Genomic DNA, 121,341 nt, shown 5'->3' on the forward strand with positions numbered 1-121,341 from the left:
TATATGATTAGTTATTAGAAATGCAATCGTAATGTAGGCTAGCTAGCTTATTCTAACAATCAATTTACCACCAATCCAACAATCAGAAAATAGATAATAACAAAACTGAAACGTCTAATGGTATGGTGGTATGAAAGGAACTTTTGTGTCCTTTTTCAAAGAATGAAGAGACAGATATGGAGAAGGAAAATGATTTGTATGGTATACCTATTGTGAGGCCACCTACCCTGTTGGCCTACCAACCAGAGTTGAATCAACCTCCTGTTCAGTTTGAAAAGGTAATCAACCTCTCTTTCTCAACCTTTTTCCTCTATACCAACAGTGTGTCCTGCGTTCATGATGACGTATTTCTCATTCACAAGTTACGTACATAATATAGTATTGTACAATTGAGAGGAGTAAATGAGTGATGATGATGGTGAAGATTCCCTACTCTCGGTCCCAGTGGTGTCCAGCTCTTGATCCTCTGGGGATCAGTCCGAACAGGAAATAGCGCTTGTTCTATGTGACTACTGCCAGCAACCCAGTAAGCCCTTCATATGCCGTGAACAATTGGAAAATAATCCTGACCTGGATTTGAGTGTTGCTGAAGATTATGTTTTTCTTCAGACGATCAATTCAAAGCAAACCAACGCAAGTAACAATGGGCCAGTCTAAGCCTTTTGGTGCTCTTTTCAGAGAGAGAAATGATTGCAGTCTTGGGTTCCTTTATGGCTCCTGGTGTGGACAACATGCTTCTAAGATTGTAGATATGGATTTGAATCAAGATCCCTTCTACACCCGTAGAAGAGGCTTGATTTGATGTTGTGTGTTTGCCTTATTTTTCAACTCCAACAAACGCAATAGTTTCTCCTGGAATTGGAGTGGGCCTTAGCTGCCGTGGAAGGTGAACAGGAAGATTGATGTGGGTCCTCACCCACCCTTTATGAGCAAACCGTAGAAGAGAGCTGCAAAGGAGTGGACAGAGCAGAGGTGAGAGTGAATTTAATTGATGTTATACCCCTGGTGCCAGCTACTTGAAACCCCTGCAGTCAGCTCCTCTAATGGAATGATGATGCACCTCAATCACCTCTGACCGGACATGTGCAATTGGACCTTCTTAGACTTAAAAGCTAAATATGGCCAAAAGGAACCGCTTTTCTGTCAAAGTCTCGAGTTTTGGAGATGGGAGGGTGGCTTGGGATTTCGATATTCAAAGAGATTTCCACTTAACCTCCCAGAGTCCGTCACTGTAACATTTTCTGATGGTGCACTCTGAGGAAAACCAACCTCTGTTTTAACCAATTTTAACTTCAGGTTGCTGGAATGGGGACTCCAGAATACCGGCAATCAGAACAGCTTTTTCTCACGCTGTCACAAAAAAACCCTTGATACATTAAATTATAATTGTTTGAATAATCTAACTGATAAATGATATACCGTATATTGACTTAGTACTCTCCAAGTCAATACTAGGTTATTTTCCTGTGTTTATAAAGGTGATGGTCTGATCAAAACCATCTCCTACAGACAGCCCAATGAGGTTTGGACCATCCGAGAGAAGCCTTTACTTCCCTCAGATGGATATCAGAGACTCCTCAGACATCTTCAGCCTTACAGGAGGAGACAGGAAGGCAGAAGGTACACCAACCCTGTACTGTCATTGACACCAGCTTCTCTCATCACTCTACACCTATCCCATTACTGTTCAGGTCCATGGACTGTACCATTTTATTAGCGACTTATTCGTTTGGTAATGTTTTGTATCCTTCTATTAAAGGCGGAGGCTGTGGATCCGTAGTTAACCGCCCCCTTCCTGCCCCCATGGATCCCTTTTCTCCAGAGTTAAAAACGTTCTGCACATGTGTTTCTTTACCTCTACTTTACTCACAAATGTTGTTCTTCTTGCATGGGCTGTGTCTCAATCCCCCGCATCCGCCAATGGCGGCCTTCCGCACCTGCGGTGGTTTGTCAGACTATGAGACGTCCCCAAAACCCCAGTGATTGAGATTTTAGTGTATTGATATTCGAGAGAGAGAGGAGAGAAGGCTGCCTAGATAGATATTTCTCTGGTTGGACAGCCTTATATGCAGCCTTCTCAGGGTCCAGGCGAATCTTTTACATAAGAACATACAAACCAAACATAATGAAAATGCGGTTAGGATCACTCTGACCGGCACTCCTATAGTCCCAGTTGGTGTTAGATAGATTGTGTGGTCACCGTGTTTACCCTATTGGCTCACAGCAAAAATTTGACATTTTTCAAACACAATTTTATTGTTGTCTGCTTGTCTTAGTCAATGACCAACTACATTTAAGAAGAGTACAACATGTCTAAAGAATACTTTGCCTGCTCCCAAGCATTCCCAAAATATTGTAGAGCTCCCTCATGCCCCTTTTCGCCACGTGAGTAAGTGTATTACTCTAGGCTACCTGGTGGCGGCAGGTACCCTAGTGGTTGGTGTTGAACTAGCAACCGCAAGGTTGCAAGATCGAATCCCCGAGCTGACGAGGTAAAAATCTGTTGTTCTGCCCCTGAATAAGGCAGTTAACCCACTGTTCCTAGGCTGTCATTGTAAATAAGAATGTGTTTTTAACTGACTTGCCTAGTTAAATAAAGGTTAAAAAAAAAGTGCTAGCTACCAACTAAAACATGAATCGAACCAAGATAAACAAATGGACTATAATGCTAGTGAGTGGATTTACGAACAGACTATACTACACAAGTTAAATGTCTTACCTGTGACTAAATGTTTTCCACACGTGTAGCCTACTTGGACACTGGGTCCCCACAATTTTCCACTGTCACACGCCAAATAGCCTGAAGCCACAGGGCTCTGCATTACGAACCACGGGTTGGGTTTTTTGACCTGGTACATTTAATAACACACCACCTTTTCGGAATGTTTTGTTATTTCTGTATGACAAAAAAATCGACGATGAAGTTGGCTCTTTTACACTGGGGGTCAATGGGAAAGAATGTTTGTTTCCTCCAATTTGTGGGCGTGGTCGAGGGGAATTCCTTATTATTACGTGAATATCGACTCGGAGTATTCCTGTTCATAAGGGTTTGGAATTTTGGAAGGTTCAACAATCTTTAGTGAACTGACAGTTGATGCAAGACTCAAAGCAACAGTCTGTCAAACCTGGAGGATTTATAAACTGTTTTTCAACTTGGTGTACGCAAGCAAAGCATTTTAATGTCTAATGTATGTCATTCCAGATTCATATTTTGTCAATATGAAGAAATGTGTTATTGACATCTTGTTTTAGCGCTACCAAAATGTTATATTGAAGACTCTGTTTAACTAGCTATCTAACAACTTGCATGAACTTAATTTGGCTAAATTAGCAACAAAAAAAAATGTATTAGCCTAGAGAATACAAAATATTTAAAAGCAGGTTGTTACATTGTTTCAGTTGCCTATGGAGTCCATGGGGCTCAGAGACAGGGGGAAGGGATCATGTCAAATGTTTCAACTTCAATGAAATCTCAGCCCCATCAACACCATCTTAAGATGTCCCAAGACAGATCTTCATACATAAAGTTGATCTTCTCTTGCTGAACAGGTGAGAGTGCAATTCTGGGTTTTCCTTGACAGTTTTATCAACCTTTTACTGCATTGGGCTTAATCAGGGTCACACAGAGTGATTCTTGTTGGTCTCAAAGAAATCTGCTTTGAATCAAAAGTATACACCTCACACACATGGTTATGGGCTTAAACAAAAGAAGTGACCTGTACCGTGTCGGATAGAGTTTAAATGTATTCCGTTTTGAGTTTGCATCCCAATATTACACTATATACATCACAGAAGACTAAAATATAACAAAACTGTTTGACATTGAAACACTGGATTTGTTGTAAATGTTTTCAATATACTGTATATAATTATTATTTTTCAAAAATATGAATAACCTTCCACCCATGAAGCCAAAAAGGGTGCCTTTGGTCATTGAGTGCAGGAAAGTGCTACATAGAGGATACATCTACTGTCACGGTCGTCCTCCTCTTCATCTGAAGAGGAGAGGCGAGATGGATCGGAAGACCAAAATGCGGCGTGGTAAGTGTCCATGGTAAATCTTTAATCAAGAAAGACTGAACACTATACAAACGAGTAACAAAAACAATAAACCAAATTCGACCGTGAAGCTACAAAATGAGACCTGTGCTAAAACAAGCCATCAACATAGACAATCACCCACAAACAAACAGTTCAACCCAGGCTACCTAAGTATGATTCTCAATCAGAGACAACTAATGACACCTGCCTCTGATTGAGAACCATACTAGGCCGAAAACATAGAAATGCCCCAAAACATAGAAAAACAAACATAGACTGCCCACCCAACTCACGCCCTGACCATACTAAATAAATACAAAACAACGGAAATAAAGGTCAGAACGTGACATCTACAGTACTTGTTATGTCAAATATATCCCAAACATCAATTATAGAGAAATGTCTGGTCCATGTATTGATTGTTTTGTTTTGTCTTATTAATCAGGGATGCCAACATCACATGCTGCAGAGTAGATAGAATGTATTTGGATGAACTGATGAAGTAAGTTACGACTGTGCATGCATCTGACATTTTTTAAACATGATAGTTATTGTGTTTTGAACACAGACTATTTTTTATTTTGTTAGGATACAAGGATGGAAGACTACATGTCAGCAACTCAACTCAAGGTAAGCTGTCACCTAGAAAATACATGTGAGAACACGCCATTGCAAAATATAACAGGCAATGTTATATTGAAGTGCTTAACTGATTAATTCTATTTTCTGACTTGACATACGATAAAGCTAGGGTCCTAACTGGTGTCAAACATTAAGCCCTTATGGACGGTAGGGCTTTCTGCTTAAGGTGAGCTATTTATAATTACAAGAAAATTGCAGGTTAGATGTGATGTTGTTATTGATGTTACTGTATTTATTATATGATAGCGAATTACTTTATTTCTTTCCAGTTAGAATTTCATAAGGAAGCTTTTTATGTTTGTTCTCTAAGCATCATGATGAATAGACACAGTGATCTACTTTTGTAATTTGTCTTCAGATTTGACATCAAAACTACAAAGATGGGGTTCTACCTCACCGCCAACATTGAGCCGTACCCCACAGGAAGACAGAAGGCTACCAAAATATGGGCATCTGCCTCATGTGGTACTGTACAGTGTTGTTAATCTCATGGACAAGCTCCATCCCATGTGGTCTGACTGTTTTCTGTTGTGTTTGTCTCTCCCAGCTCACCCATCCAGAAGGCCTTGTGATGCTGGGGCCAGACATCCTGCAGAAACATCTCCAAATGAAAAGCCTGGAGATATAATCTCTGCTGGACCGGATTCAGACCAGCATGGCCTACCAGCATTCGGCCAATCCCCACAACATTAAGCCCCCGTACAGCCTCATTGCCCAGATGCATAGACTCAGAAGAACATGGAATAACAAACCTTGCCCAAAAAGACCAAAGCACCCATGGCCTCTAAATAAATATAGCATTAGTAACAACCCAAAGCCTGTGTTGTTTTTGTATAAATCTCGTTGCTATGGAACCAAGGCAATTAGCATTTTGCTAACTAGAAAGAACTACAGACCTGTGTTGTTGTGTTAAAATGTTACAAAGAAAAGGCTGGTTATGCTTCTTGTCAGATGCATTTTAATATATGTTTTTGGCCTACTTTAAATTAAATAATGAGCCAACAGTCCCCCGAAAAAGAAGATGAGGCACCTCACTCTACACAATTACAAGTAGGCCTAAAAGATGAAGCTGAGGTGCCAACCACCTTTGAACTCACAGTTGAAAACGTGCAGAGGTTGGAGCAGCAGTTTGAAGGCACAGAATGGCTGTACAGCAGCAGTCGCAACTTGGAGGGGTATGTGGAGCAATGCAGCCAAATGGACTGGGAGGCCGGGAGAATCGAGGAGATCTGTGAGCAGGATGATAATGGTAGGACTACTAGTATTATGTACAGTGCCTTCAGAAAGTATTCCCACCCCCACATTTTGTTGTGTTACAGCTTGAATTTAAAAAGGGTTACATTTAGATGTTTTTGTTACTGGCCTACACACAATACCCCATAATGTCAAATGAAAATCTGAAACGTCTTGAGTTAATAAGTATTCAACCCCTTTTGTTATGGCAAGGCTAAATAAGTTCAGGAGTAAACATTTGCTTAACAAGTCACAATAAGTTACATGGACTCAATAATAGTGTTTAAAATGATTTTTGAAGGACTACCTCATCTCTGTATCCCACACATACAATTATCATTAAGATCCCTCAGTCGAGCAGGGAATTTCAAACACAGATTCAACCACAAAGACCAGGAAGGTTTTCCAATGCCTCACAAAGAAGGGCACCTATTGGTAGATGAGTAAAGAAAAAGCAGACATTGAATATCCCTTTGAGCATGGTGAAGTTATTAATTACACTTTGGATGGAGGATCAATAAACTCAGTCACAACAAAGATACAGGCCTCAGTTGCTGGAGAGGTAGGAAACCGCTCAGGGATTTCACCATGATGCCAATGGTGACTTTAAAACAGTTACAGAGTTTAATGACTAAGATAGGAGAAAACTGAGAATGGATCAACAAACATTTTAGTACTCCACAATACTAACCTAATTGACAGAGTGAAAAGAAGGAAGCTTGTACAGAATAAAACTATTCCGACACATGCATCCTGTTTGCAAGAAGGCCCTAAAGTAATGCTGCAAGAAATGTGGCAACGCAATTCACTTTTTGTCCTTAATACAAAGTGTTATGTTTGGGGCAAATCCAATACAACACATTCCTGAATAATTATGTAAAAATATTAATTTTCAATAAATTGGCTAATTGAATCAAATATATATGCTATTATGGGGTATTGTATGTAGTAGATGGGTGAGATTTTTTATTTATTTAATCCATTTTGAATTCAGGCTGTAAAACAGCAAAATGTGGAATAAGTCAAGGGATATTCATTATTTCTGAAGGCATAGGTGCAGGTATATAGCCATGAGATAGCTAATAAGCTCAGAATCTTCAATGCAAATAGGCCATGGCAGGTAGATTGCTGTGGTAGACAGATACTTAATTACTCATATGTGCAGTAGCCTCCGGTTAAAATGATAGGCTAAGACATTTCTGAATAGTCTCTTCAGAGGAGCTGGACCTGCGAGACCACATGAGGACAGCTTCTCAGGATCTGTGCCCACGGTATTTACATAATTTATGTTAAAAGGAATCTTGTGACTTAATTTAAGAGTTGGCATATTATGATTTTTTTTGTTGCTGAATAATTAGAAGAAGTTGAAGGAAAAACTTACAGTGCAAGGAGTTTTCAAGTTAGTGATATTATTTTGGTTGAACTGAATGCCCTGAACACCATCTACAGTAGGTTTGACTCTCCTGAATATGTGGAGGTCTATGCATTCGATGGCAGAGTTATATCCAGAATCAGCACGAGGACACAAACAGACTGGGATTGGGTGGACCAGAGGAGACATGAGGAGCATAGCCAAGGTAAGAGAAAAATTTAATTTTACTTTACAGTGGAGTAACGTCGTAATGATAGAGAGAGATGATTGGTGATTGTTATAGGTCAGACCCCCGAATTATGATGATCTTTAAAGTGGAGCATGTTGCTTCCTTAGTCTTCTACTTTATTTTCTCTTGACAAATTCTTCCTTTGCAGTCAACATTCAGTCAGAAGAAGTGACACCAAAACCTGCAGAGGAATCAGGGAGCCCCTTGGAATGTGAAGATACAACACTTGACTCCACAATGCTTGAGGTAGATTGGCAAAACAAGGATGTTTTAAAAGAAGGCACTCACTTTGACCAATGTAGTACATTCCAAAGTAGTACATTTCACTTGAAATGTGATCCAATAAATTGCTATTGCCTGTCTCTGAGTCCCTGAAGTGCTCCAAGAGCGCGCCTTGTGTTGAGGGGAAAAGTCTACATCTTCATCTAGGACCATTTGAATTGTTACCAATCTAGCAGGCATCCACATCAAAGATTAGCATAACTGTAGATACAATATCCTGAAATCTGGAGTTTCTCAGTTCTCAATGATTCATGATGAGCAATGTGGGCACTTCTGTTGAGAGTTTAATAAATGATGAGCTGCCTTTGTTGTCTCCCTTTAGAATCTTCCTAAAAACGAGGACCTGGAGATAGATATGTCCCTCGATAATGAAGTATTGGAAACTCTGAGCAAGCATCCCCAACCTCCCACAGCTTGTAGAGTAGAAACTAAACAGTCACCAACACATTTTGAGATGGTAATGTTTTATATAGTCACTGTTGGATTGTTTTATATAACTTTCTCAGCACAGTTTTTTCTAAGGACGTTATGACTTAGCCTATTCAACTTAACACTGTCGCGACACTGATAACTGCATTACACATATCATCATTTCTTGCAGCAAATTTGCATAACATTTTTTGGGGAAAATAGCGTAACCTTGGTACATAGGCCACTGGCTTGATGGACATGCCTAAAAGGCACAGGTTTAGTGCACTGTACTGGATGTTGTCAGCCGAACTGAATGTCTGGTCTGCTTCTAGATCAGAAGGGCATCCAGCTCAGACTCATCAGGGGAGATGCTGGAGAGTGAGATGGAATCTATTCCCTGTGAGTACTGCCTGCAGCCCAGGAAGCCCACTGTGACCAGAGACCAGATAGTCAACAATATGGACCAAGAGGCGGTGAGGCCTTCGCAAACCACATAATGCTCTCACACAAATCTTATACTGCCAATAAGGACAAACATTTTGTGTGAAACTGAAATATTTGTCACCATGGAAATAAGATCCATGGCTTGATACTTTTATATCTCTATTAGAGGCAGAGCCACATCATCACCTATCACTTATTTTACCTTTATTTAACTAGGCAAGTCAGTTAAGAACACATTCTTATTTTTAATGACAGCCTAGGAACAGTGGGTTAACTGCCTGTTCAGGGGTAGAACGACAGATTTGTACCTTGTCAGCTCAGGGATTTGAACTTGCAACCTTCCGGTTACTAGTCCAACACTCTAACCACTAGGCTACCCTGCCACCCCTTAGATTGATAAATGAATCATTTCGATAATTACATTATACATCAATCATGTTTTTTAAAATATGACTTTGTGTATTTATATTATACAGCTCAAGTGATTTCAACAAACTGGATCTTCATTTCTGACAGAGGCATGTTTAGATATCCGTTCCTCTGATGGGTTTGACATGTTTTTTTGTTTTTTTTTCTTTATTTAACCTTTATTTAGCTAGTCAAGTCAGTTAAGAACAAATTCTTATTTAAAATGACGGCCTACCAAAAGGCAAAAGTCCTCCTGTGGGGACAGGGGCTGGGATAAAAACAATTAAAATAAATATATATATATATATATATATATACATATAAATATAATGACAAAACACACATCACGACAAGAGAGACAACACTACATAAAGAGAGACCTAAGACAACAACATAGCAAGGCAGCAACACATGACAACACAGCATGACAACAACATGGTAGCAACACAACATGGTAGCAGCACAAAACATGGTATAAACATTATTGGGCACAGACAACAGCACAAAGGGCAAGAAGGTAGAGACAACAATACATCACGCAAAGCAGCCACAACTGTCAGTAAGAGTGTCCATGATGGAGTCTTTGAATGAAGAGATTGAGATTAAAATGTCCAGTTTGAGTGATTGTTGCAGCTCGTTCCAGTAACTAGCTGCAGCGAACCGAAAAGACGAGCCACCCAGGGATGTGTGTGCTTTGGGGACCTTAAACAGAATGAGGGAGAAGCATCGGGGATAGTCGCATTAGAAGGGGTGGGAGATGAGGAAATGTTGGACAGGCAAGGAGGCATAGCTGAATCAAATAGGAATCCTGACTTAATGAAGTGGTGAATAAAAAACTCTTAAGGATCCGCCCCTTTTTTTCAATTTTCGCCTAAAATGACACTCAAGTCGAACTGCCTGTAGCTCAGGCCCTGAAGCAAGGATATGCATATTCTTGGTACCATTTGAAAGGAAACACTTTGACGCTTGTGGAAATGTGAAAGGAATGTAGGAGAATAGGAGAATGCTGATGGAGGACGATAGCACCCGGCAACAGTCAACAAAGCTCTATTTGAAAGTTGAATGCTTAAAACCAGCAAATCAAATTGTTTGGGGACAGACTTTGTGGAGACAACCGAGCACTGAAGGTGATCCTTGGTAAAGGGTGTCACTCCCCCATCTTCGGAAGATCTGTCTGCTGAAAAAGGTTATAATGAGAAAAGTTAACATCAGAATTCAAAACACTCTTCCTTAACCACGTCTCAGTAATGACCAGCACATCTGGATTGAAGCTGTGAACCCACACTTTCAATTGATCTAGTTTAGGTAATAAGATTCAAGTGTTAACGTGCAGAGGGGCTAGCAACAGTAGATGGGCCAGAGTGTACATGCACATTTCCAAATTTCATCAACAGTAATACAGTCAAGGCACGGCATAGGACAGGGAGAGCTCTGCAGTGCTGATTTATGACATCTGAACGTGCATCAGATGGCAACAAGATCATATTGTACAGCAATTTCATCAGGTAACATGAATACAAAGCCGGCGAGAGAGGGTTAGAAATGGTATGGGAGGCCAAAAGTCTGTGTAACCAATAGAGAGTCAGAGTCCCGAGTGTGGGAACAAACATAGTCTGTCCCACGGTTGGCTAAAGAAAGTTTGTTGTCAACAAAGCACAAAGGAGTCATTAGGCAATTAGCAAAATAGCTAAACGCACAAGAAAATAATGAAATATATAACGACTTGGGGCTAGCCATTGTAAGACCAGTGTCACTTGCCCCAACAGTGTGGTGGGGGAGACAACCAGGGCAGACAGTGAACAGATCGCCAGGTGGAGCCCATAGCAGCAGTGCAGCAGGCAACGGGAGTAGGTTGGGAGAAGCTTTCATTTCTGGAGGCAGAGTTCTTGTAGAAAATGCCAGTGTGTGGTCTCTGAACAGCAGGGGGGGCCTTCAAGGTCTCTGGATTTGGGTGGGGTAGCCTGCCAAAGGCTTCGACACCTCTCACTTCACACGTCAGTGCTAATTGAAGTTGTATCTTCCTGTCAGTTGTTTTGTTGTGAGTTGGCCTGGAAGATGACTACGTTTCTGATGGAGGAGAAGGAGGAGGCTGCATTTGCTGCGATCCAGGGGAGCAGGAAGATTGATGTAAGCCCTCACCCACCCTTCAAGAAGGCTGCGAAGGAACGGGTGGAGCAAAGGTCATGACCAGACTCTCGTATGATTGATGAGGCACTAAAAAGATCCCAATATAATACACTCTTAATTTATTGTAACTTTGACATGATATCCCACAGCACTACTTTAAAACATCACTGAAATCTTAATGGTACTATTCTCAAACATCAGGTTGAAAGAATGGGACGACCAGAATTGCATGTTTTCAACTAAACAAAGTAAGTCTACTCACAAGGCCACCACCCCTTTGTTACATGACATGTATTATCTCATTCTTTAAGATACTGAAAGTTGTTTGGAATCCACTGATTAAAGTGAAAAACTTTTAATATAGTAGAGACAGACATCTTAGGCTGGTGGACTTTACTGACTCATTGTGTTGATGCTTTTAACATTGCAGGATCTAAAGTTAACTTGCGTAACACCATTTGCTATCGACTTTCAAATGAGGTCTGGACTGCAGAGAAGGAAGACTCATTCGCCGAAATGGAAATCATTGATTCTCCGAACACTCTCACACTTTATGGAGAAGAACAAGGGCATAAGGTATACTGACTGAACTTTTAATGACAATTTTCAGCACGGGGGATGTTAACAAATAGATTAGCTCACTCAATATACTTCAGTGAAGGCCAATGGCTATGCTTGTGCAGTACATGTCAATTCATGATTGCTGTTTGATTTTATAGGTAAAGCACACACTAATCAAGCTCTATGAGAGTGGTCAATCATTTGTCACCATATTTCCAGATGGAACAGGACAGGTTTTGTATCCTTTTGGAGAGAATATTCAGAAAATGTATTCAAAATATACAATATATTGATTTTGAGTTATATGTTTTATAACATTTTTAAAAGTATCGTTGATCAGAGAATATGCAGGAGGGTCAGATCGTTTACCTTAATGGAGTGAAAGCTATCCATCAGGAAGACTTGCCGTTCTCATATTTGCTGTCCATGGTGCTGATTACACCTATGTGATCCTGGAGGACAAAGATCTGGTACCCAACATCCAGGCCATCTTTACATCCAGGGGTCAGGCAACCTGCTATCATCCCAATGGTCTTATATGGTGTGTATAATATAGTATTATGCAAATGAAGAACGAAAATGGTACCCTATAGATTTTTAGCTTCCTTGGTGGCTGTGTAGGCCTATATTTGGTAACTTGACATCTAGGGTGTTTCTGAAAATCCATGCTACCGTGCTCCGAGCATGCAAATTCGAGCATGGGAGGGTGGGAGTATGAGTCCAAATCGAAGTATGCGAAATGGCGCACAGACGGCACTTTTCAAATGTGTACTCCGTTTGTACATATTTTGAAGCATGCATCAATGCAAGTTTAAACAGAAAGTATGCACAGAACATGACGCAACCACATAAAAAAATGATGAACACTTTCTTGAAATCAATTGCGGCCATTATTAAATAGCTGAAACGAGAGAAAATACACTCCAACTTCGGAATGACATGTTGACAATTCACATCTCATATGTTGCCCGACTACAATATTTTATCTTCATACATACATTAATAAATAAACACTGTGTTAATTTTGGAAGGTTTACCTGCCTACAATACCCACTGTAGTAAGTAAGTCAATAGGGTTAACTGTCTAGCTACTACTGTTAGTTAGCCATATAGCCACAAAGAATTGTTAGCTAGCTAGCCACCTACGAATATTTGACATCTACCTTGCATAACATTAGTTTTAGGTCATTTTGCCTGTTAACTATCTGGTTAGCTACATTATTACAATTCACATACAGCTAGTTGATAGTTATGAAGTAAAATGTTTGCTTTGTGTATATCTTGTTTGTTGTCTCTATTGTTGCCATTGTCCTGGCTGAGAAGGTTCAGTAAATGGGAGGTGCAGCGTGATGTGATACAGTAGGGGGAGTGCGAGTGCTTCTCAAACAGGGTTGGAAATGTTACTTTCTAAAACTGAATGTTACCAATTGAACGACATCTATTGCAGGATAAATCAATGTTAAAGTTTACATAGCTAGCAATATATGGATGTTAAAATGCACTTTATGGGTTGCTTATGTTTGCTTCTTCTAACCCATCGCCAGGGTTGGGTATGTTACTTCTAAATGTAATCCTTTACAGTTACTAGTTACCTGTCCAAAATTGTAATCAGTTACGTAATTTTTGGATACCCAAACTCAGTAACATAATCTGTTACATTCAGTTACTTTTAGATTACTTATGTTATGGATTGGTTATGTAGGCTTCTTATAACCCATCACTTTCGACCTCATATAATACGATTAAATGTTATCTTTACATTAAAAACCAATAATTCCAATAAATATTATACTCCTTGATCTTCAAGAACAGTACTTGGAAATATGGAAGTATAGATTTTCCAAATAGTTTAACCTGAGCATAACCCCAGAACGAAGGACTTACTAGCCAGCCCTGCTCTGTTGTTTATGCTTTTGTTGTCATGAAGGTCTGATTGGGCTCATTGATTCGAGTTGGAAAAAAATTGCTGCGCTCATGGAATGGCATGCTTTGAGCACTACTGAAACATGAATGTCATGTGCTGCATTTGCTATAGGCCTATTGTTTTTGTTGGTGACACTTTGATATCTTGATAATATGCAGCTGTTTAAAGGGCAAATTTATTTAAGTCCAAAAAATGTAAGCCCAAAAATGGATGTAGCAAATACAGATTGCCCCTTTAAGTCTATCAAAGGTGTGCGAGTTTAAGAATGTGTCCTGTAGGCCAATGGATTTGATTTTTTATCAGCATGAATTAGATTGAGCAATAAAAGCCCCACTTTTATTCCACAGGCTGGGATACGCACTATGCAGCTGTTGCAAGAGCATATTTTTCCATGGCTGTCCACTGGTTTCAAAAACATTGATTGACAGGCAGCTTAAACTTGAATTCAACCATTATTGCGTTCAAATACACAATTCAGATTTGTGAACAACCATCCACAACAACCACAATTCATAAGGCACAAATAGCAAAATGAGAGAGTAGCAATGTGACTCACATCAATGTAGATATCAATAGTAAGTGATATCCGTATCGCCGTAGACTACACCACTGCTGTCATCCTTACCTCCAAGCTTTATTCAAGTTGGAAAATCTTTGGATGCCGACAGCAGTCGCACCATTCGAAGACATAGCTTTGACTGTAGCCTACAAAAGCCTATTCCTGCTCTTTTCTCACGATCCATCAAACACATTCAGTGTGTCATCGTAGGGGTCTCTGACTTGTGGTCAGACTCACTCAGGTGGAACAAACTTAATATTGGCCTTTTATCAATATTGATTTGAATGTCATTGAGAATTCAGAGGGGTGTCAAAGATTTTTTTTTTCTGCAAACAACCTTTCTGAATTTAAAAGTAATCCTCGAAGTAATCATTTCGTTTTTCAAAAGTATCTGTAATCTGATGACAATATTTCTGCTGGTAACGTAACGGATTACAGTTACCATTTTTTGTAATCCCTTACATATAACGGATTCACATGTAATACGTTACTACCCAACCATGTTCTCAAATGTAATGATTTATGTGTTCCCCACACACTCTCGTCTCACAAGAATGTCCTCAAGAGAACGTACTCTGAGAATGCACTCGGAGCATGAGCATGTGGAACATGGTAGTATGCATACTGAGAAACACCGGTAGTATCTGTGATCTTGCTGTTCTGCATGTTGGATGTGATTTTGAGTTCCCTTTCAGTCGGTCACTCGGTATGTCATACCATGGAGAGTCAATGACCAATCATATTCACCTGAAGAAAAGTGAAATTACCCCCAACGGGTTGATGGATGCCGAGCCTACCCTCGGAAGCTCCAGCTCCTGGCTATAATACATAATACCGGGGCTCGCATTCATTTCCTCAATTCTTCTCTCTTCAGCTCGCCTGACGGAAGAACGTGTCATGCAATTGACAAACTTTTCAAGCACATGAAGACTACGAGATTTGGCTCTGACGTAGGTGTCTGTTAGTGGTGAGAGAGTACTTGTCCCCCTAGATGTTGCGAGGTACCAACCGCCGTCTTTGTGAGACAGAGGATTATCTCCAATTGTGTGATTCCCACCGTGAAGCATGGAAGAGGATGTGTTATGGTGTGGGGGTGCTTTGCTGGGGAAACTGCCTGGGATTTATTTATAATATAATACACACTTAACCAGCATGGCTACCACAGCATTCTGCAGCGATATGCCATCCCACCTGGTTTGCGCTTAGCGGGACTATCATTTGTTTTTCAACAGGACAATGACCCAACACACCTTCAGGCTGTGTAAGGGCTATTTGACCAATAAGTAGAGTGATGGAGTGCTGCATCAGATGACCTGGCCTCCACAATCACCAGACCTCAACCCAATTGAGATGGTTTGGGATGAGTTGGACCACAGAGTGAAGGAAAAGCAGCCAAAAAGTGCTCAGCATACATGGGAACTCCTTCAAGACTGTTGGAAAAGCATTCCAGGTAAAGCTGGTTGAGAGAATGCCAAGCGTGTGCAAAGCTGTCATCAAGGCAAAGGGTGGCTTGAATAATCTCAAATCTCAAATATATTTTGATTTTTGTAAAAAAACAAAAAAAGTTACTACATGATTCAATATGTGTTATTGCATAGTTTTGATGTCTTCACTTTTATTCTACAATGTAGAAAATAGTAACAAAAAAATAAAGAAAAATGAATGAGTAGGTGTGTCCAAACTTTTGACTGGTATGTTCCGGTCAATGGAGGTTGGTTAAGAACTAGGTGTATGGAAAGTTACTGAGTTGGGCAATGGAGGGAGGCAGAAAGTTTTCATTTGGTCAAACATGTTATTGTTTATTCTCATGGATCCTGTGAAGGGAGGCAAAGGGCAACAGTCTGGTTTCAGTCAATGATAAGGTAGGACAGCCGTGGAGTAGGGAGGAGTGAGGAATTCGGCCCGTGGTCAGGTCAGATGAAGTGAGAAGGAACAGTCCTATTACACACATATACTTACATGCCCACAAAGGATCTAGCAGGAGGCGGGGCCATGACTACACCAGTAAGAGGAACCAATTAAGTTCCTGACTAGCAACAGAGATTTATTGGCTGTGTAAGGAGTTTACTTCTCCTAGTAGGAGGGTGTAAATATATGTGCTTGTGAAAACCTGTCTGACTTTGTAGTTGTTTGACCCAGTGGGTGAATAAACTTGGTTTGACCTTTTTCCTAGTCCTCCATTTTAGATTTTACTCTGTATGTTTAGAACCTAACAACACGGGAAACTGTTGAGCATGAAAAACTCAACAGTGTTGCAGTTCTTGACTCACTCAAACCGGTGCACCTAGCACATACTATCATACCCCGTTCAAAGGCACTTTTACATCTTTTGTCTTGCTCATTCACCCTCTGAATGGCACACATACACAATCCATGCCTCAATTGTCTCATGACTTAACAAGTCTTCTTTAACCTGTCTCCTCTCCTTTACACTGATTGAAGTGGATTTAACAAGTGACATCAATAAGGGATAATAGCTTTCACCAGAATTCACTTGTCATGGAAAGAGCAGGTGTTCCAAATGTTTTGTACACTCCCCCAAAAAATGTTTCAGAGGATTCATTTCAAGGCTATGGCCTACGAGATGCTGGTCCTGCCTTTCAGGCTCTCCCTATCGCCTGCACCTTTTCTATGGTTGTGGAGGCAGCTGTGACACTGGTGCGGTGCCAGGGGATCAGAGTATTGACCTTTCTGGACGATTGGCTGGTCGTAGTGGAGTCGAGGGAACAGGTGGACTGCCACACTGGTTTCCCATATTCAGTCTCTGGGGTTCATAGTGAATCACAAGAAAAGTTGTTTGACTCCGCCACAGCGCATTCAGTTTCTTGGTCTCGTTCTGGACTCAATTCTAAATCATGCATATTTGTTCCAACAGAGGACGGTCACATTACGGCTCTGGCTGGCACAGTTTCAGTTGGGGCACTCTGTGCCTTTTACCTTGTGCTTGCAGTTATTGGGACTGATGATGCGCTTGTTTCAGTGCTGGGTGGTTGCTACTCGTCTGGGTGCATCTCACCACTGCCATCAGTTCCTCAAGGTATCTCCAACGTGCCTAAGAGAGTTGACTCCTTGGAGTGACCCACTACTGCTGTTGCAGGGGGTTGTCATGGGCCGGGTAGTGTCCCGCAGGGGGATCATGACAGACGCATTCTTACTGGGATGGGGAGCGCTGTGTGTGGGCTACTCAGAAAGAGGGATTTGGTCAACAGCGCAAACGGCTCTGCATATCAATTACCTAGAGCTACTGACTGTTTTGCTAGAACCAAGGTATTTTCTTCCAATGTTGGAGGGCCAGCATGTGTTGGCAAGGTGCAATCAAATACACCAACAGGCAGGGTGGGACGTGGTCTCTCTTTCTGCTAAACTTGGCCTGTAATCTGCTCGTATGGACCAGTGCGCATTTGCTGTCGCTCAGGGTGACAGCAATTTCTGGCTCTCAACGTGGGTGTGGATCTACATTCCAGGGGGGGGTCCTAGCTCTCCAGAGTGGAGACTGCCTCCCTCTGTGGTTGTCCAGATATGGGACCGGTTCGGCCGGGCTGAGTGTACACATCGCGAGTAAAACACGCATTGTCGTCTGTTCTTCTCAATGAGGGATCTGGGTGCTCCGTTGGGAATGGAGGCTTTGGCGTATCAGTGGCCTCGGACCCTGCTCTATGCGTTTCCTCCGGTGGACCTGATTCAGGCCACCGTGGAGAGGGTCCGTCAGGAGGGTCTGTTGTTGATTCTGGTGGCTCTCCGTTGGCCCAGACAACCCTGGTTCCTGGAGATCATCCGCCTGTTGGGCGGGGACCTGTGGAGGGTTCCGTGTTGTTGGGATCTATTGTCCCAGGTGCATGGGATAGTTTGGCACCCACGACTACAGATATGCGATCTATGGGTTTGGCAATGAAAAGTTGAAATTGAGGGCTAGTGGTCACGTGCGCCCTCTACGAGAGGGTTGTATACATATAAGTGACGCACGTTAGAGGGTTGGTGTCTGGTTAAAGGAGTTTCTCCTTTTCAGAGCTCTTTGGAAGAAATGTTTGTTCTTGCAAGATTTTTTGCACCTTGAACGTTTATATGGCAGCTATCTCAGTGTGTCATATAGGGATTGACAACTCTAACCCTGGGTCTCCTCCTCTGGTGATGCGGTTCCTTAAAAAGGTGTGCATCTGCTCCGACCAGTGTCTAAGCCTATGGCACCAACCTGTGACCTGGCTTTGGTCTTGTGTCGGCCAAATGCATTTGGGATCTCCATCTCCATCAGTGCACCCTTCCTGTTTGGAGTTCGCGCCAGGCTACTGCAAAGTGATGTTACGCCCTAATGCAGCTTTTGCTCCCAAGGTTATGCTTATGTCTTACAGGTCCTTAGCTTTCGAGCTGTTCCATTTCTGGCCGCCTCTGTTTCCTTCCAGTGAACAATGGAGGTTGCATGGCCTGTGAACGGTGTGCGTTTTACACATGTATATGGATAGGACTGCGTTTGTGACCAGAATTCACAAATTCAGCTCGCGGCAGGGTGCTTTCTAAGCAGCGTCTTTCTCATTGGATGTTGGAGGCTCCCTGAAATATTGCAGCAAAGGACAACGGTTGGCTAGCGGTGTGCCACTCCACTAGGGGTGTGGCGGCTTCTTGGGCACTGTTCAGGGGCATGTTGATTGGTGATGTCTGTGCTACAGCGAGTTTGGGTTCCCCACATACCTTTTTCCCAGTGTGGCTCATAGTGTTCTTATGACATTTCAGGCTCATAAGGTATTGTTCTTGGAATCATGGGATCTATGGACTTGGGCTGCAGTGGCAGCGTGTCAGTGTGCATAGCCAAGTTGCAGCAGGTCCTGGTTCCCTATATGGGTCTCTGACAGTTCAGGCTTCTCAGGTAAGTGGATTTCGATTAAGGCAGCCCCCCGCACCTCTCTGATTGGGGGGTTGGGTTAAATGCAGAAGACACATTTCAGTTGAAGGCATTCAGTTGTGCAAGTGACTAGGTATCCCCCTTTCCCTTCATTAGGGGAAAAAGGTGGCTTGTGTAACCCCTTTTTGGAGACGATGGAACCTGTGTGTATGTGGGCTGCCATGGGCCTCCTAGTTTGGTACCCTCTGGGCTGGCTTTGGACATGATTGTATGTCTCCATTGTATGTTATACCAAGTGACCGACTGAAAGGGAACTTACAGTTATGAATATAACTACTGTTCCCTGAAGGAGGGAACGCGGAAAAACATATTTTGGCCCCAAGCTGTCAGAGGGTTGATGAAATTCATGCGAGCCCGGCATGTGAGCCAGGAAGGTGGGGCTTCCGAGGGTGAGCTCCATTGGCCCGTTGGGCGTTTTCTTCAGGTGAATATGGTTGCTCATTGACTCCCCATAGTATGTTATCCCTCGTTCAGTCCTTCAGGGAACAGTAGTTAGTGGGGCAAAAAAGTATTTAGTCAGCCACCAATTGTGCAAGTTCTCCCACTTGAAAAGATGAGAGGCCTGTAATTTTCATCATAGGTACACTTCAACTATGACAGACAAAATGAGAAAAAAATCCAGAAAATCACATTGTAGGATCACATTGTAGGATTTGCTAATAAATTCATTAAAAATCCTACAATGTGATTTTCTGGATTATTTCTCTCTCATTTTGTCTGTCATAGTTGAACTGTACCTATGATGGAAATTACATCATCTTTTTAAGTGGGAGAACTTGCACAATTGGTGGCTGACTAAATACTTTTTTGCCCCACTATATATTCATAACTGTACGTTTGTGTTTTATTTGCTTGTTTGGCAGGGTGAACCTTACCCAGCTGGGAGGCTCCTGCTGCAGTGACACCGGGGCTATGAGGAGGCGCTGGAGTTGGCTGGACCACGAGCCCCATGTCCACGCCCCTCCCTTCCAGCCCATCTGTCTGACCCTCAGCCCCAACATCAGCCTCCGCATCCAGACACAGGACTGCATCTACCTCACCTTCACCTCTCGCAAGAGCAGTGTGAGGTTCAACGTGGGGGCCAAACTCAAGGTGAGACACTGACATGGTCAATTACAGATTCAAGACACCAGGTGAGTGGCGTATATTACTCTAATCATGCGAGCACAGAATACCATGCTTTATAATGAGCACTGAAGTTGATCACAGGTGTCACATCCTTCCACAGCTTTCTACTAACACCCACTCATATCAGAGCTGATCACTTTGCTTTTCCCCAGCTGGAGCACTTGAAGAGCCTGATGTTGCCTGGGCCAGACCTGGACCAGAGACACCTCCACATGAAGAGTGCAGAGATCTACAACCTTCTGCAGAGGATCCAGGGCTATATCACCTACCAGCAGGCCCCAAGTCCACAGAAGGTTACGCCCCAATATAGCCTGGTCTCTCAGATGGAGAGACTGAAGACACCTCTGGACAAGCACCACTCAGTCAAGAAGAGAGTTCAGATAGCTACCAAAGCCAAATAATTCATTTTTCATTAAATTGGATACAGCAACTCGTCTAGTCTCAAAAACAAAAAAAATTGCACAATGAGACAATAGTGCTTATGTATAGTGTGAACAATGAGACAAGGACAGCAGATATACTAATTTGTCATCCTTTTTAATCAGATTGTTCATGGATAAATACAGTAGTTACACTATACACACACACTTCTATACAGAGGATGCCAAGGAAAAAGCTGCAGTTAAGTTTACATTAACTTTGTAATTCATTGAATGTGGGAGTAGCATTAGGCAAATATATCCATAATATATTACATTTCTGAGTAAGACCACTGACTTCTCCATTCCTTTACAGTGCAAAACTGCTCTAGACAAAGGTCCATTAACACCAAGCTATAGAGAAGTCCAAGCATCCCAAATACAAAAGAAAAGGTTAAAAAAAATTAAACAAGTTCTCAGGGTCCTTTACATGTACGCAACAAGTTGAAAAAAAACATCAATGGAGAGAGCAAGAGGAAGAACTATCATTTGGAAACCACTGACACACAGTAAAACAGAAGGGTTCCTTTATTAAAAACAGACCAAGGGAGCAGTGTTTCAACCTGAGAGCCCTGCAGCACAGGCTGTCATAGACCAGAGATCTCCATGTTCATAGAGAAAGGCGGAGAGATGTTACATATCGTGCAGCATGTTCTCTTTTCATTCCGTCTCTTAATCCATTAACAAATGAAGCATAAACGTGGCGGCTGCTCGTCGCTCATTAGCTACCTGGCTAATGAATAAAGTTCTACCTCCTCTATTAGCCTGGTTAGAGTGTCCTTATTCCACCCGCTCAACATTCACCCTCGTTTCCCCATTTGCTACGCTCACTGAATGTGCCAACTTATCTTGACTCAGAAATGTTGTATTATGATAAGAAAAATACAGCTGATATAGCCAATAACCCTTGTCTGTGTGGATCTCTCCCACATAAAGAAGTAAGCCCAACACCTTTACATTTTAGTTGAACAAATTGATTCCAGATCAGTACCAAAAAGAAAGTCTTCATTTCACACTGCTCCTACCAACTGAGTGATTGAATGCCTAACTAGACCACGACGTGCTCGGACGCTGTTGGTTGTGTCAGTGTTAAGGGTATCTTATGGCCTTGTATAGGATCTCTGCAGGTCGAGGGCCAAAGACTAGCACAGTCCTTCTCCTAGACTTTTGCTCCACAAGCGCCAGGTCTGGCTAGGTCAGGGCTGGAGTAACCCTCCTGTCCAAACCAGACAGGGTTCTTCGGACCAGGCCTTCAGGTTACTTATTCACAGACAACAGCAGGTTCATCTGAAGACGAGAGAGAGAGAGTATATAAAACACAGCGAGGACTCACTCCACGAAAAACATCCAGTGTGACTTTGAATGTCGCTCCAGACACCACTACACACACACAGCGAAAACCTGAATAAACCCAAGGTTGAATAAATACACTTGGAAAAAATATCTTGAGATCGAACAGCCATTTCCAGTAAGAGATTGTAAAACCTTGTAATATCTTGCCCTTGGTTATGATTTTGTAAGTGAAGCCAGTGCCAGCCTTACCTGTTCCATAGAAGGGCAAGCGATGATCTGAAGGTCCTCGCCACTGTATTCCTCCTGAAGCAAGGCGTGCAGTCTCTGAAACACCTGCTGGATGTTGTTCTGTGGGAGAAAACAGCAGGTTAGCCAGAGAGCTGCTGGAGAGAAATTATCCCCTCGCTGGTCCCCTTTGTATCCCAGTTGCCATGTCAACGGTGTTATTGTGCACTTAGATTCACTTACTGTAGATTAGCACCTAGCTGTGCACAAAGAGCCATGATAATTACAGAATAATTATTTATTTTTAACAAGCAGGAACAAGGCTTAAAAAAAAAAAGTAGCTGCAAATTGCTCAGCCTGAGCACCTGCTGAAAATATCCTATTTATTATGTAGGTGTGTACTAAAACCCCTATGAGCGCCTGTTACTCTACAGGGTTAGCCTAGCTAAAGATCTGTTCATTTGTACTTTGGCAAGACAGCAGAAACATATCTGGGACCAGGCTAGCACAGGGTTGGCGAAAGGAGGAGAGTTTAAACTCCACTGTCTAACAGACACCCACCCGGACAGGCTTGAAGAGGATAAACTCTGTGTCTCTGTTGGCCAGGTACAAGGACATGCTCTGTAACGTGCTTGGCAGCTTGCTCTTCATCACCCTGTAGGTAGCCATCACTATGTCGTTGATCTTGGCTAAAAAGGGGAGAGCGAGAGCGTGAGTCATTTCTCAGTTCCAAGCCTTCCTTCCACCACATGATTTAGAGGTTTCACTGAAATATTATGATACGGTTTCTTACCTGGCTGTGCCCAAGGTTGTTGGGAGAGGTTGTACGTGGGACCTCCTTGGATTGCCATGGTTTTCAGAGCGGACACCTGAAACAACACAAGACAATTTCCCATCTTCCTCAGTGAAGGACAACGTTAGTTAGTCTGGCGATCTTGACTATAAGTCCTATTCTAGATTAAGGAAGGCATTTGTTGAAAGTGCTATATACAGGTATCTGCCAAAATAAAAGGAAACACTTGAGCAAATGAGGGACACAAAAGTATAGTCGGTGCTTTCACACAGGTGTGGCTCCTGAATTAATTAAGCAATTAACATCTCATCATGCTTAGGGTCATGTATAAATAAAAAAAAATGCCCAAGTAGCCCGTTATCTTGGCTACCATGGCTGGAAGAAGAGATTTCAGTGAATTTGAAAGAGGGATCTCAAAAGAGCTCAAGGGGTTTAAAGGGTGTGTGTGTGTGTGTGTGTCACCAGATCTCAACCCAACTGAACAGGTATGGGAGATTCTGGACCAAATTCTGGAATTTCTTGTGGAAGAATAATGTCACATCCCTCCAATAGAGTTCCAGACACTTTGTAGAATCTATAACAAGGCGCACTGAAGCCGTTCCGGCCCAACACCCTATTAAAGACACTTTATGTTGGCATTTCCTTTAATTTGGCAGTTAGCTGTAAGTCCAATTCATTATAACCACTTTAATACTGTATGACTTTTAATACTGTATGAGAAAGACCATAGATGATAGGCACTGAGTAGATTCAGAACAGAAGGTCACAATGTTTTAAAATGAAACCCATCACATTTGAAAAGGCCTAGATTCCAGTAGAATAAGATTCACCTTTGAATAGCCCTTTATCTTTCAGTTTTACTGCACAAAATCATGACCCTCAATTACCAGAAAAAGAAACGAGAAAGTCCAAGGTCATGTTTTTGAAGTCTGAGCCCCCAGGCTATCGGTCTGCCTCTCCACTCTGTCAGACTGACACGTTACCTTAGTGAGAAACTCCTCCAGATTCCCAACAAAGAGGTGAGTCTGCTGCTGGATGAACTGCTCACAGCTAAACTTCAGATGGCGGTCCACGTCCTTCTTCGAATCTATGTAGTGCTCCTTTATCTCCGGTGATCCCTAAGGTCCAACAGAGAGAGCGCGAGAGAGAGAGAGAGAGAGAGAGGGGGGTTAGTAACTAGTAAGTGATAGTATAGATGAAACATGACATATACTGCCAGGTTTTCCTGACATAGGGATAGGACCAGGAGTTTTTTTTTCCTGTGTGAAAGTATTCAGACGCCTTGGATTGCTGAATCTTATTCTGTTTTACAAAGTGCGATTCAAATCGATGTCATTTTTTGTCAACAATTTACACAAAATACTCTGAGGTCTAAGTGGAAGAATATTTATTTTGAATTCTTAAGATAACTAAAATAGTCATTGCATAAGTGTTCAGCCCTTTTTTTTTTTCAACAAGCCTAAATTATTTTACGAGTGACATTTGGCTCAACAAATCACATGGACTCACTCTGTGAAATAATAGGGGTTTAATTTTTTTAATGACTAACCCTTCCTCTGTCCCCATACATATATCTTTAGGTCTCTCAGTCAAGTATTGCATTTCAAGCATAGATTCAACTACAATGACCAGGGAGCATTTCAAAAGCCTCATAAAGGTCAGTGGTTGGTAGATCGGTAGCAATAACAAATCATAAGCATGGTCAAGTTAATAATTATGCTGTGGATTATACATTAAACCACCCAGACACATCAAAGAAAGTCATTCTTCTGAACTGAGCTGCCGGACAGGAATGAAACTGCTGAAGGATGTTACCATGAGGCTATTGATGATTTTAAAACTGCTTCAAAGTTCAATGTCAGTGATGGTAGAAAACTAAACATGGATCAACAACATTGTAGTGACTCCACAATAATTGCCTCAATGACAGAGTGACAAACTATTCCAAAACTAAAGTAAAACTGCAACAAAAAAACAGGAAATGAACACACTTTTTGGCCTAAATGCAAAGCCTTATGTTTGGAGCAATTCCAACACATCACTGAGTAACTGTCTCCCTATTTTCAAGCATGGTCGTGGCTGCATCATGGTATGGGTATGCTTGACATTGGCAAATACTAGGGAGTTTTTCAGGATAAAAAGAAACTGGATGGAGCTAAGCACAGGCTAAATCCTAGAAAACCTGCTTCAGTCTGCTTTACACCAGAGACAGGGAGAGTAAATTACTTTTCAGCAGGGCAATAACCTATTACACAAGGCCAAATCTACACTGGAGTTCCTTATCAAGAAGACTGAATGTTCCTGAATGTCCACGTTAGAGTTTTGACTTAAATCAGCTAGAAAATCTATGGCAAGACTCCAAAATTGCCATCTAGCTATGATCCAACATTTTGACAGAGCTTGACGAATTTTGAAAGGAATAATGGGAAAATATTGCACAATCCAGGTGTGCAAAGCTCACAATAAGATTCCGTTGTAATTGATGCCAAAGGTGTTTCTAACATGTATCGCCTCAGGGTGCTGAATACTTATGCAACGACTATATTTTAGTTATTTAATTTCTAGTCATCTTTTATTTATTTTCTCTCCACTTTGACATTAGAATATTTTGTATAGATCGTTGAAAAAAAAAAAGGACAAATACATTTTTTATCTCACTTTGTAACACAAAATGTGAAGAAATCCAAGGGGTCTGAACACCATTGCAAGGCACTGTATATGTATTCTATGTTTAAACCAAATCAAAAATGTTACCTCCAATAGAAATTCTAGGATAGCGTTGTGGCTGTTGAGTCTGAAGAAACCAGGAACAGATTTTGGGTTCATCATTTTGAAGGCAGCATCTGATTTGAGACAACAAAAAAAAGACTAATCTTGCTGAAGAAGGATTAGAGTGCCCTCTAGTGTTACAAATTAAATACTAACTTGACTGAAATGAGTGCTAAAACAGTAACACTTCTATCAAACGCTACAAGTTATACAGTATCTCAAGTTATTACCACTACTATAATAGTCATATGTGCATTTGATGGACACAATGGGCATTCCCCACTGATAATGACAATATAATGACAGGTTTTATGGAGCCAGAACATACATCAACTGGCCTAATCTTTCCCTCCTCACCTCTGGTTCTCTTCAGGTCCAGAGAGATCTCCTTGATGGCAAAGTCTGTGTGGAAGGGAGCGATCTGTTCCCTCATGATCAGCAGGTGTTTGATCAGAAACAGCTGACCGTCTACCTGCGTCTGGACAAGATGAAGCCATAGCGCTAAATATAACATCTGAATAATCCAAATGTAACCTTGTTCCAAAAACAAAACTAGCATTGAGCCATTTATAGAGGAAAAAATGAATAACATGCTAATCGTAAAGCTACAGTTGTGTTTCTCAATTACACCGTATACAGGCAGAAACGTATAATACAACACATCACATGCAATGCGCCAACCACCCAAATAAATAAATAAATAAAAATAATAATAATAATAATAGGCACCAACCTTGTTCTTTAGGATGACATCGGACGCTTTGAGCAGGGAGTGGATGCAGGCAGACAAGGCCTCTTGCGATAAGCCCTGGAAGACTGCTCTCTGGGGGGGCCAAGAAATTCAATGCATCAACACAGGGACAACATGGTGGATGGTAGATTAAAGAGATCAAGAGGAAAGGTCAAATAGCATCATGAAATGGACCAGGCTCATGATTCATTCATATGACTCTCTCATATATCGAAGAGTAAACATGCAAAATGCCAGATAATCCAAGCACTCACATCTATGCACCTATAGAGCTTGGACAAGCAGACCAGCGTCCGTCTGACTGTGGGGTACCACATGCCATGCAGGTCAGCGGGAGAGATGGATGGCTGCAAGCGGGACGAGTCTATACTACCTGTAAGTAAGGGAAAGAGAGGAGGGCAGAAAGGTACAACAGTAAGACGTATGCTTCTACACCTGCATTGCTTGCTGTTTGGGGTTTTAGGCTGGGTTTCTGTACAGCACTTTGTGACATCAGCTGATGTAAGAAGGGCTTTATAAATACAATATAAGATATCCCTTTACACTAATTTGTAAACACTGACTTGCGTTACTGGCTCTCCGGTCATTTGGATCTTCAAGCTGCACGTCTGAGAAGGACGACTCCTGGGCCATTAGCTTCATCTGCTCTTCCTTCAGGCTCTGGGCAATTTTCTGTGACCCCATGAACGAGAAAGAGATTGATTACAAACTGTCTTTATTTTGTATCGAACTTGCCCGTAGGAACATATCTAGGATCAGCACACCTTCCCCAAATCTTAACCATTGGGGGGGGGGGGGGGGGGGGGGGAAATTACTAGGTGAAAAGGGAAGAGCAGCCGCATATAAAGTCAATCATAAATCAATCTGGTTTATTTCAAGTTGCAAAAGCACAGAAGCTGAGAAAAATGTAATGTCTAGCCCTTTATATTTTAAATCAGACAGCACCAAGTGTTCTGTAAACACCAACCCCAGAAGCTTGTAGGAAGACAAAACTAAATGCAGTGACTATCAGCTGCTACAAAATCACATAATACAATAATCATCAAGTGGCCCCTGTCCTTGTACCTCCAGTCTGGCGTCAATTGCAATCAACAAAACATTGAACAAACAGACCACTGGAAATCATGTGTATTGCAGAAAGGGAACACTTAACTGTTAAACTCTTAAATATTCCACAGAGGGGAAAGAGGGGAAACAGAAAATGTACAGTGGCTTGCGAAAGTATTCACCCCCTTGGCATTTTTCGTATTTTGTTGCCTTACTCGGAGGAATTAAAATACATTTTTTGAGGGGTTTGTAATAATTTGATTTACACAACATGCATACCACTTTGACGATGCATAATATTATTTATTGTGAAATAAACAAGAAATAAGCCAAAAAAACGGAAAACTTGAGTGTGCATAACTATTCACCCCCGACCCCCAAGGCAATACTTTGTAGAGCCACCTTTTGCAGAAATTACATCTGTAAGTCTCTTGGGGTATGTCTCTATAAGCTTGACACATCTAACCACTGGGATTTTTGCTCATTCTTCAAGGCAAAACTGCTCCAGCTCCTTCAAGTTGGATGGGTTCCACTGGTGTACCGCAATCTTTAAAAGTCATACCACAGATTCTCAATTGGATTGAGGTCTGGGATTTGACTAGGCCATTCGAAGACATTTAAATATTTCACCTTAAACCACTCAAATGATGCTTTAACAGTATGCTTAGGGTCATTGTCAGGTTTCCCCTCAAGAAGTTCCCTGTATTTAGCATCATCCATCATTCCTTCAATTCTGACCGGTTTCCTAGTCCCTGCCGATAAAAAACATCCCCACAGCATGCTGCTGACACCACCATGCTTCACTGTGGGGATGGTGTTCTTGGGATGATGTAAGGTGTTGGGTTTGACCCAGACATAGCGTTTTCCTTGATGGCCAAAAAGCTCAATTTTAGTCTCATCTGACCAGAGTACCTTCTTCCATATGTTTGGGGATTCTCCCACATGCCTTTTTTTTCTGGCCACTCTTCCGTAAAGCCCAGCTCTGTGGAGTGTATGGCTTAAAGTGGTCCTATGGACAGATACTCCAATCTCAGCTGTGGCGCTTTGCAGCTCCTTCAGGGTTATCTTTGGTCTCTTTGTTGCCTCTCTGATTAATGCCCTCCTTGCCTGGTCTATGAGTTTTGGTGGGCGGCCCTCTCTTGGCAGGTTTGTTGTGGTGCCATATTCTTTCCATTTTTTAATAATGGATTTAATGGTGCTCCGTGGGATGTTCAAAGTCTCTGATATTTTTTCTATAACCCAACCCTGATCTGTACTTCTCCACAACTTTGTCCCTGACCTGTTTGGAGAGCTCCTTGGTCTTCATGGTGCTGCTTGCTTGGTGGTGCCCCTTGCTTAGTGGTATTGCAGACACTGGGGCCTTTCAGAACAGGTGTATATATACTGAGATCATGTGACACTTAGATTTGACCTGTGTGCACTTTATTTAACTAATTATGTGACTTCTGAAGGTAATTGGTTGCACCAGATCTTATTTAGAGCCTTCATAGCAAAAAGGGTGAATACATATACACAAACCACTTTTACGTTTTTTTATTTTCACTTCACCAATTTGGATTATTTTGTGTATGTCCATTACATGAAATTCAAATAAAAATCAATTTAAATTACAGGTTGTAAAGCAACAAAAAAGGAAAAACGCAAAGGGGGATGAATACTTTTGCACTGAAAACAGCCACATCAGACAGACCCACCTCCATCATCTCCAGTTTCTCAGGATAGGCCAGGTCCCCGGGGGCGGGGTTGTATCCGATGATGTCAGTCTGGATATAGATGTGTGTCCTGTAGACCAGCCTCTCCTGGACATCCTCCAGCATCTGTTTCACCACCGCGTCAAAGGCCCCCAACTGACCAGCTACAAACATAGTCAGTGTATCATTTCAAATCCAAAGTGCTGGAGTACAGAGTCAAAACAACTACATTTGTCACTGTTCCAATACTTTGGAGCTCACTGTATATTGCAATCTTGTATGGTAAGATGTTCGGGTAAATGTAACATACAAGTGCATATTTCCTACAAAGAGTTAACTGTACCGGATGGTTAGAGTAACCAGAGTAGGTCCTTTGTATTGTGAATAACAGTACCGTTGTTGTGGACGTGGTCCTCCAGCATCTCATTCTTGAGGATGCCACAGAGCTCCGACAGGGTCTCCAGGTGGATAACGTGGATGATGAGTGGCCGCAGGACGTCGTAAAGCGACAGACACAGCTTCTCCAGCAGCTCACTAGAGGGGGTAAAACCCGACGGCAAGCTCCATTATTCCCATTCACATGTCAGACTAGCGAGCACAAGGCTCTAGTGAGTTAACTCACTGCAACGTAAAGGTCATATTTGAGTCGTCCTCTTGAAATAATGTTATAATGTTATAAATAATTATGTTGAAAGTGTATTTGTTGCTCCAAGCGAGAAACACTAGCTAGTACATGAGAAAGCTAGATAATGATTTGCGTCTCACTGTGTTGAATTGTAAAGCTGCCGTTTTTGTTAATGAATGGCTAAGTCAGCAATTACTACAGTAGAGCCATCACATGCTGTAGCAAATACTATTGAGAATAATGACCAGGAAATAGCCATTCATGTGAGCCTTGCCTTCAAGACAAACACCCTGTACATATACTGAAGTAGAACAGGCAGGGCTCTTTGCTTCTCAGTTACAGACACAGCTTCTTCTGCAGCCCACTGGAAGGTTAGATACATTGACATGACACTGTGTTGAATTGTATGGCTGCCCTCAGCAAATTCAGTTAAAGAAAACCTGAAGTGAGCAATACAACAATAGAGGTGTCATGAGCTTAAGCAGATACTATGGTGAATACTAACCAACCAGGAAATAGTCCCACCTCCTTGACAAACATATGCAGAATGTGTTGTAGGACAAACTGTACATGCTTCTTACGCACTCCTATACCATCACTAGGGGATGGTGCTACTTACTCTAGTCTGGGCGTGGGTTTGGAGAAGAACTCATTGTAGAGCTGGTGCTCATCCTGACAGACGTGAACCATGAAGGCACAGCCACTACGCACCTGGGAGGAGAACACAGGACAGACAGAATCAGCACTGGCAAACCATGTTGAAGGCTTCTCAGATAATCTCAATAATTTAAAGTGAATGGATTCTAGTAAAAAAAAAAACATGTGGTCTTACTAATGCACAGTGGTCCTTATTGTTTTGACTGGTCAGGTCTGTGATGGTGGATGTGATGCTGGGGCTGAGGAGCTGCTCTCTCTGGTCCAGGTAGCACTGGTGTATCTCCTCTAACAGCTGGTGGTACCTGGGGATGCCAGAACGTGGAAAATAATTATACGTAGATGACAGAAAACATTACATAGGTGAGGTGCTCCAGATAATGGCGTTTTAGCATACAAGAGCCCCATACTTACTCAGGAATTCTCTCTGACCTCTGCTCTATTTGTTCAATCAGTGTCTAAAAGAACAATCACACAATTATTAATCTCTAGAAAGACAACACATATTTGCACACCAAAATAAGGGTGGCTCAGAATGTTGATGGTAATTCCAAAAGAAAAATTGAGTAATTCTACTAACTCTGACTTTGGGTGCAGCTGCTCTGAACTTGACATAGTACAGTGTGAAGGCATTGTCTGCGTTAGCCAAACCCAATGGATCCTGAAAGAAAAGTATATTCTAATCAGACATACAACTCAAGAGCGAAGACAGTTGATTGTGTACCAGTACCAAGTCACTGTCGATAATAAAAGTGGCCGAGGAGTTCTTCCTACCCTTTTTGTTAACTGGTTGGTGAGATTCTGCATAGTGTTCACAGTGTGAGTCTTCATGAAGTGCATAGCTTTAGACAGACATTGTTTGAACTTGGCCAGATACACTGGGTAGTCCTTAAAGTTTGGCTGTAGGTGAAAAATAACAGAAATAAGTAAGTCATAACACAATATAGTGACACTGGTCTACAGTAGAATACGGACACTTTCCATTGTGAGCTGAAAATATACTTACATGGGACGAAACATACTCTATACAGTCATCCAATTTTGAAAGCATTGGTATAAATCCTTCACTGTTTACAGACAGTGTGGGTGAGTTTAGTTTCTGCAAAGACAGAGCGAGAGAGATGATGACCTTTTGCAATGCTCGGGTTAGGAGCAAGACTCACCTTCGGAGACATTTGCTCGAGAGCTTCAAGTGTCACAGCAAAGAAGGATGGACAAAAGGTTTAATCAGAAAACCAGCATACCGTGTTGAGGTTCTCCAACTCATTGAAATAGGAAAGCTTCTGCTGTATGCTCTCAGCCAGATCCACCAGTTCGGACTGTTAAAGAGAAAAGTATATGTTGGCAGGGAGGGAACTATGATTTTGATAACAGGCTGAAGTTTCATGTCCGATGTTGTATTCCATTACAAATGGAAACAGGTCCATACTACTATGATCTGTTGGTACCTTTTGTGCCGCTGACAGTCTCACAGCCTACATGTAAAATGGTTCTCTACCTGTTCTTTAAGGAGCTGTTCACAGGCCTCGTGGAGGGTGCCTGTCTTGTTGGACACAAACAGGTACTGCTTCTGCAGAGAGTCCAGGTGCTCGAGGGCAGCATTCACGTCACTCAGAATAGCATCGCATTGTTCCTGATAACAATTGAGATGGTCTCTCGTTTTCCTGCAGGGGTAACACACAGGGAACATTCCAGTAAATTCCTCAGAGATCTAATGCAGTTTAGGGTGCACTGTACATAAATCTACTTTCAATGTGAGAGATCAGCAAGTGGAAAGACATGAACATCGAGTTCACCTGTGCTTAGCTCCTTCATCTTGATCCATTTGCGTCTGTAGCTTTGAAAACCAGGAGAAAAACTGCAACGCAAAAAACACTGAAATAGCTAACTACTACACAACAAACTAACACATGCAACAATCATATAATATGAAAAATAGTAGACAGTAGAGGCATGTAATGACAGTGTGTGTGCCTCAGAGGCTGCGTTTAGACAGGCTGCCCAATTAGTATATTTTCTCACTAATCGGATCAGCTCTGAAAAAGAGCTGAAGTGATTGGTCAAAAGACAATTTGTGGAGAAAATATCAGAATTATTAGGCTGCGTTTGTAATCACAGCCAGAGTAGTAGCATTGAAGTGTAATGAAAAGCAACGCACCTGTTGTGCTGTCTCTATCCTCTCATTCTCCAGATCAAGCATCTGAAAGCCCTTGAGCAGGACATCTTCTGTGGAAGCTGGTACAGTTGTCGTAAATGGAGACCGTAAAGAGCGGGATGTCAGGCTGCACAAGTCTTCAATGGGCAACTGGATACAGAACGCAAATGGGGTTTAGACCAACACATGACACAATCAATACTGTCATAGATCTCAAAATGTTAGTTAGAGCTAGCTTTACCAGGTTTGATTGACAGGTTACTATGATATGAGGTTATGAATCGATGACTAATACTTGGCCTGGTGTGTTAGTGAGAGTTAGCGAAGCCTACTCACAGAAGTCATCAAACAAGCATATCAACTCTGGCAAGTTGTTAGCAAAGTAGCTCGTTAGCCTAGCTGGCTGGTGGCTACTAACTAAGACTCAACAAACGACGTGGCAGACGGTAGCTAGCTAGCTAGCTATATATTTGAGCTGGCAGCTAGCTAGGTTGAGTTGTGACACTAACTAATGTTATACTCTTTAGCAAGTCCCTCCTGACAATCCTGCAATGCAACCAATTTTCCTTCTGGAATGCATATTTGCACCTGTCAACTAGCTGCTAAATCGGTGGTAGCCTAGCTAGCTAGGTTATTAGCATTAGCAGCTAGCTTGTCAACTCACCTCTGCGGGAATAGGGAGGGTTTCAGCTGCAGCTCGGATATCCAGAATAGAGTCCGTTTGTTTTTCTGTCAGGGGAGCCATGGCATCTGCCCGCCGGTCCCACTGTGACAGTTTTTCACGCGTTTCTTTATCTGTCAGGTCCAGAAAAGAATGGTCTGTAGACGCCATCATCATTCTCAGCAACATTAAACGTCAGCAACAGACTACTTCCTCTTCCGGAAAAATAGGGGGAGGACTCTGACTACAGCATCCAATGGTATGACTATTATTTTTCAGAACAATTTCTTACTCATTGGTGGTTGAAACGATTAAAACGTTGCACACATCAATACAGGTGATAAAGGAGTGGTGTTCTCAGGAGACATTTAGTGAACAGTGTATTTCCAGTGCAGTTGGCAAATCTGTCATCTGTAAAATTGAGTACACTTTGACATTGTTTCACTAAACAGAGAAATTACACAACCCAAAGTGACAGCATGGAAGCACTCACTGCTGTTGCCCATCAATCCTACCAGTTTTATTATGGTCTTGGTAGACTATCTCAAATCAAATGTTATTTGTCACATGCACAGGATACAGCAGGTGTTAACAATACTACCGCTGCACCATCAAGAGTGTCTTGACCGACTGCATCGCGGCCTGGGACGGGAATTTCTCCATCCACGACCGCAAGACCCTCCAGAGGGTGTTGAAGAAGGCCAAGTACAACACTGGGACCGTGCTCTGATCCATTCAGGACACCCACTCGAAACTGTGCCTGTGGAAGGACCGCAGCATCATCAAGGACCCCATACACCCCAACCACGAGCTGTTCACTCCCTTACCGTCGGATAGATGGTATCGGAGCATGAGGTCTGATACCAACAGGCTCAGAGACTGTTTCTACACAGCAAATGTTCTAGTGTTAAATCAACACAGACTATAGTCTGTATTGGTCCACACTTTTGAGTGTTAAATGAACACCGTGCTTAGTGCTGACCCTGTTACCCTTTGTCAGTGTTAGAGAATTAACACTTTCATTGTTATGCAATAACACACTGTGTAGTATTTTTAACACTATGAAGTGTATATAATTTACACCATTGGTGTTATGCAATAAAACCTCATATAGTATTTTAACCATTACACAAGCATTTTGCTGCACCCGCAATAACATTCACTTGCTAAACAAGTGAATGTGACCCCAAAAATATATTTTGATTTGAAGAGGTTGAAAAGGTGTTGGGTTAATGACATGACAATAATAGTCTTTATTGCCACATGCAAGTGCTTATAAAGACTTTACAACTGGCAGGAGACGTACTCACACTTTAAATAAACATAATAGCCTACTAAAACTGGTACAACACTTCCACTCATGGGTCACCACTAAGCCATTCCTCAATATAATTACCCAGTGTGCCTTGACTTTTCAAGTGAATTGTAGAGTTACCACCTATTACTGTATTTGTTAGAGACATGGTTGTTGAATTCATACTGTACATGTTCAGTCCTGTGGACTTCAAGTGAGTTTCTACTTTAGGCAAATGCCATCATTGAAATTAATCTCTTTATGACAATACATTACATACGGTATATCATACGGCCTTGCTTTGATGGCCAAGTTTTACCCTAACACAGTGGTGTTAGGAACCTCCTGGTTTACAGGCCACATCAGGACTGCAAATCACATTATTCTGGCTTGCAAAGTGATGTGTAATTCCTATTAGAAACCAGTCAGAGTTAGGATATCCAACAGTTTTTATTCACCCACAACCTGCATTCAGAATGACTGTCAGGGTTAGGAACAGTGACAAAATAGTCTACCTAAACCATTTAAACTGGATCAATCATTTCAGTAACAGGCACAATACATAACTGATTGGATTGGTTTAGAAGTTTAGATAAACATTTTATTTCTCTTTGTGCTGCATAAGATTAATTAATTGATCAACGGTTGAACCGAAGAAAGCCGTTACACATGCCAAATAGGCGATTTTAATGTTTGGGAAAGATTTGGTGAAGTAGTAAGAGGATGATTGAAGTGCCTGCTATGTTACATACTGTATGTGAGATGACTGTGTGGTGGTGTACATATTCAACAGTCACAGGTAGTTGGATCCGGACCAAAATGCGGTGTGTAGATTACGATTCATGTTTAATGACAAACACACTAAACACAAACACTACAAAAACAATAAACGTAATGAACGTAACGAAAACCGAAACAGCCTATACTTGTGTAAACTAACACAGAACAAGGACATCAGGATACTAAGGACAATCCCCCACGAAACACCCAAAGAATATGGCTGCCTAAATATGGTTCCCAATCAGAGACAACGATAAACACCTGCCTCTGATTGAGAACCACTTCAGACAGCCATAGACTTCACTACAACACCCCACTAAGCTACAAACCCAACACACCACATACAAAAACCCATGCCACACCCTGGCCTGACCAAATAAATGAATAAACACAAAAATACTTTGACCAGGGCGTGACAGAACCCCCCCCCCCCCCCCCCCCCCCCCAAGGTGCGGACTCCCGGACGCACACCAAAAACCATAGGAGAGGGTCCGGGTGGGCGTCTGTCCATGGTGGCGGCTCCGCGTGGACCCCACTCTATCAAAGTCTTAGTCCCTCCTCCTCGCGTCCCTGGATAGTCCACCCTCGCCGCCGACCATGGCCTAGTAGTCCTCACCCAGAACCCCACTGGACTGAGGGGCAGCTCGGGACTGAGGGGCAGCTCAGCACTGAGAGGAAGCTCAGGCAGGTAGTTGGATCTGACAGATCCTGGCTGGCTGGTGGTTCTGGCAGATCCTGGCTGACTGGCGGATCTAGAAGAGTCTGGCTGACTGGCGGATCTGGAAGAGTCTGGCTGACTGGCGGATCTGGAAGAGTCTGGCTGACTGGCGGATCTGGAAGAGTCTGGCTGACTGGCGGATCTGGAAGAGTCTGGCTGACTGGCGGATCTGGAAGAGTCTGGCTGACTGGCGGATCTGGAAGAGTCTGGCTGACTGGCGGATCTGGAAGAGTCTGGCTGACTGGCGGATCTGGAAGAGTCTGGCTGACTGGCGGCTCTGGCTGCTCCATGCTGACTGGCGGCTCTGGCTGCTCCATGCTGACTGGCGGCTCTGGCTGCTCCATGCTGACTGGCGACTCTGGCTGCTCCATGCTGACTGGCGACTCTGGCTGCTCCATGCTGACTGGCGACTCTGGCTGCTCCATGCTGACTGGCGACTCTGGCTGCTCCATGCTGACTGGCGACTCTGGCTGCTCCATGCTGACTGGCGACTCTGGCTGCTCCATGCTGACTGGCGACTCTGGCTGCTCCATGCTGACTGGCGACTCTGGCTGCTCCATGCTGACTGGCGACTCTGGCTGCTCCATGCTGACTGGCGACTCTGGCTGCTCCATGCTGACTGGCGACTCTGGCTGCTCCATGCTGACTGGCGACTCTGGCTGCTCCATGCTGACTGGCGACTCTGGCTGCTCCATGCTGACTGGCGACTCTGGCTGCTCCATGCTGACTGGCGACTCTGGCTGCTCCATGCTGACTGGCGACTCTGGCTGCTCCATGCTGACTGGCGACTCTGGCTGCTCCATGCTGACTGGCGACTCTGGCTGCTCCATGCTGACTGGCGACTCTGGCTGCTCCATGCTGACTGGCGACTCTGGCTGCTCCATGCTGACTGGCGACTCTGGCTGCTCCATGCTGACTGGCGACTCTGGCTGCTCCATGCTGACTGGCGACTCTGGCTGCTCCATGCTGACTGGCGACTCTGGCTGCTCCATGCTGACTGGCGACTCTGGCTGCTCCATGCTGACTGGCGACTCTGGCTGCTCCATGCTGACTGGCGACTCTGGCTGCTCCATGCTGACTGGCGACTCTGGCTGCTCCATGCTGACTGGCGACTCCATGCTGACTGGCGGCCCTGGCTGCTCCATGCTGACTGGCGGCCCTGGCTGCTCCATGCTGACTGGCGGCCCTGGCTGCTCCATGCTGACTGGCGGCCCTGGCTGCTCCATGCTGACTGGCGGCCCTGGCTGCTCCATGCTGACTGGCGGCCCTGGCTGCTCCATGCTGACTGGCGGCCCTGGCTGCTCCATGCTGACTGGCGGCCCTGGCTGCTCCATGCTGACTGGCGGCTCTGGCTGCTCCATGCTGACTGGCGGCTCCATGCTGACTGGCGGCTCTGGCTGCTCCATGCTGACTGGCGGCTCTGGCTGCTCCATGCTGACTGGCGGCTTTGGCGGCATCCTGCAGACTGGCAGCTCTGGCGGCTCCTTGCAGACTGGCAGCTCCTTGCAGACTGGCAGCTCCTTGCAGACTGGCAGCTCCTTGCAGACTGGCAGCTCCTTGCAGACTGGCAGCTCCTTGCAGACTGGCAGCTCCTTGCAGACTGGCAGCTCCTTGCAGACTGGCAGCTCCTTGCAGACTGGCAGTTCTGAACAGGCGGGAGACTCCGGCAGCGCTGTAGAGGCGGAAGGCTCTGGCAGCGCTAAACAGGCAGGAGACTCCGGCAGCGCTGAAGAGGAGGAAGGCTCTGGCAGCGCTGGACAGGCGAGGCGCACTGTAGGCCTGATGCGTGGTGCTGGCACTTTCTGTGCGGGGAGCTGCTACCGGAGGGCTGGGGTGTGGAGGTGGTACTGGATAGACCGAACCGTGCAGGCGCACTGGAGCTCTTGAGCACCGAGCCTGCCTAACCTTACCTGGTTGAATGCTCTCGGTCGCCCTGCCAGTGCGGCTAGGTGGAATAGCCCACACTGGACTATGCAGGCGAACCGGAGACACCGAGCGCACCGGGCTATGCACCCGCACTGGAGACACCGTGCGCACCACAGCATAACACGGTGCCTGCCCGGTCTCTCTAGCCCCCCGGTAAGCACAGGGAGTTTGCGCAGGTCCCCTACCTGGCGTAGCCATACTCCCTGTGAGCCCCCCCCCCCCCAATACATTTTTGGGGCTGACTCTCAGGCTTCCATCCACGACGCCGCGCTGCCTCCTCATACCAGCGCCTCTCCGCTTTCGCCGATATTCTCCTGGCTGAGCCCAGGGTCCTCTTCCGTCTAATTCGTCCTCCCATGTCCATTCCTCCTCGCGCTGCTCCTGCTGCCGCTTCTCCTGCCGCACCTTGGGACAGCGACACTCCCCTGGCTTTGCCCAGGGTCCTCTCCCATCGAGGATTTCCTCCCAAGTCCAGAAGTTTTTATCGCGCTGCTCCTGCTGCTGCCCGTTACCACGCTGCTTGGTCCTGTTGTGGTGGGTGATTCTGTAACGGCTTTCTTCGGTTCAAGTAGAGTCGGACCAAAATGCCGCGTGTAGATTACGATTCATGTTTAATGACAAACACACTAAACACAAACACTACAAAAACAATAAACGTAATGAACGAAAACCGAAACAGCCTATACTTGTGTAAACTAACACAGAACAAGGACATCAGGATACTAAGGACAATCACCCACGAAACACCCAAAGAATATGGCTGCCTAAATATGGTTCCCAATCAGAGACAACGATAAACACCTGCCTCTGATTGAGAACCACTTCAGACAGCCATAGACTTCACTACAACACCCCACTAAGCTACAAACCCAACACACCACATACAAAAACCCATGCCACACCCTGGCCTGACCAAATAAATGAAAATAAACACAAAAATACTTTGACCAGGGCGTGACAGCGTGCTAGTTAGGCTCTAAATCTTAGGCTTAGGCTACGCACTAACATGCTGACCACACCGTGAGCGTTGCAAAAATAAATGTACATAAATGTTATCCAATCATTGCATTGCAAACACACGCAAGCGTGTGCGTTGCCAGGTGCTAAAAGGGAAGTTGGTTCTATTTGTGACGCTCAACGTGCTGCAAGTCCTGTCTCTAAAATCTCCTCATTGGATTTTAGGAGCATATACCCATGTGGGTGATTAAAAGATTACATGACCTCCACACTCCAGTTGGTTGTAGTAATGCACCGTAAAGTTGGCTGCCAACCGCCAAATAAAGTCCAAAGAAGAAAAAGAAGCCTGTAGGAAGGAGGAGAGAAGATGAGAAATGAATTTGGTTTACAGTTTTATCTGTGGATTAAATGTCAGAGCAGAGGACCTTGTGCATTTCAGATGAAATAACAACCTAACGTTTATATCCCAGGACAAATTAGCTAGCAACAGCAAGCTAGCTAGCTAAATTGCCATAAAAGTTTCATGTTTTTTGACCTGTCCCCAAATTAATATATTTGGTTCAGAGTTTGCTTTGATATTTCAACCTGCGTGCCCTGATTGCTTCTGGTGTGGGTGAACAAACCCTGTTCCTGCAGCTACCCAGTACTTAATTTGGAAACCAAATTAAATCTGTTCGATAGTAACATGTTTTCACAACGAAACACATTTCATTAAACTGTTGACAGCACCTCTATCTGGGCGCTGGAGAAAGAAATTAAGGAGAGAGGGGACAAGATGGAAACTCATGGTGGTGAGATAGTCTGTAGCTAAACGTAAAGTGTCAGTCTATTAATTATGAACATTTTAAAAATTCCCTATTACTAGGCCATTCAAAATCTAAAACAAATTCACTGTAATTGTAGGCTAGATCTGAATGTGTTAAATGTAGACAAATTATGTACCAATGAAATATTAAATCACTATTTAAAAGAAAAAATATTATGCCATGTGTAATATGCGGTTGGCTGTGTTTTTATAATGGCACAATCATTACTGTAATTCAGTTTTTTTGGGGGGCTTGGGCTCATATATAGGCCTATGCTTATGCATAAGCTCTAATTTGCATGTGAGTGTTTTGAAATAATCATCACCTTAGAAAGCGCTGTCCATTTTGTTGTTAGGCTTTGAAACAACATCACCAATGACCATATTTCCCACCCAGTTTCAACCTACTGTTGAACTTCTTTCTTCAAGTTGATCATTCACAGTGAGGTGAGTTTTAAAAGCACATACTGTTTTGATGATAAGTGTTTGTTGTGATTTTCGAATTGCATTTGCATTGATGTCAGAGTGGTTAAAGAGACAATTGAGCCATGAATACAAGGCCATTATTAGCCTGACGATCGTTGGCGAGTTGGGTAGGCTACTACTAATGCATGCATTCTTTGCTCGCTTTGAGGAAAATACAGTGCCACTGACACGGCCCGCTACCAAAATCTGCGTGCTCTCCTTCACGTGGCCAACGTAAGTAAAACATTTAAACGTGTTAACCCTCGCAAGGCTGCAGGCCCAGACGGCATCCCTAGCCGTGTCCTCAGAGCATGCGCAGACCAGCTGGCTGGTGTGTTTACGGACATATTCAATCAATTCCTATCCCAGTCTGCTGTTCCCACATGCTTCAAGAGGGCCACCATTGTTCCTTTTCCGTGGAGAAGATAACTGAGCTAAACAACTATCGCCTAGTAGCACTCACTTCCGTCATCATGCCATTAAGTGCTTTGAGAGACGAGTCAAGAATCATATCACCTCCACCCTACCTGACACCCTAGACCCACTCCAATTTGCTTACCGCCCAAATAGGTCCACAGACGACGCAATCACAATCACACTGCACACTGCCCTAACCCATCTGGAAAAGAGGAATAGCTACAGTATGTAAGAATGCTGTGTATTGCCGCTTTTCATGTTGTCTGTAGCTTGTGAGGTGTGGAAACACTTTGTTGCTTTTATGAATTGTGTCTTGCTGCTTTTTGTTCTATGTTGCTCTGTCTGTATGGTACGTCTTGCTTGTTCTATGTTGCTCTGTCTGTATGCTATGTCTTGCTTGTCCTGTGTTGCTCTGCGTGTGCTCACTGCTCAATGATTGTCTATATTGTAATTTTTTTTAATAACCTGCCCAGGGACTGCGGATGAAAATTAGCCGGCTGGCTAAAACCGGCACTTTTACTAAAACGTTGATTAATGTGCACTGTCCCTGTAAAAATAAAATAAACTCAAGCTCAAACAAACTCAATAATATTTCACTCGTGTTTTTTTGTACACAAATATTTACAGAGGCCTCCAATCAAACTACGAAGGTCTCTGTGACATCATTCCAGCCAGGCGATGTCCGTGCACTCTAGCTACGTCATGATCCATGTCTCAAGGGTGTCCGATAGTGAGGTCACGGTACATTTCAGATATGTTCTAGTCTACTTTAGTTGAAAGGATTGGGGTCCAGTGGTCTTAAAGCTATGTTACTTGAGCATGAAAAGAGATGTCAGAAGGAATCTCATCACAGCTTAATCATTGTTGCACAGTGCTGGGGAGTTCTTTAGAATAATAGTGACACACTTTTAAAAAGTGGGTTAATAAAGGATACAGTGCGACATTAATGAGACATTATAGTCAGTGAATTTAATCAAAGGTAAAACACATGAGGTGGTTCTCTTTGTTTCACCTACAGGGGTATCTGAATTAAATTAAAATGACTGTTAAGATTAGGTATCAGACAATGAAAAAGCGTCATCATTACAATTGAGATGTTTTATTACAAATTCACGACTTGAAAAGTGTGTTGATGTCACTTTATTACATTTTTAACAAGGAATGTATACTAGTGTGAAAATAATGATGCAGGCATCAGAAAAAGTCAAATTGCTCAAATACCAAATGTATGTGAACTTACAGAGCCAATATGTGAGAAGAAAACAGCAAGGTATTTACAGAGATTGCACATGGTGCATTTAATTACAAGTAACTCCCTGTAGGTCTAAGCCCTTTAGATCGCCATATCTACTAAGCTAACATATGGAATGGGTCATAAAATGTATAATTTAGCCATTTGATTTAGAATTTTAGGACGCGTGTGAACAGGCACAATGGTTTCAACTAGCTACCACATACACAAAGTCGAAATTACAGTATATATCATCAAATAAATCATTAAAAAACTTTGTGGCTGCGGTAACTAGTGATGACCAGGTACAACTCCAATATAAAATGTTTTTACTCGAAGTGGCCTGCATGTCCTACTTATATCAGTACACACGCAACAACCTAATCATTCTGAAAGTTATATTCAATCAAATAAGCCACAAGTAGCAAATAAGCGCATTTTTCAAAACCAAATTCGACACACTTTCTTTGACCAGACAAAAAACTCCTGTGCTTGGTGAGCAAAAAATAAATAAAACGCCCAGTTATCCCTCTCGCTTCACCTCTCTGGTCTTTAGCAGAAACACACAAGGAGCTATTCAATATTCAAAATTCAATCACCATGTGACGCGGTGGTGTTTCAATCGACTCTATAAGTTATTTCTGTGTCGAAATTTAACTTAAAATGGCTTCTATTTCAAATGTACATTTTCAGCAATAGTAAGCTTTTTAACATCATAGTGGTGTTTAACAAAGAGAAGATGAAGAATTGTCTCGGTTAATCTGTCAATCATAGTCGAGTTGTCAGTGCACTAAATCACCCTAAGAAGAACTCTTAAAATAACTCTTAACATGCTTATTATAACTCTAATTGTAGAGAGGATCTTGGTACACCTGCATGAAACAGAACAGGTGTAGATGACTAATCCTGTTACGACTGCTTTATGAAGTAATCAGTGGTACTGCTGCTGTGATGCCGTGTCAAAATCAACAGGTTGCACACGAACCGTTTATCAACACGCTGCTAACGATGGACACACGGAAAGATGGAAACAACCTTCTACATTTGTAAGAAGGAAATCAACTATTCTCAGAGCTGCATGAAAATACGTTTGACTGAATTTCAAAACGTTATATCCATCTTCCTATCTAAACGCACCCCAAAACCAAACACGAATACATATAGTAGTGTACATTAATGTGCAAAGCAAGAAATATAATCCAATAAATGGTTTCCATAAATAATTCAAGAAATTAATTTACTTCTAGTAAGAGCATGATTAGAGACATCTGTGACCATGGCTTTATTCTGTTTTATACAGCATTGGTGATGTGACAAAAAGGCAGCCAGGTGAGGCTGTAATCAGTTTGTTCTGCTCACTCTGTGTCTCTGTGTTCTATTAGCTGGACTGTTAATCCCGGCAGTCTGTTCCCTCTAGGTGGTCTGGGATGGGCAGCCCTGTGAGGACGGTCAGACACTTGTTCCACACGTTGAACACGGGACAGACTGGCTGAGCGAAGGCGATGTCGAACGTGTACAGGTGCTGTGAGCCGGCGCCATCGTAGAAGGCCAGGGATCCAGCATCGTAGTCCAGCAACACCCCCACACGACGCAGGTGGGGGGACGGTTCGATGGGCATCTCCTTGCTGTTGTGACGTACTACCCAGGAGTTGTTGCAGCGAGACAGTACCCACGAGGCAGAGTTCTTGCCGATCCACTCATGTTTCGGTGCTGACTTGTAAGCAACGCCCACAGCAAACCTGATAAAGATAGAAAAATAGAATATTGAATGTTGATGGCTCATTTTCTGGTAGTGGTCAAATTGCACCGATGGGAAATGATAGGCCTAACGTCCTAGAGATTTTAGATTTTAAGATTGCGTTTACTATAGTGTAACAGAGACCATGATTGGATTTCCCAATCTGATTCTCACACACATTTGTCTCTCCAAATGTTCTAGTCTGATGTACTTTAAACACCACAGGTTCATATCCTTACCATGTGCTCCCTCCTATCAAGGCTTCCCAGTAGTGGCGCCCGCTGTCGATGTACACATTCCCTGTGATGCCGTAGCTGCCCTGGCTGGTGAAGCGGTCCTGAGTGTGGCTCTTCTTGGACAACGTCTCGTCTCGCTCCACTGTCAGGTTGTCATGGGAGACCTTCAGCTTCTTGTGAGCAGACTTTGGGTCCAACTTGAATGGTTGACCTGTGAATTGACCAATAATAGATTAACACTAAACAATGGTAAATATGCTATCTCCATATATCAAATCTCCAAAGATGCTTAATGATATCCGCATGGTGCAGCTATTCGAAACGCAAACATACTGTTGGTCTTGAGTTTCCAAGGCTCACTGCTGCGACTCCCTGCCTGATTGATGGCCTTGACGATGAACATGTACTTGGTGCCACACTGGAGTCCATGCACTGTGTAGTGGTTCTGCTTGATGTTGGGCACAATCATCCAGCTATCAGCCGAGTTACACAAACCTAGAGCACAGACAAAGACAATCAGTTAATGGCAGTAGAGAGAGAAAAAAACAACCACCGGATTGTAACAAACACACAATGTAAAATACATTTGTTGAGATAAGAACACCTCCAATGAATCCTTCTCCAATTGTTGTCATTAAATCAAACAATAACATTACCTATTCACTGTAGTATGAACAGGCACTGGGGCAGAAGAGGGCTTGATTCAGCATGCTGTAACCCTGTTAGGGTGATCTATTCCAACAGTCTGTCACTTACATGAGCCACAGGGAAAAATTCAGCCCATAATCTGCCTATATACTCTTGCCTAGAGTCTGTGCCAGAGAGATACAGAGCAGAGATCTCTGATATCTTATTATCCACACAATGAAATGGTTGTTGCCCCCTTGCTGAAATGACATATTATTTATTTGATCAGGATGGTGCAATGAAGACCCTGAAGCCAAATACAATAAGAGGCTTTCTATGTATGATTGCTCTCAGATAGCCTACCTTTCATGATTTAAATGTTGTACCACAACAGACGTACTGTACAGACACACCCAACATACTGTACTGAGGGCATCTAGACAAGAATTGTATACTTACTGACAACATTGGCTTGTCCGGTGAAGATGGCATACTGAAGCTCATAGGAGACGACACAGAACTCGTCATCAGACGTCCAGTGAACAGTGATGGTGTCGTTCGATGCCGTACATAATTCCGCCCGGATTATTGGGGGATTTGGTGCTGCAAATAGAAAAATATAGTTACTTTTATTCACGTCAGTTCCTGGTATGTGTCATTTAATGACAACAGTGATGGACAGTTGTCATAACACACAGAAGAGTACAGTACTGCGGATTAACACAATCAGTGTATTTTCTTATGTCCAATGTGTTATGTGCAGGGGATTGGAGATTTTAGGTAAATACAACCCACTCTTGCAAGTGACTTTTACTTTGTGTTTTTTTTCTTCTTTTTTTACCTTTATTTAACTAGGCGAGTCAGTTAAGAACAAATTCTTATTTTCAATGATGGCCTAGGAACAGTGGGTTAACTGCCTGGTCAGGGGCAGAACGTCAGATTTGTACCTTGTCAACTCGGGGATTTGAACTTGCAACCTTCCGGTTACTAGTCCAATGCTCTAACCACTAGGCTTCCCTGTCGCCTAATTAGGCAAGTCAAGGCAAGTCAGTGAATAATTAATTCTTATTTACAATGACAGCCTAGGAACAGTGGATTAACTGCCTTGTTCAGGGCAGAACGACAGACTTTGCCAGCTCGGGGATTCGATCCACCAAGTTTTCGGTTACGGGCCCAATGCTCAAACCACTAGGCTACCTGCCGATTCAGGTGGTAAAGTTGCTGCTCCTTGAGCTACAACCCACTGCCTCAATACAGAACAGAGGACATGACACCCTGCTGAGAATGTCCTAAAAGCCAGAACAGTCAAAAGCCATTTCATTCAACTGTAAACAAACCTCAAACTGTATCTTCTAAACTTGTGAGCATTTCGTTGCCCTCAGGAAGCACTCAACAAAGCACCAGGGGGATTACCCAGTCAAAACCACTGTACACGTAGAACTGCCTTAATTTTGCTGGACCCCAGGAAGAGTAGCTACTGCCTTGGAGTAGCTAATGGGGATCGATAATAATTACAAATACAAATACCGTGAAGCTGTTTTCACTTTGACTGTTAAAGAAATAGATAAACAGGGATTGCACTATACCATAATCTCCTATTTCAGATCGGAGTTATAGATATGTTCTTAATATCCTTAACATCAAGGATCATGTTCGGAATTGCGTTCACCTGTGAGGTAATCCAAGCTTTCCAGCATTTTCTTTTCCCTTGTGAAGTCCAACGCAAACGTATCAAAGGTGTCATTTAGGTTGATCTCTGGTATCAGGATCTGAGAGGAGGCTGTTGCCATGGACACTCTGAAACCCAAAGATACAGGATTCACGTGACATTTCTCTTATTACAACCTGTGACTCTCAGTCAGTTGGGGTTTGGAACGTTATCACCACAATCGGTTGACTTGATAGCTCACCTTTCACAGATGCTTTTGGCTGTTTGTAGGAAGCGGGCATGGTCTGTCTCCTTGAGGGTGTGATCAGCCTGAGTGATGAGGGACGACGATCTCTCAATGATCTGCTTGCAGCTGGCGATCTGCTGGGCTAGCTTTCGCAGCCGAATAGCCTGAAAAGAAACAATGGATTATTGAATTCACTGGTGCAGAGGCAGGTACAGTAGACCTGCAGTATCAAGTCTACAAACCTACTTCTCAGGCTACTGCGGCTTCAGAAACGGAAGGACTACCAACGCCACAGGTTCAATTGAGTTGACAGTTCCTTCTTTAACGGTCGCAATCAAGAGGTAATTCATTTGTACATAAACATATCACAATTTTCTCAAATTCAAAACATGCTTTTATTTCATCACATCTGCTTAAATCATTATAAGAGACACACTTTGAGGATGGCATGAGGAGAATCTACATCCTCCATAACATCACCAAGGTAACAGAGCCATTACATCCTCCCCTCTGGGAGGATGGCTGCTTGCCCCCTCCGTCCATCGTCAGGGAGCAGAAAGCAGCCTCTGACTCCTGACTGTGACATGAGGCACAGGGCGAGGAAGGAAGCAGTGCTCCTCAGAGGAATCACAGGAAACAGGTGTGATGTGGCTCTGAACATGGCACAGCATGCCAGAGCCATCCCTCCGAGCCCCTCAATCCCTCTCTAATGACACTTATTTAATTTTTTTATCTAACCTTTATTTAACTAGGCAAGTCAGTTAAGAACAAATTCATATTTACAATGACGGCCTACCCCGGCCAATCCCTAACGACGCTGGGCCAATTGGGCCAATTGTGCGCCGCCCTATGGGACTCCCAATCACAGCCGGTTGTGATACAGCCTGGAATCGAACCAGGGTCTGTAGTGAATGCCTCTGGCACTGAGATGCAGTTCCCCCAATATTGGGGGAAAGGGATGGAAACCACTAAAGGAGCAGAGTGGATTTGTTTAAGTTTCCTAAATGCTGTGCCAACAATACTCCCTTACTGTTAGTAAGCATATTGAACCCTTGTTATTTGTACCTTAATCGGCTGTCCTCATAAGACACGTGTCAAACTCATTCCATGGAGGGCCGAGTGTCTGCGGCTTTTCACTCCCACCTTGTACTTGATTGATAAATGACGGTCATTCATTGGTAAGGATCTCCCTCACCTGGTTGTCTAGGTCTTACTTGAAAGGAAAAAAACAAAAACCAACAGACACTAGGCCCTCCATGGAATGAACTTGGCACGACCTGCCATAGGAGAATCATATGAAAAACCCTTTTGGGTTCCAGGTAGAACCCTTTTCACAGAGGGTTTGACCTGGAACCCAAAAGGGTTATCCTATGGGGACAATTGAGGCAGGCGTATGTTGAATGTGTAGTTTTACCCAAACACAGTGGTCTGAATCTCCTGGTTTGCATTTCCAGTATGGTGGCTTGCAAAGTGATATGTAATTTCTATTGGAATCCAGCCAGAGTAAGGATATCCAAAAATGTGAACTTTTAATCATCTGCTACCTGCATTTAGAATGACTGCCAAGGTAGGAAACATTTTATAAATGTTACTACCTAAACTATTCCAACGGGAACAACTCAGTAACCGGTGCAATAAATCAAACTACTAACAGATTGTATTCTTTCGTTATGTATGTTATTTATCTTTGTGTAGCATAAGATCAATCAATCAATTTGCATGCAAAAACACACATATTGAAACAAACAGTTCTAAAAAACAACCTGCAATTAGCATGCTGGGAAATATGATAATGATGGCCGTTGTTTTTGAGATTGTGTGAGAGTGTACATCCTCAGCCTTAACAGAAAGTTCAACCTTGGGGGCACGAGGAGGATGAAGAGCAAGACTGAGCATCTCCCAAGGGATAGGCAGCCTGACCCATTTGCCCTCCTCAGTAACCACCAAAACATACTAACGCCTAAGAAATGACCTTGCCCTCCTTTATCTTGGTGGCTATCATCTGCCTTCTCTGCTGTATGATGTCGATCAGGAGGTCACATTCTTCAAGGAGCTTGTTCTCTTGTCTTGATGCGTTGCACTTGGGAAGAGATTAGAACAGGGATGGTCAAATATATGAATGTGGTAGTTGATGGTTTTTCATTGCGGTGGCTTTGGCCTGATATAGGATAAAATATAGTACAATCAAACATTTACAAATATTCATTGTTAAAATATAATAATGCTCATATACAGTAACAAAGCTCCTCTGGCTCGTATGAGATAACAGTCCACTCGAGGCAGAAGATCTACCTAGGGTTTCCCAGATTAGATCTACACAATACAGTCATCACACACTGGATAGCACAGTGCCGCAGGTGAGAATCAGCGGAGCATAGTCATTGCAGCAGTAGTTCTGTGTTCCTAAATACAGCCAGAGCTGCTACATGGCCCAGTCTCTCTTTCATCTCTCTGTGGGCATGTTGTGTCATCAGTGTCATTTTAGTCCTCAATTGGTTCATGCACAAACGTTTTTGCTGTGTTCTATCATTCTATTCCCCAAATAACCCTTTACCATGCACATACACACAGACATTCACGCCCGCTTGGCAATATTGCAATGTTTATAAGCTACAGTAAGATTAGCCTATATCCTACTTTATACAGTTAGGTTTACTGGCATATCCACTTTATTGTATACCCAGTGAACATATTCATCTCAGTAACTGTGTCCGTCAGATAACATTATATTACACCGAGAGCTTGGGACTATGAGGTTCTATCTGCATTTTTGTCAAACTTGAGTAATTGACATACCTTAGTCTATTCAATGTACTCTACCTATATAGTGCTCTAGATACCCCAATTTAATTTCAAAAGAATACTAGATAAAAAGTGCTGACACCATTTAAACCAGTGAGTGTTCGGAACTTTAGAGCTTTTTGCAGATACAACCTTATAGTCAGTCCCAAGCTCTCGATATGTCACAGTTTTCTAACATGTTCGCCGAATTGCAAAGTTCTGCATTTCACAGAATCTGGTGAGCTTGAATGCTAAACGACAATATTGAGGTTTGAGGCAATTTATTTTCTTAAACCAATCAGAGATATTCCTTTTCCTTTTCTATGCACTTTATATCAGCAACCACTGTATCTATTCTGGCACGTAATGGGTTAAATTTACAATACTCGCAAGGAAGAAATCAACAAATCATATCATCAAATAATCAAACATTAGAAATGACACAGAAACTGGGAGATGTGCCACATAGCCTAATAGGGAAATAGATAAACATCCTTACCTCCACATGTTGGCAAGTCTGAATCAACTTGCCCATCAGAGTTTCCAACTCATTGTTCCTCTTGATTAGATTGCTGAGGTTAGAGTCCAAGGCTTGCTGTGGGGGAAAAAGAATAGAACAAAACTATGAACAACAGAGTATGTAACTGAAAATAATATTCCTCTAGCAAACTGTACACAGTTCACAACATTTAGAAAGAACGGGTGAAGTCATAATCATAACCATGTCTGTCCACTGGTGGAAGATGATACGCTAACAGAGAATCCCTTCATAGGGTCTGGTTGTGTACCATTTGGTGTGTGATCAGTCAGTCAGTAACCTCTGAGCTAGCCCCAATGCCAGAGCTCCCATCTTTCTGCCTGCTCACTAAGCTCCCAAAGTTGAGAGGGACAAGAAGAGCATCTGCCAGAGATTTAGTCAACTAAACCATGCATGCATTAATCACCCACCGATGGCTCAGATCAAACTCTCTCACAGCTTGACGATCTACGGCAGAGCTGTACATCTACAGCTCTGCTCTATGGCTAGGTGAATATTTGGGAAGTTCTCTTTGGTTGTTATGCATCCAGAAGGTTCTTTAAGTTGTATTATTGTCTGGCACAATGATTTAGATTGCAATGTATTACTCTTCTCCATGAAGGATTACAATGTCTTGCCACAGGGTTTATGCAGTGAGGCGTAAGGAGGACACAAGAGCATTGGTTAGATGTCTGAGAGGGGTATTTGTTAACGGTATATAATCCTGGATGAGTTTAATACTGTGATTATGCTCCAGGAGAATTGTTACGTGTGTATGGGTCTATAGACAACATCATGAGCCTACTTCACTGAATAAACACAGTAAGAGAATACAAAAATGGAGTGCTGTACCATTATGTTGCCCTCTAGATAACAGTCAATTGAAATGAAAAACTTGTTGAAATACTATTCTTTTTATCATATTAAGTACAAGCCCAGATGTATGATCTTAATTTGATCAACCTGTTGCAGGAGAACTTTCCTGCAATGCAGGACATTTTTAACTTGTAGTATATTTGAGGTTTGTCATTTCCACTTTGAAATTTCAGATTTGATTTTCCCTTAGGAAATAATGTATCATCTCCTACAAAAATAATTATAATCCACATAATAATTCACATTTCCTGTTGTAGTAAACTGGCTCAAATTAAGATCCTACATCTGTACTGTATGATGCAAAGTTTAAAGAATTGAGTGAACAGAGAGCATAGAACTTTGGAGATCTGAAGGTGTCTGTGAAGTCACTGTTTAGCTAATGGTGGGGAAAGCTCTCTCAGGTCGGCCTTTTCGCATTGCGATTTCATAAGGGTCTGTGCGTCAGCCGTCAGTGTGTACAGAAATAGCATATTCTTTTTTTTTTACTGCTCTCACCAAGATTATTTATTTATATTCAAGCAGAGGTGATGAAACCATTAGAATAGCTCTGTGCTGTTGTGGATGGAAGGTGAAGGGGACCGACCCGGAGAGCCCTGGCTAGATAACAGCTGAGCAAGCTGAAGTAGCCTCACCAGAACAACAACCCACACACTACAACGCAATGAAAAATGCTCCAATGCAGTTTCTAAAGTATGAATGGATGTGTTATAATAATTGAATCAGCCGAAAAAGACAATTATATACAGCAGTGTGTTCATTTGTATGTTTGCCTGTATAGTTGTATAATGCACTTGAAATAATTGCCTTGGTGAAGAAAGTTTACATAATTCGAAAACAAAAGACGTCATAGAGGGTATAGTAATGAATGATATGCCTCTTGATGGGTTAACACTCTGTTGCCAGGCCAAAACAACATTGCTTTATGTAAATAGGGTATTTCCCTCGCTCTCCTGTCTCTCTTCCATAAACGTTTGACAGTTAGGGTGACATGCCAGTTGGCATTTCAACTCCCAACAGGAGATAAAGCATCCACTTCCTCTCAGAGATGATTTATCCTGTGCCATTAATCTGAGAGGATTTGGATCCCTGCAGAAGCTCCCAGAACAACTCTGAGAGGAGAGACAGCAGGCCCATGCTGGAGACTAGATAACCCACTCTGCCAACTCCATCTCTCTCTGTTACTCATTTTAGGTGGACGTGGCCTCCTTTAGCCTTTTGAGGGTTGATGCACAGTTTTTGATCGTGGCCACTGGCAAGTCATCTACATGGTGAATTTCATTGTTTTGCATGTGAACGCACTCTTCCCAAGAAATGCACTATTTTATAATATATTAACAGAGTTTGAAATAATAAACCAGGCTGCTGCCTGCCTTTTTACAATCGACACAATCAAAGCATTCACCGTCCTTAGATCAGGCGGTAAAATTATGGAAAAGTTGGCAGGACAGTTTCCAAAAATCGACAGTATTCTGACCTGTTTGGTTTTTGTCAGAAAGGAAGAGAGACTGAGCAAGCCAAAGAAAGGTGTGGGACCAAAAGCATTCCTCGTCCGGAGGAAGCAGCTATTCTTCTCTCATCACGTCTGAATTACTTTAGGAAAACAGAACTCCATTGCAGGGAACTGTATAAACATGTTCTAAGGTTGAGGAAAAAAGTTGTACAATGAATCATTATAGTAGCGGAAATGAAGTTGAGAATCTTTCAATGAAAATATGAAAAATATGTCAGATGAAAGTGAGGGCAAAATGTAAAACTACTGTAAAATCTACAGTACCATAACCAATAACGATCAGTCTCATTATATAAAAGGGAACATTTATTTTAACCTCCTTACCCTCTCTTCCTCACCTCTCTGTCTGCATTCATCCTAAGGTAACATAAGAGATTTCAGACATGTACAGGTATCTAAATACTACTGCTATGTCTTTGACTCGTGTTTCTCCTACGTTAGTCAGAGAGTGCTACAGTGCATGTGCCCTCTGGGATGTAACCAAATAGGGCAATGATGGGGCTTGGCAGAGGACCATCAGCATACTGTAGTCTAGCTCGTCAAGACTTGTGAAAATAAGAAATAGGGCCTGCTAAGTGTAATTCATTTTGCAACACATGTAGGTTTCTTTTTGCATTGAGGCCTATGGCTGCATCTATCTCCATGTTCAAAAATATCTTATCCTTTTCATAAAAAAACTCTCTGTTTAACATGATTTATTTAGATAGGATTATTTTGTACTTTGGCTGTTGTATATTTTATAGGTTTAACTTCAAAAGGTGAAGCGGGGTGACCACTTTTATGTTAAAGATTAAACTTTTGTCATGTATTGTCATGTTGTGTGTCTCTGTCCTTTCCCTTCACCCTGTCTCCCTCTGCTGGTCGTTGTTAGGTTACCTTTTCTCCCCCGCTTTCCCCCAGCTGTTCCTTGTCTCCTCTGACTACCCATTCACCCCGTTTCCCACCTGTTCCCTTTTTCCCTCTGATTAGGTCCCTATATCTCTCTCTGTTTCTGTTCCTGTCCTTGTCGGATTCTTGTTTGTTGTGTTTCATGCCTGAACCAGACTGTCGTCATGTTTGCTGTAACCTTGTCTTGTCCTGTCGGAATCTGCCGGTCCGTCTGAGCCTACCTATGTTTGGTAATTAAAGAAGCTCTGTTTAAGTTAATTCGCTTTTGGGTCCTCATTCACGCACCGTAACAGAAGAATCCGACCAAGAATGGACCCAGCGACTTCGGATCCTCTCCACTCAGCCGTCGGGATCCAGGGAGCGATGCTAGGCAGACACGAGCAGGAAGTGTCTGCTGCTCGACATGCCGTTGAGACCCTGGCCACCCAAGTCTCCAACCTCACAGAACAGGTTCACCATCTCCGCCTCGATCCACCGGCCACTTCCAGGGCTTTCGAATCTCCGGAGCCCAGAATCAATAACCCGCCGTGTTACTCTGGGGAGCCCACTGAATGCCGCTCGTTCCTCACCCAGTGTGATATTGTGTTTTCTCTCCAGCCCAACACTTACTCCAGGAGCACTGCTCGTGTCGCCTACGTCATATCTCTCCTTATTGGACGGGCTCGTGAGTGGGGCACGGCAATCTGGGAGGCAAGGGCTGAGTGTACTAACCAGTATCAGGACTTTAAGGAGGAGATGATACGGGTTTTTGATCGATCTGTTTTTGGGGAGGAGGCTTCCAGGGTCCTGTCTTCCCTATGTCAAGGCAATCGATCCATAACAGACTACTCTATTGAGTTTCGCACTCTTGCTGTCTCCAGTGGCTGGAACGAGCCGGCCTTGCTCGCTCGTCTTCTGGAGGGTCTCCGCGCAGAGGTAAAGGATGAGATTCTCTCCCGGGAGGTTCCTTCCAGCGTGGATTCCTTGATTGAACTCGCTATTCGCATTGAGCGACGGGTTGATCTTCGTCACCGAGCTCGTGGAAAGGAGCTCGCGCTCTCCGTCGCCCCCCTCTCCGCGTCACTACCATCTTCCTCTGCCGGCTCGGGTGCTGAGCCCATGCAGCTGGGAGGTATCCGCATCTCGACTAAGGAGAGGGAACGGAGAATCACCAACCGCCTCTGTCTCTATTGCGGTTCCGCTGGTCATTTTGTCACTTCATGTCCAGTAAAAGGCCAGAGCTCGTCAGTAAGCGGAGGGCTACTGGTGAGCGCTACTACTCCTGTCTCTCCTTCAAGATCCTGCACTACCTTGTCGGTCCATCTACGCTGGACCGGTTCGTCAGCTTCCTGCAGTGCCTTAATAGACTCTGGGGCGGAGGGCTGTTTTATGGACGAGACCTGGGCTCGGGAACATGACATTCCTCTCAGACAGTTAAAGGAGCCCACGGCCTTGTTCGCCCTGGATGGTAGTCCTCTCCCCAGGATTCAGCGTGAGACGCTACCTTTAACCCTCACTGTTTCTGGTAATCATAGTGAAACCATTTCTTTTTTAATTTTTCGTTCACCTTTTACACCTGTTGTTTTGGGCCATCCCTGGCTAGTTTGTCATAATCCTTCCATTAATTGGTCTAGTAATTCTATCCTCTCCTGGAACGTCTCTTGTCATGTGAAATGTTTAATGTCTGCTATCCCTCCTGTTTCCTCTGTCTCTTCTTCACAGGAGGAGCCTGGTGATTTGACAGGGGTGCCGGAGGAATATCACGATCTGCGCACGGTGTTCAGTCGGTCCAGGGCCACCTCTCTTCCTCCACACCGGTCGTATGATTGTAGTATTGATCTCCTTCCGGGAACCACCCCCCCCCGGGGTAGACTATACTCTCTGTCGGCTCCCGAACGTAAGGCTCTCGAAGATTATTTGTCTGTAGCTCTTGACGCCGGTACCATAGTCCCCTCCTCCTCTCCCGCCGGAGCGGGGTTTTTTTTTGTCAAGAAGAAGGACGGGTCTCTGCGCCCCTGCATAGATTATCGAGGGCTGAATGACATAACAGTGAAGAATCGTTATCCGCTTCCTCTTATGTCTTCAGCCTTCGAGATCCTGCAGGGAGCCAGGTTTTTCACTAAGTTGGACCTTCGTAACGCTTACCATCTCGTGCGCATCAGGGAGGGGGACGAGTGGAAGACGGCGTTTAACACTCCGTTAGGGCACTTTGAATACCGGGTTCTTCCTTTCGGCCTCGCTAACGCTCCAGCTGTCTTTCAGGCATTAGTCAATGATGTCCTGAGAGACATGCTGAACATCTTTGTTTTCGTTTACCTTGACGATATCCTGATTTTTTCACCGTCACTCCAGATTCATGTTCAGCACGTTCGACGTGTCCTCCAGCGCCTTTTAGAGAATTGTCTTTTTGTGAAGGCTGAGAAGTGCACTTTTCATGCCTCCTCCGTCACATTTCTCGGTTCTGTTATTTCCGCTGAAGGCATTAAGATGGATCCCGCTAAGGTCCAAGCTGTCATTGATTGGCCCGTCCCTAAGTCACGCGTCGAGCTGCAGCGCTTTCTCGGCTTCGCGAACTTCTATCGTCGTTTCATCCGTAATTTCGGTCAGGTGGCAGCTCCTCTCACAGCCCTTACTTCTGTCAAGACGTGCTTTAAGTGGTCCGTTTCCGCCCAGGGAGCTTTTGATCTCCTCAAGAATCGTTTTACATCCGCTCCTATCCTTGTTACACCTGACGTCTCTAGACAGTTCGTTGTCGAGGTTGACGCGTCAGAGGTGGGCGTGGGAGCCATTCTTTCTCAGCGCTCCCTCTCTGACGACAAGGTCCACCCATGCGCGTATTTTTCTCATCGCCTGTCGCCGTCGGAACGTAACTATGATGTGGGTAACCGCGAACTGCTCGCCATCCGGTTAGCCCTAGGCGAATGGCGACAGTGGTTGGAGGGGGCGACCGTTCCTTTTGTCGTTTGGACTGACCATAGGAACCTTGAGTACATCCGTTCTGCCAAACGACTTAATGCGCGTCAGGCGCGTTGGGCGCTGTTTTTCGCTCGTTTCGAGTTCGTGATTTCTTATCGTCCGGGCTCTAAGAACACCAAGCCTGATGCTTTGTCTCGTCTCTTCAGTTCTTCAGTAGCCTCCACTGACCCCGAGGGGATTCTCCCTGAGGGGCGTGTTGTCGGGTTGACTGTCTGGGGAATTGAGAGGCAGGTAAAACAAGCGCTCACTCACACTCCGTCGCCGCGCGCTTGTCCTAGGAACCTTCTTTTCGTTCCCGTTCCTACTCGTCTGGCCGTTCTTCAGTGGGCTCACTCTGCCAAGTTAGCCGGCCACCCTGGCGTTCGGGGTACGCTTGCTTCCATTCGCCAGCGTTTTTGGTGGCCCACCCGGGAGCATGACACGCGTCGTTTCGTGGCTGCTTGTTCGGTCTGCGCGCAGACTAAGTCCGGTAACTCTCCTCCTGCCGGCCGTCTCAGGCCGCTTCCTATTCCCTCTCGACCGTGGTCTCACATCGCCTTAGATTTTGTCACCGGACTGCCTTCGTCAGCGGGGAAGACTGTTATTCTTACGGTTGTCGATAGGTTCTCTAAGGCGGCTCATTTCATTCCCCTTGCTAAGCTTCCTTCTGCTAAAGAGACGGCACAAATCATCATCGAGAATGTTTTCAGAATTCATGGCCTTCCGTCAGACGTCGTTTCGGACAGAGGTCCGCAATTCACGTCTCAATTTTGGAGGGAGTTTTGCCGTTTGATTGGGGCTTCCGTCAGTCTCTCTTCCGGCTTTCACCCCCAGTCTAACGGTCAAGCAGAACGGGCCAATCAGACTATTGGTCGCATCTTACGCAGTCTTTCTTTTCGCAACCCTGCGTCTTGGTCAGAACAGCTTCCCTGGGCAGAATACGCCCACAACTCGCTTCCTTCGTCTGCGACCGGGCTATCTCCTTTTCAGAGTAGCCTCGGGTACCAGCCTCCGCTGTTCTCATCTCAGTTCGCCGAGTCCAGCGTCCCCTCCGCTCAGGCTTTTGTCCAACGTTGCGAGCGCACCTGGAAGAGGGTCAGGTCTGCACTTTGCCGTTATAGGACGCAGACTGTGAGGGCTGCTAATAAGCGTAGAACTAAGAGTCCTAGATATTGTCGCGGTCAGAGAGTTTGGCTCTCCACTCAGAACCTTCCCCTTAAGACGGCTTCTCGCAAGTTGACCCCGCGGTTCATTGGTCCGTTCCGTATTTCTCGGGTCATTAATCCTGTCGCAGTTCGACTTCTTCTTCCGCGATACCTTCGTCGCGTCCACCCGGTCTTCCATGTCTCCTGCATCAAGCCCGTCCTTCGCGCCCCCGCTCGTCTTCCCCCCCCCCCCCCCCCATCCTTGTCGAGGGCGCACCCATCTACAGGGTCCGTAGAATTTTGGACATGCGTCCTCGGGGCCGTGGTCACCAGTACCTCGTAGATTGGGAGGGGTACGGTCCTGAGGAGAGGAGTTGGGTTCCCTCTCGGGACGTGCTGGACCGTGCGCTGATCGAGGATTTCCTCCGTTGCCGCCAGGTTTCCTCCTCGAGTGCGCCAGGAGGCGCTCGGTGAGTGGGGGGGTACTGTCATGTATTGTCATGTTGTGTGTCTCTGTCCTTTCCCTTCACCCTGTCTCCCTCTGCTGGTCGTTGTTAGGTTACCTTTTCTCCCCCGCTTTCCCCCAGCTGTTCCTTGTCTCCTCTGACTACCCATTCACCCCGTTTCCCACCTGTTCCCTTTTTCCCTCTGATTAGGTCCCTATATCTCTCTCTGTTTCTGTTCCTGTCCTTGTCGGATTCTTGTTTGTTGTGTTTCATGCCTGAACCAGACTGTCGTCATGTTTGCTGTAACCTTGTCTTGTCCTGTCGGAATCTGCCGGTCCGTCTGAGCCTACCTATGTTTGGTAATTAAAGAAGCTCTGTTTAAGTTAATTCGCTTTTGGGTCCTCATTCACGCACCGTAACAACTTTTCAAAATCAAGACAATAGCCCCATGTGACAGACACGGAGCACATAGGACAGTGCTGCAACATCAAATGAAGCCAAGACCAGGTCATCCTATCCCCACTGTGTACACTGACATGGGGAGATAGTATGACAATACCTTGGTACTAAGGTCAGGGGGAATAGAAACAGACAAAAAGTAATCATGCACAAGGGTATTAAGGTCTATGACGATAAGTAAGGACCAGTGTGGTTGTGACATTACAATTGCCATGCTCAGAATAACTTGTTTCTGCCTCAGACATTCTAATCAGATATATTGTAGGATTTGTGGTGAAAAATGTGACCACGCACACTGCTAGCCGTTTTTGTAATTTGATCAGCAACTTACTGTATTAATCAACAGTATAATACTGTATAAACTAAACAAAGTAGATTGCCGTAGAATGCACAGTAAATTCAACAGTAAAACACTGTAGAACGCACAGTAAAATACCTTATTTTAAAAAAAGTATTAATTATGTTGCATTGTGGGAAAATGTGGGCGGGGAAAGAGTCTCTGGCTCATTAACATATTTTAAAGCATGCCTTGTAAGAGGCTATATTAGTTGGACCTGTGAGTGAGAATGCTGTACCCCCACAGAATACAGTAATATACTGCATTTTTGGATTTCTACAAATATTGTCCTGAAACTCTACAGTAGCTTACTGAACAATTGCTGCCAGTAATTTACTGTAATTCAGAATATAGTACCATATTGCATTTTTGGAGCACCAAAAGCCTTTTAAACATTAGTGGATGCATGGTATTGTTGTTTCTCACTCATTAACATATTTTGAGGCATGTCTTGTAAGAGGCTATGTTTGTTGCACCCACTAGTAAAAGTGCTGTACCAATTTATTTGATATGTGGTAGTAGTTACCTAATACTTAATCTGATATAGGAGACAGATCAGAGTGGCAGAAAGTCTAAAATTGTTAAAGGTTGAGTGCAGGGCAAAACAGATCAAAAGGACATGAAACACCTAGTATATTCATTAATATGCTTTAATATGCAAATACATACCGCCAACTGCTTGCGCTAATTCCTTGTAATTACAGTAAAATACTGTAGAAATAATTGTCTTAGTTTATAGTCACTTTTACTTTATTGTACTGTGTTTCATTGCTCTGGCATGAATTTACTGTGAATATTTCAGTATTGTATTGGCACTATTCAGAGATGACCTAGATAATAAGATGTCTTGTTGTAATTACAATTATTCTGAAGACCAATGTATCCTTAACTACAACATTTTTAGTAACAGTTAGATACACATTTACTTGCTATGACTGTGACGTGTGTTTTTTTTTTTTTATCAACCTTGGTTTAATGCCCTAGATGTAAGTTGCTATGGACAAGAGCACCCACTAAATGACCAAAATATAAATGTTAAAAATTCAAACATGGGCAATTTCAGCAATGTACTGTAAATTAGATTACAGTAACTTTTTTGCGAACATGTTTGGATTACCGTAAAATGGATTACAGTAGCGTACTGTAAAATTAATTACAGTAACTTACTGGCAAGTTGCGGCCAGTAAGTAAATGTACATTTTACCGTTTTACAGTGAGGTAGATAGAGCATCTTACATCTGGCAAGTAATATTGGACATACATGGGTTATAGTTGATCACAAGTCTGCCACGGCCCACTCTTAGTAATACCAGTAAAATATATATTATAGTGTTCTCTCTTGTGTTTATGTAACAGTATGATGGCACACAAAGTGAAACTATGTTCCATAGTGCATATCTATATACTGTATGCATAGATATGTCACTACTCATTACATAAACTATGCAGATCTTGCATAGAGGCCATGAAGCCATCGACAATCAAATGTGGACTATATTCTAAAGGTCAGGTTTACCGAGCATTTGCACATGTGCAAAATATGCTCCTGATATTTTCAGAGGGGAATAAGAGAGCCCCGGAAATGATCTAGATTTGACCTTAATATAATTTATACTGTATATTGCATCATATTTGATACTCTAGTCTGTAGGTTTTATTCCCCATTGAAAATAGCAGCTATAAAGTCTTAGTAGACCTGTCCCTGAATGTAGAGTCGAAGTAATACTTTAGATACCGTATATATCACCTGGTCTGTTTCCTCCTGTTCGCTCCTCTCACTGAGATAGCAGTCTGGAGTTCTCTGCACAATGACAGCATGATCAAACAAAGGAGAAACTGGTTAAGGCTGATGCTCTGACCTCAATCGCTATACTGCAATCTAAGATTACCGCATCTCAGTTTCACTGGGAGTCTGGGACCAAGCTTGACATTCGCCATTGGCATTCTCTTTGTTGTTGATGAAAGGACAAGCAAAAATAGTTTGTGTGTATCATGTCATGCCAAACCCCATTTTTATGATTCATGCTCAAGTAGTGTTATATATTTATATATGTGTGAAAAGCCCTGCCTTTCAGAGCCGTGCAGTGGAAGCCATGTGATCCCTAGAAACCTTTTCGCTAGACTTGACACCTCAGTTGCTACACTGTTATACTGACTTCTTATTTACTAAAGGCATTAACTAAACACTGCCTTATGCAAATATATATGTATACGCCATCAATAGCCTGTGATAAAATGACAATAGATAGGCTATGTCTACTGTACTGTACAGACAAAAGACGGTAAAAAATGTTAACTACAAAAAAAGGAGTTTTAGCGTCCACTTGATGAATTGCAAATACTAAAATAACAACTTTACTGAGAAGACATTTCAACAGTTTACATGTTGATCAATATGGAATGCAAAAGGTGGAGGTCTGATAACATCACAGCCCTGCTTGCTGCATCTCTTGACAGAACTTGTCAAATGTGAGGGTCAATTTACATGTGAAAGGCTAACTATAACACACAGCTGCATGGTTCTGCCTGGTAATAAAGCATTCATTGCTCCCATGAGGTTTCTGGAGCCATGATCGTGTCCCACGGCGTGTGTTGGCAAAATACTAACCCACAAAGCCCAAATCTCAGTGCTTTGACGGGGGCTCATTCAAGTCTAAAGTGGAAGGAATGCGTGGCCACCTTTTTTCGTGTGTTCCAGCTAACAAAGTCTCTCTCATGACGCCTTATTAATATGGCACCATGGAGGGAAAGTGGTTAGCTCCACTTAACCTGAAACCCTGGAAGCAATATTTTTTTATTGGTTGGAATTACGTGGCAAATGTTACATTTAAGCCCGTCGAAGAAAGCGTGTGTGATCCCTCCTTGTTCCCAAAGCTCTTTGAAATATGAACAGAAATCACATTAGTTGAATGCTGTTGTACTATTGGGGAATCTGACTGAATGGGGATTTCCATTAGCCATTCCTGTAATACTTTCTTTTAAGGTTTCGTACATCAAGAGCCCAGACATCTGTAGATATATAATACATATCATATAATAGCGAGGTTGCCTGATTGTATATTGTGCTCTTGTACTGCACTGTTACCACCAGCAATGACTCCTTATTCACCCATTAGACTTAGTCTGGGGAAACATATCTAGTATGATAAAAAAAAAGAGAGGATATCATTGGGGGAACGACTATTTATTGAAATATTGGATAATATGTATAATGTTAATGACTCAAGTTTAATGTGAATCTCCAATATAATTTTACAATTCCATCATCACGATGTCTCTATGACATGTTGAACAATGTGGTTTTTTTCTCAAACTGCAGTAGGTCACAGATTTTTATGATACGGCCACAAATAAAATATTACATTCTGGAAACAACACACTGCATAACAATCACATCGTTTTAGTGTTTTTGAAAAGCTGCTGATAGTAAGATAGTAAGTCATGAAAAAATGAACTGATCTCTGAAAAATGTGTGGTGAATCTCCACAAAACAAAAAGTGAATGGTCAAATATTGAATTGAGGCACAATCTTGTTGATCTAGTATACTTACAAATTCAAACTTGATTTTCATCAAATATGATTTTAAATCTCACCAGGTGTACACAAGGAGCTCTTCACAGTCAGTCATTAACTCCCCAGATGCTCCCCAGACATTCCTGAAGCTGTGCACAGTGTTGTACAGTAGCATCTCTTACCTTCAGTTTCTCGTAGCGGTCGCTGAGTGCTGCTACTTGGTGGTCCCGATGCCGACCGACCAGTTTGCACAAGGCACAGATCAACTGTTCATCTGTGACACAGTACATGTTCACCTTCTCGTCCTCGTGCTCCAGACACATGAGTCCCCTGAGGTGGCAGTCCGGCATGGGCTCGATCAGACGGTGGCCAGTGAAGGGCTTCTTATTGGGGTGGGTGGCCTTCAGGCATTCGTCGCAGTAGGACACCTCACAGGTGACACAGGTCTTGACGGCGTCTTGGGGAGGGTCCTGCTCACAGAACTGACACTGCACCCTCTCGCTGGGGGAGGTCATGGCCGTGCTGTCTAGGGCGGCCCGCTCGCGGCGAGTCTCACTGGGGGAGTTGGGCCCGCTCACGGAAGCCTTCTGAAAGCGGTCAATGATGTTTTGCAGAGTGACGTTACGCTTCAGTCCTTCTAGGCCCCTCTGGCTGAGGGTGATGACATAGCGACAGGTTGGGCACTGGAAGGCGCTGATGGACTGCACAGGCTCGTTGGGGGTGCAGTGGGAGACTAGGATGCGGTGGGCACAGTTGAAACACAGGCTGTGAGCGCAGGGCAAGAGCAGTGGGTCCTCGAAGAGCTCCAGACAGATTGGGCAGGTCAGCTCCGACTCTAGTGTTTCCATCTTCACGCACAACAAAGCGGTGTCGTCAGCAAAATCCAAGGAAGCTGATCAGCTATCTGTAGGGATGACATGTAGTACATAATTAGGGAATGGGAGAGAGAGAGAGAGAGAGAGAGAGAGAGAGAGAGAGAGAGAGAGAGAGAGAGAAGTGAAGGGTTCGAAAAGGGTTGAGCTATAGGGGGTTGTCAACCTTCCCAGAATATAAATTAATGAGTGGTCTTTCCACATTCCTAATTTAAGAAAACTGGAGATTACTTGATGTACTAGAGGAATAAATAGCAGGTACTAGATAACGCATCTGTGGTATCTTTATGAGGGGTATTGAATGAAATGAGGAAATGAGAAATGAAGACTCTTCTAACTGAGTTTTGGCGTGTTGTAAACCCTTCAGACAAATATAAATGATTAAAGCGCCATAGAAATGAAAGTGATGTTCGTAAAAAAGTTAAGCAATCCATGTTGATCTTAATTTCCCCTGAACTAATCCATACATATTTTATAGGGAGGCACATCTGTCCTTATTCCCTGTGATGCAACAACCAAACAACTGAAGACTGGAGTTGGGAAAAACAACCAAACAACTGAAGACTGGAGTTGGGAAAAACAACCAAACAACTGAAGACTGGAGTTGGGAAAAACAACCAAACAACTGAAGACTGGAGTTGGGAAAAACAACCAAACAACTGAAGACTGGAGTTGGGAAAAACAACCAAACAACTGAAGACTGGAGTTGGGAAAAACAACCAAACAACTGAAGACTGGAGTTGGGAAAAACAACCAAACAACTGAAGACTGGAGTTGGGAAAAACAACCAAACAACTGAAGACTGGAGTTGGGAAAAACAACCAAACAACTGAAGACTGGAGTTGGGAAAAACAACCAAACAACTGAAGACTGGAGTTGGGAAAAACAAACAAACAACTGAAGACTGGAGTTGGGAAAAACAAACAAACAACTGAAGACTGGAGTTGGGAAAAACAACCAAACAACTGAAGACTGGAGTTGGGAAAAACAACCAAACAACTGAAGACTGGAGTTGGGAAAAACAAACAAACAACTGAAGACTGGAGTTGGGAAAAACAAACAAACAACTGAAGACTGGAGTTGGGAAAAACAAACAAACAACTGAAGACTGGAGTTGGGAAAAACAACCAAACAACTGAAGACTGGAGTTGGGAAAAACAAACAAACAACTGAAGACTGGAGTTGGGAAAAACAAACCAACAAACAGTGAATATTTTATGTAAGCTTTTGAGCTGTTTTGATGATATAACTCCAGAAACATGAAAATGACTCAAGTAGACATATTATTATACAAGAATAGCCATGTATACTGAAAGGCTTGGTCTGGCTAGCTAGCCCAGGGCAGTGCAGGACAGTGAGGCCAGACAGCTCAGTGAAGCAGAAGTCCCTGGCCCTGCCTGTTCACAGCTGGAGCTCCACACTGTGGCTGGACTGATGGACACAGAGCCTTTGTTACAGGCCAGTCAGACACCCCAGCTGCGAGTAGACACTCTGACCACCACGTCTCCCTGTGTAAACTCTCTACCTCCACTAATTACGTGTGAAAGAAGGCAAAAGCTCATTATCAGGCCAGCCGGGCACAAGTTGTCTTTGAAGCTGTGAGGATGCAGCAATTACCCCAGGCCCCAGAGCTACAGGCCCGGGTTCGTTCCCCCTCCTATTCTAGTCAAATCCGCAAAGGCACTCAGCTAAGCTACTGTATGAGACAAGAGACAATTGTCTGTTGGACTTGTCTCCCATGTCTGTGATGCAGACAATATGAATGCATCTGTGGGGCTTTGTTGTGCTACTATTGTTGGTTTGCGCAGACATGGAGTTTAATGCAGATGTCTGAATGTGATTTCTTTGGAGTAACAAAGTTCTCTCTGTTATCCAAATTGACGAGACAAGCTTGCTGGCTAAATGAGTAGGGGGGGGGGGGGGGGGGGGGTGTTGGAGTTTGTGTATCCAATGTTCAAAAGTGATGCTCAGAGAGTAGAAATATAACAATAGTTTGTTAGCGGTAAGGAAACATACAGTATAGGCTACTGAACTGCATTCTTCAGAAACATTTAGAAATATTAGGGCAGTTTATGGTTTCCTCCATTAAAAATGTAGTATAATCTTAGCATCTTGACCTTGAACACCCAAGACACTTCAAATCATCTATTTTAAATAATCTATTTTTCATGCATAGTGCACATGGCGCCAAGTTTAGATATTTTGCACACTGAAGTAAATTCATCTGGTGAAAAGTGAATGACAAAATCTCAACAATACTTGCTGATACAAAGTATATTGGTGCTCATGTCTACTGTAGTGTAAGAATAGTTGTTGTTGAAGTAGAGTGGCTACTAAATCCACAGATGATCACCGTCTTGACATGTTTGTCTCTTGTAATATGTTTGACAAGTATTCCACAAGTGAAACACAACTCATATGACACATCGGTCAGAATATATCTTTTTTTTGTACAGTAACAGTACAAAAAAATCCTGAAATGTGTGACCGAACATGCCCTGTAAATGATTTAGTCTCCATTCAATGGAGCCAAACGTCTCAGCCTTGATGTCATCATACAAACAGCCACTAAAAGCCCTAGAGTTACACAAAAACCCTGTAAAAGTATACTGTGGCAGAGAGCCAGAACAAAGTGCTTCACAGCAACTGCACCTTACGCACTCCCCTGAAAGCTTTCCCATTCATAAGCAGTTTACTTTACCCACCGATGGATTTTGCCCCGCTTTGCACTGCAGAGACATTTCAGTTGAGGGGGAACTTCTGACCCAAATCATGAAAGTATATTAAACAACAACAAAAGAACCCCCCCCCGAAACGAGGCGGTGGCAGTGTGCAGTAACAGAAGAGAGGCCAGCATCCAGATGGAACAAGTCTTCATAAGGCAGTAATCCTGCGGTAGCGGAGCAGAGCTGTCATTAACCAGGAACCAGGAGACGGAGAGCAAGAGGTAGCAAGTAGCAAGCACAACAGGAAGAGCTGCCCCACAATTCCAGGAAGGCCAGCTCCACCTACAGTAGGAAAGCCGGCCAGCACTCAATTACTCACTGGAAGTATTGGCAGAGAGAGAACAAGAGAGAGAGAGAGAGAGAGAGAGAGAGAGAGAGAGAGAGAGAGAGAGAGAGAGAGAGAGAAAAAAAGGAGAAAGAGCGAGAGGCTGGATATAAGCAGGGACAGAATTCCATAGGACCCTGGTTGGTCTAGTCAGTATAGCTTTGGTCCTCACACAGGACAGACAGGTCAGTGTCCTCTGTGCTCTGAGCCCTGCCCACTGAGCTCTGATCCAGAGAGGAGAGAGAGGACAGCGTCAGGATCCGTTTTCCTCCGTGACCGTCACCTCTGCCTCTCCAGCGGCACAATGCTGCCCTGTGTGGCGGAACTTTTCTTGGCTCTGTCACCAGGGATTAAAAAAGAGAAAGCCTGACAAAACACAAGCACACATATACAGATGTAGGATTTTAATATGAGCCAGTTTGCTACAGCAGAAAAACATTTCTGCAGCAACAGGAAATGTGAATTATTATGTGAATTATAATGAATCGACATTTTTGTAGGCGTTGATATACTTTCGTTTGGGCAAATCAAGTCTAAGTGGAAATGACAAACTTTAGAAGCCATTTTAAAACTCAAAATACATTACAAGTTAGCATTTCCTGCTGAGCAGGAACATTTTCAGCAATGAAAGACTGGTCAAATGAAGATCCTACATCTGTACACAGGCACGCAGGAATGTGCACACACACAGGGGATGGGTTGGGATGGGAGCCTTGCTGGCAGCAGGATTCATCTGAAACACAGGGAGGGCAGGCAGGGATCTCTGATTCCCTGTGCTCCCAAACAACAAGTTGACCTAGACGGCACAGATTACATCTGTCTGTCTCTATACAGACCATCAGTGTCTCTCACTGAGTTGAGGCAGTAAGCCTACAAAGCTTCACAAAATCATTATTAGACCACAAAAGCTCCACATTCTGTTTTAAAATTAAAGCCCTCTCCCTCTCCTCAAGAGCAGTGCAATCTGTAGACATGTGTCTCTTCATGATAAGGCCTGTGTTCATTTGTTCCAGTGTCTTCTAAAGCGGGATGAATCACTTGTAGGTAAGGGTTTGTGTCTACCATCTACTATTTGCTCTTCATGTCCCTCCCTCCCTCCAGGCCATTTGAATTCTCCTATCATTCAAAATGACATTGAGATAGAATCCCTTCTCTGACAGACAGATCCATACTGTAGACATCATAGACATGCCTTGGTGAACACAAAGGTGTGAGTATGAAAGTGAGAGACACATGGTGTTGGAGATGGCATGGGAATGTGAATGGCATTCCCCTGACTGACTTCATGTGAAGCCTCCAGCTGGGCAGGAATGCCTGCTGTACTGCTGCAGTCTTCTGTACTGTAATGTCAGTGACTCAGTGTCAGTGATTCTCAGTGGGGGAGAGTGGGGTTCATCAAAACACACTCAGGACCCAGAGGTTCCGAATGAAAAACCCATGCCCACAGTTCATTTCCACACCCATAGTAGCCTTACACAAGCCTGCTATTTTTATTTAAAACAATTCTACACAAAGTACTCAAAGAACATTGCCACACATATGCAACACATTCATGCAGAATACAAGATTAATTAATGGCATTGTTAAAACACTGTCTATAGGAAATAAAACTTTACTATGCGTCAGTATTCTAGTCATACACAAAGATCATGTTGCATTAACCTTTTTCCCATTGACAAAACATTGATTGATAATGCGTGGGTGGAGATGAATGATCAATTGCCTTGAAGCCAGTCGCCTGTCTGTCCACTGCCAGCTTTGGAAAAAGGCCCATATGAAATGTGACCTTTACGATGGGGCTGGGACGGTCTCTACAGCCATCCGGGGTTGGCACCTACAGTCATTGGTTGGCACTGAACCCACCATCGATAGCCAGTAGGACTGTGCATCAGCGTGGCCTGAGAGAGGGAGAAACACCACACAAAAAGCCAACTAACACCGCCTAATGTGTAGCCACATCTAGACACCATCAGCCTAAAGAGCCCCACAAAGCTCTCGTCATAAAGGTTGTAAATCCCCAACATGTACAGCCAGCAGGGTCAGATTAAGTGCAGGAAAACTGATACATCGCTTACTCACAGAGTTAACTGTAAATTGTTTATTCCCAGGGCCCAGACATGCAGGGTGGTATCTCTGCAGAACTGAAAAAGCAGTGGAAGAATAAACAGGGATAGGCATCACTGCACGTGGTCACTGACAGTTTTCCAGTGTGGGATAGGTGCTTGCATCTTGTATCAAGCATTAGTACTAAGCAATATGGCACTTCAGGGAAACTCTGAATTTGGATATTAGGCCTAATAACTAAATTGAAATGTTATTTAAACTAGAGTCATCCTTGGACAAATATTACCTTTTGGGCTCCCGTGTAGCGCAGCTGTCTAAGGCATTGCATCTCAGTGCTTGAGGCATCAATACAGACACCCTGGTTCGATTCCAGGCTGTATCACATCCGGCTGTGATTGGGAGTCCCATAGGCCGGCGCACAATTGTCCCAGCTTCGTCCGGGTTTGGCCGGGGTAGGCCGTCATTGTAAATAAGAATTTGTTCTTAACTGACTTGCCTAGTTAAATAAAGGTTACATTTAAAAAGAAACATTTTTGTGCCGATTTTTTTCTCTCCAATTCAAGCACATTTTTAATTGGCTATGCCAGACTCTTTTATCATCTCTAATGATGGCCGCAATCCATATATTTATTATTAGAGAGAGAGAGAGAGAGAGAGAGAGAGAACTTGCTCTTTTCCCTTTTTTTCCTGGGGCAGATACCTAACATCATTATCTGTAATCCTGTCTTCACAGCGTATCTGTGACCAATGTGTGGCCTGGTGCTGCACCCAAAAGCAGCCGGCTCAATGGAGCGGCCCAACGGTCCACTCTGTCTGCCTAAAGTGATTTACAGCTGTGGCGAGAGGCAGATGATTAGACAAAACCTCTAATCTCCCAAATCTGCACCCGTACACATCACTGTGATTATCAGCAAGGGCCTCATCCTGACCCACATTCACCAAAAACATGGGAATTTACTGCTTTCATATATTAGAAAACAAACCAGGAAGCACAGTGGTGTGCTGTGTTATCTAAGTGGACGATAGAAATCAACATTTGTTTTACTTCAAGGGCCCCTCCACCTGTCAAATATGATTATGTTGAAAAGGCAAACCAGCTTTATTCAGGGGTTTGCATTATACTGCGTTTCTACTATTGATGCGAAGCTAATGCACAACCAATTGACTATGGATTTGTACTACTGAATTATAATGAGAGCATGTGACCTGTTGTACACTTCAACAATCATTTCAGTATATTTAATATTTTGATTTATTAGGATTCCCATTAGCCGACGTCAATGGCGACAGCTAGTCTTACTGGGATCCGACACATAACGGAAAATACATTATAGACAAAAGACTCCAATTGACATACATTTAAAAACATTAACATGTAGTGTGTGTGCATCTATCAGTTACATATACAGTACATGTCATGACATACACACAACAAGTAGGTCACATGGGGGAGAGGTGTTGTGTCGTGAGGTGTTGCTTTATTTGTTTTTTTAAACCAGGTTTGCTGTTTATTTGCACTGTATAAGATGGGAGTTACATGCATAATATTATCCCTTTGATTATAATAAAGTGCAGGACGTGCCGCTCTGTTCTGGGTCAGCTGCAGCTTAACTAGGTCTTTCTTTGCAGCACTTGACCATATGACTGGACAGTAATCAAGATAAGATACAACTAGAGCATACAGGACTTGCTATATTGATTTGGACAGTACAGTAGGTGTTTCATTTGTTAAGTTGATGTCCTGTTGAGGGATATTGATCACAAATGTGTGCCAATAAACAATGGCCTAGAGTAAGGGGTGTACATGTGAACAGACAATAATACAGTCATGAAATGCTACCATCTAAAAAAAAATACACTGCAAAGTAGTTTTTTTTTGCAGCTGAGAGTCCAATGCTGATTTGATCAAAGATAAGAAACTGGAAACGGAGGCCACTAGTTGGATTGATACATTGCCAGTTAGCCGTTAGCCAGCAAAGCAGTCAAAGAGCTTTAGAACAGAGGGTCTGTTAACTAGGCCAGCTGTTGGCAGGGCCAGTCTTTCTGTAGGTCATCCTGGTCAGTAATCAGAACAGCCAAACTCTCCCATTTCCTCCCTGCTGCTTGGCAGGTGGCATCAGCAGGAAAATGTTGTTTTCTTTCCATAACCACATGAACTTTCATTGAATCCCCCTAAGACTGTTGCTTTCCCAGCAAAGCCCTAGACCAGCATAGATGTCATGATAACAGAATTGGTCGCAGTTGGATTACACTAATCTCAAATTCCAGTCGTTTTAATTAAAACATGATCAATCAAAACATCTTTCGTCCCTTGGTCCCCAAATACTGTACAAATAACTCAGTGGATTAAATTGAGGGTTTATGAATATCTCAAGAAGATTATGAGTCGTTGAAATTACTCGAAAATGTATGGGTTAACTTCAAGAGATATATTTTCATTCTTATGAAATATACTGTTTTACATTGCTGCATTGAGATTTCAGATCACCACATGGAAATTGATGGACAACCCACTGAAAAACAGGTTAAAGGGGGACATCTTGTGGCTGACATAAAAACTGACGATCCCTGACATAATTGAATATTTGTTCATGCTGATGATAGGTTACGAACTATGCATACACAGACTTCTGAAATACTTTCTGTAGTAGCGTCAAACAAAAAGTTACTGTTGTAGACTCCCAAACAAACACACTATCCCGACTGTACCGTTGCTTCTTTGCCTATTTCAACACCTACATTCCAAAGACTGAATCTCAACAAATGATTCACTGACTGACACATTCCATGATACCTCTAGTGGCCAGCCCACAAGGTTTCCATGGTGATACATTATTTACCACACAAGTGATCAAAGAGCGACTACAGAGAAAGTCAGGCATTCTTCAGCTCTGGTGGGAAACAATGACTTACTAATTAATAAGGAAAACCCCAGGCTCCAACAGCAAAGTCTAAATTTTACACTTAGAAAATAAGACGTTCGTAAGGATGACTTGCCCAGAGATAAGCTCTGTTGTAAAACTACAGGCAAGCTTCTGACACAATATTATACATAATGCTTGAGAGTTAAAGAGGTAACCCAGATCGCGGAACACTGCTATCTTTCACTTGTGTTTATCTTATCTTATCTGAGGTGTATTACATTTGCTGGGGCATCAGGAGATGTGTTTTGTATTCATAAGGATGTATTTTCAATCCCCTGGTAGCACTAGTATAACCCTCAGACTGTGTAACAAACGCAAGGTCTTTATTGGCAATACACTGTTGAAAATAGCAGCTTCACTTAACAAAAACAGCTTTAATTGACATTTGTGAGAAAACAACATTCTGAACTGGTCACATTCTACAACCTGAAGAACAACAAAGGCTGGCTTTTCAACTGCATTCTGCAAACAGCCTGCTCGATTCAAATAAAGATGGATTACTTCTTGCACCTGTCTCATAAATTACGTTTTCATGACGATCAATGTGTAAACCTTGGCATGATGTCAGCACTGAAATTGGCATACTGGCTTTTCTCATCACAAAATGAGGTGACATCCAAAGAATGCTGATTACAGACGACCCATCGCACATAATCACACCATTGATGTGTTGTTTCCTTTCACATTCACATGGCCTCTCCACCGCTGTGTTATTCTACACTCTGTAACGTGACTTTGATAATTCATCTGTCGTCAAACATAATGGCATTTCTGAGTGCAATGCAGCAGTGACATCAGCTTTTGAACTGTACCCTGCCTCGAGTCTCAGAAACTTGTTCTGTCGACACACTGATATCAAGCACTTACTGCACAGGCACACACAGACACACAGACACACAGGCACACACACACACACACGCAGGCACACACACACACACAGGCACACACACAGGCACACACTCACGCACACACACACACCCAACACAGACAGACACACACACACACACACACACACACACACACACACACACACACACACACACACACACACACACACACACACACACACACACACACACACACACACAGAGAGAGAGAGAGAGAGAGAGAGAGAGAAACCACTTGCTTGAAGGAAAATAAGCAACCCCAAAGTAAGCAGTAACCTCTTTTTTACCTGCCACATGGCTAAAGTCCCATCATCCACAAACAGGGGGAAAAGAAAAGAGGTCTCACAGTTGACAAGTCTGGTAATACTGTACTAGGCCAATCCACTGAAGCAATCTGGACAAACTAGCTCACCCCTACTTAAGCGTTTACCTCCAGTACCAGTATATTGGCTCTGATTTAAGTTTCTGGTCCTCTAACCCTGTCCTCTCAGCCTATTGAGAAGAGGCAGGAGGGTTGAAGCTGTCCTCCTTTTCTCTCTGTTCTACTGAGTACTGTATCTGGCCCCTGTGGGCTACAAACTGTTGCCCTAACCAATCACACAGAGGGGGAGGGACCTCTGAGAGGGGGGGTGTCTGTTCAGGGATTGTGAGCTGAGAAGCGTTGCCATCTAATGCTCTGTTAAGACAGTATATCCAAATGGCACATATGGTATTACTGTACTAGAGCATGTTTATAATCCAATAACAATAAATCATAATTTATGTAGGTTAAATTACTTGCCGTTGATGTATAAAACCACAACAGGTATAACAATCCAGTTGTTAATCCAGTATATCACAATTATTTTTTTAATGCGCCACAACATACCAATGTTGATCTAATTGATGAAAAACACATCTGTAACAATATGAGGTGGTGGTTCTCACACCAGTCCCCGGGAAACTCAACACAGACCAGAGTCATATAGCCAAGTAAAACAGTCAATGACGTTACCATGCATGCACTGTAAAATGATGCATTTCATACTACTGTACACTTACTGTAATGTAAATACGGTATCAAAGCAAGTACTGAGTAATGACACACAGTACAATAAGTTAATATTGACTGTATTATACTGTAAAAAAAAAGGAGTAAATTATACTGTAATCGGAATTAATGAATGAATGGATGAATTAACAACATTTATTGAGGGGAGGGGGGTTGTATTTCACAGTATTTTACTGTAATTACAGGGGATTGGTGCAAGCAGGTTGGCTGCTAGGTAAAGTGTTTGCACATTACAGTATACTGTATTGATGAATATTTGTTGTTTGATATCACTTGCACTTCTAGAAGCTTTAACAAAGGCTTCCGAACTGGTAGCGACGATAGGGCAAAATGCTCAACAATTTAAGGTTAGAAGGTCATGAACAGTCAAAATCATGTTTTTTTATGACATTGGATCAAAGTAAGATGACCAAAGTATGAAAAATGACTGTTGCTTTTATATTGAGATAGTTTGATCATAAAGTTACTGGCTCCCTCCCCAATGTCAAACACTTGGATTCAGGAGGCGGGTTTTATTAAGGCAATAGGGTGACCTCACCCTAACTCTCATTTTAGTACACCAATGGTAACATGATATTCTCCTACCTAATTTCAATAAGTACCGCCTTGTCAGCAAATATATTTAAAAGTGTACATTATTCATATATGACAAAGATACTTACATGTATATGTTTCCCCTTCCATCTGTGTCTGGTGTTAGCTAGCTACTTGCTAGCTAGGTCATCATACGCTCCAAAGAGTTTGTTACCGTTGATAATACCCCAAATTACCATATAAATTATATTGTTACGTTACAGATTGTATTATACTTCCACAGAATTAGACCACTGATCTAACAGGTCAGCAACACCCACAGTGGAAAAAAAACTAATGACTTTCATAGTCATATTGGCTATATTGTTACCCATTCGCTTCTTTATGAAAACTGTGTTCATTGTCACAACAGCATCTTTTCAGCATTCTCATTGGAAACATGATCATAATGCTGACCTGACAAAAAAGCAGAACACCGGGATGATTTATCTTGACTTCTATCAAACTTGACAAGCGCCGTGCAAGTTTCTTGCACCGAGCACACGCTCCATCTTGCCCGGTAAACACTTTTACTGGACATTGAAACATGGAAATGAGAGGAATGTGTTTGTGGTTGAAACAGTTGACTGAGACTGTGTTGATAGTCTCAGTTTGTTGGCACCAGTTGCACCGCTCTGTGGTCATGTGGGGAGGAAAAAAACTTCCTCTCCTAACGTCTGCAGCTACCAGGAAAGTTTGGCAGCCGCCTGCTGATACCATCACATCGTATAACATCTGAGCAATGCAAAACCTTGGCTTCCATCACACCTCCATAGCTAAAGGTTAAGGTATATACCGTAGCTCAGCTCACATGTTCCACTACCTGAAATTACCTTTAATCAATGACCTCATGGGATCACTATGACTATTGATATCTCATAATAAACCCTGTGTTAGTTTACCGTGCTAAGGCTCCAGCACAGCATGCTGGCTACAGAACTCAGGCAGTAATCGATTTAGATTGGTAATTACCCAGAGCCGGACGCCTGCCATGAGAACGCTCATGTTTCCTTTTTCACTTCATACCACTGAAAGAGACATCCAGTTCTTCTTTGGTTGAGCAAAGATTGAGCAATGAATAACAATAGCTCAGTAACCAATTACACTAGAGCAACTGGGCTTACCGTGATGAAATACTGTGGTTTAAAATGTGGTACAAAACCACAGTAGTGTGCACAGTTTATTTTGACAACTAATCAAAACAGAATCCTCTGAGATGAGAAGTGTGAGTGGCCAGTGCACACCGCATAACGTCTGTCATGGAAATCTGCTCCAGTATGACGTTGATGGCCTACAGTAAATACAATTGCTGCCATTGTTCCTTCTTCATCCTAATCAACATTGGCATATCAGTCCCTCAGAGGGCTGCCACAAAACAATATTGTAGAGTTGCCTTAATTTGAGCCAGTTTGCTACAGCAGGAAAGTATTACTGCAGCAACCGAAAATGTGAATTGTTATGTGGATTTCTAATTATTGTTCTTGTTTTTTGTAGGGGTTGAGCCATTTTTTGTTAGGTCAAATCAAGTCTGGCATTTTTTGCGTGAAAATGACAATGACTGTAGAAACCTTTTTAAATCATGAATACACAAGAAGCTTGATCCTACATATGTAGGACACAATTCCAGCCCTGTCTATTCACTGTATTATATTGGACACTGGCCAATAGCTGTGTATAAATACTGCCACTATCAATCAATAGTGACCTCTACTTTCCAGATGGATTTAATGCCAGGCACCACACCCTAATTGGGTACCCCCCCCCCCTCCCTTAGCTGGCAAAAGTTTATTGTGATGTGATTAAGAGGTCACTAAATATAATAAATGTTTGTATTAAAATGTTTCTTAAATATTTGTTTCTAATATGCAAGTGAGGCGCTATCAATTAACTATACAAATGTAAATATGTATGTTTAATGCATTTTTGGCACATTATTCAGAAGAAAATGTTATCTAGAATAGAAATTGTACAACACATATACAGTGCATTCGGAATATATTCAGACCCCTTGACTTTTTCCACATTTTAATACACTACAGCCTTATTCTAAAATTGATTAAATGTGACCCGTTTCAGGAAACTAGGCTTATGTCGGGACTCATTACTTCACAAGAGACCTGTTAGAACGTAAACTTATTTTCTTTATCAAAATGTGTTTTTTGGCAGAAATGCCTTCTCGAACATGTGAATTTGCCATCTGTAAAGATTAATCAAATTGTTCAATTACGAGCCTAGTTGGTTTAGCTAAAGAAAAGGCAGCAACCTTCCCTCTAGCCATGATTGGCTGAGATAATGAGTGGGCTGGACATGCTGAGAGATGAGTTTGGATTGGTCTGCCATGTGGCACACTTCTGTCTATTTGAGCTGGTCAGTATGTCTAGGTAATCCTGTCTAATGCATCTTTAAAAAATAAAAATGATGTATCGCTTATTAAAACTTCTTATGTGTTGCTCCCCACTTTCTGGAGGACCGAGTTTTGAAATCAGTGGATGATAGCTAAGGAGATGGAGAAAATACCTTTCTTAGCTAGCTAACATTGAACCTGGTTGGTTTATTTACCTGTAGATTCATGCAGGGTAGTAACGTCATGAGTTGGGATTATGGTACATTGTTTGCCTAGCTAGCTACATGTTTTACCGAAAGACTCCATTATCCAAGTAACCATTTTGGTGCGTTCGTAAATTCAGTCTGGCCATGTACTCCGATATCATAGCACTCTCATCTGTTTGTGCCAGAGCGCAGAATAACTGCTGAAACACCCATTGAACATGGCCGATGTCAGTAAACGTCGGCAAGAAAGAGTAAGTCAATTGTTGCCAGCAGCACAGTTATTCTGGATAACATGAACACAGCCTAACTAGCTCTGCTAGGGCGAGAAAAATGGTCAGAGTGGGATGTTCTCTCATTATGTGTATGGAAGTAGCTAGCAAGCTAGCCAATGTCAGCCAGTTAGCTTGGGTGCTTGACTGCCATTGTGAGGTTCAGAGCGTTGGGTGTGCACTCTGAACTCTCAATCTGACAGCACAGTTACAGTCACCAACGCTCTGGATTACATAACAGCCTGCTAGGGCAGTAATGTTCAGTGAGCTGTTCTGTTATTTCTGTCTCAAAGTAGCTATCAAGTGAGTTTGGGTGTTTGATTTTTGTTGTTAGTACAGAACGCTTGGATCAACCCTTAAAGAAATGGGTGGGGCTAAAGCTTAAGAGGGTGTGAAAGATGCTGAATGGGTGTAGACAAAGAGGGGCTCTCCATTAGTAGCACCAAAATATTTAAAGGCCATTTTCTCAAAAGTTTATCAACTTTCAAAGCAAAATTACTTTCCCATTGTTTCTCAACTATATTGTATGATATACCATTTGTAGCTCTGAGTCTCTACTTTTATCCAATGTAAAAAAAAACACAATTTCAAATTTTGCTACATAAGAACGATTTGAGCCGGTCGGTCACAAATTGTTTTTTCCCCCTCATCAATCTGCACACAATATCCTGTAAAAACAAAGCAAAAACAGGTTTTGCTAATTTCTTAAAAATAAAAACTGAAATATCACATTTACAAAAGTATTCAGACCGTTTACTGAGTACTTTGTTGAAGCACCTTTGGCAGCGATTACAACCTTGAGTCTTCTTGGGTATGAAGCTACAAACTTTGCACATCTCTATTTGGGTAGTTTCTCCCATTCTTCTCTGCAGATGCTCTCAAGCTCTGTCAGGTTGGATGGGGAGTGTCGTTGCACAGGTAGTTTCAGGTGTCTCCAGAGATGTTTGATTAGGTTCAAGTGCGGGCTCTGAATGGGCCACTCAAGGACATTCAGAGACTTGTCCCGAAGCCACTCCTACGTTGTCTTGGATGTGTGCTTATGGTCATTGTCCAGTTGGAAGGTGAACCGTCGCCCAAATCTGCGGTCCTGAGTGCTCTGGAGCAGGTTTTCATCAATGATCTCTCTGTACTTTTTTCCATTCATCTTTCCCTCGATCCTGACTGGTCTCCCATTCCCTGAAGCTGAAAACATCCCCACAGCATGATGCTGCCACCACCATGCACCAGTTTCCTCCAGACGTGAAGCTTGGCATTCAGAATTCAATCTTGGTTTCATCAGACCAGAGAATCTTGTTTCTCATGGTCTGAGAGTCCTTTAGGTGCCTTTTGGCAAACTCCAAGTGGGCTGTCAAGTGCCTTTTACTGAGTAGTGGCTTCCGTCTGGCCACTCTAATACATTTCCCAAAATTAAAAAAAAAACTGTTTTCGCTATGTCATTTTGGGGTATTAAGTGTAGATTGAGGACATTTTTGTATTTAATACATTTTTGAATAAGGCTGTAACATAACAAAATGTGGAACAAGTCAAGGGGTCTGAATACTTTTCAAAAATATATACACAACATACAAAGCTATTACTGAGTTGCAGATCATATAAGGAAATCTACATAAATTAATTCTGTCCTAATCTATGGATTGCACAGCCACTGGGGAGCCAGGTCCAGCCAATCAGAATATTTTTTTTTCAGGCTCCAGTGATGGGATCAGCCAATGTGGACATACATATTGGAGACCGAACGTTCCACCACCCCGTCTGGGTTGCAGAGGTCAGAGAAAAGTGGCTGTTGATTTTGGACTTCCTACGCAGGGCATGCTGACAGCTGGATCTTCGCGCTGAGATTATAATCTTTTATGGCAGTCCTGCCATACATCTTCGGTGTTCCCGAAGACTGAGACCCTCCAGACCCCAGTACTATCGAAGCCTTGCCCTTTGGAAGAAGACATCTCAACCCCACTAGCAGGCACGTGACCTCTGCAACCTCCCAGTGTACAGCACCCTGTGGACGTGATTACACCAACAATGCCCAGCCTGACTCAACCTCTATTCCCCACACTCATCCAAGCAGTGACCCCCAGGTGTGGACTACAACCAGGTAAGTGACATAACTGTCAAGGACTCCTTTCAGCTGTCTCGGGTGGATGAGTCCCTTGACTTGGTGATGGTGTTCACATGGTTCTCTTCTTTGGACCTTCGAAACGGCTACTGGCAGGTGGCCATGGCTCCAGAGGACAAAGCAAAGACTGCTTTCACCACAGGAAAGGGGCTGTGGCTGTTCAAGACCATGCTGTTCGGACTATGCAACTCCCCAACAATGTTTGAACGACTGATGGAGAAAGTACTGGCTGGCATGCCTCCTGAATGCTGTCTAGTGCAGCCTCAAGCTGCACCCTGAAAAGTGTTGCTAAGGGAGGTCACGTTCCTCGGCCACAGAGTGAGCAGTGAGGGCCTCAAAACAATGGAGGACAAAATGCTGCAGTTCAGGACTGGCCTGCCCCCAGAGACATTCACTAAGTACCGGCATTCTTGGGCCTAGCCCAATACTACAGGGGATTTGTTGAAGTCTTTTCAATAGTGGCTGCTTCTCTAAACTGGCTCCTGAAGAAAGGGAATGACTTCCAGTGGAACCAAGAGCAGCAGGTTGCCTTTGAAGCCCTGAAAAAGGCCCTTTGTGAAGCCCCCATCTTCGTTGCCCCAGACTCACAGAGACACTTCACCCTGGCCACCGATACCAGCGGAAGGGTCTGGGAGCAGTCCTGTCACAGGTCACCCCGGAGGATGAGCGTGTAGTGGCATACTATAGATATACAGTACCTTCAACAAGGCGGAGAGGAACTACTCTGTCACTCGCCGAGAACTCTTGGCAGTAGTGGACTTTACTCATCACTTCCGCCACCACCTCTGAGGCCTGCCCTTCCTTATACGAACAGACCATGCAGCTTTGAAGTGGCTTCTCTCCTTTGAAGAACCTGAGAGCCAAGTCGCCCGCTGGATAGAGCAGCTGCAGGCTTTCCAGTACACCATTGTTCACTGTGCTGGGGAGAACCACTAAAATGCTGATGCACTGTCCAGGCGGCCATGTGGTCCTGAGTGCAAGCATTGTGAGCGCACAGATGCTCGTGAAGTGCTGGCACTGTTGCCAGCAGACACTGGTAGGTGGATAGAACCACAGCAGGCTGATCCCGACCAACAGATGGTGTTTGGCTGGGTGGAGGAAAGATCTTGCCCCCCTGCGATGAGGTGGTGGAGCAGTCACCCATAGTGAGGGAACTGTGGCCATAGTGGCCTAGGTTAGAAATAAGACATGGATCACTAAAAAGAAGCAGGTTGGAACCAGCCACAGGTGAGGCTTGTTTGCAGTTGGTATTCCCCGAGGTCCTGAGAGAAGAAGTGCTCGAGCTACACCATGGATGCCCTGGTATAGGACATGTTGGTGTTACCAAGAGACTGAAGCGAACCCACCAATCCTTCTACTGGGGACAATGTAGACAGGATGTGGAGGATAGTGCCCTCACCATAGTACCCTCAAAGCTCATCACTAAGCTAAGGACCCTGGCACTAAACATCTCCCTCTGCAATTGTATCTTGGACTTCCCGACGGGCCGTCCCCAGGTAGAAAGGGTAGGAAACAACATATCCTACACGCTGATCCTCAACACGGGGCCCATCAGGGGTGCGTGCTCAGTCCCCTCCTGTACTCCCTGTTCACTCATGACTGCATGGCCAGGCACGACTCCAACACCATCATAAGTTTTCCGATGACACAACCGCGGTAGGCCTGATCACTGACAACGATGAGACAGCCTGGGAGGAAGTCAGAGACCTAGTCGTGTGGTGCCAGGACAACAACCTCTCCTTCAACGTGATCAAGACAAAGGAGATGATTGTGGACTACAGGAAAAGGAGGACCGAGCCCGCCCCCATTCTCATCGATGTGGCTGTAGTGGAACAGGTTGAGTGCTTCAAGTTCCTTGGTGTCCACATCACCAACAAATCATAGTCCAAACACACAAGACAGTCGTAAAGAGAGCACGACAAAGCTCATTCCCCCTCAGGAGACTGAAAAGATTTGGTATGGGTCCTCAGATCCTCAAAAGGTTCTACAGCTGCACCATCGAGAGCATCCTGACTGGTTGCATCACTGCCTGGTATGGCAACTGATCGGCCTCTGACCGCAAGGCACTACAGAGTGTGGTGAGTACGGCCCAGTACATCACTGGGGCCAAGTTTCCTGCCATCCAGCGCCTCTATATCAGGAAGTCCCTAAAAATGGTCAAAGACTCCAGCCACCCTAGTCATAGACTGTTCTCTCTGCTACCGCACAGAAAAGCGATACCAGAGGGCCATGTCGAGGTCCAAAAGGTTTCTTTGCAGCTTCTACCCCAAGCCATAAGACTCCTGAACAGCTAATCAAAGGGCTACTCAGACCGCTCTTTTACACTGCTGCTACTCTCTGTTTATAATCTATGCATAGCCACTTTAACTCTGCCTACATGTACATATTAGCTCAATTACCTCAACTAACCGGTGCCCCCGCACATAGACTCTGTACCGGTACCCCCTGTATATAGCCTCGCTATTGTTATTTTACTACTGCTGTTCAATTATTATTATATATTTTTTAACATTTTCTAATTTCTATTTTTTACTTAACACATTTTTTTTTCTTAAAGCATTGTTGGTTAAGGGATTGCAAGTAAGCATTTCACTGTAAGGTCTACAGCTGTTGTACTCAGCGCATGTGACAAATACAATTTGATTTGATTTTGATTACACAAGATCGCATGCAGGTGAAGTGGTGACCCCGATGGGGGCACTGGTGCCTCCATCAAGGCCAAACACTACATTCCCTGCTTCCATTCTCGCACCCAGAGCTGGACACCCTTCTCCGCCTACCCCCATTGCTCCAACCCGGAGGCTACAGCGTTCAGATACTTTATCCTTGGGGACGAGGACTTGAGGGAGGGAGCAATGTAGCGACCCTCAAGGGGTAGGGTGGGCAGACCCTGCCCCAACCTGTCAGCACCAGTCACATTCAATGTTTATGGGTGGTAATAGACAAGGGCTGCTCATAGGTTTTGTGGGGAGATAACCAGTGTCTCTCTTGTGTTTATCTCTCTGGGGAGATACCTCCTGCTGGACTGTGATTTATCTAGCTCAGGCTAGGTTGGTTGTTTTGCACAACTCCCCGTTACCCTTTGCATTGAAACATTAAAATGCCTTTTGGCGTTAACTGTATTTCCCTATCAGTCCATTTGTTATTTAAACTATCGAAATTATAAGATCGGGAAACTCGCAAACACCACAGTATTTTGATATTTTCACTACATAAAAAAACAAAATGCTAGTGTTGCCTTTTTCACTGGTGTTGCCTATTTGAATGACAATTCAACCTTTCCAGAATGTAATTTGATTATTTAATTTGCATATATATTCAAAGACCAGAAAAGGTTAATGATGAAATTAAGAAATGTTTTTGATTAGTAATAATTTACTTTAAACAAAACACATTTTTCTATAATAATACAAGTGACTGTAACACCAGTGACCAGAAACACCAGTAACGAATCTTCAGATTATTCTATTAAAACCATCAGGAACAGTAACACCAGTGATGTTAACACTAGTGACAAATCTGCAGAAAATATAGAATATCTAAGATGGTGGCCACAGTTTCCAAACCACATTTCTTAAATTCTAAATAAATCACTTAATCATTTGATTTCATCAACTATTTTAATTAAATGTCCCTTTACCCTTACTTTAAACTGTGTAACACCAGTGACACATCTTAAGGCTTCACCTGAAATTGCTAACATATGAAGAGAGAGTGCAGACTCACCATGTGCTTTTGAAAACAGCCCTTCATCCAATGAACCTTTGGCCAGGTAAGAAGTTAGTTTTTTTTATTGTGGTTGTTATAATGGGGTAACACCAGTGACATTAAATTGAGGGACAGCTATTCTCTGTAAATTATTTATAAAATGAAGTTGATATTTAAGTATTTTAAGTAATACACAAAACAAATATAATACTTCCCTTGGTATTCTTAGATTTAAAGTGGGGGGAAAAAATAATTGTACTATGTTTTATGATATATACAGTACCAGTCAAAAGTTTGGCAAGCCTGTACAAAGCTGTCATAAAGGCAAAGGGTGACTACTTTGAATAATCTCAAATATAAAATGTATTTTGATTTGTTTAACACTTTTTTGGGGGGGTTACTACATGATTCCATATATGTTATTTCATAGTTTTGATGTCTTCACTATTATTCTACAATGTAGAAAATAGTAAAATAAAGAAAAACCCTTGAATGAGTAGGTGTGTCTAAATTTTGACTGGTACTGTACGTATATAAAAGTTTGCAATATAACTGTCTTACATATGTTTTTTATTAACAATGACCCATGTATGTTAATTTAAAAGTGGTTCAAATGTATAACATTTTGATAATTCGTAATAGTATGATAAACTAAATAAATTATATTTTCTATTTTATTTTGCATAATAAAGGAGCCAAACGCACAAACTAAACTATTCTCTTCATATTAACACAGAGAGAGATGTCATCCTACAAAGGATAAACTGTACCCATCACCACACCTACTGTGATGCTTGAATTTGATGTCTTTGTTAATAAAAACACAAAAATGGCTCTCCTGTATGTACACACTATCGATAAGATCAGCTGAGGCTTGCGGCCAGCTGACCACGAATCAGAGGGCAGGTCAGAAACTCCCATCATGGAAACAAACAGAGAATCTTGTGATTATCTCTTACCAGTCACTTCTCCACACACAGCCTGGGTGACAGATGAACATAGCACTGGCTTAGACACCTTGAAGAGCGGGAAAGAGCTGAGAACACCACTTTCCTTCCTTCAGGAGCCTCTCTCTCTGACATGGTTGGTCTCTCCTGGTCTCGTCTTTGCCACTGTCTGTGAAATTCTCATCTCTCTCTCACTCTCACACACACACACACACACACACACACACACACACACACACACACACACACACACACACACACACACACACACACACAGCCCCTCTCTCTTCTCTAATCCTCCTCATAAAGAGTGCGATCCAAATACCTCCAGCAGACTGCAGAGACTTCTCAGGCTTTTACTCTTTGTGTTGTGTTGTTGGCTGGGATCATTAACTTGGTCCCTGGAGACTTTGGGATGTAAATAATCCCCCTCCTCCATAGGGAGGATGTCAATCAAACCTGGTGGTGGAGACTGAGGGGGCTGGCTGCCAAGGAGACATCCCTGATTTAAGCAATAAGGCCCGACGAGGTGTGGTATATGGCCAATGTACCACGACCAAGGGCTGTTCTTATGCACAACGCAACATGGAATGCCTGGATACGGCCCTTAGTTGTGGTATATTGGCCATATACCACAAACCAGAAAGTGCCTTATTGCTATTATAAACTAGTTACCAACCTATTTAGAACAGTAAACAAGTAATTTTATGCCATACCCATGGTATATTTTCTGATATACCACGGCTTTCAGCCAATCAGTATCCAGAAGCCAAACTACCTGTTTTATAATGGTAATTACGAAATTGCAATGTATGGGATAAGAGGGATATCGGCGAGTGGGGATATGGGGACATGGGGATGGGGGTATGGAAATGGGTGTGTGGGGATTTGGGGATGGGGGAGGTGGAGGTGGCACAGCTGGGCTGGCCTGTACATTGATATTGGAACGGTCTAATGCACTGCATTTCAGTGCGCCACCCTGGTTTGAATCCAGGCTGTATCACATCCGGCCGTGATTGGGAGTCCCATAGGGCGGCGCACAATTGGCCCAGTGTCAGCCGGGGTAGGTCGTCATTGTAAATCGTAATTTGTTGGCGAGCCTAGTTCAATAAAGGTGGCGAGCCTAGTTCAATAAAGGTGGCGAGCCTAGTTCAATAAAGGTGGCGAGCCTAGTTCAATAAAGGTGGCGAGCCTAGTTCAATAAAGGTGGCGAGCCTAGTTCAATAAAGTTAAATAAAATAAAAAATAAATATTGATTTGCAATAAGATTCTTGATACATGTAATATATGTGTACTTAGCTATTTAGATGCATTATTGTTCACCGTACAATTTCATTGTTCATATGCCACAGTTACATATCTACAGGCATTTAGCTTGCGAGCACAGTGTGAGCATTTTCTTCAAGACATAAGAGCATTTTTAAATGCATGAGTAGGGATGGCATTGAGGAGAGTTGGCGGGGAGGTGTAAGGCTTTGGTTGCCATGGTGGTGTGCAACAGCTCGACAGTGCATCTTGGCTCTTGTGCCAAACAGCACTCTAATCCTTTCATGGCAAGTCCTCCAGCTCAGCTCTCTCTCTCCCAGATCAAAGCCTGCTTGTCTCCTACTGAGGCCCATGGCTGCCTGTCACTCTCCTCCTGCTCTCCTCACCCGCAAGCTTTCCTCTTCTTACTGTGGTGACTGGTCAAATGTTTTGAAAAGGCAAAGCAATTTGTTTACAAAGACTCTCTTCGCACAAGGCAACTGGACTTGTGAAGGGTCTTTCTGTTCTTAAGCTGACGACTTGACATGGAGAGGCTTGAGGAGTGTTACTGATGGAAGGTTTGCACAAAGGATTCATAACAGAGGTGTTCAAGTTGACGTTTAGTAAACCTGGGTTGCCTGCCCCTCTCTTCACATTTTAGCTTGACCGGAGCTTCCAATTAAAGTGTGTGAAATGTAGTGTGTTAAATATTAAATTAAAACAGCATTATAACATGTATACATTGCCCTTGTTTAAAAAGATCGGACAAAGGATATGCACACAACTCATGACTGTAACACATATGCTGTACACACGCAAAGCCGTGTTCGATTATTCTCACTTCGCTTGACAGAAGTATGTCCCACCCCCTCATTACAATACCACATGTGCCAACTCTAAAAGACACCAACCCTGTACCCATCTGACACACAATTGACAATATATTTCTACACTGTAGAAATACTGCATTTAAATAACTTTTATGCTACAGCTTCTGTATAGTTGCTTCTGTATAGCTTCCAGGTAAAGCACCAGAGTATACAGGATTGGTCCATAATAGCATTTTCCACTCAACTTTTTGAGAAATTCCATTATGATTGATGCAGCAGTGTTGTTTCCTCAGCAGTTAGGTTATTTGGGGACAAAACGTTTCTACTGGTAACAACTGGTTTAGCAGCAGAAGGTCAAGTCCAATATCACACCCATTTGGAGCTGAAATAAGGATTGAGTGGAAACGGTTTTATTTGGTTACATTTTGAACCACTCCAAAAGGGACATGTCTGGACTGTGGTTAAGCAACTGTCTCCACCTCACCCACATGAAATCCAAACTGATCCTAAATCCAGGCTGACACACAAAGCTACATTTATGATTTGTCTGAGAGAAAAACTAAAGAAACAAAAGCATGATCATTTTTTAACTATTAAAACGTTTTAATAAACTTCCCTCAACAACATAATAATACCATAAACAATCAACTTCTGTTACGTCAATTTGTAGTCTACATCTGACAGTGTTGTACTTGACTGAAGTATATAGCATCCAAACTGAGACCGAGATGAATTAGGTTAAACATTAAAAATAAAGCTGCAAGTTGGAACCAAATAAGGTTATTTTTATTTAAATTAAATTGTACCCCTTTTTCTCCCCAATTTCGTGGTATCCAATTGTTTTAGTAGCTACTATCTTGTCTCATCGCTACAACTCCCGTGTCCTCCGATACACAACCCAACCAAGCCGCACTGCTTCTTAACACAGCGTGCATCCAACCCGGAAGCCAGCCGCACCAATGTGTTGGAGGAAACACCGTGCACCTGGCAACCTTGGTTAGCGCGCACTGTGCCCGGCCCGCCACAGGAGTCACTGGTGCGCGATGAGACAAGGACATCCCTCCGGCCAAGCCCTCCTTAACGACGCTAGGCCAATTGTGCGTCGCCCCACGGACCTCCCAGTCGCGGCCGGTTACGACAGAGCCTGGGCATGAACCCAGAGTCTCAGATGGCACAGCTGGCACTGCAGTACAGCGCCCTTAACCACTGCGCCACCCGGGAGGCCCAAATAAGGAAATAGTTCCCAAATAGGAAACTATTTTGGAGTCTCGGAAGAATCATAAATGGGATGGTTCTTAAAAGAACCATACAAAGATTCCAAAACCAGAAATGTTTCAGCCCTCTAGGAGAGGAATTGAATAGCCCTGCTTTAGGATTTTAAGCCTTATTTACATATTTCCCAGCGTGCCTTTAGAGTGAATTGTAGAGTTACCAGTGCCACCCATGGCTGTGTTTGCTAGTGACAGTGAGATGATTATTAATTAACATAACTATGGCCTTCATGTATAACTTTGTCATAAAAATGTAATTATTTAAGACAAGGCTTTCAGTTGAGGGCCTTCTTTTACTCTATACAGTGGCCTGTAACTCATAGATTACTGCCCACATCAGGCCTGCATATCACATTTATGCTGGTTTGCAAAGTGAAGTGTAATTCCTATTGGAATCCAGCCTTATTGGGGACATTAAATATTTTCAGAAGAAAAATCACTCACAACCTGCATTCAGAATGACTGCCGGGGTTGGGAAGATTAAGAAATTAGACTGCTGTACCTTAATACCAACACTGGGGTTATTCTACACCACTGAGTGTTAATTTAACTCATTACAGTGCTAATTGAACTCTTGAATCAACACTAGAAATGTTACACTGACAAACAAACACTAGTTAACACTGGCCAATTTGCTGTGTGCTATGAAAGGGACACATCTGCATGCTTCTATTCATTTGAAGAACCTTTTAAGAATTCTGAAGTACCAGATGCCATGTCAAGAACCCCATACGTAACTCAAAGGTGCTTATTTGGGCAAGAGTTCTTGAAGGAACCTTAAGAACTGAGGAAGAACCACTTTAAGAACCTTAATTTTTTTTCAATGTAGCAACAAATACAGCTTCATCAAATTCTGAATTCTTTGAATATTCATCAGTGAATTAAAAGTTTATAAACCTCTTCCGTAATTTACACTCAGAAATATTTACTTAGAAGTAATTGTCTTGTATATATGAGCATTTACCATTTGCTCTGATGACTACCATAATATAGAACAATTCTTCCAAACAGATTAATATTCATCCATGCTAAATAAATCCATTAGTAGCCCAGGGCTATTTCCTTGGTGGTGCTTGGCACGTCAAACATAAGAAATTGTGGCTTAGAAAAACCTTCTTGAAGTAGAAGATAAGGGATGGAACAGAGAAAGCACTGAGGCCTGATGGATCCAAGAGTCTAAAGCACATGGGTGTGTCAGAAATGTGTCATATGGACTGGATTAACACCGATCCATCCAACAGTTCATAATTGACTTGCTGTGATCTGGTTGTTGAACAATTTAACTAATCCACATGATTCCAACTAAACAGATAGATTCATATTGAAGATTTCTGAACATAATACACTTCTAAAATGCAAGATTTCAGGTACAGGCCATATTCTCAAAACGAGCCATATTATTCCATGTTTCCAAAAAATGGCTTAACAAGGTCCACAAAAATGCTTTATTAATCAATATGCTGTTGTGTCCTTCAAATCTTATGTCCTTCAAAAACCTCAAACTAGAAATACAAATCTTAAGGATTCATACAACACAATTACAAATTAACTTCTACTGCACATGTCCAGATCATGGATCACCATGTCAAGAAGCTCAAGAAGCTATGCCTATATATGGCACGTTCAAGCTCAGGATAAATAGCTAGAATCATTAATTACAACAACTTTCCACAACATTCAGCCCTTGCAGTACAAGCACTACTCACATGCTATGGTCCAGGGTGGTCCTGTCCAACGGAGGAGAGATGCAACACCCACTGAACGGTTAAACACTATACTGCATGTCACTGGCACATGGATGAAACTCTGGCTCCAAACAAAACACAGCCACCTAGTTAGTGTGGTGCCTCTCCCTCCCTCTGCCCCTGACCCAGCTGCAGCCGTATGCTCATGGAAGCGTGTAACGGGCTGGAGTAGCGTCACTTGCACTGGGTTATTTCATGGACGCGGCATCCATTAAGGGCTGGGACTGTGCTCTTGGACCTGACACTCCCCTGTCGCTCCCCTCTCTCCCCTCCGTAAGACAAAAGAGCAAGCAAACAAAGACGGGGGAGTAGGGGGGAACCTTGGGGATCAGGCTGCACACAGATGGGGTCAGTCTCCAAGGCTCTGCTGCATCGCTGCATCACAACCATACATCATCACAAAAGATACATGAAGAATACACGGCTCAATAAAAGCTCCTCATGAAATCATGGTGAAATAAATGTGCAATTGCAAGGCCATACAATGGGAGAAGATCTAGGGGAAAGGAGGACTTCTTCATTGATGTGTCCATGTGTTGATGTGTCCATGTGTTAGCAAATCAGATGGGAGAAAACGCAGACGTAATCTAAGTGAAAGCATGCTTTAGGCAACGTTTTTCAGACTTATTATAAGGTCGTATAGAATATTTATCTACACACTAAAACATCTAATAATAATAGAATCAGATAGGGGTTGTGCGGTAAGTATCAACTTCATGAAAAACATAATTTTGTAGATTTAGCGGAACACTTATTTGAAGGTTCTATAATGAACCATGCTCATAAAATTCTAAATGGAACTTGCACTGTTCTGAAAAGAACCCTTTCCCAAGGTTCTATAAAGACCCATTAAAAAAGGTTTTATATAGCGCCAAAAAAACTTTCCGCCATGGTTTCAACCATTTTTGTGGCTTTCACAGGTCTTTTTTATGGTTCTTTATAGAACCTTTCTCAACCTTTCTCAAAGGTTCTTTGTAGATCCTTTTGAAGAACCATACAGACTTTTTTTTATTCTGGTCGGTCATTATATTCCAGAGGTGTTATTACTGTGTTCATTGACAAGTGAAATCAGGTGAGCTACCTTTGAAACAGCTGGGTGTCCTTATGGAGAGAATTGAGAACCACTGACCAAATTGGTCATCTTTCACAAGACACCATCACTGGCCAACGTCATCTATAATATGTAGTGGCATAACACAACACATTAGATAAACTGGAATGACACTCTCACTCATGGTTGCACAAAACGCTGCCGCTACTTACAATTGAATTATCACTAAAAGAGCAAATAATCATTTTGTGAACTGTAAATAAGAACTTAAATGGTCCTTTGTGTCAATATGGTTGCACATAGAACCATCACCCTTTCCAAAGTCCTAGATTTTTTTTGTGTGTATATTAATTTAAGTAATTTAGAAGATACTCATATACAGAGCAACTTACAGTAAGTAGTGAGTGCATACATTTTTCATACTGGTCCCCCATGGGAATCAATCCCACAACCCTGATAGTGTAAGCACCATGCTCTACCAACTGAGCCACATGGGACTGTGTACTCAACCACCCAAGATACACAATGTTGACTTGAGGGACGAATCCAGCATGAACTGCACTGCACTGAACACAATCTGCACCATTCTGAGAGAACCTTATCACTCCTGTTTAATTCTACCTTACTCTACTGTCCCCAGGGACAGTTCTATGTGCACACGGTAACCATGGCAAAGGTTCAAGATTTTAATTACTCTGCTGGCCTATCAGTAAGATGATCTCCCCCAAGGGCTCACTACTGAAACACACATGGTTGATGGATCAAATAAATAAACATAGAAATGCATTTACCTCTGCAGCAGTGTTCTACTACAATAAATGATGAACCCTCCTCTAATCTATCAACAATACAAACAAAAGAATAGCAACGAAGATAACATCTAGTACCCTCTTTACCTTTGCTTCGGGTTTTTCATTTGAGTAGCTGTGGTTGAGTTTCAAGCGAGAGGAACTGGAAAGCCATGTGTGTGCCACAGCACAAGATGCCCTTAATGTAAACAACCTTTGGACTGCATTCTGATTAGCTTGGATAACATATTAGTTGGCTGTGAGGGGCTATAAGAGGCATTGACCTGGAAGTTATGCTTTTCCTTTGAGTACAGGGCGGCTATACTACAGCTTGATTTGTCTCCATGGCTACGGCCCTGCCTGCCAGCACTGTGGCATCAGATTCCATGCAGCTTTTCCTCTGCTCTCTCTCACACAAGCTCTAGCCATTCAACGGCAGCCATGATCTGAATTGACACAGTGAGGTATGTTTTTAAGAACATAGATGGGAAAATACTTGGAGATGTGCTGTTTATTAACAGTGAAAAGCAAATTCTCCAGTGTAAAAAAAAACAACAAGCATGTGTCTGAGTCTGAGTGTGCACAGAATATTCTCCAGTATTAAATCAACACTGAAAGTGTGGACTTGTATAGACACTGGAACAATGTTAAAAAATAACAGATTGCCTTTCGAGTGAATTGCAGTTGCCACCCATGACTGCATTTGTTAGTTACAGAGACATGGTTGTTGTATTCATCCATTTAAAATGAAAGTACATTTATTTAAAGGTCATGAACAGTCAAAATCATGTTTTTCATGGAGTAGGGTGATATTTGGATGAAACCAGATCAACGTAAGATCATAAAGTTGGGGTGTCAGCCAATATATTTAAAAGTTTACACTATTCATCTATGGCAAAGATACTTATATGTTTCCCCTTTCATCTGTGTCTGGTGTTAGCTATTTACTTGCTAGCTCGGTCTTCAGCCAGCACAGAACTAAAGGGGCGAAGGGTCATTCAAAACACTATCAGTGGTGCTGTGAACCGCATCACATAAGACATGACAAATGGGAGATGTATATTTAAAATGAAAATACAACATTCATGCAATTTAAATGTTTGAGTAGCTTTGTGTATTACCAAATTAGCTTGAGGTGACTTTACTGCAATATACTGCTGTCTGCAACCACACTGCTTGACCTTTATTTAACAAGGCAAGTCAGTTGAGAACAAGTTCTTATTTACAATGACGACCTACCAAAAGGCAAAATGCCTCCTGCGGGGATGGGGGCTGGGATTAATGATACAAAATGTTATAAAAATATAGAACAAAAACACACATGACAAGAGAGACACCACAGCACTACATAAAGAGAGACCTAAGACAACAAAATAGCTTGGCAGCAACACATGAAAACACAGAATGGTAGCAACACAACATGACTACAACATGGTAGCAACACAACATGGCAGCCGCACAAAATTGTAGCAGCACAAAACATGGTACAAACATGATTGGGCACAGACAACAGCACAAAGGGCGAGAAGGTAGAGACAACAATACATCACGCGAATCAGCCACAACTGTCAGGAAGTGTCCATGATTGAGTCTTTGAATGAAGAGATGGAGATGAAACGGTCCAGTTTGATTGTTTTTTGCAGCTCGTTCCAGTCGCTAGCTGCAGCGAACTGAAAAGAGGAGCGACCCAGGGATGGGTGTGCTTTGGGGACCTTTAAAAGAATGTGACTGGCAGCGCAGGTGTTGTATGTGGAGGATGAGGGCTGCAGTAGATATCTCAGATAGGGGGGAGAGAGGCCTAGGAGGGTTTTACAAATAAGCATCAACCAGTGGGTCTTGCGATGGGTATACAGAGATGACCAGTTTACAGAGGACTATAGAATGCCGTGATGTGTCCTATAAGGAGCATTGGTGGCAAATCTGATGGCCAAATGGTAAAGAACATCTAGCCGCTCGATAGCACCCTCACCTGCCGATCTATAAATTACGTCTCCTTAGTCTAGCATGGGTAGGATGGTCATCTGAATCAGGGTTAGTTTGGCAGCTGCGGTGTAAGAGGAATGATTATGATAAAGGGAACCAAGTGTAGATTTAACCTTAGCCTGCAGCTTTGATATGTGCTGAGAGAAGGACAGTGTACCATCTTGCCATACTCCCAAGTACTTGTATGAGGTGACTACCTCAAGCTCTAAGTAATCACACCTGTGGGGAGAGGGGCATTCCTCTTACCAAACCACATGACCTTTGTTTTGGAGGTGTTCAGAACAAGGTTAAGGTCAAAGAAGGCTTGTGTGTAGAACGTTTTACACAACATCCGGGGAGGGGCCAACTGAGTATAAGATGGTATCATCAGCATATAAATGGATGAGAGAGCTTCCTACTGCTTGAGCTATGTTGTTGATTTAAATTGAGAAGAGCATGGGACCTAGGATCAAGCCTTGGGATATTCCCTTGTTGATTAGCAGTGTCTGAGACAGCAGATGTTGTGACTTTATACACTGCACTCTTTGAGAGAGGTAGTTAGCAAACCAGGCCAAATACCCCCCAGAGACACCAATACTCATTAGCAGGCCCACAAGAATGGAATGGTCTACCGTTTCAAAAGCTTTGGCAAAGTCATTAAAAGCATCAGGACAACATCGCTTAGAATCAAGGTCAATGGTGACATCATTGAGGACCATTAAGGTTGCAGTGACACATCCATAACCTGAGTGGAACCCCGATTGCGTACCCGAGATAATACTATAGACATCAAGAAGACCAGTCAGTTGATTATTGACAAGTTTTTTTTAACACTTTTGATAAACAGGTCATTCAGAAATTGGCCTACAACAGTTAGGATCAGCTTGATCTCTCCCTTTTAACAAAGGATGCACCGTGGCTGCCTTCCAAGCAATGGGAACCTCCCCAGAGAGGAGAGATAGGTTAAAAAGGTCAGAGATAGGCTTGGCGATCATAGAGGCAGCAACCTTAAAGAAGAAAGGGTCTAAACCATCTGACCCAGATGTTTTTGGGGGTCAAGTTTAAGGAGCTACTTTAGCACATCGGACTCAGTGACCGCCTGCAGGGATAAACTTTGCAGCGGGCAGGGGAAAAAGAGGGAGGAGCATTGGGGATAGTCGCACAAGAAGGGGTGGGAGATGAGGAAATGTTGGACGGGCATGGAGGCATGGCAGAGTCAAATAGTAATCTTGACTTAATGAACTGGTGATTAAAGATCTCAGCCATGTTCTCCTTGTCAGTAACAACCACATCGTCAACATTAAGGGACATGGGCAGCTGTGAGGAGGAGGGTTTATGCTCCAGGTCTTTAACCGTTCTTCAGAACTTCTTGGGGTTAGACCCACAGAGAGAAAACTGCTCCTACTTCTTATGGCTGGGGGGCAGTATTGAGTAGCTTGGATGAATAAGGTTCCCAGAGTAAACTGACTGCTACTCAGGCCCAGAAGCAAAGATATGCATAGTATTAGTAGATTTGGATATAAAACACTCTGAAATTTCAAAACTGTCTGAATGATGTCTGTGAGTATAACAGAACTCATATGGCAGGCAAAAACCTGAGATAAAAATCCAACCAGGAATTGAAAAATCTGAGGTTTGTAGGTTTTCAAGTCTTTGCCTATCCAATATACAGTGTAAAATTTGGTCCGATTGCACTTCCTAAGGCTTCCAATAGATGTCAACAGTCTTTAGAACCTTGTTCAGGCTTCTACTGTGAAGGGGGAGCAAATAAGAGCTGTTTCAACCAGGTGTCTGGCAGAATGCCATGAGCTGTCTCGCTGCGGCCGTGAGCACGAGCTCTGTTCCTTTTCATTTCTAAAGACAAAGGAATTGTCCGTTTGGAATATTATTGAAGATTTATGATAAAAACATCCTAAAGATTGATTCTATACATCGTTTGACATGTTTCTACGAACTGTAATGGAACTGTCGTCTGAACTAAGTGCCTGCGCCTTGTGAATTTGGATTTGTGAACTAATAAATGATGGACTTCATCGAACAAAACAAACATTTATTGTGGAACTGGGATTCCTGGAAGTGCATTCCGATGAAGATCATCAAAGGTAAGTTAATATTTATAATGCTATTTCTGATTTCTGCTGTCTCCACAACATGGCCGGTATCTGTATGGCTTGTTTTGGTCTCTGAGCGCTGTACTCAGATTATTCCATGTTGTGCTTTCGCTGTAAACCTTTTTTGAAATCTGACATAGCGGTTGCATTAAGGAGAAGTATATCTTTAATTCCATGCATAACACTTGTATTTTCATCAACATTTATGATGAGTATTTCTGTAAATTGATGTGGCTCTCTGCAAAATCACTGGATGTTTTGGAAGCAAAACATGACTGAACATAACGCGCCAATGTAAACTGAGATTTTTAAAACTTTTTAAAAACTTTATCGAACAAAACATACATTTATTGTCTAACATGAAGTCCTATGAGTGCCATCTGATGAAGATCATCAAAGGTTAATTATTAATTTTCTCTCTATTTCTGCTTTTTGTGACTCCTCTCTTTGACTGGAAAAATGGCTGTGTTTTTTATGTGACTAGGCACTGACCTAACATAATCACATGGTATGCTTTCATCGTAAAGCCTTTTTGAAATCGGACACTGTGGTGGGATTAACAACACGTTTATCTTTAAAATGGTGTATAATACTTGTATGTTTGAGGAATTTTAATTATGAGATTTCTGTTGTTTGAATTTGGCGCCCTGCACTTTCACTGGCTGTTGTCAAATCGATCCCGTTAACGGGATTTCAACCGTAAGATGTTTTAAAGTAACTAACTTTGGCCTTCCGGATAGCCTGAGTGCACTTATTTCTAATTTGTCTGAACAGTCAGTCAACCTGAATATGCGTGTGCCGAGCAATTTTCCAAATGGAATTCTTGAGGTGGAGTAATTCTGCCAGATCACGGTCGAACCAGGAGCTGAACCTGTTTTTAATTCTAATTTTCTTTATGGGCGCATATTTGTTAACGATACCACTGAAAATATCAAAAAAAGAAGCGTCTTTGACGGGGTCAAGCTGATTATACACCAACTTACAGAGGCCAGGTCAAATCAGGCCATGACAAATCAGGACAGGTTGTTTCACTGAGCAGCCATTACAAACACAGGCTGTAAAACAGTGATCACTAAGGTCATTACAGAAAACACCAGAATGATACCTATCAGGATTATTTGTAAAGATAACATCAAGGAGAGTAGCCTTTTCTGAGAAAGATTTAGGGAGTCCCGTTGCTTTAGGACTTGGTCAGGTGGTTTAAGCATGTCACTGTTTAGGTCGCCTAGCAGGACAAATTCAGACTTAGTGTAAAGGGCCAGGAGAGAGCTTAGGGTGTTTAGTGTACAGGCCAGTGCTGATGGTGGCCAATAACACCCGGCAACAGTCAACAAAGAGTTATTTGAAAGTGGAATGCGTAAAACCAGAAAATCAAATTGTTTGGCGACAGACTTGGTGGAGACAACCGAGCACTGAAGGTAATCCTTGGTAAAGATTGCCACTCTACCACCTTTGGAAGATCTGTCTTGACGAAAAAGGTTGTAACCAGAAAGGTTAACATCAGTATTCAAAACAATATTTCTTAACCACGTCTCAGTAATGACCAACACATCTGGATTGGAGCTGTGAACCTACACTTTCAATTTATCAAATTTAGATAATAAGCTTCTAGTGTTAATATGCAGAAAACCAAGGCTTTGAAGAGAGCATACATCAGTGAAGCAGATATCAGAGCACAAATAAGAATTGGGGCTTGTAGATGGGCCAGGGTGTACATTCACAATCCCAGATATAAGCAGCAGTAATACAATCAGGGCACGGCAGAGGACAGGGAGAGCTCTGCAGTGTTGATTTAGAACATTTGAATGTGCATTAGATGGCAACAAGATCATAACGTACAGCAATTCATCAGGTAACATGAATAAAAAGCTGGTGAAATGTGGTTAGAATAGGATGGGAGGCCAAGAGTCTGTATAACCAATAGAGAGTCAGAGTCCCGAGTGTGAGAACAAACATAGTCAGTACCACGGTTGAGATAACAAGCAAGTTCATAGTCAACAAAGCACGCAAGAGTCATGAGGCAAATAGCATAAAGCACAAGAGAAAAATATAACGACTTGGGGCTAGTCATTGTAAGTTCAGAGTCACTTACCCCAACAGTGTGTGTGTGCTGGAGGAGAGTGAAAGCTCAGGAGAGAGGAGGGAGTGTGGTGGGGTTACCTGTGCCAGACAGGGGGAGACAGGCCAGGGCAGACGGTGAACAGATCACCAGGTGGAATCCATGCAGCAGTGCAGCAGGCAACGGGAGTAGGTGTTACACCCACTTGGGAGCAACTTTTTTCGGGAGGCAGATTACTTGTAGAAAATCCCAGCTAGCTAGCTAACGTAGCTAACAAGTCTCTGTCCACCGTCTTTTCCATGTGGAAAAGGAGGTTGTTAGCTAACTATATATTTTCAGTTTCGGCAAATGGTCCTTTACGACGTCCAAACAAAGCTGTCCTGTCGCAGTATTTTTGAGATTCTGAGGAGGATATCTCTGCACAGATGGAGGGGGCTGTGAAAATATCTTGCCATTGTCATGCTCAAGAGTTTTCACACCTCTCACTTCACACTTCAGTGCTAATTTCAGTGTGTTTCAATGTGTTTCTTCTGCAGGTTTTGGTTTGTTCTAAGTTTTATTTCTTGATGATCCTTGGTGGTAATAGTCCAGTCAGATAATGTTGCCCAAAATCAAGGTTTTAGGTATGGAATTGTGATTCAGAATGAAGGTTTTGATGTTGATGGTAGTATCCTGTATACAGTGCCTTGCGAAAGTATTCGGCCCCCTTGAACTTTGCAACCTTTTGCCACATTTCAGGCTTCAAACATAAAGATATAAAACTGTATATTTTTGTGAAGAATCAACAACAAGTGGGACACAATCATGAAGTGGAACGACATTTATTGGATATTTCAAACTTTTTTAACAAATCAAAAACTGAAAAATTGAGCGTGCAAAATTATTCAGCCCCCTTAAGTTAATACTTTGTAGCGCCACCTTTTGCTGTGATTACAGCTGTAAGTCGCTTGGGGTATGTCTCTATCAGTTTTGCACATCGAGAGACTGACATTTTTTCCCATTCCTCCTTGCAAAACAGCTCGAGCTCAGTAAGGTTGGATGGAGAGCATTTGTAAACAGCAGTTTTCAGTTCTTTCCACAGATTCTCGATTGGATTCAGGTCTGGACTTTGACTCGGCCATTCTAACACCTGGATATGTTTATTTTTGAACCATTCCATTGTAGATTTTGCTTTATGTTTTGGATCATTGTCTTGTTGGAAGACAAATCTCCGTCCCAGTCTCAGGTCTTTTGCAGACTACATCAGGTTTTCTTCCAGAATGGTCCTGTATTTGGCTCCATCCATCTTCCCATCAATTTTAACCATCTTCCCTGTCCCTGCTGAAGAAAAGCAGTCCCTGCTGAAGAAAACCATGTTTGACAGTGGGGATGGTGTGTTCAGGGTCTTGCTTTTACGCCAAACATAACGTTTTGCATTGTTGCCAAAAAGTTCAATTTTGGTTTCATCTGACCAGAGCACCTTCTTCCACATGTTTGGTGTGTCTCCCAGGTGGCTTGTGGCAAACTTTAAACTACACTTTTTATGGATATCTTTAAGAAATGGCTTTCTTCTTGCCACTCTTCCATAAAGGCCAGATTTGTGCAATATACGACTGATTGTTGTCCTATGGACAGAGTCTCCCACCTCAGCTGTAGATCTCTGCAGTTCATCCAGAGTGATCATGGGCCTCTTGGCTGCATCTCTGATCAGTCTTCTCCTTGTATGAGCTGAAAGTTTAGAGGGACGGCCAGGTCTTGGTAGATTTGCAGTGGTCTGATACTCCTTCCATTTCAATATTATCGCTTGCACAGTGCTCCTTGGGATGTTTAAAGCTTGGGAAATCTTTTTGTATCCAAATCCGGCTTTAAACTTCTTCACAACAGTATCTCGGACCTGCCTGGTGTGCTCCTTGTTCTTCATGATGCTCTCTGCGCTTTTAACGGACCTCTGAGACTATCACAGTGCAGGTGCATTTATACGGAGACTTGATTACACACAGGTGGATTGTATTTATCATCATTAGTCATTTAGGTCAACATTGGATCATTCAGAGATCCTCACTGAACTTCTGGAGAGAGTTTGCTGCACTGAAAGTAAAGGGGCTGAATAATTTTGCACGCCCAAGTTTTCAGTTTCTGATTTGTTAAAACAGTTTGAAATATCCAATAAATGTCGTTCCACTTCATGATTGTGTCCCACTTGTTGTTGATTCTTCACAAAAAAATAAACAGTTTTTTAAACAGTTTTATATCTTTATGTTTGAAGCCTGAAATGTGGCAAAAAGGTCGCAAAGTTCAAGGGGGCCGAATACTTTCGCAAGGCACATCATTAAGATATCTCCCCACCCACTCAGTCTGTCTTTTCAAACTTCCTGGTAGTTAGCCATGAGAGACAAAGTACTCAAATGTTTAGCAATTCTATCCGAAACAAATATTATGTGTGATATTTTAGTCACTCAAAGGCTATTTTACATGGGAATCAGAATGACTGTTCGGGACCCACAATATAATGCGTATTTCATAAGGCCTGAGTTTGAGGTCCTACACTCTAAACATAAGAACTCTGTAAGTGCTGAATTAAAAGTCATTGGTGTAAAATAGCCCCAGTGTTGATAAAATAACCAGATTTTAACCAAAACCACTCCCATCATTATCATATTTCCCAGCATGCTCTAGTGCATGATGATTTTTAGAATTGTTTGTTTCAATATCTATATTCTTGCATGTACATTGATTAATTAATTAATCTTATGTTTCTCAAATATAAATTACATACATTTTCTAAACTAATCCAATATGTTACTGGTTACTGAAATGGTTGTTCCAATTTAGACGCTTTAGGTAGTCTAATATTGCAGTCTTCCCAACCCTGGCAGTCATTCTGAATGCAGTTTGTGGGTGTTTAAAAATGCTCAAGGTTGGATATTGGCATTCATATTGGCTGAATTTTAATAGGAATTACACATCACTTTGCAAGCCAGCATAATGTGGCAGGTTGTGTGAAAAACCGAATAAGCATAGGTTAATTAAACCATCAATTTAGTTTTCAATCTGGGTTGCCCAAGCAGATGGAATAATGCAATCTATAGGTTATATTCAAGGTCATGGCTTATTAGGGGTGGGGCTTTAACATAGTTAATGTCATTCCTGGTGATCATGTTAATTTTGTTCACAACAAAGTCATATTTTAACTGAACACAATTGCACATTACATTTTTATACACAAATATAAATGCCTTTATTTTCATATTAGTGCTACATAGTGGTTACTATCACATTGGGCTTTGCATATGCTTTCAAATGTCATTCAGTGTCAAAATCAGTTTTTTTGTGAAATTGGATGATATTTGAAGGAAAGCAGATTAAAGTATGATGACCAAAATATGAAAAGTTATTGTTGCTTCTACATAGATAAAGTCTGATCATAAAGTTACTGGTTCCCTCCCCCACGTCAAAAACGTGGATTCATTATTAAGGGGACAACGTCACTGTTACTCTAATTTTAATATGCCAAAGGTAACATGATGATATTCTGATTCATGATCATTTCTATAAGTACCACCTTGTAACCAACATCAGAGAAGGCATGTTTGCAGAGGGGTGTGGTTTATATGGCTAGATAGCTACTCTACTGGTGCCAAAATTTAACTGTAGGCTGTCAGCAAATACAGTGCATTCGGAAAATATTCAGACCCCTTGACTTTTTCCACATTTAGTTTTTTCCCCCACATCGATCTACACACAAAAGCCCATAATGACGAAGCAAAAACAGGTTTTTAGAAATGTTTGCACATTTGTAAAAAAGAACTGAGTTGACATAAGTATTCAGACCGTTTAATCAGTACCCTGTTGAAGCACCTTTGGCAGCGATTACAGTATGACGCTACAAGCTTGGCACACTGTATTTGGAGAGTTTCTCCATTCTTCTCTGCAGATCCACTCAATCTCTTTCAGGTTGGATGGGGAGCGTTGCTGCATAGCTATTTTCAAATTTCTCAAGAGATGTTCAATCAGGTTCAAGTCCAGGCTCTGGCTGGGCCACTTAAGGACATTCAGGGACTTGTCCTGAAGCAAATCCTAAGATATCTTGGCTGTGTGCTTAGGGTCGTTGTCCTGTTGGAAGGTGAACCATTGCCCCAGTCTGAGGTCCTAAGTGCTCTGGAGCAGGTTTTTTACAGGATCTCTCTGTACTTTGCTCCATTCATCTGTCCCTCGATCCTGAAAAACATCCCCACAGTCCCTGAAAAACATCCCCACAGCATGATGCTGCCACCACCATGCTTCAACGTAGGGATAGTGCCAGGTGTCCTCCAGACGTGACGCTTGGCATTCAGGCCAAAAAGTTCAATCTTGGTTTCATCAGACCAGAGAATCTTGTTTCTCATGGTCAGAGTCCTTTAGGTGCCGTATGGCAAACTGCAAGTGGGCTGTCATGTGCCTTTTTACTGAGGAGTGGCTTCCTTCTGGCTACTCTACGGTAAAGACCTGATTGGTGGAGTGCTGCAGAGATGGTTGTCCTCCTGGAAGGTTCTCCCATCTCCACAGAGGAACTCTGGAGCTCAGTGAGAATGACCGTCGGGTTCTTGGTCACCTCCCTGACCAAGGCCCTTCTCCCCCGATTGCTCAGTTTGGCCAGCTCTAGGAAGAGTCTTGGTGGTTCCAAACTTCTTCCATTTAACAATTATGGAGGCCACTGTGTTCTTGGGGACCTTCAATGCTGCAGAAAATGTTTAATACTCTTCCCGTGCATTGACACAATCTTGTCTCAAAGCTCTACAGACAATTCCTTCGACCTCATGGCTTGGTTTTTGATTTATGCACTGTCAACTGTGAGACCTTATATAGACAGGTGTATGCCGTTCCAAATCATGTCCAATCAATTGAATTGACCACAGGTTGACTCCAATGAGGTTGTAGAAACATCTCAAGGATGATCAATGGAAACAGGATGCACCTGAGCTCAATTTCGAGTCTCATAGCAAAGGGTCTGAATACTTTTGTAAATAAGGTATTTCTGTTTTTTACATTTAATAAATGTGCAAAAATGTCTAAAACCCTGTTTTTGCTTAGTGTTATGGATACAGGTATCCTGTGTGTGTATCCTGTGTGTGTATTTTCTTTCCTTCTCCCCTATTCACAGGTTTTGCCGATCAGTCATCAATCAGTCGGCAATCAGAAGACACCTGCTCCTTTTCCCTTACCCAATCACATCCCCTTTCCCTTGGTTTAAAAGTATCCCAATCAGTTCTTTCTAGAGATCTCTCTTTTGTTTTTGCAACTACATGTCACTTTGTCCGTTATCCTGTGAGTATTGTTTTGTTATGGTGTTTGTTTGATGGTGGGAAAAGGGGGTACCAAGACAAGTCGCCCATGGGCATACACTAACCGTAGGTAAATATTTTCTCAAGAACACTAGTTAGAACTGGGCGGACCACCCACTGTATTTTATTGGTTAGTGAGCTAGCTGTTGTTGAAGCCGGTAGACAAGCTTTGGGGTGTTTTTGGATACTTATTATTTCTTTCCTTGGGTCCAGCTCAGCGGGTCTCGTTTCCATCCCCCCCTAGACTGCAGGGCCAAAGGGATTTGTAAAACTTAGTCATTATGGGGTATTGTGTGGAAAAAATTCAAAGGGTCTGGCTACAATCCGAATGCACTCTATAATTAAAGGTTTACCCTCTTCATCCATATGGCAAAGGTACTTACATGTTTCCCCTTTCGTATGTTACTGGATAGCTAGGTCTTCAGCCAGCATGGAACAAAAGTGGGGCAAGGGTCATTAACAACTCCGACACAGTTATCAAGTCAACACATCCTTCAGTGCTGTGATTTTCTTGGTAAGTTTTGATTAGGATCCAAGATGGCGTAGCAGTAGGACGTGTGTGTTTGTCTTTGTCTTATCCCGTGTAAATAGCCTGTCTTTTTCGTATACATCTTAATCTTATCTATCTACTAACTAAATATACTTTCCTGCAACTCGCCTCACCCAATGCGGTACGGATCTGCTATTTTTATTCCTTATAACTGGAACTTCCATCAGGAGCTAGCCAGCTAACTAGCTACTAGTCTTTGTTAGCCACGGCTAGAGGTCTTCACCTTTTTCTTGGTCACCAGCCAGCCTTAGCTCGGACAACACCTGCCAGTCTGCACAGCGCGATATCAACCCAACCCATATCGGACTGCTTCTCTTTACCACATCACTGGATTCCTGCCGCTCTGGCATCGCAGCTAGCTAGCTGCAAATGAGTGGCTACTGTTAGCTAACGCCTCTGTCCTGAAGCAAGCACCAGCTAGCCTTGAGCTAGGCCCATATACCTGCTAATTCTAGTGCTACAATACCTCCTTTGCCAATTGGCCTGGACCCTTTATTATTGACACGGAGCCCCGCCCGATCCATCACGACTGGACTGCCGACATGATCGCCCGATGTGGTCTCAACAGGCTATTCTGTTATGATGTCGCCGAAGAACCATCTACTAGCCCCGGCCCGCTAGCTTTTCTGAATGCTGTGTCTCCTAATCGCCTAACGTAGTAGTGAATACCAAACGGCACCCTGACTCACCTATTGCTGCTCTTTTCACCCTATTATCACTCGGCTACACAGCTGATGCCCCCTGGACTGTTTTAATAACACTGTACCCCATTTTGTTTACCTGTCGGCCCCAGCCTCAAACTCAGGTCCTGTATGTACCTAACTGACCCGCTCTGCACATTCATCGCCATTTACCCGTTGTTGTCTTAGCTTTCCTGATCAACACCTGTGATTGCTTTCTGCCTCTCTCTAATGTCAATATGCCTTGTATACTGCTGTCTTGGCTAGTTCTTATTGTTTTATTTCACTGTAGAGCCCTCAGTCCCGCTCAAAATGTCTTAGATAGCTTTTTTTGTCCCACCACACACACACATGCGGAGACCTCATCTGGCTTAACTGGTGCCTCTAGAGACGAAACCTCTCATCATTACTCAACGCCTAGGTTTACTTCCATTGTACTCACATCCTACCATACCATTGTCAGTACATTATGCCCTGAATCTATTCCCCACGCCAAGAAACCTGCTCCTTTTATTCTCTGTCCCCAATGCACTAGACGACCAGTTCTTATAGCCTTTAGTCGTACACTTATCCTAGTCCTCCTCTGATGTAAAGGTTAACCCAGGCCCTGTAGCCTTCAGTTCCACTCCTATTTCCCAGGTGCTATCATTTGTTGACCTCTGTAACCGTAAAAGCCTTGGTTTCCATGCATGTTGACATCAGAAGCCTCCTCCCGAAGTGTGTTTTATTCACCCATTTGTACTTTTAAGTGACCTAAACTGGCATATGCTTACACCCCGTCCGTCCTACACTCTAAACTAGATGCCCTCAATCGCACACAAAATATCAAGGAACCTACTAGGCAAAACCCTAATCTGTAAACACGGGCACCCTCATAGATATCATCCTGACCAACCTGCCCTCTAAATACACCTCTGCTGTCTTCAGCCGACCACCCTTCATCACAGGTCAAACGACCACCCCTCATCACTGTCAAACACTCCCTAAAACACTTAAGCGAGCAGGCCTTTCTAATCGACTTGGCCCAGGTATCCTGGTAGGATATTGACCTCATTCAGTCAGTAGAGGATGCCTGGTTATTCTTTTAAAAGTGCTTTCCTCACCATCTTAAATAAGCATGCCCAAAAAACTAAGAACAGATATAACCCTTGGTTCACTGCAGACTTGACTACTCCTTAGACAGCACACAAACATCCTGTGGCGTACTGCATTAGTTGCATTACGCAACTTTTCAGGGAAGTCAGGAACCAATATACACAGGCAGTTAGGAAAGCAAAGGCTAGCTTTTTCAAACAGAAATTTGCATCCTGTAGCACAAAGTCCAAAAAGTTCTCGGACACTTTAACCTGTTGAGTGTAGGGGGCAATATTTTGATGTTTGGATGGAAAACGTACCCAAATAAAACTGCCTATTTCTCAGGCCCAGAATCTAGAATATGCATATAATTGTCAGATTAGGATAGAAAACACTCTAAAGTTTCCAAAACTGTCAAAAATATTTCTCTGTATACATCAATGTCGCTCTTGTTGCTGGTGATTCTCTGATCCACCTCAAAGCAGACAACACCATTCTGTATACTTCTGGCCCTTCTTTTGACACTGTTAACAAACCTCCAGACAAGCTTCAATGCCATACAACACTCCATCTGTGGCCTCCAACTGCTCTTAAATGTAAGTGAAACTAAATGCATGCTCTTCAACCGATCGCTGCCTGCACCCACCCGTCCGTCTAGCATCACTACTGGACGGTTCTGACTTAGAATATGTGGATCACTACAAATACCTAGGTGTCTGGTTAGACTGTAAACTCTCCGTCCAGACTCACATTAAGCATCTCCAATCCAAAATTAAATCTAGAATCGGCTTCCTATTTTGCAACAAAGCTTCCTTCACTCATGCTGCCACACACACCCTTGTAAAACTGACTATCCTACCGATCCTTGACTTTGGCGCTGTCATTTACTAAATATCTTCCAACACTCTACTCAGACTACATCCAATTTGCTATCACAGTGCCATCCGTTTTGTCACCAAAGCCCCATATACGTACTACCCACCACTGCGACCTGTATGCTCTCGTTGGTTGGCCCTCACTTCATATTAGTCGCCAAATCCACTGGCTGCAGGTCATCTATAAGTCTATGCTAGGTAAAGCCCCGCCTTATCTCAGCTCACTGGTCACCATAGCACCACCCACCCGTAGCACGCTCTCCAGAAGGGAAATTTCACTGGTCACCCCCAAAGCCAACTCCTCCTTTGGCCGCCTTTCCTTCCAGTTCTCTGCTGCCAATGACTGGAACGAATTGCAAAAATCACTGAAGCTGGAGTCTTATATCTCTCCCACTAACTTTAAGCATCAGCTGTCAGAGCAGCTTACTGATCATTGTACCTGTACACAGCCCATCTGTAAATAGCCCACCCAACTACCTCATACCCATATTGTTATATATTTTTGTGCTCCTTTGCACCCCAGTATCTCTACTTGCACATTCATCTTTTGCACATCTATCACTCCAGTGTTTAATTGCTAAATTGTAATTATTTCGCCACTATGGCCTATTTATTGCCTTACCTCCCTAATCTTACTACATTTGCACACACTGTATATAGATTTTTCTATTGTTGACTGTACGTTTGTTTATACCATGTGTAAATCGTTTGTCTCACTGCTTTGCTTTATCTTGGCCAGGTTGCAATTGTAAATGAGAACTTATTCTCAACTGGCCTACCTGGTTAAATAAAGGTGAAATTATATATTTATTTACTTTAATTGCAAAACTGCTCACTGCATCCAAGTTGCTTGACATAGGCGTTTCAATGAGCTGTCAGTCAAGATGAGGTCATCAATATAAGCTCCCCGCCCACTCAGCCTGTATTTTCCTACTTACTGGTAGCTAACCATGAGACAAAGTACTTTTCAGTATGACTGTCCAGGACCTTTAACACTTTCAAAAGTGTTATTTTAACACCAGTTGAGTGGTGTTAGTGTACATTTCAGACTTTCTGAGTTAAATGTACAAAATAGATTTTACTTTGCACGCTATGACTAGCTACCATGGCTCACTCTAAAACTTGGACATCGTAAGCACGAAGAAGTCTGCAGATAAAGTGACTCAAATGTTCAGCACAAAAATCTTTTGCAGAGAAACTCCGGGAAGAGTTGCAATATTTTTTTTTGCTGGAGAAACACTACAATACTGAATGTCTGGTTTCCCAGTTAAATAGGGAGAGGCAGTAACTTACGGGAAAATAAGGTTGTTTAGTTCCACAGCACAGTCTAATAGCCAAATCCTGTTGGCTTTTCTTGTTTCCTGAAAAATGTATCATTCTTTTGTTAGTCTGTGGTGAAAGCCTGACACATTCTTTTCTGCTTGGAGAGCCCTGTAATTGCTTCCAGCAGCTTCTGATGGATTTTCTTACACTGTTAGACTATTAGATGTATGTCTTTATTAAGCAAAATATTAACTTAAAGCTGTTTTATCGCAACTCAGATGAAAAGGTGGGAAATGTCTAGGTAATTCTCAGATGTCTCAGACAGTTACACAGCTAAAAACTGGCTGACTAAACTTAGTAATTAGCACGTTCATGATGCCTGCTTAAATCATCAGTTACCTTTAAAACAGACTCTATTGTACTGTGCCTTGTATCTCTCCCAGAAACATAGAGTTTTACTAAGACACCGAAAAAAGTGGAGACTGGCTAGGGGGGGGGGGGGGAGTGGGGGGGGTGGGTGGTGTGAACATCTGCTGTTCTATGCTCCTGTGTCCTATCCTGGGAGAGCCTAGGATAGGATGAGTGCTGTAGGAGCCCTCAGAAGGAGAACCAGCTCTTAGAATCTGGGTCTGAGTTTTGGGTCTTTGTCTGGCTGGGTGCATTCCATCCTCACTACACTACAGGCTCTGTCAAAACACCATCAGCTCTGGTTTGGTCTGGTCCCTCAGTGGGAATAATTACATGATGTATTGTTAGAGGAGGAAATGGGATATCAAAGACAAGCAAAAAAGTGGATAGATGTTAGCTATCACTTCTTGGGATATCATTTTTTACACTATAGGTTATAGTTTATGTAGAGGGCCCTGGCTAGATGGGGTTGAGTAGTCCTCAACAAGAGTTAACGGAGAACTTGTACGCTTCATATCTTTGGCTGGCTAGAAGCATGCAGAATATCCTCCTTTCATTCCTTCTCCATATATATCTCACTTGCTCTAAAGTCTTTGCAGGACACATTCCCCAAACTTGGCTCCAACAATAGATTTCAAAATGGTTTAAACAGTCGCCTTTTCCACTGAGCTCAGATTGTCTTCTCTGGGAACTGGAGCTTGTGCTCCAACAGCAGAGGAGTATCCAACCACACATTGTGGTGACTGACTCACAGACTCAGCATCACTCTTTCCACAGTCAATGCTACAGTATAGTACAACCCTTGGGCTCACATCAACACAGATGTGTGCTCTGTCACAACCATTGGCTGGGAATAATATAGGAATGGACAAAGCCATTGATCACATGACACCATTGATTCCTATGTGAAGACTCGATAGCGCATTTGAAGCCAGGGAAGTCGGGTTAAGATGCGCATGCACTTTGAGTTACTACTCCAGGTGGGGATGTTGCAGGCTAGCTCAGTGTTGCGCCCCCCCCCATTGAGTATCTCAAGTTGAAGGCTGCCCAGGTACTACAGGCTGCCATTAGCTACTAAATTATCCTCATAACTTCTTCTGTTTGCAATTTTTAAATAATCGGTTAAATAATCGAGGACATACATCTGGTGTAATAGAATACATTATTGGTACCATGATTCTCTTACAAAAAAAATGCTTTATTTACACAGATTGACCATGAAGTTTGACATTTTCTGTTTTTTTGCAAATGCCTGCAGTCTGCCTTGAACTTCGTGGCTCCAATTAGAGTGGGCAGTCATTCTCCCCTGGTCACAACACCCAGGCCTAGCAAATTCACACTCACTAATGGCCCTGGCTCTCTTGACCTGGGATGGATACATTGGGTTCATTTATCATTAAAAAGGATAGTAGTGAGGCAAATGTGGGGTTTAAGAGGTGATAAACCAACAAACTACAATTCACATTGCTAAACGTAAATAAAAAAATCACAAGAAATCCATTGCACTCAGGATTATTCTTAATTTTTTTTTTTTTAAAGAGCTGGTTACGGAATTCAGTCCTCAAGGCAAAGAAAGCACAAAATATTAATGTTGAGAGAAAGTACAACTGTTTCAATCTATTTAAGACAAAGTTTACAAAGAAAGTGTTTGAAGTGTTAGATCACTACCAGATGCATCTAGGCTGCACATGAGGGAAACTAGAGAAAATCAAAATGAATATACCAGATTCCCACTTTTACCATTTTTGGCTCAATTAAATGTACTGTATCCTTTCCTAAAATAACATGGCACTGCTGTCGTTTCCACCAAAAAGCTTTAGGTTAAGATATATGACATAACGTTTATTTGAAATTATAAGATTTATGGTGTAAAATTACAAGGAACGGAACCCTCTGACCTCCTTATGTACAGTAGCCACATGACAGTTGACTGGATCCCTGAAATGAAGTATACGTACATTTTTCTGTTTAATAAGCCAAAGTCAGAACAGTTTCCTCTTTGTGGTACCTGGTAACTCACTGGACCTGTCAGCAGGTATGATTCATGTCCACACCAGTCTCAACCTGTTCTTTTACAGCAATTCCTGCTCCTCCTTACTTGGAACACACACTCACTCTCTCACACACACACACAAACACACACCCTGGGACTTCAACACCTGACCAGTAGCTCAGTAACAGGAATTCACTTACAGCACATTCCTATTCTGTTCTCTCAGACTGGCAGAAAGTGTCAAGCAATATTAGCCCCCCCCCGAGTCTCATCAATATCCATTTAAGAGAGATTGATCAAATCTTTATATAGGCCTTTTTTATAGTCCTTCTGATGCAATACTGAGGATGAATTATCCTAATGACTTTGTAATCCCTAATCACATTCTCTGCCTTTGCGCAAGAAATTGTACACCGGAGACAACAATGATGAGTCAGCAATGGTTAGCTTAACAATTTGGTTGTTGAGAGACGCAAGTGAAAATCATGGAGAAAGTTACACTGTACAAAAACTCAATCCTGAATACAATTCATAGTCTCATCACTATTCCAATGTTGCCATTTGTCCTTAGATCTCTACAGTATGTATCTTACCTGGCTCCCCATGGCTGCCATGTGTGAGTCTCTCCCAGGTGAATAATGGCAGAACGTGGCCAGGCAGAATGTCTCCGTCAGGCAGCAGTCAGCCAGGATTCCTCTGGTAAAAACATACAGGAGGTTGGAAGGTGTTCTGTCTCGCTGCTGTACACTCCCCTTCATCAGGGTGTGTACACACATACCATGTTGACACACACTCTGCTTCTCATCTGCCTCACAGGTTTACACAGGAGCAGAAAGCTGGGCTGGGGTGAGTCCTTCTACCCCAGGGGAGCTGATATTACAGTAATGCCTTTAAAGTTCTATCCACACACAATGTACAAATATTTCCATTTGAATTCACCCTAATTATACTCACTGTAAGTCATCATCCGACCTACCCATATGGTGGGGGAACTTATCTGTTCTGCACCAAATATGCACAAACTTAGTAACTTATTGATTATCTTTTGGTAGTTAGCTGCAAAATACAATAACAAATTAATTAGACTTAGGAGGAAAGTCAGGGAGACTTGTGTTTACTAGGGCTAGGTCTGTTAGCCGTGGGTGGAAAATCAGTTCCTGATAATGGGGATTAATGCTCTTTCATCTTAACAGTGTATCCCACATGGCCCTGGGCATTCTCCACTGAGATACCACAGCAGAGAGGACACACAGAGATAAAGAAGTCTGGAACAGAATGAACCTCCCTAGGCATCATCCTACGCTAACAGGCAACACACCCGTTGTAATTAGAAAAAGGCAGAATTGAATTTCTCAGCTAAAGACCCTAAAACCTGCGGGATTGATTGCAAATGTTTGAAATAAATGACCGATTTCATCATCACAGTGGTGTGATCTTATGGGTCTGAAGTAAACATACCTCCCTGAGGACAAGTCATATTTGATGCTAACTGGACTTTTTTGGTAACATGGCAGAAGGCTCAATGAGGACCTTAGAAAACCTTGAGGAAATTCCCTCAGTTTCAGTGACTCCAATAAAATGAAATGACTACTTATTATCAAGGCCTATCTTCTGCTTAATTGCTGCTTGCTTTCACTTGACATTTCTTTGATACATAAAACGCATAATTATATGGTTGGAAACTAGATTTATCGCTCAGGGTCTCCTGCTTTGTCTGAGCACCAATGTTTTACCCCAATCAATTTAGCAAGCATTAATATTGAAATTAAGACATGCCTTGGAATGTTAACTAACAGCCTTCAGCGTTTTCTCCAGTGTGTTGTACACTCTTCAGACAAAACGGTTTCAAAAGGGTTCTTCGGCTGTCCCCATAAGATAACCTTTTTTCGTTCCAGGCACACTCTACTGAATGTTGGGTTAAAAACAACCAACCAACTCGTTACCAAGCGTTGATTGGTATCAGCTGTGTAGTGCTAGGGCAAAACAATGAAATGTGAAACCAGGTGGGGACCAAGAACCGAGTTTAGGAAACCCTGATTTTCTGTAGCTATGATGCACCGGGTCAGATCAGAAGACTGTAGTTGGGGCTTAGTAGGAGCTTGGCTTTCAGATAGTTATTTTTGCTCACTCGTGAGAGTAAATAGAATTTCAATGAATCTGTTCTGTTGTAAAGTCAACACATATTACGTTTAAGCACGGACACTTTTGGGGTTTTATTTGAGGTTTATACAAGAGTATGAATCCTTTAAGTGCCTCTGCATATCTGGATGTTGGGTTAGTTACTGCTTAGTTATGATATCTAAAAATAATGCCATTTAATTTGATATTACAATGTGTAAGGTGCAAAATAATTGGAATGTGCAGTGTACAAATTAAACATGATGAACAGGAATGATATTTCCTCTCACAGGAGGCCAAAATAATTATATAAAAAGCCATGCCCGTAAAAGGCCATGCATTATTAATTTATCCATCAGTTGTTGTTTTTTTCACTTTCATGCTGGGTTGACCCAACATGTATGTATTTATATATATTTTTTATTTTCCAGTCCATAGGTTATTTTTAGGAGGCATTGCCTATGTGTGGGGTGGCATTTAGATTGTTATTGTTGGCCACCCACGAGAGTAAATGTCATTCCTCTTCATCATGTTGCTTACATTTCCTGAAATATTATTGCCTGTTACATATTTTAATATACAATAAATAACATTTAAATATCATGAAGTGTTAACTAAGAAATATACTTTTGTTGGTAAAACAAAAGGTGTGGACTAACAGTGAAATGGTTACAGGCCCTTCCCAACAATGCAGAGAGAAAGAAAATAGAGAAATAATGGAAAAGTGAAGAGCCAGTGTAGTTGGATTCAATCTTAGTCCTGTAATGATGCTTTGCTTGTTTGTTGCTTCATCGGCAGGGCGTAGCGGGAGTTCTTATAAACATCTGAGTTAGTGTCCCACTCATTGAAAGCGGCAGCTTAGTACTGACGTTGCCGGTAATCCACAGCTAATGGTGGGGACAACATCATCGATGCACTTGGCATACACATAGGCACTTGAGACAGTCAACTTGTGTTAAGACTCACTACACAAAAAAAGTGTCAGTGCTCATCCTTAGCATATACTGAAAAACACAACAGAACAGATTAACCGGAATTACATTTACTCTCACAGGTGGTAAAAAATAGCTATCTGAAAGCCAAGCACCTACTAAGCCACACCTCCAGTCTTCTGACCTCACCGGTGGATCATAGCTCAATAACCCACCTGTGAGAGTAAATGTAATTCCGGTTAATCTGTTCTGTTGTGTTTTTCAGTATATGTTAAGGATGAGCAAATGTGTTCTGTCCACTCTTTACCCAGCGTTGGGTTGTTTTTAACACATAATTTTTTAGAATGTAGAACCCTTTATCATTCCAGGTAGAACCCCTTCCAGAGAAGGTTCTACATGGAACCCAACAGGGTTCTACCTAGTACCAAAATGGTACTACAAATGGTTCTCCTAAGGGGAAAGCCAGAGAACCCTTTTAGGTTTAGATCGAATAAAAGGCGCAAGAGTGTAGCAATTACCTTTGGTGAATGTGTACTGAACAAAAATATGAACTGAACATGTAAAGTGTTGGTCCCATGTTTCATGAGCTGAAATTAAAGGTCCCAGAAATGTTCTACACACACAAAAATATTATTTCTTCCAGAGTGCAGAAATTAGTTTGCATCCCTGTTCGCATTTCTCCTTTGCCAAGATAATCTATCCACCTGACAGGTGTGGCATATCAAGAAGCTGATTAAACAGCATGATTATTACACAGGTGCACCTTGTACTGGGGACAATGTAAGGCCACTCTAAAATGTGCAGTTTTGTCACATAACACAATGCCACAGATGTCTCAACTTTTGAGGGAACATGCAATTGGCATGCTGACTGCAGGAATGTCAACCAGAGCTTTTGTCAAAGAATTGAATGTTCATTTCTCTACCATAAGCCGCCTCCAATGTTGTTTTAGAGTTTGGCACTGCGTCCAACCAGCCTCACAACTGCAGACCACATGTAACCACACCAGCCCAGGACCTCCACATCCCGCTTCTTCACCTGCAGGATCATCTGAGACCAGACAGCTGATGAAACTGAGGACTATTTCTGTCTGTAATAAAGCCCTTTTGTGGGGAAAAACTCATTCTGATTGGCTGGGCCTGGCTCCCCAGTGGGTGGGCTCCCCAGCTCTAGAAAGAGTCTTGGTGGTTGCAAACTTCTTCAATTTAAGAATGATGGGGCCACTGTGTTCTTGGGGACCTTCAATGCTGCAGAAATGTTTTGGTACTCTTCCCCATATCTGTGCCTCGACACAATCCTGTCTCGGAGCTCTACGAACAATTCCTTTGACTTCATGGCTTTGTTTTTGCTCTAACATGCACAGTCAACTGCGGGACCTTATATAGACGGGTGTGTGTCTTTCCAAATTATGTCAAATCAATTGAATTTACCACAGGTGGACTTCAGTCAAGTTATAGAAACATCTCAAGGCTGATCAATAGGAACAGGATGCGCCTGAGCTAAACTTTGAGTCTCATAGCAAAGGGTCTGAATGCTTATTGTGTTTCTGTTGTACATTGTTAATACATTTGCAAACATTTTGAAAAACCTGTTTTCGCTTTTATTCAGCTTTGATGAAATATATTCTTCATACTATAAAATAACATAAAATAACGCCACGGAATTTTAAGCAAAAGCATGTCTTCTAAATGAACTATTGTAGTCCACAGCCATATGGCATAGCCAGATCAGGACCTGACGTAAGGACACCTCAGCGTATGTTACTCTGTTCTTCTGAAATAGACCACATTTTCTTCATATAATGCTTCTTTTGACCTGTCGAAAATAAAGAATGGATTTACGTATGTAGGCTATATTACGTGGATTTATTAGACTTTTAAAAATGTAGATGTTCCAAAGGTCTGCATCAGTGGCTTTTGTGGAAGCCAGGAGATGCAATATGTGTTTATGTTAATTAACGGTCAATTACTGTGAGACCGACAATCCCCGGCTGACGTAATTTCGTGTCCGCCAAAGCCCTAACCGTAACTCAGTAAAATAATTGAAATTGTTGCATTGTGATATTTTTGTTTAGTGTACATCTGAGAAACAATGCAATGTTTCTAGTTATTTACTTTGAGATATTTGTTTTGTTTTCCCCTGGAATTTGTTCGTCTTGAAACCCAAGAAAGTTACCGAAGGGGGAACAAGCTAACTGTATTCACTCGACTACTGTGATGATGCTTTCACTATGTAGTCTCACCTGTAACAACACAGATGTGTGGTCTGTAATATAAGTTGCAGAACATTCAATACAATAACTATTTCCCAACCCGACATTACTATTTTGTTGATGTCTCAAGAAACATTGCAAAGCAAGTGTAGTTATGGAGAACAAACAAGCACTGCTAAGCAATATTTCAGCTTCATTCTATTTTTTTTACAGCCTAGTTCTAAAATGGATTATATATTTTTTTCTCCCTCATCAATCTATAGACAATACCCCATAATGACAAAGCAAAAACATTTTTTTAGAAGGGTCTGAATACTTATGTTAACGCCATATTTCCGGGAATTTTTTGTAATACAATTCGCAAATGCGTTACAAAAAAATACCCTGAAATATCACATTTACATAAGTATTCAGATCCTTTACTCAGTACTTTGTTGACGTGCCTTTGGCAGTGATTACAGCCTCAAGTATTTTGGGTATGGCTCTACAAGCTTGGCACACCTGTATTTGGGGAGTTTCTCCCAAACTTATCTGCCGATCCTCTCAAGCTCTGTCAGATTGGAAGGGGAGCGTAGCTGCAAAGCTATTTTCAGCTCTCTCCAGGGATGTTTGATCGGGTTCAAGTCCGGGCTTTGGCTGGGCCACTCAAGGACATTCAGAGACTTGTCCCGAAGCCACTGCAGTGTTGTCTTGGCTTTGTGCTTAGGGACATTGTCCTGTTGGAAGGTAAACCTTTGCCCCAGTCTGAGGACCTGAGAGCTCAGGAGCAGGTTTTCATCACGGATCTCTGTACTTTGCTCCATTCATCTTTCCCTCGATCCCGACTAGTTTCCCAGTCCCTGCAGTTGAAAAACATCCCCACAGCATGATGCTGCCACCACCATGCTTCTCCGTAGGGATGGTGCCATGTTTCCTCCAGATGTGACTCCTGGCATTCAGGCAACAGAGTTCAATTGGTTTCATCAGACCAGAGAATCATGTTGCACATGGTCTGAGAGTCCTTTTGGTGCCTTTTGGCAAACTCCAACTGAGCTGTCATGTGCCTTTTACTGAGAAGTGGCTTCCATCTGGCCACTCTACCATAAAGACGTGATCGGTTTCCGAATGCACTGTGTCTGTAGCTCTGAGAATTACTGCTCCTTGTTGAAGTTGCACAATTCTCTGGTAGGAGTTGGATGCTCTGTGTCTTTATTGGAAGTGGCTTTTGGTTACTATGATGAAGTAGAGTGCTAACACATTTTTTAAAAAAAAACAATTGTTAAGAATCAGTTGGCCAGAATAAGGACATATTGAGGTTAACCCAAACTGATCTCCTGTCCCACCATGTCCAAAGCATCTGTATCCCAATTGTGCTAAAGTACACTATGTCGACCCAAGGACAGATCATCTAAATAGGACAATCGAAAAATGACCTCTCTCCTAGAGGATACCAATATTTAAAATGTTTTTCAAAGTTCACACACATACGCTACATGCAGTGGTGTAAAGTACTTAAGTAAAAAAATACTTGAAAGTACTACCTAAGTCATTTTTTGGTGTATCTGTACATTACTTCGCTATTTATATTTTTGGCAACTTTTACTTCTACTTCACTACATTCCTAAAGAAAATATTATACTTTTTACTCCATTCATTTTCCTTGACAACCCAAAGTACTGGATGCTTAGCAGGACAGGAAAAGGGTCCAAATCACATACTTATCAAGAGAACATCCCTGGTCATCTCTGCTGCTTCTGATCTGGTGAATTCACTAAACACATGCATCTTTTGTAAATAATGTCTGAGTGTTGGAGTGTGCCCCTGGCTATCCATACATTTTAAAAACAAGAAAATGGTGCTGTCTGCTCTGCTAAATATAAGGAATTTGAAATGATTTATTATTTTACATCTACTTTTGATGCTTAACTATATTTGATCAAATACAGTTACTTTTGATACTTAAGTATATTTAAAACCAAATACTTTTAGACTTTTACTCAAGTTCTATTTTGTGACTTTCACTTTTACCTTAATAGAAAGTTACTCAAGTATCTATATTTTTACTCAAGTATGACAATCAGTACTTTTTCACCACAAAGGTACGTGGACATTTCATGAGTGGATTCGGCTATTTCAGCCACAGCCTTTGCTGACAGGTGTGTACAATCGAGCACAAAGCCGTGCAATCTCCATTGACAAACATTGGCAGTAGAATGGCCTGTACTTAAGAGCTCAGTGACATTCAACGTTTCACAGTCATAGAATGCCACCTTTCCAAGGTGGATGCCACCTTTTCACAGTTCATACATTTTCTGCCCTGCTAGAGCTGCCCCGTCAACTGTAAGTGCTGTTATTGTGAAGTGGAATCGTTAAGGAGCAACAACGGCTCTGCCGTGAAGTGGCAGGCCACACAAGCTCACAGAACGGGAGCGCTGAAACGTGTAACGTGTAAAAATCATCTGTCCTCGGTTGCAACACTCACTACCGAGTTCCAAACTGCCTCTGGAAGCAACATCAGCACAATTACTGTTCGTCATGAACTTCATGAAATGGATTTACAAGCAGCCGCACACAAGCCTAAGATCACCATGCGCAATGCCAAGCATCGGCTGGAGTGGTGTAAAGCTCACCACCAATGGACTCTGGAGCAGTGGAAGCTGGCAGTCCGATGGACAAATCTTGTTTTGGCGGATGGCATGAGAATGCTACCTGCCCCATTGCATAGTGCCAATTGTAAAGTTTGGTGGAGGAGGAATAATGGTCTGGGGCTGTTTTTCATGGTTCGGTCTAGCCCTTTAGTTCCAGTGAAGGGAAGTCTTATCGCTAAAGCATACAATTACATTCTAGATGATTCTGTGCTTCCAACTTTATGGCAATAGTTTGGGGAAGGCCCTTTGCTGTTTCAGCATGGCAATTCCCACTTGCACAAAGCAAGGTCTATACATAAATGGTTTGTCAAGATCTGCTTGGAAGAACTTGACTGGCTTGCACAGAGCCCTGAGTTCAACCTCACCAAACACCATTGGGATGAATTAGAACACCGACTGCGAGCTAGGCATAATCGCCCAACACCATTGCCCTACCTCACTATTGGTCTTGTGGCTGAATGAAAGCAAGTCCCCGCAGCAATGTTCCAACATCTAGTGGAAAGTCTTCCCAGAAGAGTGGAGGCTGATATAGCAGCAAAGGGGGGACCAACTCATGATTTTGGAATGAGATGTTCGACGAGCACGTGTTCACATACTGTTGGCCATGTAGTGTATCTACAGTGCCTACAGAAGGTATTCATACCTTATTATTCCACATTTTGTTGTGTTACAGCCTGCATTTAAAATGGGAAAAAATGATCTCACCCATCTACACACAATACCTCATAATGACAAAGTGAAATCATATTTTTAGACATTTTTGTGAAATGTATTGGAAAAGAAACTCAGAAATATCTCAATTACATAAGTATTCCCACCCCTGAATCAATTACTTCGTAAGATGCACCTTTGGCGGCGATTACAACTGTGAGTATTTTTGGGTAAGTCTCTAAGATCTTTCCACATCTGGATTGTACAATATTATTCTTATTCTTTTTTAAATTATTCGAACAACAAGCTGATTGTTGATGGTTGCTAGATAGCCATTTTCAAGTTTCGGCATAAACTCTCGAGACGATTTAAGTAAAAACTGTAACTAGGCCACTCAGGCGCATTCAATGTCATCTTGGTAAGCAACTCCAATGTAGATTTGGCCTTGTGTTTTAGGCTATTGTCTTGCTGAAAGGTGAATTTGTCTCCCAGTGAAACAGACTGAACCAGGTTTCCCTCTAGGATTTTGTGTGTGCTTATGGATTTATTGTGATAATTTTTTCCTTAAAATCTCCCTAGTTCTTGCCTATGACAAGCATAGCCATAACATAAATACACAAAGCGTGGTACTCAGTGATGTTTCATGTTAGACTTGCCCCAAATATAACGCTTTGTATTCAGAACATTAATTTCTTTGCTACATTTTTGGCAGTATTACTTAAGTACCTTGTTATAAACAGGATGCATGTTTTGGAATATTTTAATTCGGTACAGGCTTCTTTCTTGACACTGTCATTTAGGTTAGTAATGTGGAGTAACTACAATGTTGTTGATCCATCCTCAGATTTCACATATCACAACCATTAAACTCTAACTGTTTTAAAATCACCATTGCTATCATGGTAAAATCCCTAAACAGTTTCCTTCCTCTTCGGCAACTGAGTTAAGAAAGACACCTGTATCTTTGTACTGACTGGGTGTATTGATACACCATCCAAAGTGCAATTAATAACTTCACCATGCTCAAAGGGATATTCAGCGTCTGATTATTTGTTTACTTTTAATTCTTCATATCTACCAATCGGTGCACTTCTTTGCAAGGCATTGACAAACCTCCTTGTTCTTTGAATCTGTGCTCACTACTCGATTGAGGGACCTTACAGATCATTGTATGTGTGGGCTACAGAGATTGGGTAGTCCAGTTAAATCAAATCAAATTTTATTGGACACACACATGGTTAGCAGATGTTATTGCGAGTGTAGCGAAATCATGTTATCCACTGTTATTGAACACGGAATGAGTCCACACAAATTATTATACGACTTGTTCAGCACATTTTTACTCCTGAACTTATTTTAGGCTTGCCATAACAAAGGAGTTTAATACTTACTGATTTAAGATATTTCAGCATAACATTTTTTATTACTTTCTCAAATTTTCTAAAAAAACTAAATTCCACTTTGACATTATGAGTCATTGGGTGTAAATCACTGACACAAAATCTCAATTTAATCCATTTTAAATGCAGGTGATTACACTACAAAACATTGAAAAGGTAAAGGTATGTGAATACTTTTTCAAAGCACTGTCTTTTCATTTCTTATTACACTGAAATAATATAATGGGAATGAAATAAAGTGTGTTAGCTCAAATGCAAAAATACTAATACTGATTATTACCTCTGAGGGTTTAGAGCTTGACGTAGTCACCTCATACAAGTACTTGGGAGTATGGCTAGACGGTACACTGTCTTTCTCTCAGCACATATCAAAGCTGCAGGCTAAAACTAAGTCTAGACTTGGTTTCCTCTATCGTAATTGCTCCTCTTTCACCTCAGCTGCCAAACTAACCCTGATTCAGATGACCATCCTACCCCTGCTAGATTACGGAGACATAATTTATAGATGGGCAGGTAAGGGTGCTCTCAAGCGGCTAGATGTCCTTTACCATTCGGCCATCAGATTTGCCACCAATGCTCCTTATAGGACACATCACCGCACTCTATACTCCTCTGTAAACTGGTCATCTCTGTATACCCATCGCAAGACCCACTGGTTGATGCTTATTTATAAAACCCTCCTAGGCCTCACTCCCCCCTTTCTGAGATATCTACTGCAGCCCTCATCCTCTACATACAACACCCGTTCTGCCAGTCACATTCTGTTGAAGGTCCCCAAAGCACACACATCCCAGGGTCGCTCCTCTTTTCAGTTCGCTGCAGCTAGCGACTGGAACGAGCTGCAACAAACACTCAAAATGGACAGTTTTATCTCAATCTCTTCATTCAAAGACTCAATCATGGACACTCTTACTGACAGTTGTGGCTGCTTCGCGTGATGTATTGTTGTCTCTACCTTCTTGCCCTTTGTGTTGTTGTCTGTGCCCAATAATTTTGTACCCATGTTTTGTGCTGCTACCATGTTGTGTTTCTACCATGTTGTTGTCATGTTATGTTGCTACCATGCTGTGTTGTCATGTGACGGTACACTGCCTTGCTATGTTGATGTCTTTAGGTCTCTCTTTATGTACTAGCGTTGTGTTGTCTCTCTTGATGTGTGTTTTGTCCTATATTATTATTTTTAAAATTATTTTTACCCTGTCCCTGCAGGAGGCATTTTGCCTTTTGGTAGGCCATCACTGCAAATAAGAATTTGTTCTTAAATGATTTGCCTAGTTAAATAAAGGTTAAATAAAATAAACAATGAACATGTTATTTTGAATAGCAGACATTCCTTCTGTTTTACATGGAGAGGTAGCTGAACAGAGGTCTAGAAGACTGAATATGAGGTTAAAACAAGCACCTCAAATGAAATTAAACATATATTTTTTTGTCACGAGCCGAATACAACCTTACCATGAAAAGCTTACTTACAAGCCCTTAACCAAGAAATAAGAAATAAAACTAAAGTAAAAATTAAATAAAAAGTAACACAATAAAATAACAATAATGAGGCTATATACAGGGGGTGCCGGTAACAAGTCAATGTGCCGGGGTACAGTTTAGTTGAGGCAATTTGTACATGTAGGTAGGGGTAAAGTGACTATGAATAGATAATAAACAGCGAGTATCAGCAGTGTAAAATCAAAGGGGGATGTCAATGTAAATAGTCCGGGTGGCCATTTGATTAATTGTTCAGCAGTCTTATGGCTTGGTGGTAGAAGCTGTTAAGGAGCCTTTTGGTCCTAGACTTGGCGCTCAAGGTACCGCTTGCCGTGACAATTTTTTGGGCCTTCCTCTGACACCACCTCGTATATAGGTCCTGGGTGGCAGGAAGCTTGGCCCCAGTGATGTACTGGGCCGTATGCACTACCCTCTGTAGCGCCTTACGGTTCGGACGGAGCTGCCAATTGAGAATGAAACAAAGCAGATCTGTCAGGTGTTCTGTCAGTCTTAGTGAGAGCAAGAATGTTTCACATTAAATTACTAACAGAAGGAAGGCTGAGAAGGAAGGCTGTAATTATATGTCCTGGCTGAATACAGGATCAAGGAATACACCGAGCTAAATGTGGCAACGTATAAGTAGAAACTTTACTAGACCAATGTCACTGTAGCATTTTCATTTTATTTGTATGGGGACAAACACCTTGGCCAGGAAGAGCATGAGGAGGAGCAGATGGGTTGGTGCACCCACAGTGCTGGTGTCTCCGTTCTCACCAGGACCCTGGCAAAAGACAAGGAGAAAACGTCTGTCAGGTTTGGCCAAGGTACTTTATGCAGATGACTTGATATGTGTCCTACTAATCTGAAGGATGACTTCAAATTAGTAATGTTTTTTTTTTTTGGTGGGGGGGGGTGCATTTGATTTAGGGCATTGCCTGTTTATGCTATTTAAATAAGTTCACTTATCTCAGTGCAAATACCTGAATAAAATATCAAGGAAAGCAGTTTCCTAGAATATATATGTTGTCCTGCGCCTTTCAAATATAAAGGTATTGCTCAGAATCAAAAGACTGGCAACAAAGTGCACCCAATTCCTTAAGCATGTCTTATCTTTAAAAGTCATGGTGATAATCTGAGTCAAGTGAAAAAATGTGGGTCCTCTTAAGAAGATTTTGAATTGGTGTAGGCTAAGAGGCTTAATGCAATCAGTGTTAATCCTTTAATCGGAAAGAACCTTTTCTCTAACATAAAGTGGTGTTCACTTCCTCAAATGGGTGTTTCTAATGACTCTTTAATTGGTAATGAGTGTTTTAGTAGAATACTAGTAGAAATAGCGAGTGATCAGCTCGATGCGTCAGAAGTTCTTCTAGTAGGGATAGCAGCTAATAATAGCAGTACTAAAGTAAAGCAGCATAAGACATTATGTTCGGGCTGTTCAATGTTTCCATTGATCACATTGTTAACAAAGCATGTGACAGATCTACTGAGACTGGTTGTGGAGTGGTGACATATTCTCCTGCTCTTGAATAAGTTGTAATGGATGTTCTGTTGTTCCTGCATCTCCACCCACAGTCTCAGCTACAACCTTCCTTTGTCCTCTCTGCAGCTGCTGCTGCCAGGAAACAGGTAGGATGGACCCCCTGTGAATGAATCCGACTCCTCTCCTCCCAGCCAGCGGATCAGCATGCATTTGTCAGTACAACCCTGATAAGAGGTGAAATCAAATATTTCTGATTTGTCAATTGGCTCTACAGTACATTGCACCAATCTCTTCAGAGCAATGTTGTTTTCCTATGATGCTTTTCTATCCCAGACCTGGTCTATTTCTTCTTAGAGAGGATGGATTTGCATGTGTGGTGGTGGAGGAAGGC

The 121,341-nt window shown here is 42.6% G+C and overlaps 2 protein-coding genes across 6 annotated transcripts; both read right to left on the reverse strand.

The window, feature by feature from the left end:
• Nucleotides 1–20,773: 20,773 nt before the first annotated feature.
• Nucleotides 20,774–33,556, reverse strand: LOC139380498 (component of oligomeric golgi complex 3). Its single transcript, XM_071123202.1, has 23 exons — nt 33,342–33,556; nt 32,681–32,827; nt 32,319–32,380; nt 32,021–32,186; nt 31,767–31,841; nt 31,529–31,621; nt 31,297–31,422; nt 31,103–31,183; nt 30,937–30,980; nt 30,701–30,827; nt 30,488–30,579; nt 29,638–29,777; nt 29,247–29,407; nt 27,069–27,177; nt 26,760–26,878; nt 26,488–26,577; nt 26,112–26,232; nt 25,740–25,828; nt 23,969–24,103; nt 22,986–23,061; nt 22,754–22,881; nt 22,217–22,315; nt 20,774–21,961 (listed from the first exon to the last, which is right to left on the reverse strand). Exons 1-23 carry the CDS (start codon nt 33,525–33,527, stop codon nt 21,932–21,934), a joined length of 2,496 nt encoding a protein of 831 aa, XP_070979303.1. The 5' UTR covers nt 33,528–33,556; the 3' UTR covers nt 20,774–21,931.
• An 8,227-nt stretch (nt 33,557–41,783) lies between these two features.
• On the reverse strand, nt 41,784–108,746 carry LOC139380500 (E3 ubiquitin-protein ligase Midline-1). 5 transcript variants are annotated; one of them, XM_071123205.1, is made up of 11 exons: nt 108,642–108,727; nt 62,017–62,738; nt 60,056–60,121; nt 49,708–49,803; nt 48,400–48,507; nt 46,443–46,591; nt 46,202–46,329; nt 44,992–45,135; nt 44,239–44,400; nt 43,909–44,116; nt 41,784–43,670 (listed from the first exon to the last, which is right to left on the reverse strand). In XM_071123205.1, the coding sequence occupies exons 2-11, from the start codon at nt 62,680–62,682 to the stop codon at nt 43,322–43,324; spliced, it is 2,076 nt and encodes a 691-aa protein (XP_070979306.1). In that variant the 5' UTR covers nt 62,683–62,738; nt 108,642–108,727; the 3' UTR covers nt 41,784–43,321. The 5 variants fall into 5 exon arrangements, with proteins under 5 accessions (XP_070979306.1, XP_070979305.1, XP_070979309.1 ...); XM_071123204.1 differs by lacking the exon at nt 108,642–108,727 and adding an exon at nt 65,412–66,016; XM_071123208.1 differs by lacking the exon at nt 60,056–60,121 and having other exon boundaries at nt 108,642–108,746.
• Nucleotides 108,747–121,341: the final 12,595 nt, after the last annotated feature.

The sequence above is a fragment of the Oncorhynchus clarkii genome, chromosome 22, assembly GCF_045791955.1.
Source record: "Oncorhynchus clarkii lewisi isolate Uvic-CL-2024 chromosome 22, UVic_Ocla_1.0, whole genome shotgun sequence".
Taxonomy (NCBI): Eukaryota; Metazoa; Chordata; class Actinopteri; order Salmoniformes; family Salmonidae; genus Oncorhynchus; species Oncorhynchus clarkii.

What these genes read in the sequence shown, in the direction of transcription:
- LOC139380498 (XM_071123202.1), bottom strand. Translation starts at nt 33,527, where the DNA reads ATGTTGCTGAGAATGATGATGGCGTCTACAGACCATTCTTTTCTGGAC. An exon ending in CAGCTGCACCCAAAGTCAGA is followed by an intron (nt 30,981 to 31,102) that starts GTTAGTAGAATT and finishes TTGTTCTTTTAG; the next exon opens with ACACTGATTGAACAAATAGA. An exon ending in ATAAGGACCACTGTGCATTA is followed by an intron (nt 30,580 to 30,700) that starts GTAAGACCACAT and finishes TTCTCCTCCCAG; the next exon opens with GTGCGTAGTGGCTGTGCCTT.
- LOC139380500 (XM_071123205.1), bottom strand. Translation starts at nt 62,682, where the DNA reads ATGGAAACACTAGAGTCGGAGCTGACCTGCCCAATCTGTCTGGAGCTC. An exon ending in ACCGCTACGAGAAACTGAAG is followed by an intron (nt 60,122 to 62,016) that starts GTAAGAGATGCT and finishes GTCATTGTGCAG; the next exon opens with AGAACTCCAGACTGCTATCT. An exon ending in AAGCTTGGATTACCTCACAG is followed by an intron (nt 45,136 to 46,201) that starts GTGAACGCAATT and finishes TTCTATTTGCAG; the next exon opens with CACCAAATCCCCCAATAATC.